At 42.7% G+C, this 108,880-nt stretch overlaps 1 protein-coding gene and 1 long non-coding RNA gene across 6 annotated transcripts; one reads left to right on the top strand and one right to left on the bottom strand.

Annotated features, from left to right (window-relative positions):
- Positions 1–5,821: 5,821 nt before the first annotated feature.
- LOC145340861 (uncharacterized) lies at positions 5,822–38,255 on the bottom strand. Of its 3 annotated transcripts, none has more exons than XR_013886313.1 (3): positions 38,145–38,255; positions 27,871–27,951; positions 5,822–5,902 (listed from the first exon to the last, which is right to left on the bottom strand). It is a non-coding gene; the product is annotated as an uncharacterized LOC145340861 (long non-coding RNA). The 3 variants fall into 3 exon arrangements; XR_013886312.1 differs by lacking the exon at positions 5,822–5,902 and adding an exon at positions 6,561–6,630; XR_013886311.1 differs by lacking the exon at positions 5,822–5,902 and adding an exon at positions 20,954–21,766.
- Positions 38,256–38,455: 200 nt separating this feature from the next.
- LOC145340856 (AMMECR1-like protein) lies at positions 38,456–107,547 on the top strand. 3 transcript variants are annotated; one of them, XM_080185318.1, is made up of 8 exons: positions 38,642–38,731; positions 48,466–48,590; positions 64,606–65,107; positions 90,723–90,833; positions 91,743–91,857; positions 97,458–97,548; positions 98,319–98,415; positions 103,184–107,547. In XM_080185318.1, exons 3-8 carry the CDS (start codon positions 64,638–64,640, stop codon positions 103,293–103,295), a joined length of 996 nt encoding a protein of 331 aa, XP_080041444.1. In that variant the 5' UTR covers positions 38,642–38,731; positions 48,466–48,590; positions 64,606–64,637; the 3' UTR covers positions 103,296–107,547. The 3 variants fall into 3 exon arrangements, with proteins under 3 accessions (XP_080041443.1, XP_080041445.1, XP_080041444.1); XM_080185317.1 differs by lacking the exon at positions 48,466–48,590 and having other exon boundaries at positions 38,456–38,731; XM_080185319.1 differs by lacking the exons at positions 48,466–48,590; positions 97,458–97,548; positions 98,319–98,415; positions 103,184–107,547 and adding an exon at positions 95,781–95,875 and having other exon boundaries at positions 38,456–38,731.
- The last annotated feature ends 1,333 nt before the right edge of the window (positions 107,548–108,880 follow it).

Here is a 108,880-nt window from a genome sequence, read left to right as displayed (position 1 = left end):
ACTGAGGGGTGCCATCAAGAACTGCTCTGCAGCCAAGCATCAGGGAACACATCTTTATTTGCAGTCAATTCGCTCCATGCTCCAAATGACAACTACCTCCTTGTGCTAGTTCCTGGCCAGCTCACCCAAAGCCCTCACTTGGGTCACATGATCTGTTCCCTTAAAGAGGCTACACCCCAACATACATAACTCCTCCCCTCTAAACAACAATTCCCCCACAATAGCATACTTAAACTATTTACGTATAGTTATACATTCTTGTTTTTAGATCATTTCAAATACTTGGCGAAGAACTTAGTCTGTTTACAATATGATACAGTCCATTGATTAGGTTCCCCACGCCTACGTCCATCCTACGCTGACATGGTCAATCTGTCAAGGGGACAACAATCCCATGGGGGTTATTTCGTGGGACCTGGAACCGGTCTTAGGTTCCTCTCTGGTCTCGACAAAGCCACCAACAGTGACCTTTCTTGTACGTTGTCAGTCACCAACGGCACCCTCCTCCCCAGTTCCTTCTGTGGACAGAGGAGCTATTGATTCTATGCCTCCTTCTCCTGGCACCATTTGGAAAACACGCCCAAAATTGTAGATGGGGTCACCCTCACTTAATGTAGGGTTGCTTGCAGCTGGTCCACATGCTGGCACCAAACTAACTCATCCTGAGTTTCCACCATATAGAACAATGACCCAGTCTTGGTTACAATCACAGCCGGAACCCATTTCTCCTCAAAGCATTGTTTCTGGCAAGTACCAGCTCAGCTTTGTGAAACACCCTCAGTTTGGCAGGTTCGGCTCCATGGCCCATCTGCGCCTCCTGGTTCCCCTCCACTGCTCATCTCGTCAGGCCTCAATAGATCAAACATTGTACACAGCTGTCTCCCAAACATCAATGCTGCTGGGGATCATTTAGATGTTGCATGGAAGGTGTTCCTGCGCACCCTCAAGAATTGGTTTAGTCTTTACATCAGTGACCTCTTCCTCCCTGAAGCCAACAGTGTTTAACAGATTGTACAAAATGCTCTGCTGACCCATTTTTCTCTGTGGTTGGGCACAAACTTTACATGACAAATTCTATGCAGTTCCATGTACTCCTCAAAGTCCCATGACGCAAACTGCACTTCCAACCTGATTTGGATATTCAAACTTAGCAAACATGTCATTGAGCTTGTCAAGGGTCGCTTCTGTGGTTGTTGATTTCATACATATCGCTTCTGGCCACTTTGAATGTGTGTCGACGGCCACCAACGACATCTGGCCTTCTACTGACAGCGCAAAATCTATGTGGACACGCTTCCAAGGCTCTTCCGGTCATTCCCATAGGTGCAGTGGCAACGCAGGTGGTGCCTTCCAGATCTTGGCATACAATGCACACAAACCTGCTTTCTTTTCTATGCAGGCATCGACTTCTGGCCACCACACATAACTGCTCACCACCGGTTGTACTTCCGGTAGACCAGGAATGTATAAATCAGGGAAATGCACTCTCTATTGTGCAACCTATTTGCCCCCATGATCTGTGTTTTTGAAGTTTGTTTTGAATATATTCGTGAGGTTTTGGCCATGCTTACTTCTCCCGTCCCCTATAAGTCGATAGACACAAAAATATTTTTGTGTTTCTCAGAAATGTTTATGATCCACCAAATGGATGTTGTGATACTGAATGTTGTTACACACTAGTCCGTAATTTCTGGTGGAGTGGCAATTAAGTCAGATAGTCACTCAACTTGAAGTTATTTATTTTGAAATCCAACCGCTCCCAGTCAGACTGGGTAACATCTGTGTAGCATAGTGGGTTCCAATGGTCTTCTTCCCAGGGCTGTAACATCCGAAGGAAGAAGGACACACCTCCTTTATAGCAGCATTAGCTGCCCAAAACCAGGTAAGTTAAAGCTCCAGCCACTTTGACATGCCAAGGAGAAGGTATGTACATTAAGTGGGTAGGATTTGGGGTAGTCAGGTCGGGCTTGGGAGGGCGGGGGAAATTGGATTGGGCCTCCGGCGGGGAGGTGTGGGTAGTCATGGGGAGGCAGTGGAGTAGTCTCAAGGCAGTTTTATGGGGAGGGGCCAAGGGGCAGTACAATTGCAGTTAGAAGTGGTTTTAATTCTTCTAACCTTTACTAGTAACTATAGCTGTATGACAGTCAAAGTTTGCGATTTAATCCACATTTATGAATGGTTCCCACTGAGGGGAACTGCCCAAAGGAAGTTTGAACATCCCAGGCAATTGCCATACAATCCTTATCTGGAAACCTCCGGGGGGGTGGGGTTTATCCATCTTTGGGGTAATCTCACCCCCAGATAAACTTCTTGGGAGATCAGAAGTTACGGATACACTGCTCGGGAGATCAGAAGTTATGGCCTGTTATTTTGGAGAAACAGGAATCTTCTGCTTTCAGAGGATTTCTTATTTCACTGCTGTTTCGTATCAACCAGTAGCTACCTCAAAGAAGAAAAGTAATGAGGTGCTGTGCTAGAGGGTTTTAGTAAAACATGATGCAGGTTTATTAAGAAAGTGTTGCTAATTCCAAGTCTAATATGGAACAGCCACAAAAGCCTGTGAATCTTTTTGTTTATGACACTGCAGGTCACATGTTTTATATCAGGAAATATGCAACCACTTTAAAATACATAACTTTCCTTCCCCTTTACTTCTTTCATCCCCAAACAGCAGCTTTTCCTAATGTTTCAACAACAGATCCAATTGGATAGAGGATACATTATTTTGCACCATTATTTCTCATGCAACTAATAAGACAGTTTCTCAGGTGGAAATCTATTTCTCTTGGTTGTACTCAACGCTCTGGAATTCGGCTACTCAAGACCTTTGAAGTTTCCTCTTTTTCTTCTGTTGGTAATTCTTCCAAGTGAAACTATTTTGGTGTCAGTTTCCATCGTTGTTGAAGGTTCTTCAGAAACAGCATCTGAATTTGTCTCTGTGGTTAGTCTCTCTTCAGATGTATCACTACTTAACATTTCTGATGTAATACATCTGGTGAAGCTTCAGTGATTTCACTTCTTGAGGCTAATATTTGATCAGTATGAAATCGCAAACTTCTCTCATCATTCACCTGTACAGTGTAAGATATTGAACCTGTTTTTGCTAACAGCAGGTACCCATTTTTCGTTAATAGTATAGCTTCTAGTGTAGAGTGGTACAGTGGCACAGTGGTTGGCACAGTGGTTAGCACTGCTACCTCACAGCGCCAGGGACCTAGGTTTAATTCCAGCCTTGGGTGACTGTGTGGAATTTGCACGTTCTTCCTGTGTCTGTGTGGATTTCCTCCGAGCGCTCTGGTTTCTTCCTACAGTCCAAAGAAGCTAAACTGCCCATTAGTGTCAGGGGGATTAGTGGGGTAAATATGTGGGATTATGGGAATAGGGCCTGGAATCAAAGAGAAAGTGGGGCAATGTCAGTCCTGTGCAAAACTAAGAAATGCTACAACCCTTACATCCATGGGAATGGCTGAACAGCCACAGCAGAGATTACACTGGTTCAATAGAGGGACACATGTTCCTAGTATTGGTAGATGCACGTTCTAAATGACCAGATGTAGTGATCATGAAATCCACGACAGCACAGAAGACGAATGAGAAGCTGAATGAAATATTTGTTGGATTTGATAGACCTGAGCAAATAGTAAGTAACAACAGGACACAGGAGTTGGAAGACTACTTCAAAGAAAATGCTATCCCATACATCAATTTGGTTCTGCACCATCCAGCAACAAATGGATTGGCCAAACAGTGCATACAATCACTAAAAAGCATCAAAAGACCAAGGGACATTGTCAAGACAAGTAAATAAATTCTTGTTATCCTACAGAAACACTGCACACACAATGACACCAAATTCACCAGCAATGTTGCTTTTAGAAAGAAAGCTTAGAACACTTTGATCTTTTGATACCATCTGGTACTTCAGAAATTGTTGAATGATAACAAAAGCACAGAGAATAAAACTCCAGAAGGAAAGTACTTACTCAAGAATGAGTATTAGCAAGAATCATAGAATCCATACAGTGCAAAAAGAGCCCATCAAACCTGCACCAATAACAACTAGCAGGAATTCATAAATCTCATTCTCATTGAGTAAATACTTTCCTTCTAGAGTTTTATTCTCTCATTGCAATCTGTGCTTTTGTTGTTATTCAGCAATTTCTGAAGTATCAGATGGTATCAAAAGGTCAAAGTGTTCTAAGCTTCCTTCTTGAAAGCAACATTGCTGGTGAACTCAGTATTGTTAAGTGTGCAGTGTTTCTGTAGGATAACAAGACCTTATTTACTCGTCTTGACAATGATGCTTTTTAGTAAGATTTTTAGTTACTGTATGAATTGTTTGGCCAATCCATTTGTTGCTAGATGGTGCAGAACCAACTTGATGTATGGGACAGCATTTCCTTTGAAGTAGTCTTCCAACTCCTTTGAAGTAAACTCCGTCCTGTTGTTACTATTTGCTCAGGTCTATCAAATCTAACAAATATTTCATCCAGCTTCTCATTCGTCTGCTCTACTGTCATGTATTTCATGATCACTACGTCCGGTCATTTAGAATGTGCATCTACCAATACTAACAATGTGTGTCCCTCTATTGGACCAGCGTAATCTGTGTGTACTCCCTGCCATGGCTGTTCAGCCATTCCCATGGATGTAAGGGTTGTAGCTGTGGAGTGTTTCTTAGTTTTGCACAGGACTGACATTGCCCCACTTTCTCTTTGATTTGTGCATCTAATCCTGGTCACCAAAAGTAACTATATGCCAATGCCTTCATTTTTATCACAGGTGGATGGCCCTTGCGTAATTGTTCGAGGATTTTTCCACCCAAGTATAGAGAAATAATCACTCAGATTCCCCATAGTAAAACTCCACGCTAGACTGTCAACCCAAGTCTTGGGGGTTTTTTAATGTCCTTCCATCACTGTTCCTTTTAGGACCATATTCATAAACTTTTCCATCATGGGATCAGTTCTTGTGTGTCTCAGAACTTGAGATGAAGTCACTATCCATTTATGAGAAATATAGGATGTTAACAAAATTTTCTTTAGATTGTTTGATTTGTAACAGCAATCTTGACAAACAGCAATTTCTAACAGCATCAGTATATTGCTCCAGTGGATGATATATGTTGTAGGTATATGTCGATAATATAAAAGAACCCCTCTGTAACCTACTGGCTGCAAAAGAAAAAATACATTTTTATGTCCCAAAGTCCGTCGTCAAGTGGCTATGATCTGTCAAAAGTGTAAAATGATCCTCGATTAGTGATTAAATATTTTTATTCTGACTGTTATACTCAGTTTCTAACTGAGCATAATTTGTTTCTATGCTGATGAGAGTTTGTGAAGTGAAGGCTATTGGTCACACTTCTCCTGAGGGCATGATAATGCAAGATGACTGCACCTACCCCAGTGAGCAATGCATCGCAAGCAAGTTGTAACTTCAACTAGGGATTGAAATGGACCATGCAGCTCTGACTTTCTTAAAGTTTCTTTTACGCCTTCGTAAACTCTTTCACATTCTTCTGTTCAATGTCATTCCTGTTTGACACATAGCAAAGTGTGCCTCAATAGCACTGCTAAATTTAGAACAAATTTATCATAATAGTTGATCAATCCTAAAAACTATCTCAATTGATTCATATTTTGAGGATGTGGTGCTTTTAAAATTTCTATCATCTTTTTGGTTCCTTATGCAAGCCATCTTTGTCAATGATGTAGCCCAAGTAATTTGTGGATGTCTTGAAATAGTTGCACTTTTTTTCTTCACTTGAGGATTATGTTTTTGCTGATGTTCCAATGTAGTTTCCAATTTCTTCAAGTTATTCACATGAACCTATGATGAGGATATCATCTAGCTAACACAGAACATCACTGAACCCTCTCTGAATTTGATCCATGGAGCTCTGGAATAGAGCAGATGTAAGTGTTATCCTGAATGGCAGTCTAATGTATCGAAGAAAACTATTTTGTGTCACGATAGTAAGGGTTGTGAACTTGTAGCCACAAGTATGCTTACAAATGTGTATGCTGTAACTTTTGGGTATCCACATGGTAGAGTTCTCGGACCACAACTATTTACTATCTATATCTATACAACCAGGGATAGAGTGTAACATAGCGAAATTTGCTAACAACATGAAAATAGGTGCTAATGCAGGCTGTGATGAGGTGATAAAAAGTTTACAAATGGATATTGACAGGCGAGGGGAATGGGCCAGAATCTAGCAGATGGAATTTAATGCAGATAAATGCAAGGTTATCCATTTTGGCCAGAAAAATAAATGGGCAAATTACTATTTAAATGGGAAACATTCAAAAGGCGTCTGTGCAGAGGAATCTGGGTGTCCTTGTACATGAGTCTCAGAAACTGGGTATGCAGGTGCAGAATTTTCGAAGGAAGGCAAATGGAATCTTGGCATTTATTGCAAAGGCTCGCGAGTATAAATGTAGAGAATTGTTGTTACAATTGTATAAAGTATTGGTGAGACTACACTTGGGAGTACTGTCCAGTTTTGGTCATCTGCTTTGAGGAAGGATGTGGTGATACTGGAGGTGGTTCAGATCAGATTGATTCCAGGTTTGAAGGGGCTGTTGTATGAGGAGAGATTGAGTAGCTTGGGCTTGTACTCAGCTGGAATATAGGAGAATGAGGGGGGATTTGATTGAGATATATAAAGTACTCAACAGGATTGATAAAATAAATGTTAACCAAATGTTGCCCCTTCTAGAACAGTCTACGACAAGAGGTGATAGTTGTAGAGTAAGACGGAGGAGCTTCAAGACAGAGATAAGGAGAAACTACTTCTCACAGAAGGTTGTGAATCTATGTAACTCACTGGGTTACATAGAACTTTCTTGACTTTAGGATTTAGCATCTGTATACCTCCGCTGATCTCTCAGTCATTTAGATAGGCTGTTTCTACAGATAGGGCAATTTATACCTGATCTTGTCTAGAGGTCTGCTAATTTTGTTGCTGGCCAGAACACATATCATGTCTTTAGAATATTGACTACTGCTGTCACTGGACAGATTTCTACCTGTTGTTGGGAGAAATCATATCCTAGTGTGCCTTTTTAAATACATGTTACTGCCATTGCTAGGCAGATTCCTGACAATCCATTGTCTGTTTTCTCAGGTCTCACTTTTTAGTGACATATCTGAGAAAATTCCCAGTGTTTTTCATGTTTTGCTGCTTATTTTATATTTCTCCTTTTTATCCTCTTTTTCTTTATTTCTATTCCAGATGTTTTATCTCAAGATTGGTGTATTTAGTTCTAAATATAGAAATTCAGGAATGAAATTCCTCGGAGTTTAGAAGGATGAGGGGGGATCTTATAGAGACGTATAAGATAATGAAAGGGATGGATAGGGTAGAGGTAGAGAGATTCTTCCCGCTCAGAAAGGACAGCAGGACTAGAGGGCACAGCCTCAAGATAAGGGGGGCGCAGTTTAGAACGGAGTTGAGGAGGAACTTCTTCACTCAAAGGGTGGTGAATCTCTGGAATTCTCTGCCCGTTGAAGTGGTGGAGGCTACCTTGCTAAATATATTTAAATCACGGGTAGATAGGTTTTTGACAGACAAGGGAATTAAGGGTTATGGGGAGAAAGCGGGAAAGTGGAACTGATCCACTTCAGATCAGCCATGATCTTATTGAATGGCGGGGCAGGCTCGAAGGGCTAGATGGCCTACTCCTGCTCCTATTTCTTATGTTCTTATGTTTAAATATTGGGCTTGGAGGGGTGCAGTTCAGGTTCACTAGAATGATACTGGGACTAAAAGGGTTAAATTATGAGGATTGGCTGCATAGACTTGCCTTGCGCTCCCTTGTAGAAGATTAAAGGGTGATCTGGTTGAGGTGTTTAAGATAATTAAAAGAACATGGGGGCAGACGAATTAGCTAGACAACTAGTAGTGGGGTTCAGAATAACATCCACAGCACAGAGTTCGATCCTTGTTCCAGATGAAATAGGTCTGGGGCCTGCCTTCTCACCCTGCCCTGTATTAAAATCATGACACAAACATGGTTTAGCAATCTTCAACTAATCAAAGGTGTTGCAATATGCCTTTAAAGGATGGCAATATGACATCACTAGAAGGAAAGTATGCTATGCTATCCAGTCTTAGTTTCACTTTGGCCCTGCTGCTGACCTCTTCAAGCTTTCTACCTCTCATGCCTATAGTAAATAAATGAACCCACAACATCTTTACACAATCCTTTATGAGCAATTGTTATTGGTATCAATATAACATGACAGAGGATGCTACCTAGAGAGGTATTTCCACTGGTGGGAGAGTCCAGAACAAGGGGGCAGAACCTTAAAATTAGAGATTGGTTTTTCAGAGGTGATATCAGGATGCACTTCTTCAACGAAAGGTAGTAGAAATCTAAAACTCTTCCTCACCCCATCCACCCAAAATAGTAGAGGCTGGGGTGAAATATCAAAGCTGTGATTGACCATTTTTCTTAGGCAATGGTATTAAGGGTTATGGAAACAAGGTGGGTGGGTGTAGTTAAGCTACATATCAGCCACAATATAATTAAATGACAGATTCAAACGGCTGGATGACCTCTTCCTGTTGCTATGGATTTATTTTTGGCTTCTTATTTGATTATACTTTGGTTTATTGGGTCTTTCTTCAATCTTTCATTTTTATACTTTGGTTTTCTCATCAGCTGCCTCTGTTTCATTTTCTAAATAAAATGAATTATCTGCTATAGTAAAGAGCATTCTTCCAAAGAGTTGGAATCCACAATGTAGGGACTGTCATTCACCTCAAATAGCATTCTTTGCTCTACTTGAATGGGAAGGCAGACCGTTTTGAGATATCATTACAAAGTTACGATCACCTTCCGAGGTAATATTGCAAAATCTAATCTAATCTTATATTAGACAGCCGTGGCTCAGTTGGTCACAGTCTGAATCAGAAAGTAATGTGTTCAAGTCCCATTCCAGGCCAAAGAACAAAAATCAAGCCTGACACTCTGGTGCAGTAGTGAGAGAGTGCTGTCAGAGATGCTATCTTTAGGGTGAAATTATATTTGCCTGTTCAGATGAATATAAAAGATCACATGGCACTAGTTTGAAGAAGAGCAGGGACGTTATTCCCAGTGCCCTGACTAATACTGAACCTTCAATAAATCTTCACAAAAACAGATTATCCGGTTATTATCATATTGTTGTTTGTGGGATCTTGCTGTGTGCAAATTGGCTGCTACATTTCAAATGTACTTCATTGGCTGTGAAGTATTTTAGGATGTTGTCAATAATGCTACATACATACTGTCTTTCTATAGTGAAGTGCTTCAACACAAACTTTTGTTGGGGGGGGGGGGGTGTTATCTTCACTTTAAAGTTTTATTTACAGAGGGCTACAGCTACTCTCTTCTGATGTCCACTGATCTGATACTCCTGATTTAGATTTATCCCTCATTGAAGCCACAATCTTTAAAATGAGCTTTCCGGAACCTCAAACCCCACAGAAGTGAAAGAGGATGAACCATGACATTAGAAATATAAGCAGAACTTGGATGAGGAGAGATATTCAGGTTACAGGAGCTGCAAATGGCTCTGCAGGACGATCATGGGAATCAATGGCAGGGACACGTGTGGACCTCGGAGGGTGGTCTCTGTTATTTCCACCAAGTTAGCATATTAAAACATATTTGAGCATCGGATCTTCCTGCCAGGTGGAATGAGCTGTGAAGTCCTCCATGGCTGAGTAGCCTGCTTCGCTGTCAATGCTCATGTTCATGGAATGGTTCTTTTCCTGTCTACCAATATTTTGCAGGGTAATTAATCATGCAGCAAACTTGCAAGTTGTTGAGACATTATCACAGTAACATGGCATTACATAAAAAAAATTCACATTTATTCACTTAGAATTTGGCAAATATGGAAATCCCCATTAAAACCATACCCAACATGACCAGTGAGGGAGTTGCTGGCAAATACCAGGTTGCAAAGATACCCAGTGTGGGAGATGAACAAGAAAAATTTCACACCCATAAGAAGTTATGATGAACCAACAGAATCCCCAAGGGTTGGAGATTCAAGTGTTGTGCCAAAACATAAGAAATTAGTCCGTGGTTCGTTAGAATATCCCAACAATTTTCTGGCCATTTTCTTGAAGCTACACTCCTAATGCAGAGGCTGTGAACTTTTCACTCGTCAAGGATATGTACTGCTAGTACATAAGCATGATTAAAGCATTACACACAAGATAGAACTAAGTGGTTTCAAGGCTGTAATCTAATCTGATGGCTCAGCTGACTCAACCTGCTGGGTTTTTATATCTGTGATTGATGACAATCTCCGAACACCATTAAATTACTGGATTGGAATCACTCCAAGGTATGCATTATGCTATAATAATAAATATTGTTTTGCTTAATTTATTACATAAGATGGCTTGAATTACTTGAGAGATTCTGTTGTGATGTGGCTTGATACTTTTATCTTGCATACTTCAGAAGAAAAGCAGCACTGCCAAACTCAGATATCCCTCAACTAGTGGCTGTTGTGAACTTCGTCCTGTGGCACTTCCACTTGGCTAACACACACCCCCAGATCTGTAGCTCAGCAAATTATGTCCAACTCTGTATTTGGACTTTTGGTCATAATTTCTGAAGCAATATGAGAAAGAGAGACAACACGGGGAGTTAATGTGCGGAACTTGATTCTTTGAAGGCCATTTGAGTTTGAAACTGCAGGTACAAAATAGAAAATTAGCTTGAGTGTTGGCAGCTTCACTGGAACTTGGAAGTATTGTGAACACTGAGAGTGATAGTGAAAGCCTCCAAGAGGTCACAGACAGGCTGGAGGAATGGACGGACATGTGGCAGATGAAATTTAATGCAGAAAAGTGTGAAGTGATACATTTTGATAGGACAAACTTGAATGCAGATTACAGGTCAACAGCAGAGTTCTAAGGAATGTGGAGGAACAGAGAGATCTTGGGGTTCATATCCACAGATCTCTGAAGGTTGCCACTCACATGGATAGAGTGTGAAGAAGGTTTATTGTGTGTTAGTGTTTTTTAACAGGAGGTTTGAATTTTAAGAGCCATGGGGTTAAGCTGCAACTATACCAGACGTTGGTGAGACCACATTTAGAATATTGTGTTCAGTTCTGGTCACCTCATTATAAGAAGGATGTGGAAGCATTGGAGAGAGTGCAGAGGGGATCTACCAGGATGCTGCCTGGTTTGGAGGGTAGGTCTTATGAGGAAAGGTTGAGGGAGCTGGGGCTTTTCTCTTTGGAGCGGAGGAGGATGAGAGGCGACTTAGAGGTTTATATGATGATGAAAGGGATTGATAGAGTGGACATGCAGAGACTGTTTCCTCAGGTGGATGTAGCTATTACTAGGGGCATAACTATAAGGTTCATGGTGGGAGATATAGGAGGGACGTCCGAGGTAGATTCTTTACTCAGAGAGTGGTTGGGGTGTGGAATAGACTGCCTGCTGTGATAGTGGAGTCGGACACTTCAGGAACTTTCAAGCAGTTATCATATAGGCACATGGAGTACTCCAGAATTATAGGGAGGGGATAGCTTGATCTTGGGATTGGACATAGCTCGGCACAACATTGAGGGCTGAAGGGCCTGTACTGTGTGTAATATTCTATGTTTCTATGAATAATGAGCTCATACAAAATAAAAAGACAATTTGAAAGATGGTGCAGGAACAAACAGGCCTGGAGTATATGTGCACAAATTGTTGAAAGTGACAGAACAGGGTGTGAAAGTGGTTAATAGGGCATACAGGATTCTAGACTTTATAATTAGAGACATACAGTAAAAAGCATTGAAGTTATGATGAACTTTCGTAAAATACTGGTTTGGCCTTGACTGGAGTATTACGCCCAATTCTATACACTACACTATTGGAAGGATTTGCAGGCTTTGCAGAAGATGCAGAAAAGATTTAGAAGAATGTTTCTCAGCATGGGAGACTTCAGTTATGAAGATAGATTAGTGAAGTTGGGGCAGTTCTTTCTTTAGAAAAGAGAACCTTAAGAGAATGCTTAATAGAGGTATTCAAAATCATGAGGGGCTGGACAGAATAGATAGAGAGTAACTGTTCCCAATGGCAGAAGAGTTGAGACGATGTGGAGATGCCGGCGTTGGACTGGGGTAAACACAATAAGAAGTCTCACAACACCAGGTTAAAGTCCAACAAGTTTATTTGATAGTAAACCCAGTAGCTTTTGGGGTTTGCCCCTTCATCAGGGGCAAACCCCGAAAGCTACTGGGTTTACTATCAAATAAACTTGTTGGACTTTAACCTGGTGTTGTGAGACTTCTTAGAAGGGTTGAGAACCAGAGGACACTGGTTTAAGGTAATAGGCAAAAGAAGCAGTAGTGATGCTTTTATGCAGCAACTGGTTAGTAACTATAATACAATACCTGAAAGTGTGGTGGAGGCAGATGAAATCAGGCCTTTCAAAGGGGAATGGGATAATTGAAACAAAAATATAAACAGCGCTACAGGCAAAATCAGCAGTGGGACTAGCTGAATAGCTCTTACAAAGAGATGGCACAGACATGGCAGCCTCCTGTGCTGTAATTATTCTATGATTATATAAGTGAGAGTTTTATATATTTCCCCAATGTCATTTAAGATGGAAATAGTCTTCCTCATCCAGTTTACTTCAAATAATAGCTTTAGACTATTGGGATTCAGGATGAAGAATTTGTTCTTTTCTTCAGACTGTTACTCCATCATATCACACATAAGGCTATGGCACTGGTACTGATGGTAAAAAGTGATGCTGGGCTTCCTTGCGGGTTTCCATTTAAATTTAAACTCAACGCTCTTTACCACAAATGTACTAATTGCTGAAAAACTATATTTTTGGTGAAGCTTTTTGTCTTGCACTCATCAGAACATCTGCAAGAATACAATGCAAGAGAAATTAACAAATTTATATTTTATGATAAAAAAATTGATTGGCAGCTTGACTGTGATCGGTCAAGGCTTTCTCTGAGGAATGAACTAGCAAATGGCTGTCACTTATTTTGTTCAGCTGAAACATGTGCAATGTATTCTTTCTGCCTGCAATGAGCAGCATCCTGTGTAATACTATCGTTAGAACCCCACTGATGTTACCTGGGACTGTCTCAAAACCCTGAAGGATGAACTTAAAACACTATTTTTTAGTGACGTATATTTGTTTGGAATAATGTGAGGAACAATGTACAATTAGTGATGAACCAGTCCACTTGTTGTACAAACAATAAAGACGATTTATTAAAGTAAAAAAAATGACAAAACTAATATACACTATAACACTTCAAATGCAGAGATATTCTTTACACCCTTGGTCAAAGATACTTCCAATAGCCCTTTGGCAAGTCTAGCTTTGTGATGAATTTAAACCACCCAACTCTTCTCATGCAATCTTCCAAACATGGAATAGCAAACAAATCTGTCTTAGTGATGGTATTTATTCTCCTAGTCCACACAAGTCTGGTGTTCCATTTGACTTCGATTCTATTACAACTGGTCCAATCTAGAACTCAGTTCAATAATGCCATTCTGGAGCATATATTCAATTTCCTTCTGTACTTTTGATAACTTTTCTGGATTTAACTTATATAGATGTTGCTTTATTGGAGCTATGTCCCCTATGTCTACATCATGTATTGTTGTTAACTCTGTTGTACCTAATTCATCTCTGCAAATACATTTATAGGTCTGGAGTAACTCTTTCAATTCATTTTAGTTCTTGTCTAGAAGATAGAGTTGTTTAAATTTTCTAGGTCTTCATTACCCAAATGAATTATAGGGAGGTCACATCAGAATTTAACAAAGAACCAAGAACAACCCAGCACGGGAAACAGGCCCTTCGGCCCAACGAGCCCGCGCCGCTGCATCATCCTACACCTATTCTACCCTGCGTGTCTACGAATGGAACCCCTAACTTAGCCAGATTCAGGGGAGAATAGTGTCAATTTGGTAAACCAATCAGCCTAAGAGCACATCTTTGGGGTGTGGGAGGAAACCGGAGCGCCCGGAGGAAACCCACGCAACCACAGGGAGAATGCACAAACTCCCACAGACACAGGCCCAAATCCATGTATCTGCACAGCTAACAGTGCTAGTCACTGAGCTGTTGCGGCACCCGTCTACCGGTCCAGGATCAAGCACGCACACCGACACGAAGTACTAGGCCACTCCCGGAACCTCCAAGAGCAGCCCACGCACGACCCACCGTGTGCATGCCCCTTGTTTGACAACAAGGTGGACCTCCACCTGCGGAATAAAAAGACAAAAACGTTAACATACAAGTCTGCACTTCCGGTGCCTCCCAAGGCTCTGACCCTATTTAATACCCCCTACTATAACCCTCCATCCTCGTTTCGCTCATGTGTCTGTCTAAGTGAACCTTAAACGAGTCCAACGTTCCTGCCTCCACCACCCTACTCGGTAGCGCGTTCCATACCCCCATGACCCTCTGCGTGAAGAACCTTCCTCTCACATCCAAATTATACCTCTCCCCCCCTCACCCTTAGATCATGACCTCTCGTAATTGTACCCAGTCTAGGGAGCAGTCTCTCACTATTGACTCTATCTATTCCCTTCAGTATCTTATATACCTCTATCATGTCCCCCCTCAATCTCCGTCTTTCCAAGGAGAAAAGTCCCAGTTTCTCCAACCTTTCCTCATAACCCAGTCCCTCCATGCCAGGCAACATCCTGGTAAACCTCCTCTGCACCCTCTCCAGAGTCTCCACGTCCTTCCGGTAGTAAGGTGACCAGAACTGGACGCAGTACTCCAAATGCGGTCTAACCAACGTTCTGTACAACTGAAGCATTAGACGGCAGCTCCTATACTCTATACCCCTTCCTATAAAGGTTAGCATTCCATAAGCTTTCCTCACAACCTTCTCCACTTGTGTCGCAACCTTCCTAGACTTGTGAACCTGCACTCCCAGGTCCCTCTGTATTTCTATACTCCTAATCAGTCTACCTTTTATCACGTAGCTCCTCTCTGCATTATTCCTTCCAAAATGCATCACCTCGCATTTGTCAGGATTAAATTCCATCTGCCACCTATCTGCCCAATGTACCAACCTATCCATATCCTGTTGTATCACCTGACATTCCACTTCAGTATCCGCCAACCCTGCCATCTTGGTGTCATCCGCAAACTTGCTGATCACACCACTTACGCTCTCTTCCAAGTCGTTTATGTATACTACAAAGAGGAGAGGTCCCAGTACTGAGCCCTGTGGCACACCACTGGTCACTGGCCTCCAGCCCGAAAAGGTCCCCTCAACAACTACCCTCTGTCTCCTATTGCCCAGCCAGTTCTCAATCCACCTAGCTACCTGACCTCGTATCCCATGCGCCTTAACCTTTTCTACCAGCCTACCATGACGGACTTTGTCAAACGCCTTACTGAAATCCATATAGATGACATCAACGGCTCTCCCATCGTCAACCGTTTTTGTCACCTCCTCAAAGAATTCTACCAAATTCGTAAGGCAAGACCTCCCTCTAACAAAGCCATGTTGCGTATCCCTAATCAGATCGTAACGCTCCAAATGCTCATACATCCTACCCCTAAGTATTTTTTCCATTAATTTCCCTACCACCGATGTCAAACTCACCGGTCTATAATTTCCAGGGTTATCCCTGCTACCTTTTTTAAACAGTGGTACCACATTTGCTACCCTCCAGTCTTCTGGGACCTCACCTGTGTCCAAAGAAGAGACAAAGATTTGTGCCAGAGGCCCAGCAATTTCATCTTTCACCTCCCTAAGCAGCCTGGGATAAATACCATCAGGCCCCGGAGCTTTATCCGTCCTTACGCTACCTAAAAGCCCTAGCACTTCCTCCCTCATAATAGATATTTCCTGCAACTCATCCACAGCTCCCTCCAAGACACTGCACGACACCGAACCCCTCTCCTTCGTGAACACCGACACAAAGTATTCATTCAGGAGCTCCCCCATTCCCTCCGACTCAATACATAACTCCCCACTTTTGTCCCTAAGAGGACCAATTTTCCCTCTAACCACTCTCTTGCTCCTAATATAGGAATAAAATGCCTTTGGATTTTCCTTAATCCTACCAGCCAAAGCCATTTCATGCCCTCTCTTCGCCCTTCTAATCCCCCTTTTTAGCTCCCTCCTACTCTCTCTATATTCCTCCAGCGCACTCTCCGTACCCAGTTGTTTCGACCTAACATACGCCTCCCTCTGCTTCCTGACCAAGTCTTCAATACCCCCTGTAATCCACGGCTCTCTAATCCTACCTTTCCCATCCTTCCGCTTAACCAGAACATACCTCCCCTGCAGCCATTTCATTTTGCCCTTAAAAGCCTCCCACTTGCCAACCGTAGACTTGCCAGCTAACAGTCCCTCCCAATCAGTGTCCTGCAGCTCCCTCCTAATCCGGCTATAGCTTGCTTTTCCCCAGTTCAGCACACTCCCGTTCGGCCGGCACTCATCCCTTTCCATTTTTATCCTAAAGTAGACGGACTTGTGGTGACTGTTAGCCACATGTTCGCCTACCTCTACCTCAACCACCTGCCCCGGCTCATTACCCAACACTAAATCCAGTATAGCCCCCTCCCTAGTCGGGCTAGTTACATACTGCTCTAGAGACCCTTCCAAAACACATTTTACAAACTCCTCTCCCTCCGTACCCCCAGCTCTAGGCCCCCTCCAATCCACTCCAGGAAGATTAAAGTCACCCACTACAACCACCCTATTCTTCCCGCACCTATCCAAAATGCCCCTGCAAATGCCTTCTTCCACTGACCTCGGGCTGTTGGGTGGCCTATAGTATACCCCTAGCATTATAATCCCTCCCTTTTTATTCCTCAGCTCCACCCACAGCGACTCAATCCCTATCTCTTCCATATTGTCCTCCCTCTGCACTACTGTGATGTTCTCCTTTACTAACAGTGCCACCGCTCCACCTCTCTTCAATCCTCCTCTGTCACACCTAAAACACTTATACCCGGGAACATTCAGCTGCCAGTCCTGCCCTTCTCGTAACCACGTCCCCGTTACAGCCACCACATCTAACTTCCTCACAAACATCAAGGACCTAAGCTCATCCGTTTTTCCTGTCACACTCCTTGCATTGAAACAGACACAGTTCAACCCACGAGTGTCCCTCGGAACCTCCTTCTCCCTGATAATTTTCCTTTTGCCCAACTCTCTCCCAGCCACACCCCCACCCCCCCTCCCTATTAGTTTAAACCATTCCTAAACACACCAGCTAACCTCCCCGCTAAGACACTAGTTCCCCTCCCATTCAAATTTTCCCCATCCCTCCTGTACAGTTGCCCTTCTCTCATAAATACCTCCCAGTGGTCCACAAAAGTAAAGCCCTCTACCCTACACCAATCCCTCAACCACGCATTCAGCTGCATGATCTCATCATTCTTTGCCCTGCTGGTACTAGGCAGCAACCCAGAGAGTGCCACCCTGGAGGCCCTGCTCTTTAGTTTGGACCCCAACTCCCTAAATTGCCTACGGACCTCTACCCTACTGCTCCTTCCTATGTCCCCCTCCCCTATGTGTACTATGACCTCTGCCTGGGTCCCCTCCCCTTTCAAAATTCCCTCTACCCTTTCTGTTACGTCCTTTACCCCTGCTCCAGGGAGGCAGACCACCATCCTGGAGTCACGCCTCTGCCCACAGAACCTCCTATCAATGCCTTGGACCCCCCCATCCCCTACCACTATCACCTTGCCAGCCCCCTTCTGTCCCTCTAAGTCATTCTGGCCCTCCTGCCTATCATTTTGTGCCCCTGTCGACGAATCTTGGGGGGCCACTGGGGAGGCCGGGTGACCATGACTACTCTTCTTCTTCCTCTTCTTCCGCCTAACAGTCGTCCACCCTTCCTGCTCTTCAGCCCTTGGGACCTCTTCCTGCTCATGGTTCCTAGCCATTATCTCCTCGTTTTCCCTGACCAGAAACGCATCCTCCAGATGCCCCTCGAGTTGCCAGACCCAGGCCCTCAAGCGCTGCAGTTCTAAACACTTAGCACAGATGTGGACCTTGGGCAGACGTGACGCCACCAAGAACTCCCACATGCGGCACCTAACACAGCTTATGTTCCTCCCTATAGCCCCTGCCATGTCCCAACCTCCTGTATGTGGCGAAAGGTAGAAATCTGCCACTCACCTTCTCTAATCCTGCTCTCGCCTAAGCCCAGCGAGCCAAAGCCCTTCTCACTCAGCTCCCACTCACTTCGCTGCCCGCTCCCGACGCTACCTCCTTTTTTATACCCCCCGCTCCCCCTTCCCGACAATCCCCTCGCCTAACTTCTGGTACGGAAGTAAGCTACACTCTGACAAACCCCGTGAACCGGAAGTATAGCCACAACTCTTCTCCTTCCCCCTGTTTTATTATGAAGACCCCATGCTTGATCTCATCTCCTCTACCCCAATACTCCTTAAGCATGTTAATGTGACACATTCTGTAATTTACATCTATCTGGTATACATACTAGATACTTGCATAACTTTCGATTTGATATGGGCCACTAAATCTAGCTTTCAGTGGTTTTTCTGACACTGGTAATAACACAATCACTTTTTCCACTGTTATGAAACTATGTTCTGTGCTTTCCTATCAGCCATTTCTTTCATTCCCTGCTGTGCTGTCTTTAAGTGTTTCCGTACCACCTCATAAGCCCCATTTAGTTTTTTGCTGAAATTCAAGATGTGGTCTAAAAGTGTAGTCCTGACTTCTTGCTTAATAATTTTTCTTGGATTAATTTCAATGGTCCTCTAATTTCATTCAATGCATTCCTAATAGCAAATAATAAAAATGGAATGCCTTTGTCCCAATCATAAAGTTAATCTTGGCTATAGGTTATCATTATAATTTTCAAAGTGTAATGCCACTTCTCTTAATGCTCTCTCTGACTCTGGAAAATATGCTGATGATTTGTACTGTTTTATATCCAGGCTATTCATTACCTATTTAAATAATCTTGACATGAAATTTGACCCTTGGTCTGATTTTTCTCTCTTTCAATAAGCCATGTCTAGTAAAGAACTTGGTTAATTCCTGTATCACTTGCTTGGCTGCAATGGTTCTCAATGGGATGGTTTCAGGAAATCTAGTGGATATATTCATAATAGTTAACAAGTATTGATTTCCACTTTGCGTTCTTGGCAAGTCCTACACAGTAGATTAGAACTCTCGTGAAAAGTTCTTCAAAAACTGGATTAGGGATCAAAAGCTGCTGGCTTTATTTCAGATTGTGGTTTCCCTATTACTTGATAAATTCGATAGAAGTTAACTACATTTTGATTTGATTTGATTTATTATTGTCATGTGAAAAGCATTGCTTCTTGCGCGCTATACTGACAAAACATACCATTCATAGAGAAAGAAACGAGAGAGTGCACAATGTAGTGTTACAGTTATAGCTAGGGTGGAGAGAAATATCAACTTAATGCAAGTTAAGTCCATTCAAAAGTCTGACAACAGCAGGGAAAATGCTGTTCTTGAGTTGGCTGATTGGTGACCTCAGACTTTTGTATCTTTTTCCTGAAGGAAGATGGAAGACAGAATGTCTGGATGCGTGAGGTCCTTAATTATGCTGGCTCCTTTGTCGGGGTAGCAGGAAATGTAGATAGAGTCAATAGATGGGAGGCTGGTTTGCGTGATGGATTGGGCTACATTCACGTCCTTTTGTAGTTACATTGTTACATAGTCTGGGCCAGTAAAAGTGTTTTTGGATTTTTGCTTGGGTTTTCTTTATTCTGAGATGCCCCCCTAATGGAGTTTCATGAGCTATCCTTAGAAAATATTTCCTATACTCAAGAAGTAATACAAATTGGTGTATTTTTTTCCCATTTGTCATCTGCACCAACATGCAGTGGTCGTCACTTTCTCATTAGATTTTGGTCCTTCATATAATAACATTCCGGAATACACTGGATTTCCAATGCTGAGTAAGCCAATGAAAGATAACACCTGATGAAGGAGCAGCGCTCCGAAAGCTCGTGCTACCAAATAAACCTGTTGGACTTCAATCTGGCATTGTGAGACTCCTTACTGTGACTAAGCCATATGTTAGATTTGTTTTAATTTAGAATCATCCTGCTGTAATTTTATTAGTTTATTTGAATTAACTATCTTCTTCCCTTTGTCTGTTTTACCTTCATTCAGCTAAAGATCATTGCAGATAGAGTCATAAAGGTTTACAGCATGGAAACTGGCCCGTCGGTCCAACTTGTCCATGCCACCCTTATAGGTAAAATCCCTCATCCCTGGAACCATTCTGGTAAATCTTCTTCACACCCTCTCAAAGCCTTTCGCATCTTTCCTCAAGTGTGGCAACCAGAACTGGATACTGCACTGAGGCTTAACCAGGTTCAGTATAACTTCTCTACTTTTATACTCAATGCCTCTACTCTTTAGGTCCAGATCACAAATGCTTTGCAAACCAGTCTCTCAATATGTTGTGCTGCCATCAAGCATTGATGCACAGGGAAGCCCCAAGTCCCTCTGTCACTGCATACTCTGAACTGTACCATTAAGTCTATATTGCTTCTCCCTACCCCCTCTATCAAAATGCATCAACCTCACACTGTGTTAAATTTGGAAGTGTAAACTTGTCCACTTTGGTGGGAAGAATTGTTGGGATGCCAGATCAGAAACTCCAGGGTTTCCAGGACTAGACTAAACCTCAACATTTTTTCTACTTTGGCGTAAATGTGAGAAAAGGATGCATTGCTCCAGAAGTAATTCCACTGACAAACTAGGGATCTTCCAACAAAACAAGCTTTATTCATCACACAGTTTAAGCATAACTCTAACAAAATGAAACAATTTAACTCTTAAGTGTTGAACAATCTTTAAACATGAAAGAAATTTTTAACATCACTATTCAGTTCCAATCAAGCAATATTTCTCTTATAGACCTAAACGCTTCCTTAAAATTAAGATAGTAAATATAGGCATACTTGCTTTGGCTTGGGTTAGCAGCTTTGCTGCTTCCAGAGAGATTTTGTAGAGACAGACAGAGAGAAAGAGACAGCTGCTTGTAGCTATCTTTAAATAGCCCTCTCCAGCAACCAACTCAGAAAGCTGTTTTTCTTAGCTACAAATCTAGCTCCTCCCATTTCTACCATCACATGACTATGACATATATCTAATTCATCTTCTCATTATTTTAAAATCAAGAAAACACTCCAAGAGTCCTCTTCTTTGGTAAACAAAAGCTCATTCAGTTTTCTGCAAAATAGGTGCCAGAGTGTGGCAACTGGGGGTTTTCACAATAACTTCATTGCAGTGTTAATATAAGCCTACCTTAAGACGCTAATAAATAATAAAATACATGGGTAAAATCAATAATTATTCTGTTTTCTAGCATTTGCTCTATTCCTGCCAGACAAACCAGTTGTTTGTAGCAAAACACTGAATCTGAAAGTAGCTACCAAGCACAAAATACAATAATAGCAGTATCACCACAGAATATAAAAGCAGACTTTTATTTAAATGACAAGAGACTGTTGTCGTATAGAGGGATCCGGGTGCCTATGCGCATGCAGCAAATAATTAGAAAAGCATTTGGAATGTTGAACGCCATTGCAAATTGAACGGAATAACCTGATCTCATTTGTCCTCTGTTTGCAACTCCTCCCTCTTTGTCCTACCTTATGAACTTGTGATCTTGTGATACAAACCAGGAAAAGGCCAGAATGGTCTGCTTGCAATTTCTCTGTAGCTGGATTTTCTATTAGCTGTTCGACAACAGTGGACATCACTACTATCTGTGATCCTGCAACCAAATATTTAATCTGATTAGCTATTTTCTCAAAGGTGTTAAAAAAATGCCTTCGCATCTTGTTCATCAAGTGCCTGTACAAATTGAAACATCCCTCCATTAGGTTCATGTCCAGAACTATTTTCTTCCTCATCCAGCTCTGCTATCCCTGCTACAATTTGCTGCATTTTAATTTGATGTTCTCTCTTTTATCCTTTTCTATTTCTGCCATTTCTAACTTCTGCATTTCCAGAACTCCCCTTTTCTTCTAGTTTCCTTTGGAAAAGTCTCTGTTTCTCTTTTTCTTGCATTTTTAATTTTTTCACTTGTATTCCTCTTATTAATTGAATTTTAGCTAATTTAGTTTCCCCACTTGTCGAAATATTGGGTTTGTTTGACATTGTAAATTGAAATGTGTTGCTATGCTTTTAATTACCTCTTAGCCCCTGTAGATAATCATAACTCCAATGCATCAGCCAATTACATCAATTTAGCTTTAGATGCACTTTTCAAATTTACATCTCTATCTTTGCAGTCTCTTTTTTTAAATAACACACTGTCACTTGGTTCCACGTATTGCTCACTTCCGTAACATTTAAAAAGTCCCCAATACCCAAAGGAATTATGCTTTTTAAAATCCCAGATGCGACCCCAATTTTGTTAAGCCTGCTGACGTTACCTGCAAGAGTTTCTCAAAATCCCGAAGGATAACTTGAAACGCTTGTTCTTATGATGGATGTTTGTTTGGAATAATGCGAGGAACAATGTAGAACTAGTGAGGAACCAGTCCAGCCATTGTATAAACTATTAATAAAGAGTATTTAATAAAGTAAAAGAAAAATACATGTCAAGAAAGGCTAATATACTCTATGACACCTAAATATATTAATAACTAAACATACCACTTTACCTGAAATTACATCTTCTTCCCACAAATATTTCCACATTCCCTCTAAGACACCCAAACAACATTCAATTTAGTAACTCTATAAGACAAATCCAGCTAATAATTACAGCACAATGGTCAAGTGTGGGGAAACAACATTTCCTGGTTCAGCAAAGGCACAAAGCAGTGTCTTTTGAGAAGAATATCTGCAATCTGCTGTGGCTCTAACTATTAGATGGAACAGGCCTCTGTAACTCTGATCATAGATGGAACTGGCCTCCCTGAAGGTTAGGTGGAGATGGCCTGTCTGACTGATGGAAAATTAGCTTGCTTTACCAATGAGGGTGCTAGCAGTTATCCTGTTCAGTTTCTTTGATGTGGATTTGTTTACATATCTCAAATTCCTTGCCTTTAGAAACTATCATTTCTAAAGCACCATTGATCTCTGGTAAACAATTTTTCTGAGATGGCAATTTGCATCTCAATTTCTCTGGACGTCTGCTAATCTTGCAACTGGGCAAATCACATCTCATTATTCCTCTAGTTGTCTGGTAATCTTGTTACTTGTCTGCTTTTGTTACATCACAAGTTTAACTGTTAACCCCATTAACTTCCCAAATTCCTAACAATATATGGAGCTTCTGGTACATGCAAAAGTGTTACATTGCGAGTCCAACTGACAATCTTAAATTGGTTATCAGTGTAATTCTTGACACACTGAGGATTATTTAGCAAATGTTATTCAATCATGGAGTCACATCTAATGTTAGACACTGTTTTTTGGTTGGATACAGTCTGTATCTTGCCCATTTTTAAAAATTATTTTTTATGGAATGTGGGTGTCATTGGCTAGGCCAGCATTTACTGCCCTTTCCCTAATTGCCCTTGAACTGAGTAGCTTGCTAAGCCATTTCAGAGGGCAGTTAAGAGACTACCACATTGCTATGGGTCTACAGACACATGTAGGATGGCAGGTGGGCTTTTATTTTTGACAATCAACAACAATTAGGCTTTTAATTCCAGATTTTTTTTTGATCAGCTCATTTCAAACCGTGCGTCATGCAAACTGATGAACAGACCTAAAGCCATCTCTTTCAGCCCTGAAAAGTGCCCAGTCTAGCTCAGATTACACTGAAAGTGCAAAGGTAACTCAAAAATCTGAACACAGGTGAAGCTAGCTGTTTCAAGCTGCTATTATGCAGTAGTAACACGAGTAGTATTCACTACTAACAGGATGCTGCTGTCAAGCCAAAAAGATGTTTTGCGTATCACGCTAATGAGTAATGTGCTACATGAATTTCAGTGCCAGTGTGATGCTAGATATGTAGACCATACGTACTAAAGGCTAATGGATGACTCAAACAGCATGTCCCTTTCGCTGTTCACAATGGGCTAGGTACTATTCAAACGTGATTATTGTAGTTAATTATTAGAAAAAGAAGTTGTGCATTGGTCAGATCCCAGCTGGAATATCACACCCAAGGAAAGATAATATTCTCCTTGGAAGGGATATAGCATAGATTCACTGAAATGATACAAGGAGTTAAATTATGAAAACCAAGTGCATAAACCTGCCTTGTATTTCCCTGAATTTGCAAGGCTTGGGAGGTGACCTGAACAATAGAAATTTACAACGTGGAAGGAGGCCATTTGGTCCATCATAAGTGACCGTGGTCTCCAAAACGTTAAAAGAGTTTGATAAGATATAATTGAAGAAACTATTTCCTCTGGCGGAGGAAACTATGACAATGGAATATAATCTCAAAATTAGAGCTGGGTCATTCAGGAATTAAAACTGGAAGCAGTTTTTCACACAAAGGAAACCTGCAACTCTCACTGTCAAAAAGCTGTGGATGCTGGGAGGCAGTTGAAGCTTTCAAGGTTGAGATTAACAGATTGTTGTTAGGTCAGATTGTCAAGGGGCAAAGTATGGATCAGTCGTGCCCTGACTAAATGACTAAGCAGGTGATAGAGCCTAAATGTCTTACTCCTGTTCCTATGGTATCTTAACTTTCATGTTATAAAGATGGTTAGGTGAGTTTCCTTTGCTCTGTGGCCAGGAACATTTGCCCTTTTGGGTTGCCTTCATACCATTGAAATTTCTCCTAATGTCTGGCGTTAGAAATTGTCTTCCTGCCCCTTTTCTCAGCTGCAATTCTATGCCAGAATCTTGTGCAAGTAGGCCCAAATTAATATCTGATCCTGCAAATATGGACATGCTCTACAAGGCCTGCACCTGAGTGAGATCACAAAATTGGTGTTAAGTGTTTGTCCACTGTCCTTTCCTTTCCTTTTTCTAAGAGCTGTGATTTAACCCCTATCTGAGCTGGGGAGTTGCACAGCTAACCAGTGCTGGAATAGGTAAAACAAAATTACTTGTGAAGAACAGCAACACTGACCACGGTTCTTCAGTCAGAAAATCCTATTTAAATAAGACAAATGCCTATTCGTGATGACCCAGTGTTTTTCTGCTTTGACACATTTCCTTTCAGTAGCTCACCTGGACAACTTTGACATTATGGCTGAGGACTTCTCTATTGTTTTAGAACTGCTGATGCAAAGAAAAAGGCAAGTGATAAAGAATTTGGATTTTTAGCAAGTTGTGAAGAGAGAATACAGGAGATCCATTGTAAAAGCAGAGGGTGAAGAATGCAGAAGGAGAATGATAATATGTGTGATGGACAGAGGAAAAATAGTGAAGTGTAAAGTTGAAGAGAACGAGAGGAAGCTGGACTCTGAAGGAAAGCTAAAGTTAAAGGTAGTTAAAATGTTGAGGACAGTGATAAGTGGAATCATATTGAACTCAAAAATTAACTCTGTTTCTCTCTCTGCAGACATTGCCAGATCTGCTGAGTATTTCCAGTACTTTCTGTTTTTAATATCACAATGAGAAACCTGTGTCACACACACAGAAAATAAGAGAAAAGGTGAAACACAAAGAAAGAAAGTGACACAAAATATTTTGATTAGAATAGAAGCAGACTGGTGAAGTGATTTAATGTGATCTGTGAGTAATGTCCTGATAATACAGTATTATGTAAAGGTAAAGTCACCATAGTTTCAGATGACCATAGTATTATAATGCATTGCCTTTTGTAGCCACTACTATAACAATCCTGGGATTATATGCAGCAACTTCACTAGAAAAATCCCATTAGTGGTACGTATTCAGATAATCAAATTCCTTACAACCAGATGCAGTTCCTAGTCAGATACCTTTATTTCCAGTGTCACAGTCTGGACACTAGTCAGAACTTGATGTTACAGGCACCACATTGTCCCCTGTTAATATTCCCAATATACTAACCTGTACTGGTTGTCAGTGCTCCTACAACTGGCTGTCCTATAGCAATTATAATTCTCTTTCCCAGTTACATATGAAGGGATGGGCAGCTTCTGTTGCCAACTTTATTTAATAAATGCTGTTTTTTAAAAATTCCTGATCTTGTGCCCCATTGCCAACTTTATTGAGCTTCTTTCAATTAATCAATCCACACATTTCACTTCATTTCTTCTAATTCTGTATAAGCCCATTTTTCTGGGAGCATTACCAAGTTTATTTTAATTTTCCAACGATACTTTCCATTCTTGAATTCTAAATATTTATTCCATTATTTCCCCAACTTGCTGCCAAACCAATAACTTGATTCAATTAATTAATTTCCTCTCCATCTTTACTTAATTCATATTTTCAGTTGCCAATGTTAATTCTTTTTCTGCTGTTTTTTCGCACTGTCCCTAGGGCTGTTTTTCATTCGTGAAACACAAGCAGTTATTGACTTAATTTCCTCAATTCCATTGCAAATGGACAACTTCATTCAATAAATATATTTTCTGCTGTTTCTTTCCTCTAAACTGTTTCCACTTCCACATAATTACCTTTAATGTGAGCAGACAGTTCTTTATTTAAAATAATATCCTGTTACATTATTCCTGACTTTTCTGTAATATTGTTACCCTCCCCCACCTCAGGTAACCTCCATTCCTGCACTCTGAAACTTCTGCTGCCCATTGTCTATCTTTTAACTGTCCCCTGCTCCTTCACAAAATGTGAGACTAGCTAGTAAATATTTTTATTTACTACTACACCCTAATCAAATATCACATTTTCTCATTTGAAAATGTGTCCCGTACACTCTTGATAACATTCGTAATATAAAACAGAATCTCCATCAGCTACACTTGGAAGACCACCAGGTTCATGAGGAACACTATTTAGTGAAGACATTTTCTTCATTTCCCTATTGGATTTACGAGTAACTATCCTGTATTTTTGGATACTTTCAGAAGTGGAAATATTCTCTTCATAATTTCCTTGTCCAACCCATTCATAGTGTTTAAAAATCTCTATTGTGTCACTGCTAAAGCTTCTCTTTACCAAAGAGTCGGGCTGCAATCTGTTCAATATTTCCCCTATTGCTGTGATCTCTTAGTTTTGGCACCATCCTTGTAAATTTTGTTTACATTTTCCCCAGTACTTCTATATCCTTTTTAATGGAACTGTGCACAATGCTCTAAATTTGGCCTGACCAGGATCCAATATGATTTATAGTTTTTAAACAAGCAGAGGCAGGGAAAGACAGGAAATATCAAATACCTTGCTAGTGATGCAAGGTGAAAAAACTTAAAAACAAATTGCTATCTGAAAAGCACGAACGTGCAAGGTTATGGGGTTCAGGCAGGTAAGTGGGATCAAGTAGAATGTTCTTTCAGCGAGTCAGTGCAGACCCAAATGACCGAAAGGCCCCCTTCTGTGCTGTAAAAATTCTGTGATTCTGTGAAACGATGGATCCAGCAGAACTGTAAATTGTTACAGAATGTTTGCCAGGAAATGGAAGCGACAGTTAAGATCCAAATTTGTTAAACTCAATGTTGAGTCTGGAAGGATGTAAAGTACCTAGTAGAAAGATTGTACCCAAAGCCAGGAGGCTGAGGACAGAGAGGTCAAAGTGAGAGTGGGGAAAAGAATTAAAACGACAGGTGATCAGGAGCTCGGGGTCATGCTTCTGGGCTGAACACAGGTGTTCTGCAAAGTAATTACTTAATTTAAATTTGGTCTCCCCAGTGTAAAAGAGACCACATTCAAAGCAACAAATACAATAAACTGAACAAAATGACACTGATTCACCCTGACGCAGAATTAGGACCCTGAACAATGTGGAAAAAAAGGGATGAAAGTTCCAAGTACTTACTGATTGGTAGTTTTCTGACCAGTTTCCTCTTTTTCACTTACCTGTTTGGTTCTGTTTTGCTCCAGTTTTACTTTAAACTAATCAGGTGGTGACGGTCAAGTTAGGCTGGTGAAAGGATGACTCTGCAAAAAGAATAATCATAGGAAGCAAAGCGGCAGGAATATAAGAATTGTAATAGTCTAAAGTTACACATAATTCCTGTAACTGTTTCCAACATATCTTTTTCATCTTACTATTTATTGTACCAGTTTGTCACACTGTTGGATTCATAAATTAAATGTACTTTGTCAGTTTACTTTGCCTCTGAGTTTTCTAAATTGGTTGCTAGGATATAAGGCACTGTTGCTCACTTAGCTTTAGGAGCTCCCAATTCTATTTTCAAGATGAATGATTTGGATGCGCCATGTGATCAGAATTCTGCAAAATTGATGCTCTCCCCACTGGCCATGTCCTGTCTCGAGATCCCAATCTAGTGTAACCTAAATGGTGATTCACAAGTCAATCAGCCCCTCCCCCATCATCACAGCCTAATTCCAATCTGATGCTATTGTCCATTCCCCTTCTAGGCCATGACCTCTCTGGCAGTCAGACCCGAGTCTGACCTTGGCTCTAAGGCCCACCTGAAACTGCAAGAGCTGCTCCTGATCCAGGCCATTCTTAGGAACTGCCTTTTTAGTTTACTAAGTGCACTTTCAGAGTTGATAAACAAAGACCTCCTAAACTGTATTATTATTACACATAATATGCCCCAAAATGATAATGTATGTTTTTATGGTAAATGAAACAATGGCCTTGATTCCATTTAAAATATTTGCTTAACTCTGCAATGAATGTTATTTATTTGTGTAAGAGAGACATATTAAGGCAAATATCATAGGCAAAGACTGAAAGATCTTGCATTTAATATAGCACCTTTAATATCTAAAATATTCCAGGACAAAAAGAGCAGGGAGTCATTAATTTCTTGGACATTATTAATTCCTCAACCAACATCACTTAATCAGATTATTTGGGCGCTATCACATTACTGTTGTGGGATCTTGCTGTGCACAAATTGGCTGCCTTGTTTCCTACACTGTAACAATAAGTAGACTTCAAAAGTACTTCACTGACTGCAAAGCATTTTGGGACATTGGGATGTGTTGAATAAATAAAAGAACAAAGCATTTTGAGTCACCGTAAACAATGACACAGGAGATCAGCTAAAATATATTCTTGCATTTAGGATATTTCTGTTGCATTCCAGATAGTACACGCCAAACTGTCACATTTTCAGTTGAAAAAAATCTTAAAAATAGGACAATCATTACTGAACTTTCTTTGACCTGGAACAGTTACAATTGAACAGTCACTTGCATATCGTTGAAAAGACAGACATATTGTAGAAGCCTAATGATTTGCATTTATCAGGACAAATGCAAGAATGTCAACTTTCACTCACAACAATTTACATTATAGGAGAAAACAGTGCTGATTCTCTGGATTTTGACACTCTCATTTTTGTCCTGATGAGTGTAAGAGAAAAAACTTTGGCAACGTGTCTTTTCAGCTATATTCAAGTTAGAATTAACATATGATTGAGCCCTGGAAATTAATAAGTGCTTGCATGGCAGCCTTTGAGAGATAAGCCAAGGTAGTAGCTAAACATTAGAACTGCATCTAAGTCTCACACCGCCGATGGTACGAAAGGAGCTCTATAATACTCAAGCTGTCTTATAAAAGCAAATTACTGTGGATGCTGGAATCTGAAACCCAAAGAGAAAATGCTGGAAAATTTCAGGGGTCTGGCAGCATCTGTAAGGAGAGAAAAGAGCTGACATTTCAAGTCTAGATGACAAAGCTAAAAGGTATCTACCACTTTCTAACGTGGTTCCACTTTTCAAGGAGAGCGATAGAGATAAAGCAAGGAATTAGAGACCAGTGAATTTCACATCAGTGGTAGGGTAACTATTGGGGAAAATGCTAAAGAGAAAAAATAATCTCCATTTGGAGAGGCAAGATTTGATCAGAGAAAGCCAGCATGGCTTTGTCAAGGGAAGGTCATGCTGAATGAATTTGATTTGAATTTTGAGGGTTTGTAGATGAGATAGTACAGTTGATGTAGTTGTTTAATAATGAAGAAGGTCTTAGGTTGCAGAAAGATATAAACGGGTCAGTCAGATTGACAGATCAGTGGCAGATAGAATTTAACAATAAAAAGTGAATGTGATGCAATTTGAAAGGAGTAACAAGACAAGGGAACACTCAGTGATTGGCAGTACACTAGGAAGCTCAGAGGAACAGATTCCTGAAGGCAGCAGGGCAGGTTAATAGAGTAGTTAAGAAAGCATACAGGACACTTTATCAGTGATGGCATAGATGATGAGAGCAAGGAAGTTATGAGAACATGCATAAAACTTCGGTTAGGCCACAGATGGAGTACTGGTTGCCTCACTATAGGAAGGACGTGATTACATTGGAAAGAGTGCAGAGTAGATTCACCAGCATGTTGCCTAGAAAGAGCATTTGAGCTATGAAGGGGTGCTGGATACGCTCTGGTTATCTTCTTTAAAGCAGATTAAGGAGGTGTGTAAGATTATGAGGAGTATGGACAAGGCGGATAGGAAGCAATTGTAACAGCTATAACATAGAACAAAGAAAAGTACAGCAAAGGAACAGACCCTTTGGCCCTCCAGCTGATCATGATGCCCTAATTAAATAAAACATACCTAGAAAAAATAGCGTTGTTGTAGTGGGAGACTTTAATTTCCCTCATATAGACTGGAAATCCCTTAGGCGGTCTGGACAGGGAGAAATTTATAAAATGTGTCCAGGAATGTTCTTTGGAACAATATGTTGATAGTCCAGCTAGAGAGGGAGCTATACTGGACAATGAGCCCGGTCAGGTCATCAAAGTTTTAGCGGGGGAACATGTGGGCGAACAGCAACCACAATTCTGTAAACTTTTGAATGTTCATGGAAAAGGATGAGTGTTGTCCTATGAGTAAGGTGCTGAATTGGGGGAAGGCTAACGACAGCCGGATTACGCAGGATTTGGTGGCTGTTGATTGGGAGAGGCTGTCTGAGGGTAAATCCACATTTGGCAGGTGGCAGTCTTTTAAGGAGCAGTTGATAGGAATGCAGGACAGGTATGTACCTGTAAAAAAGGAAGGACAGGGAGGGTAGGATTCAAGAGCTGTGGATAACCTGGGAAATTGTGGGTCTAATCAAAAAGAACAAACAGGCATACATAAGGTTCAGGCAGCTAAAAACAGATGAAGCAAAGAGGAATACAGAGAGTAGAAAAGAACTCAAACAGGGAGTTAGAAGGGCAGAAAGGGGTCATGAAGGGGTCTTCGCAGACAGGATTAAAGAGAATCCAAAGGCATTTTAGACATACGTTAGGAACAAGAGAGTTGTCAGAGAACGAGTCAGACCTCTCAAGAACAAAGGAGGGGAATTATGCTTAGAACCCAAGGAAGTAAGTGAGATCCTAAATGAAAACTTTGTATCAGTATTCACAAAGGAGGGACACGTTGATTGGTAATGTCTCAAAGGGATGTTAAATCACACTTACAAGGGAGGAAGTGTTAAGTGTTTTAGGAAGCATTAAGGTAGACAAATCCCCAGGGCCAGATGGCATCTGTCCTAGATTACTGAGAGAGACAAGAGATGAAATTGCTGGGCTCTTAATAGAAATCTTTGTTTCTTCATTGAACACAGGTGAGGTCCCAGAGGATAGCAAATGTAGTCCTGTTATTTAAGAAGGGTAGCAAGATAACCCAGGTAATTACAGGCAGGTGAGCTTGACATCCGTGGTAGGGAAATTGTTGGAGAAGATTCTTAGAGTTAGGATCTATACACATTTAGAACTGAACAGTCTCATTAGCGATAAACAACATGGTTTTGTGCGAGGGAGGTCATGCCTCAGAAATTTGGTTGCGTTTTTTGAGGAGGTGACAAAAATGATTGACAGGGAGGGGCTGTTGATGTTGTCTACATGGATTTTAGTAAGGCATTTGACAAGGTCTCTCATGGCAGACTGGTGCAAAAGGTTAAATCTCATGGGCTCAAAGGTGAACTAGCTAGATGGCTACAGAACTGGCTTGGCCACAGAAGACAGAGAGTAGCAGAGGAGGGGCCTTTTTCTGATTGGAGGTCTGTGACTAGTGGTGTTCCGCAGGGCTCTGTACTGGGACCTCTGCTGTTTGTGATATATATAAATGATTTGGAAGAAGACGTAGCTGATCTGATTAGTAAGTTTGCGGATGACACAAAAATTGCTGGAGTTGCGGATAGTGATGAATATTGTCAGAGAATACAGCAGGATATAGATAGGCTGGAAAATTGGGCGGAGAAATGGCAGATGGAATTAAATCCAGATAAATGCAAAGTGATGCATTTTGGTAGATCTAATGCGGGGGGAGCTATACAATAAATGGCAGAGCCATCAGGAGTATAGACATACAGGGGGATCTGGGTGTGCAAGTTCATAGATCTTTAAAGGTGGCAGCATAGGTGGAAAAGGTGGTGAAGAAGGCATATGGCATGCTTGCCTTTATTGGACGGGACATAGAGATAAAAGTTGGCATGTGATGTTGCAGTTATACAGAACATTGGTTCAGCTACATCTGGAATACTGTGTCCAGTTCTGGTCGGCACACTACTGGAAGGATGTGGAGGCTTTGGAGAGAGTGCAGAAAAGGTTTATCGGGATGTTGCCTGGTATGGCAGGTATTAGCTATGAGGTGAAATTGAGTAAATTAGGGTTGTTCTCCCTGGAAAGACAGAGGTTCAGGGCGACCTAAGAACATAAGAAGTAGGAGCAGGAGTGGGCCATCTAGCCCTTCGAACCTGCCCCGCCATTCAATAAGATCATGGTTGATCAGAAGTGGCTCAGTTCCACTTTCCCGCTTTCTCCCCATAACCCTTAATTCCCTTGCCTACCAAAAACCTATCTACCCGTGACTTAAATATATTTAGCGAGGTAGCCTCCACCACGTCAACGGGCAGAGAATTCCAGAGATTCACCACCCTTTGAGTGAAGAAGTTCCTCCTCAACTTCGTTCTAAGCTGCCCCCCCCCCCCACACACACACACTTAGTCCTGCTGTCCTTTCTGAGCGGGAAGAATCTCTCTACCTCTACCCTATCCATCCTCTTCATTATCTTATACGTCTTTATAAGATCCCCCCTCATCCTTCTAAACCCCAACGAGTACAGACCCAGTCTATTTAGTCTCTCTTCATAGTCCAACCCCCTCATCTCGGTGAACCTCCTCTGCACTCCCTCCAAGGCCGAAATATCCTTGCGCAAGTGCGGCGACCAAAACTGCACACAGTACTCCTGCTGCGGCCTCACCAGTGCCCTGTACAGTTGCAGCAAGACCTCCCTGCTTTTATATTCTATCCCCCTTGCTATAAAGGCCAGCATCCCATTCGCCTTCTTGATCACCTGCTGCACCTGCAGACTGGGTTTTTGCGACTCATGCACAAAGAACCCCAGGTCCCTCTGCACCGTAGCATGCTGCAGCTTTTCGCCCTTTAAATAGTAATCCCTCCTACTATTATTCCTGCCAAAGTGGATAACCTCACACTTGCTAACATTACACTCCACCTGCCAGGTCCTCGCCCACTCGCTCAGCCTATCTAGATCCCTCTGCAGACTTTCCACGCCCTCCGCACAATTTGCTTTTCCACTCACCTTTGTGTCATCAGCAAATTTCGACACCCTACACTCAGCCCCCTCCTCCAGATCAGCTATATAAATGGTAAATAGCTCAGTCCCCAGCACCGATCCCTGTGGCACTCCACTAGTCACCAACCGCCAATCAGAATAGCACCCATTGATACCAACTCTCTGCCTCCTATTAGACAGCCAATCCTCTATCCACGCTAACATCTTACCCCCAACTCCATGCCCCCTAACCTTCTGAAGCAACCTTTTGTGCGGCACCTTATCAAACACCTTCTGAAAATCGAGAAACACCACATCCACCGGTTCCCCTCTGTCTACCGCACTAGTCACATCCTCATAGAATTCCAATAAATTTGTCAAACACAACTTCCCCTTAACGAATCCATGCTGCGTCTGCTCTATCAAACAATTCTTCTCTAGGTGCCTCGCTATTTCTTCTTTGACCTCATAGAAGTTTATAAAATTATGAAGGGCATAGATAGGGGGAACAGTTGGAAGCTTTTTCCCAGGTCAGAAGTGACAAACACAAGGGGTCACAAGTTCAAGGTAAGGGCGGCAAGGTTCAATATGGATATGCAGGGAACGTATTTTACACAGAAGGTGGTGGGGGCCTGGAATGCACTACGAAGTAAGGTGACTTAAGACATTTAAGACTTATTTACATGAAAAGACTGAGAATAGAGGGATAGAAAAGGATAGTCTAGATAGGAACACATGATTAGTGCAGGCTTGGAGGGCCAAAAGGCCTGTTCCTGTGCTGTATTGTTCTTTGTTCTTTAACAAAAATCTGCTTTTACTCAGTCTGTATCCCTCTATTCATGTACTCATCTTTTAAATGTTGCTAATATGTCTGCTTCCACCACCTCCTCTGGCAGTGCGTTCCAGGCACCCACCACTCTCTACATGAAAAATTTCCCCCACACATCTCTCCCTTAAATTTTCCCCCTCTCACCTTGAACCCTGATCCCTTGTAATTGATACTTTGACCTTGGGAAAAGGCCTCTGACTATCCAGCATGTCTATGCCTCTCATAATTTTGTAGACTCTTATCAGGTCTCTCCTCAGCCTCTGTCTTTCCAGTGAAAACAATCCTATTTATTCAAACTCTCCTCACAGCCAATGTCCTCGAGACCAGGCAACATTCTGATGAACCTTCTTTGCACTCTCTCCAAAGCTTCCACATCCTTCTAGTGTGGCAACCAGTACTGCAAATGGTCAATAATGAGGGGGCATAATTTTACGGTGAGGGACAGGAGATTTAGAGGGGATCAGAGAAAAGATTCTTTCACCCAGAGGGTGGTGGAAGTTTGGAACCACCTGGAGGGTAGTAGAGGCGGAAAACCTCACGACTTTAAAAAGTATATGGGTGAACACTTTAAATGTCATAAAATTCAAGGCAATGGGCAAAGTGCTGGAAAGTACAATTAGTTTGGATTTAGTGTAGTTTTGTCAGTGCAGACTTGATGGGTCTAAGAGTCTCTTCTGTATTATATGACTCTATGAGCCTGTCTGAATGTTAATGTTTCATTCTTGTGAAATGTCTTTGGACATTGCACTACATTAAAGACACTGAATAAGTGCAAGTTATTATAGTTAATGTTCTAATTATTCTTGTTAAGAGATGCTTGCTATAATTCTCACTTATCTGAGGCTGTGAAATGCTAACTAATAATTTTCACTATCATTAAGCTGAAATGATATAAACAAATATGGGAAAACACAGCAGAGGAAAGTTGGAGAGAGGACAGTACAGGGCTTTTGGACTTATCTGAGGGAGAATCAGAAGATCTAATTGGAGTAGATGGTGAGCTCTCAATTTGCTTTAGCTACTTCCTATAGTATTGGCACATTTTTGATTGAGAAAAAGACCAGGATCAAATAAGGTAAATACTATGTGACAGGAGATGCAAAAGAAAATGAATCAGGTATCCAGTTCAATCTATGTTATAAATACGATATAAACTTTTTGATATTTTTCTGGTGTTTTGCTCCTTATATTCTGTCCTGCCCTCAATATGCTAACTTAGGCTGCAGTGTCACTCCCTACTGGCATGAGCACTATTTGGTTCTGAAGATGAGCAATGAGCACTTCTGTCATGGGTGTGTTGCAGCCCTGCCTGATCATCACTAATGTCTACTTTTCAGAATAACTAGAAGTACCATGGTTGATTTTGGACCCTAAGAGCGCAGGACTGCTGAGGTTTACATTATAGAGTCATAGAGGTTTACAGCATGGAAACAGGCCCTATGACCCAACTTGTCTATGCCACCCTTTTTGTTTTAAAAACCCGTAAACCAATCCCAATTGCCTGCATTTGGCCATGTCCCTCTATACTCATCGTACCCATGTAACTATCTAAATGCTTTTTAAAAGACAAAACTGTACCTGCCTCTACTACTACCTCTGGCAGCTTGTTTCAGACACTCACCACCCTTTGTGTGAAAAAATTGCTCCTCTGGACACTTCTGTATCTCTCCCCTCTCACCTTAAACCTATGCCCTCTAGTTTTAGACTCCCCTACTTTTGGGAAAGGATATTGACTATCCAGCTGATCTGTGCCCCTCATTATTTTATAGACCTCTATAAGATAACCCTCAGCCTCCTATGCTCCAGAGAAAAAAGTCCCAGTCTACCCAATCTCTCCTTATAACTCAATCCATCAAGTCCCAGTAGCATCCTAGTAAATCTTTTTTGCACTCTTTCTAGTTTAATAATATCCTTTCTACAATAGGGTGACCAGAATTGCACATAGTTTTCCAAGCGTGGCCTTATCAATGTCTTGTACAACTTCAACAAGGCATTCTAACTCCTGTATTCAATGTTCTGACCAATGAAACAAAGCATGCTGAATGTCTTCTTCACCACCCTGTCTACTTGTGACTCCACTTTCAAGGAGCTATGAACATGTACCTCTAGATCTCTTTGTTCTGTAACTCTTCCCAACGCCCTACCATTAACTGAACTAAGGCAGGACTTACTCCATCTACCAAAATGCATCACCTTGCATTTGTCTAAATTAAACTCCATTTGCTATTTGTCAGCCCACTGGCCCAATTGATCAAGATCCCATTGAAATTGGAGCTAACTTTCTTCATTGTCCATTATGCCACCAATCTTAGTATCATCTGTAAGTCATTAATATAAATGACAAATAACAGGCTCACTGGTCTATAATTCCCTGTTTTCTCTCTACCTCTTTTTTTTGAATATGGAAGTGACATTACCCTTCAATCTGCAGGGACTGTTCCAAAGTTCTTAGAATCCTGGAAGATAGCAGCCACCAATACATCCACTATTTCTACAGCCACTTCCCTAAGTATTCTGGGATGTAGATTATCAGGCCCTGGGGATTTATCCCCCTTCAATCCCATCAATTTTCCCAGCCCACTTCTCTACTAATATTGATCTCCCTCGGTTCTTCCCTCTCACTAAAGCTTGCATTCTTTAGCATTTCTGGTGTCTGATTTGTGTCCTCTTTTGTGAAGACAAAACCAAAGTATGTATTCAGTTGCTCAGCCATGCAATTACAAGTCTATTCGAAACACTCGATGTTGACCAATGGGGACAGAACATTTACATACAGCATTACTAGAAATGTGTCAGGTGGAATGACTGTTGTTCCACAGGTGGAAATTGCAAGAGTACAACAAATGTAGTTGTTGACTGATAGAATTGTAGCACAGGAGGCCATTCAGCCCTTGACTGGCATGTCTGTACCTGCTGTCTAAAATGGTAATTTAGCTAGCCCCATTCTTCCAACACATTTATATCTTTCCTTAAGGAGATGAATAATGTATACAGTACTCCACATGTGGTTGCACTAGTGCCCTGCACAACTGAAGCATAACCTCCCTACTCTTGCAATCAATTCCCCTCACAATAACAACATTCTATTAGCTTTCCTAATCACTTGCTGTGTTGCATACTAGCCTTTTGTGATTCATGCACTATGACAACCAGATTTCTCTGAATCTCAGAGCCTGCAATCTCTTACCATTTAGCTATATTTTTTAAATTCTTTCTTCCAAAATGGGCCATTTTACATTTACCCACGTTAATACTCCATTTGTCAAGAGTTTTGCCCACTCACTTAACCACTTACTCCTTTTGTAGGCTCCTTTTCTACACAATTTACTACCCATCAGCAAATCATTCATCCATGTGATTTATATAAAAAGAGGAGGCCCTAGCACTGATACCTGTGGCACAACACTCATCACATCCTGCCAACCAGAAAAAGGCATGTTTATGACAACTTTCTGCTAATTAGTCAATCTTCTATCCATGCCAATACACCATGCCTCTACACCATGAACTTTTATTTTCTGCAATAACATTTAATGTGGCACTCTTATCAAATTCCTTCTGAAAATCTAAGTACTGTACATCCACCAATTGCCCTTTATCCACTGCACTTTTTAAAAGACATACTGAATCTGTCTCCACACTCTCAGGCAGCTTATTTGAGATACTAACCATTCACTGCATAAAAATGTTTTTTTCCCTCAAGTCACCACTGCTTTTTTTGTCAATCAGAGTCCTGTGGTTTTTGATCCATCCACCAAAGGGAATGTTTTCTCCCTATCTGCTCTGTTCAGACCCCTCATGATTTTGAGCAATTCTATCAAATCTAAATTACCTGAAATCGATTCCTGAACCTGGAACAACTGGCTAGAAGCCATGGTTAGACTTTGAAGACTTTCCAGTCAGGCTGCGCTATCATTAAGCACGTTACCAGGGTGCTATGATGCCAACCTCTCAAAGAACCCTGGGATATTGGATGTGTCTCCCTGGGTCCTCCGATGTCTGATTTCAACTGAATGTCCCGGTGACCGCTGGGATATCGGAGTACCTTCCTCGGTCTTCCGAGTTCTGATTTGACGCCAACGTGTCTCGGTGCAGCATGCGCGCAGGCACCTTACGTTCATCGTGTCCTGGTGATCGCTGGGATATTGGAGGTTCTGTTGGTCATCCAGCTCTTCAGTCTTTCCTCTGGCTAACTAGCTGTCGCTCTCTCTGTCTGCCGTCCCCCCACCCCCACCACACACACTCCCTCATTCTCGTTCCCGGTTTCTGCGGCTTGTTAGTTTGGCGGGTTTCTGGTGAAATCTCTGCTGTGATATGGCTCCATGATCGAGGGAATGTATACCAGGAAAGAGGCCGGCCTCCTCCTGCTGCCCTTGTTTGAGACTGAGGGACCGTCCCAAGCACTCGCCAGTGTACAAGGTTTGACATTCACTATTTGCTCGGTTTGTGCTGTGTTCCAGCCTGAATCCCCCATCAACTGTTCCATTCCACTGCCCCTCCCCCGTCCCCGACTAAGCTTCTGTCGATTTTTGCCCCTGTTGGGATCCTCACTGACGGGCAGTATTCCCGAATATTTTACCTGCATCGCCCTGGCAACAGTCCCGGGGCCCCAACCCATTGTCCCCATCCGGATTGCAACAAAAGAGCCTTGTCCAGGGCAAGCTCCCACCCTAACATCCCAGAAACCTGGAATGACTCCAGGAGCTTCAATATCCCTCTTAGGATCAACATCCCTTGTCCCCATCCTCTCAAACACCTCCCAGGATCATTGCTCCCAACCCCATCCTTCCCAATACCTCCCAGGATCATTGCTCCCAACCCCATCCTCCCCAATGCCTCCCAGCATCAACATCCCTCCCAACCCCATCCTCCCCAATACCTCCCAGCATCAACATCCTTCGCCCCCATCTTTCCAAACACCTCCCAGGATTAACACTACTCGCCCCCATGCTCCCAAGCACTTCCCAGGAACAACACCCCTTGCCCCCATCCTCTGAAGCACCTCCCACAATCAAGAACCCCAAGCCATCCTTCCAATCCTCTCAGGACCAACACGCCTCACATGCATCCACCCCAATATTTCCCAGGATTAACAATTCCATTCTCCCAGGACTAGCCCAAAACCCTCCTGCAATCAACACTCACCCTTGACATCCACACTCCTCCAAGTACCAATATTTACTGGTGTAGGCTTCTCCCAGCAACCCTTACCCACCCAGAACCAACAACTCCATTCTCCCCAGACTGACAATCTCCCTCCCAACACCAAAACTCTTACCCTGTCATTCCACCAAACCCTCCTCGCAGCACCAATATTCCCCTCCTCACACAGCCTTTCCCAACACCCACCAAGCCCCTCCCACAACAATCATGCAACCCACATCTCTCTCAATATTTAACTTCCTCCTCTCCCTGAGACCACTGCATTGAACATGCCATTCATCACCTAAATGTGATGTTGCCTGCAGTTTCAGTTCATGTGAGATTCCTGATGCAATCTGTTTGTTCTTAATGGTGGAAGGAAGGGGGTGCGTAGTGGCTAGAATTTCCAGTCAAATGCCGCTGACAGTGTTGGGAAAAGTCTGTACAATGAAACCATTTTGTGTTGCAGTTTTATTTTGTGCTTTTAGGGTTGACATTTGTTCCTTTCACTACCCCATCTCCCTGGAATTTCACCCTGATCTTGGCAGCAGGCTGCTGATGTAGGGCTCAAAATGTTTACCTTGCTGTTTTTTATCCCCCCCAAATCTGCAAAAGGGATGGGATTTAAAGTAGCAAAAGCAGGCAGGGGCTTCCTTTTACTGCCACCTACAGCCCTCGTAGATCAGGGAGGCACTTGGCTTCTCTGATTCAGGCAGCAGCACCGGGAGATCCAGCCATGTATGCTGCCTCAGTGATTTACTGAGGGTGACGTTGCATTCCTTGTTTCACTCATTACAGTATTGTTAAACATCTCCAATTATTGTGGGAGGGATCAACTGGAATGAAGAGAATGGTGAGGGAGGTCACAGATCAGTATATAAGAGAGGATACTGGAAATGTTTACCCAAATTATGGGTGAGAAGAATGAGAATGTAGATTAGGAATATAAAGAAGAGAGAGGCAGACATGCAGAAGATGCAGATGAGAAGTAACCAAAATAGATAACACCCGTGATATTCAGGTGAGGGAGACGGACTACACAAGAGAATGTGTGCTGAATATATAGATGGACTAGAAAACTGATGATGTACACATTTATGAATAAACAGCATTATATAATGTGGGTGTAAACACAAGACAGACAAAAATGATGAAGGACATAACATGACTATTAGCTAAGTGGAAATATTTAGTTAAAATTCTCATTCGTAAACCAACTGTGAGTTGCAAGCCAGCAATATTGTTTTGTGCTGGAGGTTACTCTCCCTGTGGCCTCTCTCTCTTCCGTGTGAAAATGTTTGGTAGTGCTTGCTACTGAATTTGGGGCACTGACATGCCCAAAGAATGTACTCTCCCTCTTATTACACAGTATTTATAGCACAGATGCAGGCCATTTGGCCCGACAGGTTCATATCATTGTTTAGGCTCCACAAGAATCACCAGCTCTACCCCTCTTTCATCTAACCCTATCACCATATCCTTCCGTTTCCTTCTGTATCCTTTCCATTATCAAGCTTCTCCTTAAATGTCACAATTGTGTTATTCGCTTTAACTATTCCTCATCTCGCCACTCAGTGTAAAGAAGTTTCTCCTGAATGTCCTATTGGAGTTATTGATATGGCCCCTGGTTTTCCCCTGAAAATGGAAATGTTTTCCCTGTCTACCCAATCAAATACTTTTGCAAGTGTGACCCCTTGATCTTCGATTTTTGAGAGAAAATATCACCAGCCAGTGCATTCTGGCCTGTTACTTACAACCTCTGTTTTGATATTTGATAAGCAAACCTTTTTCTTTAATTCATTTATGTGATGTGGGCATCATTGGCTAGACCAGCATTTATTGTGCATCTGTAGCTGTCCTTCAGAAGGTGGCGGTGAGCTGCCTTCTTGAACCGCTGCAGTCCCAGATTTGTAGGTACATACACAGTGCCATTAGGGAGGGAGTTCCAGGATTTTGACTTAGCGACACTGAAGGAACAGCAATATTTTTCCAAGTAAGGATGGGAGTGACTTGGAGGAGAACATCCAGGTGGTAGTGTTACCAGGTGTCCTTGCTCTTGTCCTTCTAGATGATGGTGGTTGTGGGTTTGGGAGGTGCTGCCTAAGGAACCGTGGCTGCCACTGTTCATTGGTAGTGGAAGGATTGAATGTTTATGGAAGGTTTTGAGTATTTTTGAATATTGTTGGAGCTGCACTCATCTAGGTGAGTGGCAAATATTCCATTACACTCCTGATTTGTGCTTTGTAGGTGGTGAACAGGCTTTGAGGAGTCAGGAGATGAATTTTGCCTTGGGATTCCTAACCTTTGATCTGCTCTGATAGCCACACAGTATTTACATGACTAGCCCATGGGCGGCACAGTGGTTAGCACTGCTGCCTCACAGTGCCAGGGGCCAAGATTTGACTCCTGATTTGGGTCACTATCTGTACGGAATCTGCACATTCTCCCCGTGAGTGATCGGATTTTCTCTGGGTGCTCAGGTTTTCTCTGGCAGTCTGAAAGATGTGCTGATTAGGTGCATTAGCCACATCAAATTCTGCCTCAGTATACCCTACCAGGCACCAGAGTGTGGCAACTTGGGAATTTTCATGGTAACCTCATTGCAGTGTTAATGTAAGTCTACTTATGAAACTAATAAGTAAACTTAAACTTAGCAGCTCAGTTTCTTGTCAATGATGATCCCCAGGATGTTGATAGTGGGGAATTCGGCAATGGTAAAGCCATTGGATGTGAATGGTCGATGGTTAGATCCCACCTTGTTGGAGACGGCCATTGCTGGGCACTTGGGTGGTGTGAATATTACTTGCCACTTATTAGCCCAAGCCTGGATCTTGTCCAGGTCTTTGGACATGGGCTGCTTTGGTATCTGAGGAGTTGTGAATGATATTGAACATTGTGCAGTAATTAGGGAACATCCCCACTTCTGACCAAATGATGGAAAGAAGGTCTTTAATGAAACAGCTGATTATGATTGGGCTGAGGACACTACCCTGAGGAACTCCTGCAATGATGTCCTGGAGCTGAGATAATTTGCACCTTCTCCAGTGCCTCTGTAAGCTTTTTCTTAAACTGTAATACAAAGACCAGTGCTGTTCACGGTCCAAATGGGATCATTTTAATGGGAACCCCTACACAAAATAATCCCACAAGGTGAATCCTATGCACTATACAGAAGCCTGAGAACATTTGTATACCAATTTTCATATGTTTTATAAACATAAACTCTGAGTCTTAATAAATATTAGAAGTTGTGTTGAAAATGTAAGTTTGTTTGTAATGCTGTTCCATAGCTTTGTGCTTGTGCACAAGTCCTTACTGTCTAGACATTGGATATGTCTCATTTCCTGATTAGTGGTGTTGCAGGTTGACATTTGAGTACATTTGTTTGTCTCGTAGAGAATGCATACTGATTGGCTAGTCAGGCTGAATAGATTGTCAGCTTTTGGACACTTCATAAATGAACTAAGTGGAGCAGCAGAGAAGACAGACAGCTGAGCAGATGTATGGTTTAACTCATGGATTCCCTGCGGCTTACTGGGCAGCGACAGGGTCCACAAATGCCAAATACAATAGAGAAAACCTAAGAGGCCAACAACACTGCCCCCCCAAAAGAAACAGGGGAGGCTCACAATAAATTTGATACAGATGGTTGGGAATCAACTGAAGACAAAATTCAATCAGGAGTGGAGGTCAGGTGATGTCCTTATTTGCATGTAATCCCCTGACCGCTATGTGCATGTGAAATAAAAGAGATCCAGGGGTCCTGATTTAAGCTAAATTCAATTTATTGCAACAATACTCAGTGGCAATGAGTAAAATAAATCAGATAGTGAGATGTGTTAAAAGGTCAATAGAGAGGTAATCCTGCACTTCAATAAATCGTGAATGTGACTGCATGTAGAATACTCTGCACAGCTTTGGTTGCCACCATATAGGAAGGAAATTGCTGTTTATGAAAGGATGTGGAGAAAAGCAACCAGAGTGATTGAGAGATTAGATTATGAGGAGTGAGTATGTAAATTGGTTATGTTTTCTCTGGAAAAGGGAAAGTTGAGAGGTGAGATGATCGCTGCTTTCTGGATTCTAAAGGGAATAGATAATGTTGCCCATGATGAGCTACTTTGCTTTGTCCAGAACAGTAGAACTGGAAGACACAGCTGGTTCTGAGGAAAGATCATCGACCTGAAATTATTTCTTCCTCCACGGATACTGCTGACCTGCTGAATATTTCCAGCATTTTCTGTTTGGATCTCTGATTTCTACCACCTACAGTATTCTGCTTCTCAAGAGAACCTGAGCTTGAAAGGGTGCAAATTTAAAACTACTCTGGGGAAACATTATTTCGTTAAGTGTGTTGTCAATTCAGACACAGTCTCCCTAGCACGACAGTTGAAGCAGGCAGCATTGATTCATTCAAATACAAATTAGATCAATTTCTTGCAAGGCTTATCATTTTGGGACCTGGATGTGAATAGATTGAAACAAGATGTGATAAGTGTAGTCTGTTTGGGAGAAATGACTGGATCAGGGTTCCCAAAGCTCTCCAGTAATTTGGGTGCTATTGCAAATGGTGGGTAGAACAGTTACACAATATTTACATAGCAATTTATGTCTAGGATGAGTAAAGACCAATTAGGCCCATGTAAGCTCACTCCATATTTTGTTCAATCTCAGAACCACGTACTTGCCTTTCCCCTACCCCTCAAAGCAGTCTAATACTTTGGGAACTGCAGTGACTGCTCTATAAGTTAGCATAACATATAGCAAGTTCCAAATTCAGATTATTATAATACCTTTCACTGGCCCTATGAAAATCCTGTCATTGTGTAGCCTTGTTAAAGATTGGAAGTGATTTGATTGCAGCTTAAAATGAAAAGGATTTGACAGAGTAACTATTTTCTCTGGCGTGGGAGGTCAGAGCAAGGGAACATAATAAAATTATATTATAGGATGGCACAGTGGTTAGCACTGCTGCCTCACAGTGTCAGGGAGCAGGTTCAGTTTTGGTTTTAGGTGACTCTGTGCGTGGAAGTTACATGTTCTCCCCGTGTCTGTGTGAGTTTCCTCTGGGTGCTTCGATTTCCTCCCATAGTCCAAAAATGTGCAGGTTAGGTGAGTTGGCCTTGCTAAATTGCCCTTTAGCGTTCAAAGATGTGTTGGTTAGGTGGATTTGCTGTGGCAAATGTGTGGGGTTACGGGCATGGGAGGGGAGGGCCTGAGTGGGACGCTCTTTTGGAGACTCGGTGCAGACTTGATAGGCTGAATGAGTTCTTTTTGCACTGTAGGGATTCAAAGAGTCATAGAGGTTTACAGCATGGAAACAGGCCTTTTGGCCCAACTTGTCCATGCTGTCCCTTTGTGCCACTATGCTAGTCCCAATTGCCTGTGTTTGGCCCATATCCCTCGATACCCAACTTACCAATGTAACTGTTTAAATGCTTTTCAAAAGGCAAAATTGTACCAGTCTCTACTACTATCACTGGCAGCTTGTTCTGGACCTTAACCACCCTCTGTGAAAAAATTGCCCCTCTGTGTCCTTTTGTATCTCTCCCCTCTTACCTTAAACCTATACCCTCTAGTTTTAGACTCCCCTATCTTTGGAAAAAGATGCTGACTACCTAGCTAATCTGTGCTCCTCATTATTTTATAGACCTCTAAAAGATCACCCCTAAGCCTCCTATGTTTCAGGGAAAAAAGTCCCAGTCTATCCAGCCTCTCCTTATAACTTAAACCATCAAGTCCTGGTAGCATCGTAGTAAATCTTTTCTTCACTCTTTTTAGTTTAATTCCTTTTCTGTAATAGGGTGACCAGAACGCTATACAGAATTCCAAGTGTGGTCTTATTAATGTCTTGTACAGCTTCAATAAGACGTCCCAATTCCTGTATTCAATGTTCTGACCAATGAAATCAAGCATGTCAAATGCCTTTCTCACCACTCTGTCCACCTGTGACTCCACTTTCAAGGAGCTATGAACCTGTACCCCAAGATCTTTTTGTTCTATAACTCTCCCCAATGCTGTACCATTAACTGAGAAGTCCTGCCCAAAATCTACCAAAATGCGTCACCTCGCATCTATGTGAAATAAACCTGCACCCCCTGCTTCCCCACAAATCAGAATTGGTCTTTATGAGGTAATGATGTGGAGTTTTGCAAAAATGTAGGTGAATGCAGTTGATGCAGGTCAGGAATGATGGAGTAGCTTCGAGGAGCTGAATGACCACCTCCTAATAATAGTTGTGATGCCCTGTAGCAACCTCAGCTGACATTTTGTAACACAGTTTTTGTGCAGTTTTGGTGTCCTTATCTGAAGAAGGATGCCCTTGCTATAGAGAGAGTACAGCGAAGGTTTACCAAGCTAATTTCAGGGATCGGGACTTTGTCATATGAGAGGAGACTAAATCAGGTAGGATTATATTCACTAGAGTTTAGAAGAGTGAGAGGGGATCTCATAGAAACTTATACAATTCTAGCAGGGTTAGAAGGGTAGATTCAGAAAGAATGTTCCTAATGTGGGCGAGTCCAGAACTAGGGGTCATAGTTTGAGGATAAGGGGTAAACCTTGTAGAACTGAGTTGAGGAGAAATTTCTTCATCCAAAGGATGGTGAATGTGTAGAATTCGTTACCACAGAATTAGTTGAGACCAAAACATTGTGTGATTTCAAGAAGAAATTAGATATAGCTCTTGAAGCTAAAGGGATTAAGGGATATGGGAGGAAGGGGGGATCAGGATATTGAATTTGATCAGCCATGATCAAGATGAATGGTGGAGCAGTCTCAAAGGGCTGAATGGCCTACTCCTGCTTCTAGTTTCTATGTAGCATTACACAGATTGATGATTAAACCTGGGATCATGTTGTCCTGTGTGGATTAGTTTAATTTTGTATTGTGCTTTTGCCCCAGCACCAACCCCTGGGGCACTCCACTAGTCACCATCCGCCAATCCGAATAGCACCCGTTGACCCCCACTCTCTGCCTCCTATTTGACAACCAATCCTCTATCCACGCTAACACCCTACCCCCAACTCCAAGTCCCCTGACCTTCTGCAATAACCTCTTATGAGGTACTTTGTCAAACGCCTTCTGAAAATCCAGAAAGACCACATCCACTTTTTACCATTTATATAGATGATCTGGAGGAGGGAACCGAGTGTAGGGTGTCGAAATTTGCGGTTGACACCAAGATTGGGGGAACGGCAAATTGTGCGGAGGTTGTGGAGAGTCTGCAGAAGGATCTAGATAGGCTGGGCGAATGGGCCAGGAAATGGCAAATGGAATTTAATGTTGGCAAGTGTGAGGTGGTCCACTTTGGTAGGAAGAATGGTAGGAAGGACTATTACTTACGGGGTGAGAAACTGCAGCAGGCGACGGTGCAGAGGGACCTCGGGGTCCTTGTGCATGAGTCGCAAAAACCCAGCTTGCAGGTGCAGCAGGTGGTCAGGAAGGCGAATGGGATGCTGGCCTTCATAGCGAGGGGGATTGAATATAAAAGTAGGGAGGTCTTGCTGCAGCTGTATAGGGCATTGGTGAGGCCGCAGCTGGAGTACTGTGTGCAGTTTTGGGCGCCGCACCTGCGCAAAGATATTTTGGCCTTGGAGGGAGTGCAGAGGAGGTTTACTAGGCTGATACCGGAGTTGAGGGGGTTGAACTATGAGGAGAGGCTGAATAAACTAGGCTTGTACTCGTTGGAGTTTAGAAGAATGAGGGGCGATCTCATTGAGACGTATAAGATGATGAATGGGATGGATAGGATAGAGGTGGAGAGACTCTTCCCACTGAAAAAAGATAGTAGGACTAGGGGGCACAGCCTCAGGATAAAGGGGGGGCGTTTTAAAACAGAGTTGAGGAGGAACTTCTTCACTCAAAGGGTGGTGAATCTCTGGAATTCTCTACCCATTGAAGTGGTGGAGGCTGCCTCGCTAAATATTTTCAAGAAGCGGGTTGATGGGTTTTTGATAAGAGAGGGGATTAAGGGTTATGGGGAGAGGGCTGGAAAGTGGAACTGAGCCACGACAGATCAGCCATGATCTTATTGAATGGCGGGGCAGGCTCGAAGGGCCAGATGGCCTACTCCTGCTCCTATTTCTATTTATTTCTTATGTTATATTCTATTACGAATCCTTGCCATCTTTATATTTTTCTAACCACTTGTATAGTGTTGCCACCTCTGCATATTGTTGGCTACAATGCCTTCTTTGCTGTTGATATTTCTTTTGTTTCCTGCCATTTGTAGGCATTGCCACAATCTTGGTGCCTCTGTGAGTTCTCCTTAGTTGTGCACAGTCCCATTATCATTCTTTCTGTCTCTAGCTGTCCAGAGATTGCAGAATTTAATGTAACAATCTTATTGGAGATAGCAGACAGAGAACTTGCTTGGGAGTCTATGCAGATGATATCTATTGTTACTGCACCAGTGATGGTAAATGCCTCACAGGCTGGATTTAACTAAAATTTGGATCAGACAATATTGTAAATATATATTGAAATTAGTGCTGTGAGCACCTTCAGAAAGGAATGGGATTGTACATTTTGTACTTCTGTGATAATTGATGATCTGTACAGGAGATCAAGATCTTTTTGGCAGGATATTGCAACCTCCCCCAGACTATTTGTGCCACAGGATTTATGTGGAGAACTCTGAAGCTAGTTTGCTTTCATGTTGTGATATATCTAGAATCCCAATTACATCAACAATGGCAGACTTGTACCCACTAGTACTTTACCCTGGTGTTACATAGCTTAAAATGTTCTCTTCAGGCACAGCTTTGGAAGGACAGAAGTTTGAAAATAACTACTGCATGATATATTCCACTGTTAGAGTTAATGTGATATGAAACTTTCAAATGCCCACTGTTACTCTTCACAGAGATCCTAGTGCTGACATTTTAGAATCTTCAGGATTGTTTGCAGTTCAGAACAGATCTGGTGGATGATAAACTTGGCTGAAAATGTTTCTGAAGCAGTGTTGCTCCGTTTTTATTACAGGTTCTGTTTCTATCCCTGTCTTTCAGGCATCACAAGTTGGGAGAGGTTGGTCCCAACCAGGAATGGAAGTAGAGCTGACTGAATTTTCCCTGGAATTTCAATAACCAAATCAACTGTGTGTAAATTATTTGATTCCCAACTTCCAGAGCAGGTACACGTTAGTAATACAGAGGTGGCTGCATGTGTATTGAGTGCTGCGTGGCTTTCCATAGTTCTTGATAACCTTTTGGTATATTTTTCTGTTTTATCTTCTCCTCCTTCTGGTACCTTGCCCAACTAACCATTGTTCATTTAAAAGCAGACTATAAATGGTGGCTGGTAATTTGACCATTGAGATCAGTGCTGAGTCTTGCCTTGTGCTAGACTGACCTCACTGCATGTACAGTTCCTAGCATGAGTTGCTGGCTTGTGATCATTTGGACTTCAGCCTGTTTTCCCCTCTCCAAGCTCCAGGATGTTGTGACCAATTGTAGCATTTCAATTGTTGTTACTCAGCACAGAATATGGTTTGACCTTGGTCCTTCTGTGCTGTATTGTTTAGTGAACATGGGTTGGTGAATGAGGGCCCATGGATCAGGGTACAATGATGACTTTAATGTAACTGTGTTCTATAATGGGTATAATCTATTCAGCACTGGAAGCCTCCTTTTTAATTGATACATAAAAAGAGCAAAAACTGTAAACTGCTCTAAATCTCCACGTTAGGGGATCCTGTTCTCTGGACAGCATTAAATCCTAGTCTCCATGTTCCTGTTCAGGTGAATGCAACGGAACCTCAGACACCCTTTGAAGAGCATTAAGTTTTCAGTGTCTTGGACAGCATGTCTGCTTCAACCAATATAAGACTAATTAAATGGTTATTCATCTAATTTTCTGTCTCTCAAAACTTTCTGTGCTTAAATTGGATGTTTTGTTTTTCTGCAATCAGCAATAAGTACATGAAAAGTAAGTCATTAGTTGTTAAATGCTTGTGAAATGCAAATTACATCACAACAAAACGACTTCAGAACTGGATTGAACATGCTCCCCAATAGCTTTGTTAATCAGGGCAGTCCTGCCAGTTCCAGGGCTGATTTTACTATCTGTGCTGAGTTAGTACAGCTTAGTATAGCACAGGCAGGGGACATCAATGGAGATCAGAAATTCATTATGGATTTCTTCTTCATTGCCAGTCACCTATTTGGATTGTGCAAATTTGTTGGATGAGGAGTATTTTGAGCTTGGTTGCAACATCATCTAGATGCACAACTACAGAGTAGCCTCTTCCATGATGTGCTGGAGGGCTGCCTGTACACCATTACCAAGATGGAACAGGAGATTGATCTCCCTGAGAACTGTACAAGCATCAAACATTTTGCTCCTTCGCACCTATATCTTGCACGAGAACTGTTATTACCAAAGCTGAAACCTTCCTAGCTCCCGTCCTATCCTAGGACCACCACCATTCCAAAATACAACCCAGACTTTCCTGCACTGTTGTCAGAACTTGACTGCAGTGCAGTCTGGGGAAAGTGCTATAGCAGACAGGGGAGACCAGTTAAGCATGAGCAAATTTCTGTTCAACACTGTTCAAAAGTACAGTCTGTTCTCCGATTGCTTAGCTCAAAAGACACTTTAGAAAAAAATCTGTCCTCTGCATTCAACAAGGTTTAATTCTTTCTTAGTGAGTGCACTAAGCAGATTTTTTTTGTAATGCTATTACTGTGTTTTATTATTCTTCTGCTGCTATAATTAGAAAAGTTGTGTTTAAAGTCAGACTACTTGAATTACATGTCTCTGGATTATCTATGGGTACCTCACATTGGAAAGTGGATATCACCTTGCAGTTCACTATGTGTCACCATGATGATCAGTGACTTCCCAATAAACACCTACACTCAATGAAACAGCCGACAACAACACCTGAAAACCATTTCATGTGCAGCACTTGTGGCAGAACCTGTCTCTCATGGATCAGTCTCTTCAGCCATCAGCAAAAGTGCACCATAGTGAAGCCATCCCCATCCCCAACAGATTTCCTTTGCTGCCTGTCCACCATCTTATCTAGATCGAAGGACGCTGAGTGCCCTGAATTGGAAGATAAGTCAACTGGGCCCTGGTACTAGTGGCCCAGAGCAGAAACCAGCACTTTTCCCCCCTTGTACTCTGACTTGTGCTTGACTTTGAATTGGGGCTGATGGGAAGCCACACCCAGACTGACCCACTGCAAATTGGGGAGTTGGGAACTCACTGCAGGACTGACCCATTGTGATTCGGCGGGGTGGGGGGAGGGGGTAGTGTCTTTGGGATGCAGACCTGGACTGACCACTGTGATTCAGGGAGAGAGAGAGAAATCCATACCCTCACTGACCCACTGTGAATTGGGGGACGATGTAAGCTGGAATGGAGAGTTGACACAAACCTAAACTCAGGTGAAATTATGTGACTAAGTATTAAGCCTCTTGATGCTTTCTATTTAATTGTCAACTAAAGTTTTATACCAGTCACTCCTTGAGAATTACATGCAAGCCCCTGATTACAGTCCAATCAAACAGATTATAGACTTCTCTTCTGTATCTGCTTTCAGGACTCCTGTGCTTCTCTTTATCTTCCTAACAATGTAGGGAAATGTCACCACCCTCAAAGATTAGCTGCATTGAGTTCCCTCAAATATGCAGCACAAACAGTTCATTTGGCTCACCCAAAAAATGCCAATGTTTATGCTCTCACCACACTTTGTCTAATCCTGTCATCATAACCTCATCTTCCTTCCTGCCTTATACTTAGCTGGCTACTCTTTATTTGTCTCAATTAGTCCTTGTGGTAGCAGGTTCCATATTGGCTAAAGTGATTCCTCCCGAATGAATATTCGTGGGCTCTAATTTTGGAACCTTGCACAGATGGGAACATTTTCTTGACATCTACTCAATCAAAACCTTTGATACTTTAAAGACCTCCATTAAGTCACTCTTCTACCTTTTTGTTTTTTCAGAGAAAAGAGCCCTAGCCTGTTTGATCTTTCCAAATACTTTTAATTTCTCAGTTCTGGTATCATTTCTGTAATTTTTTTAAATGCCTCTTTTTCTTTTATAATATGGGGACCAGAACTGTGTACAATATTCCTAAATGCGCTCTAACCAGGGTTCTACACAATGTTTGATGTGGATTTCCTGCTTTTTCAATTTCCTTGCTCCAGAAATGAAACCCAGTGCTTGATATGCCCTTATAGTGGCCATTTTAGCCTGCTTTGCTACTTTTAAATGTCGTCTGTACTATGAGATCCCTTTGTTCCTTGACCCTCTTCAAACTCTGAGCCCCATAGTTTTAGTTAGATGAAACCACTTATTAGCAAGAGATTGGCAGTTCTTGTAGAATAAATGTCTAAATTTAATTCAGGACCCTTGGAGAGATAATGCTTGTACACTCGACCAGGCTTAAAATGCAGCTGGCCATGGTGAAAATGTGGTCCTAACAATGCTTAAAAAAAGAACTATCCATGCAGTTGATGACTGGCTTCCGGAAGTGGGAGAGGTGGTGATTTTTAGCCATAAAGAATGTTGTGTAGGCATAATCTTGGAAGGTGTGCTGCAGTTTCAAGCGTGTAACTAAGAACTTTGCCAGGGTTTGTAAGGAGGAAGACAAGGTAATATAACTAATAATGTGCTGCCAAGGCCTTGCGACAGATCTGTGAGTTTTAATTTAATTCAAAACAGCATAAAATTCACCTTGTATTCCTGCTGCAGTAGATATCACATTTGAAGAGCATACATTGGGCAATGCAATCAGCAGCAAGCAACATATGGAAAATAGGCTGTGTCTAATCTTGCGGCCTGGAGGGAGTGGTACTGAAATTTGCAGATGATTGATTCCTTAGAAGACCAAAGGGATGTGATGTGATGAGGTAATAGGCTATAAAGTTACAGATGGAATTCAGCATCAGTTAGTGTGAGGTGATGCGTTTTGATTGGAGAAAAAAATGAAGCAGTTATTGTAGTGAATGGATATGGGCTCGGTACCAAGAGATTTGGGGTTATAGGTTCACCAGACATTAAAGGCAATGCCTCAGGCTGTTTTTTTTCTCTTAAAAAAGAGCTAACAGGATTCAAGGTTTCATCTTGAACTGTGCAATTTAAAGCCAAGAGGTAATGATAAGCTTTATAAATCTTAAGATCTCTGTTCAGAGCAGTGTGTACAGCATTGTATTCCACAACAGAGGAAGGATGTTCAGGCTTTAGAAAGGGTGCAACTAGGGTTGGCAACCTCTCCAACCAAATTGGATTGTCTTGTCTGTCTCCAGGGATGGAAAATTGATCTTTCTGCCACTGCTACCAAAAAATTGGACGAAACAGTGGATTTGCCATCTAAACTGTGGTTTGTGCTTGGGCTCTCTTGATACATCTCTTGCTTCTTGGAAATTCTTGCACAAAATGCTGGGCAAATACACGCAACGACAGGAGACCCAATCTTGAAAAGTAAATGCAACAACATTCACAAATTGTGGGCAAATGTCATGTGATTGCATAATATGCTTTCAAACCTCAAATCACAGCTGTTCACCTGACGTGCTCCTGTACTGCTGTCAGGAAAGGAGGTAAGAATGGTATGTAATTGGAGGCAAGGCTCATCTGATTAGTATTGTAACTTTGCTGAACATTGGATGCAGTTAAAATGATCAGTAAAGAGGCCTGTACAAATCTTACCATGGCAGTTTAAGAATTATAATTATATTTTGAAACTAAAAAGCTGATATCTGTTGTGCCAGCTGGTTCACTATTACCCTTTTGGGGGAAAAATATCTTATCCTCATTTGTATTGGCATTTGTGTGATTCCAGTCTCCCACCAATGTGGTTGACTTTTAACTATCCTTGCAAGCCATTCACTAATACAAACACTGCAACAGTTAAGAAGGGAGCACGCTGTTGTCTTCCTGCACAGTTGGGGATAGGCAATAAATGCCACTGATGCCTACATCCTGAGAAGGCATGAATAAAAATCCTACTCACCATACTGTGTATTGCTATCTATGCCTGGTTTGTTAGCATGAAGCTGACTTGCTCTCTAGCAAAGCCTGCATCCTGAGAAACTTGCTCATCGAGTTACTCGGCATTGCATTCTATATTGACAGGCTATAAATTCTCAAATCTAAACACTGTTGAGAGACTTCACATGAAGAAACTCTACAATCACTGCTAATTAAATAGCAAGCTAGGAAGCTTCATGCCTCAGACTCTGTGCTGAAATACTTTTCATCGACTATTTGCTATAACAGACAGTACTCACAATTTACTGAGCAGTATAGTGTGAAAGAACAGGTTGTTCTTTGAGAAATTTGGAGCACGTTGAAAAATGATTTCCAGTTCTAGACATCATAATGTGTGTTCTTTAGCCTCACACTAGAAACCCCAGGTATCAACATGTATTGGCATACCCTGATTTGGAAACCATGTGGGGGAAAAAAAAAGCATCTCTTCCAAACATCTCTGCTTCACTCCCGATGAATTACTTCGCATTGAAGTAACTATTACTTGGGCAAATGCTGCAGCCACAGCAACCATAACAAGTTGGTGGTGTTGTAGGAATTTCAGTGATGTTGGAAAGAGGAACGAGGTATATTAAACTGGACTAATCTGCTAAATGGTAAAGCTACAGAAAAACAAAAGTATTAAAATAAAATGTGTTCAGTACAATACAGTACCAATATATAGATTTTGGTTGTATAAGGAGTATCAAGAGATATGGAGATGAGGTGGGTACATGGAATTGTCTGATATATATCCCATGATCTAACTGAATGCAGTGCATGATTAAGAAGACTGCTGTTGCCACGTTTTAATGTTGGCTAGAACATTAAGAGGGAATTCTCTATTCATCATATTGTGCAATGAAAGAATTTACATTTATCTGAAGTAAAGGACTAGGCAGTGTTTCAGTTTAACACCCTATTTTAGTGGTGACAATTCTGACAGGGAGCACTTCTCCAGCAATGCACATGACTATCAGCTTATTTTACATAATGAAGCTGTTGAGCCATGGTTTAGAAATTAATGTGTCAAAAAGTTGTTATTCAAAAAAGGTTCCTATCGTGAAAATCTTTTTGGAGAAAAATGGACTTTCCTCATTAGGAAATACTAGTGATCCCAGTGTGTTTGTGGGAAGTCCTAGGGATCACATAGTGTGTGTTATTGAGCCTTTCATGAAAAGTCCAAAATGACTACAGAATTTGATGGGCCTTTCGTTATGTAATAAGAGTTATGTTATGTAATAACCCTGAAGTGAATCCAAGTTTTATTGCCTGGGACCAAGTCATTCCTGGATTTCAGAATTCTCTGAATTATAGAATGATATTGGAATGTCTGTACGTGATACTTGTTCTGCTTTTTTTTCTGTGCTTCCCATGGTAAGAAGGGGTTAAATGTTCATTATTTTTAGTGAGCCTGTTCCACTTCGATTTGTTGCAATGCCTGAGTAGTGAGTCTGTGGGTTGCTCTTACCTGCTTAAAAATTTTTGGACAATTGTTGTGTCTGAACAATAGATTTCTGGACCAGAGAGGTTAAATGTATTGCAGTTTGTGATGTTGGAAGCCCTATCCTGACAAATCTATCTGAGAAATTATTGATGTTGTAATGTATACTGTTGCATCTCACAAGAGAAATTCTAGGTACTGACAACCATCTTGTTGGGCATCTGTAAGTATTAGTGTGAGGTGAAGGCTTCTTCATGGAAGCTCCATAACATCACGAGGTCTTGCTGTGCAAATCCTAAAACTGACAATGTAGTGGGATTTGCTGCAATACTATTTGTAGATGGCAAGTTGTATTTATTTGATGAAATATCCCAAGAAGTTTCATAGTGTTAACTGACAAAATTTGACACTGAACCACAGTAGGGTTTATAGTAAATCATTGTTGGACCTGCCTGTTGGGAATCTCTAGGTATCACGCTCTGCTGTTAGACAACTAACTCAAGCACTCATGTAAGAATGTATGGGCAGACTCCTACTACCTCATTGTGAAATCCTAGGTATTGGAATGTGGTGTTTAATATCTTGAGAATTCCTACAGGTCAGACTTGTGCAATTTCTCATTTGGAACTCTAGGTGTCTCACTCTGTTGTCTGAGATTCAGTGGTGAATCCAACATACGCAAGTTTAGTATCAATGTGGAGGTGTTTCATATTAAACAACATTTTATATCTTGATTCAGTTTTGAAGTTGCTAAAATTGATAGCAATGGAGAACCCTACATTTCATGCAGTACTTTGGGCCATTTCTGAATGTTAAAGGTGCTATATAAATTCAGGTTGATGTAGTTTCACATGGCTTCAGCTTCAGACTGAATACCCTATAACCATAATAAGTGTTAAAAAGTTCCGAAGTGAACAAACTGGAGCTGTGCCCAAGCTTATTAATTACTGCTCAATTAGAGCTTAGTATAGATTTAGACATGTCATTCTGAGGTTGCATTTTCAACTTGATGCCTGTGCTATGACTGCAGCCTGGGCATCATAATGTTTTTCACTGTCACAGAGAACCATTTGAAATCTGATGTGAACTGTGGTATATCATAGTAAATATTGAAAGAATTATGGTTGTGAAATTCCAGATGGCATATTAAAAGGTGTGTTCTGGTATTGTGTTTGTGATTTTGTATGGCAATTTTGGTTAGTATTTGGACCATCTAGAAGAATTTTAATCCTTAAAATGTGAGACATTTTGCATTGGATATCTAGTACTGGAACTGGCCCTTTGTTGTATCCACTCAAAAGAACCTGTTCAGGCTGATTCTGCCTTTAAAAACTTTGGACTTGATTTATGTGCATCATTTTTGTGGATGAGCACTCTGACACTGCACAGGATTTACCTACCCAGCTATCTTGAATCTCATGTTTATGCTGTTCCCCAGGTGGTATTTAGCAGAAATCATCTTGCTGCGAGAGCACCACAAAATGCCTTCAACTGGCAAAGCGTTAAGGTTTAAATTTAACCTACCACTGAATAAAGATTGAGACATTGACAAAATATTCTACTCTAATGAGTTTTGAAGTGGCTGCAGTAATAGCCTGAAAGACTATTGGACGCCATTGTGTAATGACACAGCTTGTACTGGATTGCAATCAATGTCGAGTCTCAACCCTAGGATCATCCATCAGAATCGAGTACAAACCCTGGGACTGTCTCCATCGAGTACAAACCCTGGGACTGTCTCCATCGAGTACAAACCCTGGGACTGTCTCCATCGAGTACAAACCCTGGGACTGTCTCCATCGAGTACAAACCCTGGGACTGTCTCCATCGAGTACAAACCCTGGGACTGTCTCCATCGAGTACAAACCCTGGGACTGTCTCCATCGAGTACAAACCCTGGGACTGTCTCCATCGAGTACAAACCCTGGGACTGTCTCCATCGAGTACAAACCCTGGGACTGTCTCCATCGAGTACAAACGCTGGGACTGTCTCCATCGAGTACAAACGCTGGGACTGTCTCCATCGAGTACAAACGCTGGGACTGTCTCCATCGAGTACAAACGCTGGGACTGTCTCCATCGAGTACAAACGCTGGGACTGTCTCCATCGAGTACAAACCCTGGGACTGTCTCCATCGAGTACAAACCCTGGGACTGTCTCCATCGAGTACAAACCCTGGGACTGTCTCCATCGAGTACAAACCCTGGGACTGTCTCCATCGAGTACAAACCCTGGGACTGTCTCATCATAATCCTATACACAACAGAATCATAGCATGGTTGTAGAACTTGAGGCCATTTCATCAATTTTGTCTGTGCTAGCTGTATGCAAGAACAATTTAGGTAGTTCTGCTCCCCTATCCGCTCCCTGTACCCTTGCATATATTTTCTCTTCAGGTGTTATCGAATCCCTCTTTGAAAGCCGCGTTTGCCTGTGCCTGCAATGCCCTCTGATGTGGCATATTGCAGATCCCAATCGCTTGCTGCATTAAATAAAAAGACAATTTTCCCCATGTCACTGTTGATTCTTTTGCCAGTCACCATCATCATTGGCTTGTTGGTCTTCCACTTATGGGGCCAGTTTCTCTCTCTACTCTGTCATGACTCCTCTTAGTTTTGAACATCTTTATCAAATCTCCACTCCGTGTTCTCTTTATGGAAGGCAATCCCAGTATCTGCAGTTCATCCAAGTAAATGAAGTCACTCATCTCTGAGATCATTCTCTTGAATCTTTTTGTCACCCTTTCCAAATCTTTCACATCCTAAAATGTGATGCACAGAATTGGACACAATACTCAATTAAGGATGAAACCAGATTTTATAAAGATTCATCATAACTTCCTTTCTTTTCTACTCTATGGCTCCATTTATAAAACCAGGACCTTTCATGCCTTTTAACCACTTTCTCAATCTACTCTGCCACCTTCAACTATTTGTGCTCAAATACCCAGGTTCCACTGTTCCTGCATCCCTTTAGAATTGTACCATTTAGTTTATATTGTTTCTCTTTATTTCTACCCCAAATGCAGTCTCTGCATTAAATTGCATCTGCCTAATTTCTACCTATTCCACCAGTCTGTCTGTTGTCTTGAAGTTTTGTGCTCTTCTCTTCAAGGTTCATGATATTTACAAGGTTTTTTGCAACAGATTTTGAAATTGTGCCCTGTTCAGATATGTCTAGGTCTAAATTTATATTATATATATTTTTTAGATATAAAAAATGGTGGTCCTAGTATCAACCTGTGAAGAATCCCACTATATATCTTATTCCAGTCTGGAAAAACATCTGTTCACCATTTTCAGCCAGTTTTGTGCCTATGCTGCCACTAATCCTTTTATTTCATGAGCTTTAACTATGCTGTTACTTGACACATTATCAAAATTCTTTTGGAAATCTATGTGCACAACGTCAACTGCATCACCTTCATCAACTGTTACCTCATCAAAAAAACTCAATCCGGTTAGTTAGACACAATTTGCCTTTAACAAATCCATGTTGGCTTTCCCTAATTAATGCATAATTGTTCAAGTGACTGTTGGCTTTGTCCTGCGATTTCTGGAAATGTTCCCACCATTAAGGTTAAACTGTCTAGTCTGAAGTTGCCAGATTTAGCTTTGCAGCCTTTTTTTTTGAACAAGAGTGTGACATTTGTAATTCTGCAGTCTTCTGGCATTACCCCTATAAATGAGAAGGATTTGAAGATTATGACCAGTGTTTCTGCCTTCCTCAATATCCTCAGAATGCAGCCCATCTCGTCTTGGTGACTTACCAACTTAAAGTACAGTTAACCTTTCCACTGCTATCTCTTCGTCAATTTTGAACCATCCAGTATCTCAACTCCCTCCTCTTTTACTATGATCTTGGCAGCATCTTCTTTAATAATGACAGATTTTAGTTTGTACCTGAGGTATGCCCTTTGTCTCCATGCAAAATCTCCTTTTTGCTTCCTAATCGGCCCCATCCCCCCCTTTACTATCCTTTCACTATTCTGCTGATTAACAAAACATCTGGATTCCATTTTTATGTAAACTACCAATCTCCTTTCATTCTCTCTGTCTCATGTATTCCCCATTTTGTTTTTTCTGAAATTTCTATATTCAGCCTACAATAAAGTCCTGATGATAAAATCCCAGGTGGTCCGTCCACAAATTTGATAGCTGAGGAGGCCCTGTTCCCATACGAGTGTGTCTCTATGTAAACTGATATGTCTACAAATGCAGAATATGTCAAAAACAACAGATTCAAATGCCAAATGAATACAAACTAAAGCAATAAATATGTGAAAAAGGTCTTTATTCAGTTTATAAACACCTTATAATGGCCTGACCTTGTTAAAGATGAGTTAACTCTGGAAAAACAAATCTTTTTCAGCTGAGTATGTAGTTTTTGGACGTGCATTATATATTCCACCATGTTTTCAAAGCAGTCAGACATGTTTTCGGCATCTTTGTGATGCAGTGCGAAATCCCCAAGCATCACTACAGGCTTTGTGGCTTTGACTGGAGAAACAGGCGAATGGACAGGCATTTATTGGGGCTCTTCTCAGGGCTCCATGATTTCATGCTTTTTTGTGGTTTGACTCTAGTGCCATCATATGACAAGTTTGGCTAATCTGGAGCTACCAGTGTGAAATGTTAGCATGTCACAGGCATTGTTTTGGTGGGATATGATGCAGGGTGGCATGGTGTCACAGCATTTAGCACTGCTGCCTGACAGTGCCAAGGACCTGGGTTCAGTTCCCGCTTGGGTCTGTGTGGAGTTTGCACATTCTCTCCCTGTCTGTGTGGGTTTCCTCCAGATGCTCCGGTTTCCTTACACAGTCCAAAGGTGTACAGGTTAGGTGCATTGGCCATGTTAAATTCTCCCTCAGTGTACCTGAACAGGCACCAGAGTGTGGCGACTAGGAGATTTTCACAGTAACTTCATTACAGTGTGAATGTAAGCCTACTTGTGACTAATAAATAAATTTATGGTGGCTCAGTGGTTAACACGGCAGACTCACAGCATCAGGGATACGCGTTTGAGTCCCAGCTTGGGTGACTGTGTGGAGTTAGCACATTCTCCCCACATGGATTTCCTCTGGGTCCTCCGGTTTACTTACACAGTCTCACAGATGTGCAGGTTAGATGGATTAGCTATGGTAATTGCACTGGGTAATAGGGATAGGGCAGAGGGGAGGGCCTGGTTAGGATGCTGTTTCAGAGAATGTGCCAGTGACCTATTTCTGTGCTGTTGGAATTCTATGGTTCTATGGAATGGTTGACTAGTTTGACTTGACCATAGTTTTGTGTCATCTGAGTTTGTCTTTTCATGATTTCATTATAGTTCTTTTGTATTATCAACTTGACACCTGTCATGCGCCTGCTTTGTACTTTATCTTAATCGCCATTTCTTTATCATCCAGGGAGTTCTGTCTTTGTTCTTGATGTGCCCAGATTATCTCTCTAAAGGCAGCTCATTGTTCAGCTCATGTTACCTGCCAATATTTGATTCCAATTTACCTGGGACAGATCTTGTCTCATCCCAGGGAAATTGGTTCTCCCCAGATAAGCATGCTTTTACTCTAAATTGGTCGTCATCATTTTCCATAGCTAAATTAAACTTATGGTACTATGAGCACTGTTTACTAAAAGTTCCCCTACTAAAATTTGTTCTGTTCAGCCCACCTCATTTTCCAGAGTTAGATCCAGCAATGTCTCCTTTCCCATAGAGTGGGAAGCATACTGAACACATTTTGGAAATTCCCCTGTCCTTTACACTATTATGATTCCAATCAATATTAGGATAATGAAAATTCCCCATTATCTACTGTTTTTCTCTATCAGTATCTCTATGGTTTTTGCATTTCTCCTTTGTCTCTAAATTTGCTCCACCATATCTTTCACTTGTGGCTCATTGAATGAACCAAGTTGTGTAATTGTACCTCTGTTGTTTCTTAATTCTACTCTCCAGGATCCAGACTGTAATTTTTTTTAATCAGTACTACCACCCCTCTCTTTCCTGAATAGCTTGCATCCAAGAATATTTTCTTTCCATTCCTGTTCTTTATAGAGCTGGTCACTAACTATGCTTGCAACTCACCAACCTTGTGTCATGTGTTCAGGTAAAACTATATTAGTCCTCATTACTGGCCCCTTTCTGAACCCACCTTTCTTTCTTACTGTAATGTTATTTATCTCTCCCAAACCTTTCTGCATTTCTTTCTTTCCAAATCCAGGTTCCATTTTCCTGTCAGGTTAGTTTAAACCTTCCCCACATCACTAAAACTGTCCCACCGTGACATTGGCCCCACTCTGTTGAAGTGCAACTCTACTTAACCTATAAAGATCCTTGTTTCCCCTAGAAATGTTCCCAACGTTCCAGAAATCTAAAGCCCTTTTTCCTGCACTGTGTCCCCAGCCATGCATTAATCTGCTCTGTCCTCTCATTTCAATACTCACTAACGTGACATTGGAAATAATCCAAGAATTATTGCCTTTTGAGGTATTGATTTTTGAGTCTAATTCCTAGCTTCCTAAAGCCTGACTGCAGGGCCACGTACCTTTCACTACCTAGGTTTTTGTTACTGACATGGACCATGACCTCTGTCTGTTTACCCTCCTCCCTCAGAGCGCTCTGTAGCGCTTAGAACCATCCTTGACCCTGACGACAGAGTGATAACCTGCCATCCTGGATTCATGTCTGCAGTTCCAGAAATGACTGTGTGTACTCAAACTGTAGAATTTCCTATCACTATTCATTTCTCAACTTCCCTTCTTCCTTCTTCTAAGTTGAACCTGTTGTGGGCTTGGCTCTGGCTGCATTTCACTAAAGAACCATCACATTCAGTGTTCAAAACTGAATACTGGTTGGAGAGTGAGATGAACTCAAGGGACTCCTGCACTACTTGCACAATCCTCTCTGACTGCCTGGTAAGCACTCTGTGGCTTATTGGTGTGCAAGTAGAGGGGGGAATGAATGGCCACATCATAAATGTGCTGTCCATGTAACGCTCAGCCTCATGTATGCACTACAGTAATGCCAGCTATTGCTTATGTCCTCAAACTCACAGCTTGAACTCCTTCAGTCAGCGACACTTCCTGCATATGTGGTTGTTCAGGATTCAGAAACATCCTGGAATTCCCAAATTGAATTGAATTGATTTATTATTGTCACATATATTGGGATACAGTGAAAAGTATTGTTTCTTGTGAGCTATACAGACAAAATATACTGTTCATAGAGTACATGGGAAGAAGGAAAGGAGAGGGTGCAGAATATAGTGTTATTGTTACCGATAGGGCAAAGAGAAAGATCAGTTTAATAAATTTTTGGACTGTTCAAAAGTCTAATGGCAGCAGGGAAGATGCTATTCTTGAATCAGTTGGTACATGTGGCATGACCTGACTCAGTTCCTGCCTATCCTCTTTATTAGACCAATTAAATTTAAGGGAAATAAGTTACTCCAGTAAAAGTAAGTATACAGCCTAGTTACACCTTCCATGTAATCCAATCCATCGCCTGTGACTGCAGCCTTGGTGCGGTCCGGTGCGCGGCCTGTGACTGCAGCCTTGGTGCGGTCCGGTGCGCGGCCTGTGACTGCAGCCTTGGTGCGGTCCGGTGCGCAGCCTGTGACTGCAGCCTCGGTGTGGTCCGGTACGCAGCCTGTGACTGCAGCCTCGGTGCAGCCTCGGTGCGCGGCCTGTGACTGCAGCCTCGGTGCGCGGCCTGTGACTGCAGCCTCGGTGCGCGGCCTGTGACTGCAGCCTCGGTGCGCGGCCTGTGACTGCAGCCTCGGTGCGCGGCCTGTGACTGCAGCCTCGGTGCGCGGCCTGTGACTGCAGCCTCGGTGCGCGGCCTGTGACTGCAGCCTCGGTGCGCGGCCTGTGACTGCAGCCTCGGTGCGCGGCCTGTGACTGCAGCCTCGGTGCGCGGCCTGTGACTGCAGCCTCGGTGCGCGGCCTGTGACTGCAGCCTCGGTGCGCGGCCTGTGACTGCAGCCTCGGTGCGCGGCCTGTGACTGCAGCCTCGGTGCGCGGCCTGTGACTGCAGCCTCGGTGCGCGGCCTGTGACTGCAGCCTCGGTGCGCGGCCTGTGACTGCAGCCTCGGTGCGCGGCCTGTGACTGCAGCCTCGGTGCGCGGCCTGTGACTGCAGCCTCGGTGCGCGGCCTGTGACTGCAGCCTCGGTGCGCGGCCTGTGACTGCAGCCTCGGTGCGCGGCCTGTGACTGCAGCCTCGGTGCGGTCCGGTGCGCGGCCTGTGATTGCTGCATGATGGGTCAAGGATGTCTGGTATTATATAATAAACTGTTTAGTTTGCATGACTGAGAGAATCTAGTATAGTTATACGTCATAACATTGGATCCTTAATTTGACTTCGTTCATTTAGTCTAAAATTTGGATCCCATTTCTGGGATAGGGACTGGTGTCTTTAAAAATTCCTTTCAGTTTGTAAAAGTCTCAATGTTGTATATTAATATATAGTCTTGTATTGAGGCTAAGGCTTTAACTTTTTTCTATTCAAGTCACATTTTGCTTGGCTCTGTTTTGATTGTTGATGTTTATCTTTGCCAGAATCCTGCATCACCAGAACAGAGACAAATTCCAAATCAGTTTAGCTTCATCACCTTTATTGCATTTTGTTGTGTCAACTTGGAAGTTGAAGAAGAGAGATGCACAAAACCAGATTGAAGCCCCATGTTCTTCAGTTAATTTCCCATTTCACTGTGCTGCTAACAGGTCTTAATTTTTATCATGGATTTTGATTCAAAGGTTATTGAAGAGACATGCTAACCCCAGAAATGATTATTGTATTGAAACCAGTGGAAGTTTAATACTGTATTGGGTTATCTGTTGATTTACATTGTTCTGTTCCTTTCCTAGTGATTCACAGTTTAGCCTGTACACCGTAAGTACATGCCAAAAGAGATTGTTTAAAAATGAGATGATTATAATGATGAAATTGGTACAGAATAGAAGAGTCTCATTACTGATGTAATGATCAGTATTGTGAGCTTCTAACGTAGATAGTGGAAATAGATAGCAATATGGTGTATCTGGATCAGCACTGGTTTCTGGGCAATGCAGTGTTGTGGTGCTGTGTGTAGATGATGCTGAGTACAGTGGCCTATATGAGTGCTGTGTCAGAGTGGCATTCTTTGTTTTGGTATTATTGGGGTGATGTTGGGTGGCACATCAACCAGCTGTGATTGATGCCGTGACTGGGTGAACTAATGCTTGTAGTTGCAGCACCATTTAATAAATCTGTAGTGATATACAGTTCAGTGTTGGCATTTTTATTTAGGAAGTTGGTGCCTATACATTATGTAGGAAAAACAACCAACCCAGATCACTTCAGTGTGATGACCATAATCTCGTGAAGCTCTCAATTCACAGCATCAACCACCAAGTTTCTCCTGCCACCCGTGATGCAATGTAACTTCTACACATTCTCGTAAAGTTCAAAATACTTCCCAGACCAACCTCAAGTTTGAACGGACAGAATTTCAGAATACATTCCTGAGAAAATTGTTAGTGGCTGTGATATGAAATACACACAGATGGGGATGAGGAGAAATTCTTGTAATTTTGCTGTATGCAAATATATGCTTACTACTTAATAACAGAGCTACAGTGCTGGTGTATTACACATTTATTTTGTATTAATTCCTTGAGAACTTCCAGTTAGTGTGTTACCTTTGTTAGTGCTGTGTCTCTAATTTTTGGGCATTCTCTTGCTCAGGGTGCCGTGCTGACACTGCGTTGCAGAGGAGGATGGGAAAGAGGCGGTGTCTTCAAGTGGAGCCAACGCTCGAGCAGAAGATAGCAGCAGGGTGCTGCGGAGTGAAGAAGCCCAAATTATCGGGCAGCAATGTGCACAACCAGCTGAACCACCCTGGCACAGGGCTAGGTTGTGGCTCAGTGCCTGGCCTGCAGTCTGGAACAGCCCTGGGGAACCACCACAACCACAGCCAAAACCATAGCTACAGCCAGAACCATTGCGAGAGGAACAACCGGGAAAGCAATGGGAACCTGAACTCCTTGAACTCTGCACTCAGCCCTGTGACAGGGTTGACCACAGTGGGAAACCGTCCAAATGGAACTGGGCTCAGTGGGACCAGTGGAGTGAATGTGAGGAACTTGGTGGTGACCGCAGAGATGTGCTGCTACTGCTTTGATGTGTTGTACTGTCATCTGTACGGATTCCCACTGCCCCGATCACCCAGGTTCACCAATGACCCATAGTGAGTACTGCAGGATAAGGATAGTCGATATACTACTCATTGTAGAGAGGAGCAAAAACTTCCCCATTGATGCTTCACATTTAGGGACATTAGTGAAGAGTGAGGGTAAGTCCCCTCGTGAAATATCAAATGAACAAGTTTAAAAGAAAATCAATAAGGGATTAAGTGGCACATTGTCCTTTTAGCTCTTGCACCGGCTCCAGTACAAGCTGAAGGATTCCTCTTTTCTGGATGATTAGTTGAATTTTGAGTTAGGTTGATGCCATGCCCTTTCTGCTGTGTTAGTGGGATGTGTTTCTCTGGTTTCCACTGTAATCTCATGGGGGAGGCAGCAAATGAATCCTGCTGCTTAGCCAGCAGCCCCTTACAGTGGTTCAATAGCAAAACAGTATTGCCAGTTTACTTGAAAGCAGAACTCTTGCCAGTCCTTCCATTCAAGGGATGTTTGGTGATGTTCTTTAAGAGCCAGTATAGCAACCTGTGCCAGAAACATTTGGCTGCAGTGTAACCACCATTGCTGAAGTCATTTGGAAGCAGGTCAGTAGCCAGCATTGCTGTTGCAGCTCAGACTGGCACAGAGGCTATTTTGAAGCTTGTGCAGTGACCTGTGCCAAAGCCATTTAGATGCAATATACCTTTTGTACTATTTAGACACCATACAAGATTTAATTCCTGTGCCATTGGGAGTTCCTACTCTGCATCCTACTGCCAAGTGTTAACAGGTTAGTGAGCTTGAGCTGCTTTCTTGTTTCCTAGCAGGTGACAGAATAACTGTATTGTTGGAAGCACGGAGCACGTTTCCTTCATACCTTTACAGCTGGGAAATAGGAAGAACATTTGGTTTAAAACAAAAGAGATGCTGCTCTCCATTTTCTGAGACTTGACTTCAATTTCAGTCCAGACTGACCAGACACAAATCCTCTTTGTGCTTGGTGCTGACATTGAGGTGGGTTTGTCACTGACCTTTTAATAGTTTAACTTGGCTAACTATGAAATGGCGTTTGGTGGAGGTCATGTGGCACGCACTCAGTATGAATGTACTCAAGATATTAAAGTGAGAGAAAGATTTGAGATATTGTCGGGAAGGTTATTAACACAGTCAGCCTAATGTTTCTATGGTGTAAAACAGACAAAAATGAAATGTTGGATGACATATCAAATAAACTCAGTACAGAGAATTGAGTAGGAAAGTTGAAAAGGAGATGGACAAGTTTCTGGCATCTGAAGAGCTATTGAATTTTACAGAAACTAAGGATAGGCAGATAGAACTTGCATTTATGTAGTGTCTTTTACACCCTCAAAGCATCTTACAATCACTGTTTATACAAACATACAAATAAGGAGCAGGAGTAGGCCACTTGGCCCCCAAGCCTTCTCTGCCATTCAAAATGAGCATGGCTGATCAGATTGTAATCTTAAACCCACGTTTTTGTTTATTCTCAATAACTGTTCACCCCCTTGCTTATCAAGAATCTATCTAGCTCAGCCTTAAAAATATTCAAAGACTCTCTTCCTCGAGTTCCAAAGATTCATGACCTTTATAAAATTCTCCTCATCTCTGCCTTAAATGAGGGAACCTTTATTTTTAAACAGTGACCCCTGGTTTTAGAACGTAGAACATAGAACATTACAGCACAGTACAGGCCCTTTGGCCCTGGATGTTGCGCCAACCAGTGGAACCAGTCTAATGACCCTCTCACCTAAACTATTTCAGTGTTATCCATATGCCTATCCACTGATCATTTGAATGCCCTTAAAGTTGGCGAGTCCACAACTGCTGCAGGCAGGGCATTCCACGCCCTTACTACCCTCTGAGTAAAGAACCTACCTCTGACATCCATCCTATAATTACCACCCCTTAATTTAAAGCTACGTCTCCTCGTGTTAGCCATCACCATCTGAGGAAAAAGGCTCTCACTATCCACCCTATCTAACCCTCTGATCATCTTGTATGCCTCAATTAGGTCACCTCTTAACCTTCTTCTTTCTAACGAAAATAACCTCAAGTCCCTCAGCCTTTCCTCATAAGACCTTCTCTTGCAAGAGGAAACATCCTCTCCACACCCACCCTATCAGATCCCCCTCAGGAGCTTGTATTTTTCAGCCAAGTTGCTTCTTCTTAATTTCAGCAGGTACAAGCCTAGCCTATCCAACACTTGCTCATGAGCCAACCTGCCTATTCTAGATATTAGTTTAGTAAATCTTCTTTGAATTTCTTCCAATGTATTTACATCCTTCCTTAAATAAGAAGATCAATACTGTACACCAGTACTCCAAGTGTGGCCTCAGTGATATCCTTTATAACTGAAGGATAACCTTCCTACTTTTGAATTCAATTCCTCTTGCAGTAAACAATAACATTCTCTTAATATTCTGAATTACTTGCTGTACCTGCATAATGACCTTTTTTGTACTGGGATACGCAGATCCCTCTGCACCTTAGAACTCTGCAATCTCTCACTATTTAAATGATAAGCTTTTGTATTATTCTTGCCAAAACGGGCAGTTTCACATTTTTCCATGTTATACTCCATTTGCTAGATCTTTGTCCACTCACTTAACCTGTCAATGTGCCTTTGTAGTCTCCTGATGTCCTCTTCACGACTTACTTCCCTACCTATCTTTGTCATCAGCAAATTTAGCAACCATCGTTCAATTCCTTCATCCAAGTCATTTAAATAAATGGTTAAAAAGTTGAGACCCCAGCACTGATCCCTGTGGCACGCACTTATTACATCTTGCTAACCAGAAAATGACCCATTTAGGCCTCTGCTTCCTGTTGCCTAGCCAACCTTCTATCCATCCAGTATGTTACCCTTCCGCAGTAACCTTCGATGTGGCACCTTATGAAATATCTTCTGAAAGTCTAAGTACAGTACATTCACCGGTTCCGCTTTATCCACTGCACATGTTACTTCTTCAAGGAACTCCTGTTAATTGGTTAAACATGATTTCACTTTCACATTGTCTGTTTTCCCTGAATTTTTCCAAGTTTCCTGCTATAACATCTTTAATAATGGCTTCTAATGTTTTCCCTATGATGGATGTTTAAACCAACTAGCGTGTCGTTCCCTGCTTTCTGGTTCCTCCTTTTTTTTTGAATAAAAGAGTTATGTTTGTTATTTTCCAATCTAATTGAATTTTCCCCAAATCTAGGAAATTTTGTAAAATTGAAACCAATGCATCAATTATCTCATCATCCACATCTTTTAAGATCTTTGGATGAAGTCCACCAGGATCCAAGGACTTGTCAGTACGCAGTTCCAACAGTTTGCTCAGTACCACTTCCCTGTGATGTAATTTTTTTCAAGCTCTTCCGTCCCTTTCTATTTCCTGACTTGCAGCTATTTCTAAAATGTTATATGTATCCTCTATCATGAAGATTGATGTGAATTACTTATCCAATTACCTGTTAAATAAGCAATATTCGTCAAAAGTAGTGAATTAAATAAATAATCAGCTGATCAACTAATGGTGGGAATTGTTTGGATCCATCTCAGTGAACTGGTTTAGTTTTTCACCTGAGATTACAACAGTGTAAATAACACTTTGTTAGTACTGCAGAGAAACCAGAATTGATTTATGTAATGAAATCTAGTAGGGCTTGAACCCACAATTCATGGGCTATTGTTGAACCACATTGATACTTTGGACTTTTGTTTGAAATACATGACTTTGTAGCTTCTAATTCAGGCTTGACTGAGACAATGAAATGTAAGTTTAGATTCCCAATGTGAAGTGTATTGATTGGACAAACCAAACCAGCAAGAGTAGCGTAGAAGAAGAATTTGAGGAGTGCATCAGGGATTGGTTTGTAGAGCAGTATGTTGTGGAACCTACCTGGAGTGGGCTGTTTTAGGTTTGGTTTAAAATTTAATGTTTATTTGTTAAAGTAAAAGTAAAGTTTTAGTTATTAGTCACAAATAAGGCTTACATTAACACTGCAATGAAGTTACTGTGAATTTTCCCTAGTTGCCCCACTCCTGCGCCTTTTTGGGTCAATGCATGTAACCAGCACGTCTTTCAGACTGTGGGAGGAAATGGAGCACCCAGAGGAAACCCACGCAGACACGGGGAGAACATGCAAACTCCACACAGACAGTGACGCAAGCTGGGAATTGGACCCAGGTGCCTGGCACTATGAGACGTCAGTACTAATCACTGTGCCACTGCGCTGTCCCAAGTGTCACAAGTAGGATTACGTTAATACTGCAGTGAAGTTACTGTGAAAATCCCCACAGCACCTGTTCAGGGAGAATTTAGCATGACCAATGCACCTAACCAGCATGGATTTTCGTACTGTGGGAGGAAACCAGAGCACCTGGAGGAAACCCACAGAGATACAGGGAGAACATGCAGTGACCCAAGCTAGGAATTGAACCTGGATCCCTAGTGCTGTGAGGCAGTAGTGCTAACCACTGTGTAATGAAGAATGACTAATAAGGCATCTTGTGGTAGTGGATCCTCAAGGCGGCAGTGACCACAATATGATAGAATTCCGGATACAGTTTGTGGCCATAGGTCCACAACTGGTGTCTTCAACATAAATGAGAGCAATTATAATGGTATGAGAGAGGAGTTGTCTAAGGTGAACTGGGTAAACAAGCTAAGATAAGGTCAGTAGATGAGTAGCGGCAGATATTCAAACAGCTCGTTCGAAAGTCTCAGCAGGAATTTATCCCAATCAGAAAGAGGGATTCCATGAGGAAGAGGTAAAATCCTTGATTAACACAGTGGTCAAGGATAATGTTAAATTGAAAACCAAATATATAAAGTGGCAAAGGGTAGAGTTAGACTAAAGGACTGACAAGTTTTTAAAGCTCAAGGGAGAAAATGAATTTTGAGAGAGAACTTGCATGCAGCATTATAACAGTAAAAGTTTCTATGGATAAGTAAATAGGAAATGGGCAGCTAAAGTAAATGTGGGACCTCTACAGAACAAGACTGGTGAATTGATAACAGTGAACAAAGAAATGGCGCGTATGCTGAATAAACTTTTGCAACAGTCTTCACCATGGAAGACATTGCAAACATTCCTAAGATATCAGATGGACTGATTCAAATGACGTGGTAGAAATTACAAAAATCCTCATCCTCAGGGATCAAGTATTAGGCAAACTCAAGGGGTTAAAGGCGGACAAGCCGCCAGGACAGCACAGTGGCACTGTGGTTAGCACTGCTGTCTCACAGCGCTAGGAACCTGTGTTCAATTCCTGCTTAGGGTGACTGTGTGGAGTCTGCACGTTCTCCTTGTGTCAGCGTGAGTTTCCTCTGGGTGCTCCCGTTTCGTCTCACATTCCAAAGATGTACGGGGTTAGGTTGATTGACTATGCTGAATTGTGTCAGGGGAAGTAGCAGGGTAAATATGTGGGATTATGGGCCTGGGTGGGCTCAATGGGCCAAACAGTCTCTTTCTGCACTGTAGGGATTCTATGACCCGATGAACTACACACCAGGATTTTAATGGAAATGACTGCGGAGATAGTGGACCCATTGGTTGAAATTTTTTGTAACTCGTAGATTCTAGGAGAGTACCAGAGGATTAGAAAACAGCCAATGTAACTCCCTTGTTCAAAAAGGGAGAACTATAGACCAGTTAGTTTAACATCTAAGAACATAAGAAATAGGAGCAGGAGTAGGCCATCTAGCCCTTCGAGACTGCCCCGCCATTCAATAAGATCATGGCTGATCTGTCGTGGCTCAGTTCCACTTTTCTGCCCTCTCCCCATAACCCTTAATCCCCTCGCTTATCAAAAACCCATCAACCCGTGTCTTAAAAATATTTAGCGAGGCAGCCTCCACCACTTCAACGGGCAGAGAATTCCAGAGATTCACCATCCTTTGAGTGAAGAAGTTCCTCCTCAACTCTGTTCTAAACTGCCCCCCCCCTTCATCTTGAGTCTGTGCCCCCTAGTCCTACCGTCCTTTCTGAGTGGGAAGAGTCTCTCCACCTCTATCCTATCCATCCCATTCATCATCTTATACGTCTCAATGAGATCTCCCCTCATTCTTCTAAACTCTAACGAGTACAAGCCTAGTTTATTCAGCCTCTCCTCATAGCTCAACCCCCTCAACTCCGGTACCAGCCTAGTAAACCTCCTCTGCACTCCCTCCAAGGCCAAAATATCCTTGCATAAGTGCGGCGACCAAAACTGCACACAGTACTCCAGCTGCGGCCTCACCAGTGCCCTATACAGCTGCAGCAAGACCTTCCTACTTTTATATTCAATCCCCCTCGCTATGAAGGCCAGCATCCCATTCGCCTTCCTGACCACCTGCTGCACCTGCAGGCTGGGTTTTTGCGACTCATGCACAAGGACCCCGAGGTCCCTCTGCACCGTCGCCTGCTGCAGTTTTTCGCCACGTAAGTAATAGCCCTTCCTACCATTATTCCTACCAAAGTGGACCACCTTGCATTTGCCAACATTAAATTCCATCTGCCAGTTCCTGGCCCATTCGCCCAGCCTATCTAGATCCTTCTGCAGACTCTCCACACTCTCCGCGCAATTTGCCGTTCCACCAATCTTGGTGTCATCAACAAATTTCGACACCATACACTCGGTTCCCTCCTCCAGATCATCTATATAAATGGTAAATAGCTGAGGCCCCAGCACCGACCCCTGGGGCACTCCACTAGTCACCAACCACCAATCCGAATAGCACCCATTAATCCCCACTCTCTGCCTCCTATTTGACAGCCAATCCTCTATCCACGCTAACACCCTACCCCCAACTCCATGCCCCCTGACCTTCTGCAATTAACCTCTTGTGAGGTACCTTGTCAAACGCCTTCTGAAAATCAAGAAAGACCACATCCATCGGCTCTCCTCTATCCACCGCCCTAGTCACATCCTCATAGAACTCCAATAAATTTGTCAGACACGACTTCCCCTTAACGAAACTGTGCTGCGTCTGCTCTATTAAGCAATTCCCCTCAAGATGCCTCGCTATTTCCTCCTTGATGACGGATTCTAACATTTTACCTACAACAAACATTAAACTAACCGGCCTATAATTCCCTGCCTTTTGCCTGCCACCCTTCTTAAACAACGGCGTAACATTAGCCGTTTTCCAATCTTCCGGCACTTACCCGGAATCCAGCGACGTTTGGAAAATAACCACCAAGGCATCCACTATCACCTCCGCCATTTCTTTCAGAACCCTTGGATGCATTCCATTCAGTCCTGGGGACTTGTCCACAATCAGTCCCTCCAGTCTGTCGAGCACCGCCTCTCTAGTAACAATAATGTCATTGAGACCCTCCTGTCCTACCATCTTTCCATCGCTAACACCCGGCAAATTATTCACGTCCTCCTCCGTGAAGACCGAAACAAAAAAGTTATTCAAGGCCTCAGCGATTTCCCCATCCCCTACCACTAAGTCCCCCCTCTCATCCTCTAAGGGTCCAACGTTCACCCTAGCCAGCCTCTTCCGTTTTATATATTTATAAAAACTCTTGCTATCCTTTTTTATATTAAGCGCTAGCCCAGCTTCATAGTTTATCCTACCCCTCTTTATCAACTTCTTTGTCAATCTTTGTTGACATTTAAACCTCTCCCAATCCTCTTCTTGCCCACTACTCTTAGCTACTCTAAATGCCTCCACTTTTAATTTAACACTTTCCTTCACCTCCTTCGTTATGTCCTCCTACAGTCCTTTTTAACCATCAGAATAAATTTCTGCTGAGCACCAAGAAAGATCTCCTTAAAGATCCTCCACTGCTCCTCAGCAGACCTACCTTCCAACGCACTCCCCCAGTCAACATTCGCCAATTCTTCTGTCATCCTTCCGCACTCCCCTCTGTTCAAACAAAGGACGCGTGTCCGGGAACCCACTTTCTCCTCCTCCATCTGCACCAGAAACTCCACCATACAATGATCACTCTCCCCAAGAGGATCCTTCACCACAAGGTCCCTAATTCTACCTGCCTCGTTACATAACACCAGATCCAAGATAGCTCGCTCCCTCGTCGGCTCCAACACACACTGTTCAAGGAAACTATCCCGACAGCATTCCAAGAACTCCTCCTCGAGCCCACCGCGTCCAACTGTGTCTAGGGCGGTGGATAGAGGAGAGCCGGTGGGTGTGGTCTTTCTGGATTTTCAGAAGGCGTTTGACAAGGTACCTCACAAGAGGTTATTACAGAAGGTCAGGGGGCATGGAGTTGGGGGTAGGGTGTTAGCGTGGATAGAGGACTGGTTGTCAAATAGGAGGCAGAGAGAGGGGGTCAATGGGTGCTATTCGGATTGGCGGATGGTGACTAGTGGAGTGCCCCAGGGGTCGGTGCTGGGGCCTCAGCTTTTTACCATTTATATAGATGATCTGGAGGAGGGAACCGAGTGTATGGTGTCGAAATTTGCCGATGACACCAAAATTGGTGGAAAGGCAAATTGTGCGGAGGGTGGGGAGAGTCTACAGAAGGATCTAGATAGGCTGGGCGAATGGGCCAGGAAATGGCAAATGGAATTTAATGTTGGCAAGTGCGAGGTGGTCCACTTTGGTAGGAATAATGGTAGGAAGGATTATTACTTACGTGGAGAAAAACTGCAGCAGGCGACGGTGCAGAGGGACCTCGGGGTCCTTGTGCATGAGTCGCAAAAACCCAGCTTGCAGGTGCAGCAGGTGGTCAGGAAGGCGAATGGGATGCTGGCCTTCATAGCGAGGGGGATTGAATGTAAAAATAGGGAGGTCTTGCTGCGGCTGTATAGGGCATTGGTGAGGCCGCAGCTGGAGTACTGTGTGCAGTTTTGGGCGCCGTACTTACGCAAGGATATTTTAGCCTTGGAGGGAGTGCAGAGGAGGTTTACTAGGCTGATGCCGGAGTTGAGGGGGTTGAACTATGAGGAGAGGCTGAATAGATTAGGCTTGTACTCGTTAGAGTTTAGAAGAATGAGGGGAGATCTCATTGAGACGTATAAGATGATGAATGGGATGGATAGGATAGAGGTGAAGAGACTCTTCCCACTCAGAAAGGATAGTAGGACTAGGGGGCATAGCCTGAAGATAAAGGGGGGGGGCGGTTTAGAACAGAGTTGAGGAGGAACTTCTTCACTCAAAGGGTGGCGAATCTCTGGAATTCTCTGCCCGTTGAAGTGGTGGAGGCTGCCTCGCTAAATATTTTTAAGATGCGGGTTGATGGGTTTTTGATGAGAGAGGGGATTAAGGGTTATGGGGAGAGGGCAGGAATGTGGAACTGAGCCACGGCAGATCAGCCATGATCTTATTGAATGGCGGGGCAGGCTCAAAGGGCTAGTTGGCCTACTCCTGCTCCTATTTCTTATGTTCTAACATGGGTCGACCAATCAATATGTAGATTGAAATCCCCCATAATTATCGCCGTTCCATTCCTGCATGCCGCACTTATTTGCGCATTAACAGCCCGCCCCACCTCCAGATCATTATTTGGGGGCCTATAGACGACACCCACCAGCGTCTTCCTCCCTTTGCTGTTCCTAATCTCCACCCACAATGATTCCACTTTCTGCTCTTTGGTTCCTATATCATCCCTTGCTACCACCCTGATGCTATCCTTAATCAGCAGAGCTACCCCCCCCCCCTTTTCCTCCCGCCTATCCTTTCTAAACACTTGATACCCCTGGACATTCAGCTCCCAGTCCTTGTCACCTTGCAGCCACGTCTCTGTAATGGCCCCCAGATCGTATCCATTTGTGCTGATCTGCGCCACCAGCTCATCCACTTTATTCCGAATGCATCGTGCATTTAGATAAAGTGCCTTCATCCCAGCCTTCACCTGGACCCTACTTGCCAAACGCCGCCAACCATACTCATGCCCCCTACTCCCTTTATTATTGGGACATCCTCGGCCTCTTCCCTTACCTGTACCGTCTCCTTAACTTTAGATCCCGTAATGTCACCTACCCTCGCACCCTCCCCCCCCCTATTAGTTTAAAGCCCTACCAACAGTCCTATTTACATGATTCGCCAGAACTCTGGTCCCAGCACGGTTCAGACCAACCCCATCTCACCCGAACAGGTCCCACCTACCCCAATACTGATGCCAATGCCCATAAATTCAAACCCATTCCTCCCACACGAATCCCTGAGCCACCCATTCACTTCCTTAATCTTATCAACCTTACGCCCGTCTGCACTCAATTCAGGCAGTAGTCCAGAGATAACCACCTTGTCGGTTCTACTTTTTAATTCCATTCCCAGCTTTTCATACTCCCTCCCCAGATCCTCAGTTTGCATTTTGCCTACGTTGTTGGCATCCACATGTACTACAATGACCGGATTCTCACCCTCCCACTCCAGGTTCCTCTGCAGCCCAGATGTGACATCCTGGACCCGAGCACCAGGCAGACAACACACCCTTCTGTGCACTTTGTCATTGTGACAAAGGACAGTGTCAATACCTTTAACCCCACTGTCCCCAATTACGACTACGTTCCTTACCACCTTCTCTTTGCCTATATCCTGCGTCTGCATCACTGTACTGTGTGCAGTTTGCTCACCAACCTCACCTCCCTCGTTCTCGTCCACACTGGAAGCAAGAACCTCAAACCTGTTATGCAGATTGAGAGGCTGAGGCATCCGGTCCCCACCCTCCTTCCTCCGGTCCCCACCCTCCTTCCTCCGGTCCCCACCCTCCTTCCTCCGGTCCCCACCCTCCTTCCTCCGGTCCCCACCCTCCTTCCTCCGGTCCCCACCCTCCTTCCTCCGGTCCCCACCCTCCTTCCTCCGGTCCCCACCCTCCTTCCTCCTCTCAGCAGCCCCCTCTTGTTCCTGACCCTTAGAGTTAGCCAGTGTAGGGGGGGTGGATGTCTCTTGCTATTATTGGAAAGATGCTGTAGTCAGCAATCAAAGAGGAAATAAATCATTTAGAAAAGCTAAATATAATAAAACCTAATCAACATAGTTTCATGAAAGGTAAATCATGTTTGACAAATTTGCTCAAATTCTTTGAGGATGTAGTACACAGAATAAATAAAAGGGAAACTATAGATGTAGTGTATTTAGATTTCCAAAAGGCATTTGACACAATGCCATATAAGAGGCTGGTGCATAAAGTAAAAGCCAGTGGAATTGGCAGAAATATGTTAGCATGGATTGAAAGCCAACTGTCACATAGAAAACAGAGTTAGAATAAATGGATCCTTTTTAGAGTGGAAAGATGTAACTAGTGAAGTACCACAGGGATCAGTTTTTGACCTGCAATTGTTCATTATTTATATTAATGACCTGAAGAAAGGAACAGAATGTCAGGTTTCCAAATTTATCAAGAGTATAAAGATAGGTGGTATGCGTTGTGGTGAGGATATTGTGATTCTGCAATAGGATATAGATAGATTGGATGACTAGATGAAAACCTGGTAAATGGAGTTTAGTGTGGGGAAGTGTGAGGTCATACACTCGGGTGAAGGAATCAAAAGGCAGGTTATTATCTAAATGGAGAGCGACTGCAGGTGAATGAAATACAGAGGGACTTGGGTGTTCTAGAGCATGAATCACAAAAAACTAGCAGGCAGGTCCAACAAGTCATTAAGAAGACAAATGGCATTTTGGCCTTTATTGCAAAGAGGTTGGAGTTCAAAGATAGGGAGGTTTTGTTGCAATTGTACAGAGTGTTGGTGAGACCTCACCTGGAATATACATACAGTTTTGGCTCCCTTGCCTTAAAAATGATATAGTAATATTGGAATCAGTTCGAAGGAGATTTACCAGGTTATTTCCTGGGATGAGAGGGTTGTCCTATCAAGAAAGACTAAATAGCCTGGGACTATATTCGTTGGATTTAGGAGAGTGAGGGGTGACCTCATTCAAACATGTAAGATCCTGAGAGGGCTTGACAGGGTAGATGGTGAGATGTGGTCAGTAATGAGACAGTCTCGAACAAAGGGACTCAGCTACAAGATAAAGGCACAGTCTTTAAAACTGAGGTGCATAGTAAGGGTGGTGAATCTCTGGAATTCTTTGCCCCAAAGGATGGTGGAAGCTGGATCATTAGAAGTATTTAAAGTGGAGGTGGATAAGGCGGCACGGTGGCACAGTGGTTAATACTGCTGCCTCACAGCACCAGGGACCTGGGTTCGATTGCCAACTTAGGTCACTTTGTGGAGTTTGCATGGTCTCCCTGTATCTGCGTGGATTTCCTCTGGGTGCTTAAGTTTCCTCCCACAATCTGAAAAACTTGCTGGTTAGGAGCATTGACCCAAGCAGGCGCAGGAATGTGATGACTAGGGGAATTTCACAGTAACTTAATTGCAGTGTTAATGTAAACCTTCCTTGTGACTAATAAATTAACTTTAACTTTTATAAGTATTTGATAGATCGAGAACTAGGGAGCAATGGGAGAATGGCGCAGAAAAGGAGCAGAGGCCGGCATTGATCAGCTATGTTCATATTGAATGACTGGCAGGGTTGAAGGGCTTAGTGGCTAACTCCTACTTCTATTTCTTGTGTTCTTGTGTCTGAGGCAGGGAAGTTTGAGTGATCTTAGTGTAATCTTTCTGGAGAAATTTTCATAACACCAAACACTAATGACTTAATCTTATCAGACCCTGGGAAAGTTTCCCACACCAGATCCAAACATCACCGAGCGCATCCATGAGGAAATCAGCCTAGGCTGTAAGTTGCAGCCATTAAAGTGCTTGATTCCATTTTTGAAATTATGTTAGCTTTTGATTAAAAGTTATTAAACTGTGTGACGCGGGAGATAAGGACAATTTAGAAGATTAGTTTTTGCAGGTCACTATGAACAAACTGGATTTAGAAAAGCTCAGATAATTGAAGTTCCCCCTGTTTGGGTTTTATTTGCACTGACTGAATTCTGAGACTGGAGAGTTGACAGATATAAATTCTAGCAGGCACTGCACCGCAGGCGGATGTGTGGCAGTTACATTCTCAACCACCTGCCTGCTCATAGAATTAAAGAAAATGCCTTACAGAAGGTAGTCACTCAGCCCATTGTTCTTGCGCTGGCTCTTTAATTACTGTCTATCCCAGGCACTGTCCAAGCCACTTCTTAGCATATTCCTGTAACTTTGCTGCTGTTGTAGTGTATCAAAAAAATGGAGGGCTAGATAGTACTGTTTTTGTTCCTTTGTATAATGTGCAGTAATTGGCTGTATTGAATTGGTGAGGTGGACAATTCCTTTTAAACATAAGAACATAAGAAATAGGAGCAGGAGTAGGTCATCTAGCCCCTCGAGCCTGCCCTGCCATGAAATAAGATCGTGGCTGATCTGAAGTGGATCAATTCCACTTACCTGCTTGCTCCCCATAACCCTTAATTCCCTCATCGATCAGAAATCTATCTACCCGTGACTTAAACATATTCAATGAGGTAGCCTCCACCGCTTCAATGGGCAGAGAATTCCAGAGATTCACTACCCACTGAGAGAAGAAGTTCCTCCTCAACTCTGTTCTAAACTGACCCCACCCCCCGCTTATTTTGAGGCTGTGCCCTCTAGACCTGGTTTCCTTTCTAAGTGGAAAGAGTCTCTCTACCTCTATCCTATCTAGCCCCTTCATTATCTTACATGTCTCTATAAGATCACCCCTCAGTCTTCTAAACTCCAACGAGTACAGGTCCAATCTACTCAATCTCTCCTCATAAGCTAACTCCCTCATCTCTGGTATCAACCTGGTGAACCTTCTCTATACTCCCTCCAAGGCCAATATATCCTTTCGCAAATAAGGGGACCAAAATTACACACAGTACTCCAGTTGCGGCCTCACCAGTTCCTTGTACAGTTACAGTAAGGCCTCCCTGCTTTTATATTCTATCCCTCTCGTGATAAAGGCCAACATTCCATTTGCCTTCTTGATCACTTGCTGCACCTGCAGACTGAGTTCTTGCGATTCATGCACAAGGACCCCCAGGTCTCTCTGCACAATAGCATGTTGTAATTTTTCACCATTTAAATAATATTCCATTTTACTATTATTTCTTCCAAAGTGGATAACCTCACATTTGCCAACATTATACTCCATCTGCCAGATCCTTGCCCACTCACTCAGCCTATCCAAATCTCTCTGCAGGCTTTCCGCGTCATCCACGCAATTCGCTTTCCCACTCATCTTCGTATCATCAGCAAACTTCGTTACCCCACACTCAGTCCCCTCCTCCAGACCGTCTATGCATATGGTAAACAGTTGAGGCCCCAACACCGATCCCTGCGGCACGACACTAGTCACCAACTGCCAACCGGAAAAGCACCCATTTATTCCAACTCTCTGCTTCCTGTTAGATAGCCAATCCTCAATCCACGCTAACACTTTACCCCCAACTCCGTGTACCCTAACCTTCTGCAGCAACTTTTTGTGAGGCACCTTATCGAACGCCTTCTGGAAATCTAAAAACACCACATCCACTGGTTCCCCTCTGTCAACCACACTAGTCACATCTTCATAAAAATCCAGTAAATTCGTCAAACACGACTTCCCCTTCATGAATCATGCTGCGTCTGTTTGATTGAATCGTTCCTTTCCAGGTGTCCTGCTATTTCTTCTTTAATGATAGATTCCAACATTTTCCCAACTACGGACGTTAAGCCAACCGGCCTGTAGTTACCTGCCTTTTGTCTACCTCCTTTTTTAAACAGCGGCGTAACTGTAACTGTTTTCCAATCAGCCAGCACTTGCCCAGAGTATAGCGAATTTTGATAAATAACTACTAACGCATTTGCTATTTCCTTCAGTACCCTGGGATGCATTCCATCCGGGCCTGGGGACTTGTCTATCTTAAAATGACATTTCTTTAATCTTTTGTGCTTATTTTAATCTTTTGGCAACATCTGTTAAGTTCTTGGTTTTGCATAGGCGCATGAACAGTGATTGACAGGATGATGCCAGTCCTGTTTCTCATCCATCTGATGGCATAAGCATAGAGCTGTGAAAATGGGATCACAAGGAAGAATTTTTAAAAAATATCCCTGTGGTTAATTTCTGGGATTGTAATGGCAGAGTGAGTGTCCGTGAGCAGCCATCTGGGCTGCACTGGCCCAGTGACTGGGTGGCTAGGTTGCATTGGCTGAGTGAATGCGCAGGCAGGCATCTGGGTTGCACTGCTTGGCTCAGTGTGTGTGCCTGGGCTGGCTGAGTGAGTGTCTGTGAGCAGGCATCTAGGCTGCACGTTCTTCCTTTTCCAATAATACTATTCCTCTTGAATGTCTCAGTTGGACCTGCCTCAACTGCATCCTGAAACAGTGCATTCCATATCTTAACTTGTATTTTCTGCTCATGTCTCCATTGCAATGCCAAATACTTTAAATCAATGCCATCTCATTCTTGATTTTCCCACGAGTGGTAACCGTTTTATTTATCTACTCTTATCTTATCCAGGACCGTGTGATTTTGAATGTCTCTGTACCCTGATGAGGATTGTATCATATTCTAAGCAGTCTGGCCCTTGAGATGTTTCAAGGGTCTGTCATGTATAACGAATGCTGCAGGACTGGGTTTCTGTTACTGGAGTCGGATCTCATTTCAGTCCTGGAATTTTTCATTTTGCAAGAACATATTATGAGGGAGCTTGTTTGGTTGAGTCCACAGCTGAAGTTATTGTTTGAAATTTTGAGTTTATTAGACATTATCTTGGGTACAGTGGTGCTGGTCATTCCCATAAGTGGCCTGAGTTTCCTTTGTGCTTGTACTTGCCTTAACACCAATATGATAATGATAGAATAATAAAGGAAAATACTGAGATGCAATGGGCTATACATCAAATGAAGTGCTTTTGAAGTATCGCCATTGTTGTAATATAGGAAATGTGATTGTCAATTTGCACATAGGTTCTTCCAACAGCAAAACAATGGCTAGAAAACCTGCCTTTGGCTGAAGATGAGTGTTTTCCAGGACAGTGGATGCTACCAGGACTATTGACATTGCTGATTGGTTGCACGTGTCAGCAGGAGGTCCAAAAACAAGCGCTGTTTAAAGCATACCTTTTGTTGTGCTGGAGCAACAGCAGTTTGCATTTAAATGGCATTTTTAATGTAGTAAAATATTCCAAGTGCTTTACATGATCATTAGGGCAGATGGCCAAATACTTAGTCAAAGACGTAGGCTTTCAGAAGCATCTTAAAGGAGGAATGAGGGGCAAAGAAATTTAGGAAGGGAATTCTGGATTAAGAGTCTAAGTAGCTGAAAGCACAACCACCAATAAAGGAGCTGTTTGAATTGGGGATGCCAAGAAGGCCAGGATTAAATGAGTGCAGATATTTTGGAGGGTTATGGGGTTGAGGGAGATTACAGAGACAGGGACAGGGATGGGGTGAAGCCATGGAGGGATTTGACATATAGTGAAAATTTTAAAATCAAGGTGCTGTTCAATTGGGAGCCAGTATAGGTCAGCAAGCACAGGCAATAGGAACTGTGTGAGTTTTAACATCAGCAGTGAGCTTTAGATGACCTAAAGTTCAGAGAGGGTAGAATGTGGAAGACTAATTAGGAGTTTATTTGAATAGCCAATCCTGGAGATACCAAAGGCAGGAATGAGGTTTTCAGTAGTAAATGAGCTGAGTCAAGAATGGAATTAGCCAGTATTAAGGCAATGGGAAATAAATCATAGAATCCCTACAGTGCAGAAGGAGGCCATTCAGCCCATCCAGTCTGCACCGACTCTCCAACAGATTATATTACCCAGACCTCATTCCCGCTAATCCCTCTAACCTACAAATCTTTGGACACTAAGGGGCAATTTAGCATGGCCAATCTACCTAACCTGCACATTTTTGGATTGTGCGACAAAACCGGAGCACCCAGAGGAAACGCACACAGGCACAGGGAGAACATGCAAACTCCACACAGCCTGTCACCCAAGGCTGGAATTGAACCCAGGTACCTGGCACTGAGGCAGCAGTGCTAATCACTGTGCCACCATGCTGCCCGATTGTGATGAGGGCGCAGTTATGTGAATGGAAGCTCAGCTTGGGATAAAATGAATGGAGTATCAACTTTCAAACAGTCTGGCTCAGCTTCACACAATTACCAGGGGGAAGGATGGAGTTGGCAGTTACGGACAGTGTTTGTAACAAAGACCGAAGATAATGGCTTTGTCGGCTTGATACTTAATTGGAAAAAAATGCCTGCTTATCCAGTGCTGCTAGCTGCGGTGGGGTGTTCTCCCCAGTGTCCTGGTAAGTATTCATCCCTCAACCAAAATCACTGAAACAAATTATATGATCATTATCATTTTGCTGTTTGAAGGACTTTTAATGTGTACAAATTGAAGTTCCCTACATTGCAACAGTGACTGAATGTCAGTTAAGCAGTTTGATAGTTTAACTATGGAAGAGGAATTGAGAAAAGTGCATCAATGCTGGGTGTTGTTAACATACATATATAAACTGATATTGTGCTTTCAGATGTCACCAAAATAAATGAGAAATAGGAGGTGGCCACGAATAGATCTTTGGGATTCAGAAAGTAACAGTGCAGGAGCAGAAAGTGAAGCTATTGCAAGTGATACTTTGGATATGATTAGATAGATAAGAACATAACTGGGCAAGTGCAGTCTTATCCAGCTGGATGATCCTGAAGAGGCATTGGAGAAGGATGGTGTGGTTGGCTGTGTCAAAGGCAACAGATAGGATGAGAAAGAATAGTTCACCACCCTCACAGTCACATAGGATACCATTGTGATTTTGATAAGTGTGGCAGGGGCAAAAATCAAATTGATGGGTCTCAAATTTGGAGTTTCAAGAAAGATGGACACAGGTTTGAAAGATGATATGTTAAAAGACCTTGAAGAGCAAAGGAATTTGGAGATAGGAGGATGGAAGTTAGAGGTTGAACTTTTGAGGAGTAGGTGCTGGAAGTGATGAATGAGCTGTATCTGATCTGGGAAAGACGAGCCTAGCTGAACATGGAAGAGAAGGGATCCCAAGGTTTTTTGACACTGTGCAGGTTGTCTAGGTGGAGAAGGTGGAAATGAGAGCCATTCTGAATCTCTAAGGGGCCAGGAGACTGCACAGTGAAAAGGCAGTAGGAACAGCTAGTCAGTGTCAGAGGTCTGGCCCCAAAGACTTGGATGCAGTGCCTCAAGAAGTTCAATGACAGGGTCAGTGAATGCATTGTCAAATGCCTTGTCCATTCAACATCCTTGGTTACTGCTCAAATCACCATATTTCCATTATTCACCTACCAGCAATGTCTTTTCGATCAGGGCTCATACCCAACAGTCCCATCTGCTTCACATTACTCAAACTTGAGAGCCCCAAACTCTCATCTCTCAGGTTGCACACACTGCCAGCTATTGAAGACAGCTACATCACCCAAGCATGATATTTACAGACTAACTTCCCCCTCCCTTTGAGAAGGTCGCGTACCACCAAAGGCAGCAGGAGCTAACTGGAGAGGGACAGGGGCACATCTGCAAACTCTTAACTGTCATGAAGCGTCCGTACTGACCATTATTGGCAGTACCATTGTTGAGGCTGTACTCAGCAGTGGGGCTGAAGTAACTGAACATAGATGGTATCCTTTTACCTAACCCTCTTGACATCCCAATACCTTTTCATCCTACAGTCTCTTGAGTTACAAACTACAGATGGTGTAAATATGCCACCTCTTAACTTATTCTCTCTTCCCTCATATTTGCTGTGTGTCTTTCACATAGCCAAGAAATGGCACCCGGCCTTGTATATCAAGAAGAGAAATGTGATGCAGACACACCATTGCGTGGTTTCACATTCATAGCCACTGGTTCAGATGTTAACACTGTGCATATCTTGGATGATAGATTAGAGGTGGGATCTGTACATGATGAGACACTGGGCACAAGTGTGTTGTAACTTGAACAGCGCTGGTTCCAACTCAGTGGTATTCTGCTGCAGAGACTTGAATTAAATCTTTGCTTGAGTAGGCTACGGTAGAAGGTTGACAGGTGTACTCAGTTGAATGTTTGTGCATTGGGAAGCCTGCCAGAAAGCCTGGGTTCAACATCAAGAAGCATGGAGGAGCCAAACCCAATTTGGCACAGGACCTTGGAACCCATTTTGCCTAGCATGGAAGTGAAGGTCAACTTGATCAGCTTGATCAGCATGTTCATGGAAGTAGCGTGTGATGCTGCCTCAAGCTCAGAATGCTGCCATCATGGCTGCAGAAGGAAGTATCAGTCACCCAGCAATCTGTCTTCCAAGAGATTATTAGGATAAGTGAGTCACCACCTGGAGTAATGGCAGTTGCTCCATAGAGTGCAAACCTGCAGTCCTCTCTTGGGATGACGGCATTCACCCTACTCTTGCTACTTAGCCTCTGTCCTTCCTGTTTCTTGTCAGTTAACCAGCACTAACTGATATAGTCTGAAGCCAGATGTTCTAGGTCCAGACCTGATCAAAGTTGTCCTTCAAGACCATTGCAATTTCCTTCATGCTGCAGTTGCTTGAGGAAGGTTGAGCAGGTTGCATCTACGGTTTAGGAGAATGAGAGTGGATCTTATTGAAACGTATAAGATCCTGAGGGTACTTGACAAGGATGGATACTTGCCAGAGAACTAGCAAACACCACTTAAGAATTAGGGGGTCTCCCATTTAAAATTGAGATGAGATTTATTTTTGAGTGAGGGTTGTTAGTCTGTGAAATTCTCTTTTATTCCAGAGTGCAGTGAGGCTGGGTCACTGAATTTATTCAAGGTTGAGTTAGATTTTTGATTAACAAAGGAGCTGAGTGTTATGGAGGACAGGCAGGAAGGTGAAGTTTAGGACATCAGTTCGTTAGACTCCTAGAGGTGGTGGCATAGTGGTATAGTCACTGAACTAGTAATCCAGAAACCCAGGATAATGCTCCAGGACCTGGGTTCAAATCCCATGAGAGCAGATGGTGAAATTTGAATTCAATTAAAATCTAGAATTGAATATCTAATGATGAACATGAAACCGTTGTCGTTTGCTTTTAAAACCCATTGGGTTCACTAATGTCCTTTGGGGAAGGCAGTCTGCTGTCCTTGCCTTTCTCATAACCCACAGCAATGTGGTTGATTCTTAAATGCCCTCTGAACTGGCCAGCAAGCTACTCAGTTCAAGGATAATTAGGGATGGGCAATAAATGGTGGCCCTGCCAGTGACACCCACATCCCCTGAATGGAAAAAAACAATCTGATTGCATGGCAGAGCAGGCTGAAGGGGCTGAATGGCTTCTTCCTAACTCTTGTGTTCCAGTGTTTTGTGGTTGGGAGCACTAGGGCCGACACTAAGGGAATGCAAAAGGATGATTAAGTGATAATGCAGGGCAATTTTAATTGTGACCTTGATAAATATAGGTTAATTAAGGAAAGCCAGCGTGGATTTGTTAAGGGCAAATTGTGTTTCACTTGCTTGAATTTAGCAGAGAGGGTTAATGAGTATAATGCTGCTGCTGTGGTGTTCCTAGACTTCCAAACGGCATTTGATAAAGAACCATACAACAGGAAAGTTTGAACTCATGGAAAACGGATCGTCGCAACATGGGTATGAAATTGGCTGAGTTTTAGGAAACAGAATAATGATGAATGGTTGTTTTTCAGACTGGAGAAAGGTTTATGGTGGAATGCCCCAGAGATATATGTTAGGTCATTTTCTCTTCCTAACAAATATTAATGACCTAGACCTAGGTGTGCTGTTCACAATTTCAAAATTTGCAAATGTTGCCAAGCTTAGAAGCATTGTAAACCACGAGGAGGATTACGTAGAACTTCAAAAGGTCATGAGTGGACAAGTAGCGGATGAAATTTAATGGAGAAAAATGTGAAGTGATTTATTTTGATAGGAAGAGAGATAATATAAAGGGTGCACCTCCACAGGGGGTAAATAAGTCATTGAAGAAAGCAGGATGGATCGAGAATATGATTAATAAAGAAAATCAAGGGAGTTATGATAAAACTCTGGCTCGGTCTCAATTGGAATAATGTGTCCAGTCTGGGCACCACACTTTAGGATGAATGTGAAGGTTAGTGAGGGCGCAGAAAAAATTTATGGGAATGATTCCAGGGATGAGGAACTTAAGTTACATAGAATGATTGGAGATGTTGGACTGTCTTCATTGTAGAAGAGAAGGTGAGGGGAGATTTGTTACAAGCATTTAAAATCATATGAAGTCTGTACGGAGTAGGTAAGGAGAAACTGTTCCCATTGGTGGATTAATTAAGAACCGGAGGGCACAGGTTTAAAGTAAATGGCAAAAGAAGTAGTGGAGACACGAGGAAAAGCTTTTTCATGTAGTGAGTGTGATGGAGGCAGATTCAATTGTGGTCTTCAAAAGGGAATTAGATCATTATCTGCAGAGGAGTTGCACCAAGTGAACTGCTCCTTCAAATAGCCAGCAATGACATGACAGACTGAATAGTTTTCTATATTGTAACCTGTGATTCTGACTTTTTTAATGGTTTTTATTTTTGCACTATGGCCAAGAGGACAATCTGATGGTGACTGACAGAAGGAAAGTTAAGAATTATGGGATTATTGATGAAAGGGTAATTGGGTTTGTGGATACTTGTATCCCACATGAATTAGCTCTTCATGTATATCCTGGGTAGAAAGGGGCTGCCTTGGTTGTCACTTAGACTTCATCCCCTTATTCCTCACCTCCCCATCCTCTCTGCAGATTGTACTGAATAACTAGTTATAGTCCTTATAACAGCAAGTTTAAGCAACACGCAGCAGAACATGATGAATCTTAAATTCCCCATGGCCGGGTACTGCAGGGCTCCTCTGGAGAGGACCAGCGGTGGAATCCTTGTTTCAGCATGCTAATGTTCTGCTTTATCACATCTTGTGTGGCAGCATAATGCTGATAAGTATGTGCATTTGTGGGTGTGTTGTGAACTGGAGTCATGAGCCATGTTATCAGTGGATAGCCCTTGTTTAGTTTGCTGTGGTGACTGAAATACAGCTGGCACAGCGGAATGCCAGATAATGAACTCATCGTGATCACTGCCAGAAATGATCTGCATGGTGCACTGCCTGAGGCCACACACCAGCTGCACATTGAGGGAATGGAATCTTCTTTGGTTCCGGTACACGGCAAAGTTGACGTGAGCCTGTAAACCAATGTGCGTGCAGTCAGTGATACCCTGCGACATGAGGGAACCTACAGACCAAGCAAATGCTACTCTGAGTGCTAAGGGTCCTTGTCCTTCTCCCTTTTAGCAGATTATCCTGCTCCTGCATGACCTCAGCTCATTTCTTCCAGTCATCCTATATTCCAAGAGAAAGGTTTACCAGTGTCCCCATTTCTGGGGGCAATTGCTTTGTGCAGCAACCTTGAAGTCAGCGGAAAAGTCCTTCAACCCATGCCACACTACTCCTTGTAAACATTAAAAATTTGAAACAACAATGAAAGCACTAAAAATGTGTAGAATTGTAGCAACAGATATAAAAAACTAGCAGCATTGATTATATATTTCCCTATTGCTTCAATAGATGAGCATTCAGCAAGGAAACCAGTTGTTCAACTAGATTGGTGTTGGCTTGCATGTTGTTAAACCAAATCTTGATTTGCAGACTGTATTGCAAAGTTTGCATATAAAGACACTGCTGGAGGGGTAGAAAGCTTTGAGGTGTGTTAAATTGCTCTGTAGGCACCTGACTCTGTTCTCCGCAAATGTTAAAGTTGCTCAATGACAAAGACTTCTCCAATTTAATCTGTCCAGGATTGTTATCCCCATGTAGCGGGGCCCAGTTAACTTTCAGAAAGTTTTTGTGTCTAGGTTTGAGAATGGTTATTAACTCCTTTAATAGTTTTACTGGTGGATTCTTCCTGTTGTCTTGTGTTTTCAGCTTTGCAAGCTTGAGAGGGCATCACCTTGACTATAGCTGCCATTAAATCAGTTTTGCCTCGATGGTACCCATCCTGCTTCACAAGTGTCTGAATGCTATATGGTTGCTATTTTCAAGCTCTGAAGGCACTCATTCACAGCAATCGAAAACTGGGCACTGTAAAGTACAGTTTCCCACCCCATATCTTTCATGAGAGTCCTTCAAACATTTTGAAGGCTGCTGTTAGAGTCAAGAATTTGCTGACACCTCGTGGTCTGGTGTAAGCGTATCAGTTTATTAGGAATTCCTTTTCTGTCTCTTAAAAGATGTTCACAAACTGCTCTATTGTTCTCTGTCTTACAAGTATTATACATTATCATAGAGCACACCCATTCACATTCACTGGTTAATTGAATACATTTGCAGAGGTAACTAACACTAATTGGTTCTGATTTCTGATCATGCATTGTTCACGAGATAGTGGTCTCTGCCAAGGCTAGCTGATCATGAGCTGGGAATGTGCACAACACATCTCAGTATGTTATAACCTTGTAACATGCTCCAGCACAAGTGAAACCTCAACATAATTTATTCAGCAGGATTTATCCCATGAGAAAATTTTAGTACTATTACGCTATAGAAAATGTTATAAAAATTATAAAGGAAAAATATAATCAAACAATTGGCTTCCCACACTGCCTAACAATCACTTGTGAAACAAGGTCAGGTGTGGATAATTAAAAGATACGCACAGACATGCACCCCATGCAAATTTGGAAATTAGAAACTTGGGAAAAGTGACAATGAGCTATTAGATTGTTGTAAAATCCCACCTGACTCACTAATGTCCTTTAGGGAAGGAATCTTGCCATTAGTACCCTTTCTAGCTTACATGGGTTCAGGCCCTGCATATTTATATAAATATTTGTATTTATAAGAATATAAATATGGAATATCTCATAATAGACTACCCTTGGAAAATTCTGCATGATAGCACCTCTACCAATCAGGATCCACTTCTCGACCAACCGATACTGTCTTCTCATGCAGTATAACATTGTTGTTTCCCCTGTCATTGGTGTTCTTGCGATTGTCCTGATGAGGGCAAGACAAAGTTTTGACGAAATATATCTTTTTTTTAGTAGAACTCTCGTTCTGTACTGCCAAACGATTATTTATATTGGATGTAACGATTTGGTGAATATTTGAGATAAATAGCTAACTCCAGATTATCTGGCCCTAAGGGTAATTTACAGAATTTCTGAATAATTAACCAATTTCTGAATATCCAAATGCTGGAACTAATTCTAGAATATCTATTCAGTGGATTTTACTTCAGAATAACTGATCAATATTAACTGCTAAGCTGCACTGGTATACGGCTGCACAACAGCTAAGGTACTGAGCAGGCCTTATTCCAGGATGAAATAATGCATTTGCCACTGCAAAAGAAAATTCGAAAAAGATTGCATGCTTGACTGGCAAAAGTGGACCACTGACGACAACTAAATGTTAAAGGAAGCAGTGCTGATCAGTGGGCTTAATTTTAGACAAATAGAGACACAAAACGCCTCCCAGTATATCTGTAACTATATTGCACAGTGTGAGATATAATAATTCTCATTTATATTTGAGGTGTGAGTCTAATTCCAGGATATTTGGAGTACAAATGTCAGACAAGGTGGGCATGAACCAATTCCGGAATGTTGGAATGGCGGTGCTAATTGCACTCCTCGTTACTTGAAGTGCAGCATTATCCAGGCTACCCTATGATAATCTATGGTATCATTCATTGAAATATCTGTGCCACAAGGCTGTGTCTGGAATATTGGAGCAATTAATAGAGTAATTGCTGCTTCTGGAATATCTGGAGCCAATTCAAGAGTATTTGTGATACAAGGCAATCCTGGAATGTCTGGAATATGGGTTTCCTTGTAGAATATTTGGGATAAATGCCATCTCCATAATATTTTAGGTACTAGTCAATTGCCAATTTATCTTGGGTTTGGAACTAATTCTACACTTTCTGAGGTAATAGTGTTCTCCACATGTTAGACATACACGAGTACTTCCAGAATATCAAGAGGCATTGCATATAATCTGGGAGACTGAACCAGAAATCAGAAATATCATCATTGCCGAATTATCTCTGGGTATGCATGTCATTTCAGATTGTCATCATACTGAGCACTGTTGTAGAATACTGTAGCACTAGATTACATGCAGAATATCTGTAGTAGTAGATTATATCCTGAGTATCTGCACAGTCAGAATATGTGTGGTTACAGAATATTGTCCCATTTGTATGTCTATAATCCAAGATTCTGTCCAAAGATCTGTAGCATCAGAATAGCTGCAATACCAGATCACCACCTGAATATTTGTTGTACCAGTGTCTGTCCAGTACTGGATTATACCTGAATGATTCTATGAATATTCATAGTGCCAGAATGCATTTAGTCTCAGGTTACACCTGGAAGATGTAGCGCCTGAATGTGCATATTCCAGATTATATCCAAATACCTGCAGTACCAGAATATTCATAGTACCATATTGTCCACACGATATAGTGACTGCAAGGATTAATTAAGAATATTCTGAGTTATTTTACTATTCCCAGATATCTGATATGAAGGTATAATCCCTATTTTTGAGGAATACAGATTTATCCCCTAAATACCTGAAATTCTCTGAGCTCTTTGCAGGATATTTGAGGCATATGTCTAATGTCAGAATAACTACTTTACTGGGCAAACATCAGAATTCCCAAGGGATCACAGCCACCCTCCAATATTCGAGGCACTGGGCTTCCTGTAGATTAATCTGTACAGCGGAGTTTTGTGTCAGGTGTTTGTGTTCTGTGCAATCCATACGACCTGATTCTATTATGTAGAAATGAATGGCTTTGTGTTTTCTAGCCCATTGTTTGTAACATGGAAGATGGGCCGAGATAAACGCCTGCGAGGCTGCATTGGGACCTTCTCTGCCATGAACCTCCATTCAGGACTCAGGGAATACACACTTACCAGGTAAGAACGTTTAAGTTCTTCAAGTAATGATAAAAATCCAAGATGAGGACAAAAGGTTTGCCTTACCAATGTGAAAATGCACTCCCCAGCCTTTCAACTTTGCATCGATATAACTAGCGGAGCCGAGTTGGGCTGAATATCTGTACTGCAGAAGTTGGATAGTGGTTTATTTTATGCATGTCGTAGTATCGGAGCCACTATTAATGAAAATTCTGGAAGTCTCCACAGCTGCTGATTGTCACATAGTGATAGGCAGACTTTGTAATATGTAACAATTAGTAAGGCTGCAGACTGAGAGCGTGAAATGACCTATGCAGTGATTGGTACTGGGGGCAACCCGAGTACTCTTGTATGGAATAGGAGGTGAAAAGCTGTGTAGCTCCTTACTGTGTGACCTGCAGCTTCTAATGTTTGGGGAGGGCAGTGGAATTGTATAGGTCTGTGTGAAAAGACAGGACTCCAGCCGAAGAAGGGAAAACCAGCATGCTCTTTGGTTTGATGAGATGGCAGTGAGGGTCGACTGGAGAAATAACCTTTTGTAGTTTATGATTTTGATGAGGGTAGCATAATAGATACTTTCTAATGTTCCAAAAGAAACAAATTCCTGACATTCAGTGGACTTTTGATTTAACCAACAACCTCTACCTGTTAATTGTCTGTCTGCTAATTTAATTTAGTTGTATGCAGATGGTTGAAACTATGTTCATTAGATTAATGTGTAACATGTATCTTCAAATAAATGAAAACGTGTAAAGGTTGGCTCCAGTTCTATCCTTCATCAACTATCTTTCTGGATTATAACAGATCTCACAAATCATCATTGCACAGATTCTCAGCTTCTCCTTCATGCATAGTAGTCTATCAATATCCCAAAATATCTAGCCTAATCGTATTTTTCTCTCCTCACAGTGCTCTTAAGGACAGCCGCTTCCCCCCGCTGACTCGTGAGGAACTTCCCAAACTCTTCTGCTCTGTTTCGCTGCTCACTAATTTCGAGGATGCCAGTGATTACCTGGACTGGGAGGTAATGGAATTCCAGTTCACATTTACTGTCACCACAGGAAGATGAGGTGGGGGCTGGGGTAATCCTTTAAAAAAAATTAAATGGGAAATATTTTTAGTACATTTTTCTCCTGCGCTCTCCCTTCATCTCCCAAAGGTGATGAGTTGTTCTAGAATATGTTGTCTTGCAATACAGGCAGCTTTCTGGTGTCTGAAATATTCAAGTCTGGATAATGTGTGTTGCCCAGGGAGGTAAGGGGTTTTATTACAGCAGAACTGGACTGTGTTATTACCTGATATCCTTCCATGCTTACATGCTTATGGTGTTGTTTCTTGATGCATGGAAGCCCATCACTGTTCCTGTAAATCAAACCAGTAGGAAACCTACACTCACCCTTTCAGGTCCCTTATGGTGTGCAACTGTGCCGTTGGGGGCCACATTCTATTTAACTGTTTCTGACTCCAGGGGAATTGCTCATGTTTAACCAGCAGTGTCAGCGAAGGTTCAATTGGCAGCATTCTTACCTCTGAATCAGAATGCTGTGTTTTTTAATATTCGATCATGGGATATGGGCATCACTGGGTAGGGCAGCATTTATTGCCCATTCCTAACTGCCTTGAGAACATAGAACATTACAGCGCAGAACAGGCCCTTTGGCCCACGATGTTGCGCCGACCAGCTTTTAAAAAAAAACAACACTAACCCACTAATCTAAACCAATCCCATTTCGTCCATAAACCTATCCACAGGTCTCTTAAACGCCCCCAAACTAGGCGCATTTACAACTGCAGCTGGCAGGGCATTCCAATCCCTCACCACCCTCTGGGTAAAGAACCTACCCCTGACATTAGTCCTATAACTACCCCCCCTTAATTTAAAGCCGTGCCCCCTCGTGCTAGCTTTCTCCATCCTAGGAAAAAGGCTATCACTATCCACCCTGTCTAAACCTCTAATCATCTTATATGTTTCAATAAGGTCCCCTCTTAGCCGCCTTCTTTCCAGCGAAAACAACCCCAAATCTCTCAGTCTCTCCTCATAGGATCTCCCCTCCATACCAGGCAACATCCTGGTAAACCTCCTCTGCACCCTCTCCAAAGCCTCCACATCCTTCCTGTAATGTGGGGACCAGAACTGCACACAATACTCCAAGTGCGGCCGCACCAGAGTTGTGTACAGTTGCATCATGACGCTGCGACTCCTAAATTCAATCCCCCTACCAATAAACGCCAAGACACCGTATGCCTTCTTAACAACCTTATCTACTTGATTCCCAACTTTCAGGGATCTATGTACACATACACCTAGATCCCTCTGCTCCTCCACACTATTCAAAGTCCTCCCGTTAGCCCTATACTCAACACATCTGTTATTCCTACCGAAATGAATTACCTCACACTTCTCCACATTAAACTCCATCCGCCACCTCGCGGCCCAGCTCTGCAACCTTTCTAAGTCACCCTGCAAACTATGACACCCTTCCTCACAATCTACCACACCTCTGACTTTGGTGTCATCAGCAAACTTACTAATCCACCCAACTATACCCTCATCCAGATCATTAATAAAAATTACAAACAGCAGTGGCCCCAAAACAGATCCCTGAGGCACACCACTCGTAACCGAACTCCATGACGAATATTTACCATCAACCACCACCCTCTGTCTCCTATCTGCTAGCCAATTCCTGATCCAATTACCTAGATCACCCCCAATCCCATACATCTGCATTTTCTGCAGAAGCCTACCATGGTGAACCTTATCAAACGCCTTACTAAAATCCATATACACCACGTCAACTGCCTTACCCCTATCCACCTCTTTGGTCACTTTCTCAAAGAACTCGATAAGGTTAGTAAGGCACGACCTACCCGCTACAAAACCATGCTGACTGTCTCTAATCAATTCATTACTCTCCAAATAACTATAAATCCTGTCTCTATTAATCCTTTCCAAAACCTTACCCACCACAGAAGTAAGACTCACCGGTCTATAATTCCCAGGGAAGTCTCTGCTCCCCTTCTTAAACAATGGGACAACATTTGCTGTCCTCCAATCTTCCGGTACTATACCAGAGACCAACGACGACCTGAAGATCAGAGCCAGAGGCTCCGCAATCACCTCTCTTGCCTCCCAGAGAATCCTAGGGTAAATCCCATCCGGACCAGGGGACTTATCTATTTTCAAACCCTCTAGAATATCCAGCACATCCCCCGTATCAACTGCAATACTATCTATTTTACACCCCTGCACCCCAGTGTCCTCCTCAGCTACATTCATGTCCCCTTGCGTGAACACCGAAGAGAAATATTGGTTCAATGCCTCTCCAATCTCCTCCGGTTCCACACACAACTTCCCTCTACTGTCTGTAACTGGCCCTAATCTTGCCCTAACCAACCTTCTGTTCTTGACATACCTGTAAAACGCCTTAGGGTTCTCCTTAATCCTATCAGCCAAAGTCATCTCATGTCCTCTTTTAGCCCTCCTTAACTCCCTCTTCAACTCCCTCCTAGCCAATCTAAAACTTTCTAATGCACTACCTGAGCCCTCAAGCCTCATCCGAACATAAGCCTCCTTTTTCCTCCTAACCAACGAATCAACTTTTTTAGTGCACCACGGTTCCCTGGGCCTACCAAATCCTCCTTGCCTGACAGGGATATACCTATCACAGACCCGCAGTAGCTGCTCCTTGAAAAATCTCCACATCTCGGACGTTCCCAGTCCCTGTAATCTCCTAGTCCAACCAATGCTTCCTAATTCTCTCCTAATAGAAGTAGTGGGGTGCCTTCTTCTTGGACTACTACAGTCTCCTGGTGTAGGAAGACCCCATGGTGCTGTTAGGAAGGGAATTCCAGGATTTTTGACGAAGTCACAGTGAAGGAATGGCAGTCTAATCCGCAGCCAGGATGATTTATGACTTGGAGGGAAACTTGCAGGTAGTGTTATTTGTTGCCCTTGTCCTTCTAAGTGGTAGAGGTCGTGAGTTTGGAAGGTGCTGTCCAAGGAATCTTGGTAAGTTGCCGCAGTACAAATTATAGATGTACATTGGATAAAAAGTTGACATCAGCGAGAATTGGGCAATCGTGGATCTTACTGTGTTAGTTTCTTACAGTAATTAATCCCAGTGTACTAGCCAGGCTTTTTAGTAAGATTCTCTGATCAACACGATTTATCTATCTCCAACATCAAGACCATCTATGCAGCTTCTTTTACTACTATCTCCCCTTCCTCAATTATCAACCTCCCACCCCAATCACCCCCTACTAGCTCTTGATCACCATATCTGACTTTAGCCACTTCGTCTTGGTCCTGTATTAATCTGGAGTGTTCCTTCATCACCTGCATGCCTTCTCCTTGCTTATCTCAATATTGAGGCTCAACTTTTGCTTATTGATCTCTACCCTGTTTAAGTTCAGAAAGCTTTTTCTTTAGTCTCCTTTGAGAGTGAACACTGTTACTGATTCTTTTCTTTTGTCTCATCTCACTCACTCACCCGTAGTGACTAATACAAGCTTCTGTAGAAAGATTTGGTCTTGCGTGGAATGGTTGTCAGCTGCTCCTCCCCACTAACACAATGATGTACAAGCAGTAAGACTTTTGTCTCAGATCGACAGAAACGAGGATCAGTGCCAAAGCTGTGAAACAAGTTTCTTGTCTATAAAATAACATTCATTATGTTGGTTTCTGTTTTCTTAAAAAAAAAGTAAGGTAACTATTTCTAATTGTACAATTATAATTATAAGGTAGAACAATGCAAAAAAAACGAACAAGTTCACCATAGTTGAGAGTTCAAAATCCACTCAAGACACTTGAACATGAAATCCACTGACTTTCCAAAAATAATTTCATTCTATAAGTCCAGTCTGGCTCCATTGCTCCTTTTTCATTGTTGATCATGATTCTAACAAAATGATTTCTTTTTACTGATCAGCTTATTAATCTTACAGCTATCACCAATGATTTTCTTATTCGGTCAGGTCCTGTGTTCATCTCAAAAGCAGAACATCTTTGAGGTGCACAGGTGAAGTAGCATCCGAGTGAGACAGGTTAGCATTTTGGTGTAAGCTTCTACTGAACTGGCTAAATACACTAGCATTACAAACATTACTCGTAGATTTGGTGATGCTCAAACCCAAATATTGCCAATGGGTCGTGAGCAGGTTACTCAGAAGGAATGGGCAATCTCACAAATGAAATAGCAACACGTTGTCACCTTGCCTAATGGGGAAACTCATTTCTCTGCTGTCCTTCTACTTTCCATGTTATCAATTGTCTGTGTTTCTCCTTCGGAATCCAGAAGGGGACAGAGCTAATGTTCTGTTGTAATATAGCCACTTGGTGGCGCAGCTGCATTCTCTAAGAGGAAACATTGTGTTGCACTCTGTGCACATTCCAAGTCTTTCTGATGTATCCCGTCGTTGCATTGTGCTTTCTAAAGCAGCTTTGCAGTATTATATTCCTTCATATTCAAATAACTTACTGAGGTAATTGATCACCAGCTCTGGCATTGTGAGGACTGACTCCTTCATTCCAATCAACAGCACAAAGTATGCAAAATTGGACAATGAGACGCAAAGGGTGGGGAGGCTAGTTCTGATGGCAGGTAATAGGTCCTCACCACATTGACTTGCCTAATGGTACAGTAAAAAAGTACATTGTGTCAGGAAAATAGTCACTTCAAAATAAGAACTCAAATTATTTTAATGAATCCATTTTAAGTGTAAGCAGCCAATGAAGGATTATTATACCTGATTGTCAGTGAGACTGCCGTGTGAAACATTAATGATCTAGGTCTAAGTCACATATCCAAATTTGCAGATCACACAAAATTAGGCGTAAATTGTGCAGAAGAAATTGCCGAAGGACCTTCTGTGAATGGACAAAAGTGTGATGAATGCAGTTTAATGTGGAAAGGATAACTTTAGATCTGAACAAAACAAATCAGAATATATTCTCAGTGCTGGAACACTAGAAGCTGAAGAGGAACAAAGGGATTTATTGAGGTGTCCAAGTTTGCAAACCACTAAAGGCCTGTGCGTGGAAATCATACAATCATCAGAAAAGACTAATAGAATGTTTTCCTTCATCTTAAGATGGTTGCAATTCCAGAATGAGGAAATAATGCTTCTGTTGTATGGAGTCCTGATTAGGCCAAGTTGTACACGTCTAGTATACTGGGTTCAGTTTTGGTACTGATCCACAGAAAAGATATTGGTTTTGGAATGCATACTGCAAAAATTCACCTGGAGGGCACTGGAATTTAAAGGGTTAAATTTAAACTTGATTTGAGTTGCCTTGCTAGTAAATGCTTGAGAGGTAAGCAGCTGAGGGCGATGATATTGCAGTTGCCAGTACCTTATCTGAGACCAGCAAACTTGGAATACACCAGGGACTTTCAGGTCTGCATGGCTGTGTTCTACATCAACCATGACAGGAGCTGGACTGTTTAAAGTAATGGCTGGTCAATCAGTCTTTTCATCCCTTGCTAAGTTATTCTGTTACTGAGGTAGCAGTTTGGTGTAGACCTGGCACTGGATGAGGGATCACATTTACATACAAGTGATGGCATGTTAAATGAAATATATTTTGTCTTCTCATAGTAATAAAGATGAATCTGTGTTTAGGTGGGAGTACATGGAATTCGAATAGAGTTTGTGAACGAGAAGGGGGCAAAACGCACAGCAACGTACTTGCCAGAAGTGGCCAAGGAGCAGGGTAAGTGTGACCCACAGTCTGGGAAATCTATTCTTTTCATCCTTTGTTTCTATCTGTTTATTGAGGGGCAGAGTCAGGAGGCCAAGTAGTGAAACATAACTGCAGTAGAGTCACACCACCTTTTCACCATGAACTAAACACCATTGTGAGCAGGAAAGGGGAATAAGCGTTGCTCAGGGAGTGAGAATTATCTGATGAGAGGAAGGTGGTAGCATTGTTTTGGGGGGTGAGCAGGAAGCTGTGCAGTATTATGGATGGCAGGGATGTTTAAAATCTCTGCAAGTCAGTGAACTGAAGACAGATGTTTAAGAGGGTGTGGATCAGTTGTATTTACCCTTTGCCACTTGACCTTCTGACTACTCATCGCTAGATTCAAACTGGAGCTGGCAGCCAGAGGTCCAAAGACTCCAGAGTGAAAAGTTAAGCGGGCAGTTTGAATCACAGTTGATGGCGGCACATTCACTCTACTGCTGATCAGAAGATCTGTTCTTTTGAGTAACCTCATTATTTTGATTGTATGTAAATATGTAATTCATTTATTTGATAGTCTGTCCAACTTGTTTTATGTAAATTTAGTTAAAGTAAAGCATTACAAACAATATGCATCTCATTTTCCCCACGTATTTTCCTTTCGCTTTCTTGATCTTCAATTTGTGTATGTGGCCATATACTAGTGACCTTGCTAGTATTGAAGTCTTGCTGCATGCATTAGCCGATATTAAGATATAAATTTGTCCCTGGCATTACCTGTGTATGTGTTTATTTTGCAGACTGGGACCAGATTCAGACCATAGACTCTCTTCTTCGTAAAGGAGGTTACAAAGCTCCAATCACAAATGAGTTCAGGAAAGCAATTAAACTCACCAGGCAAGTAATGTAGAAAATCTATATTCAAAACTGTATAGTTTTACTATAACTATAGTCAAAACTATTTTTACTCTAACTATATTCAAAATTGTATAATCTGTATGAAGCGACTGGAGGCCAATAACACAAATGTGTCTATGTAAATACTGATGACATATTATCTGTGTGTAGAGAAGTTGAAGCATGTGAGACACAAACCTATACAGAGAAACTTGAAGCTGGTAAGGTGTCAGTAGCTCCAGAGAGGTGAAGCCCCTTTTTTGTTTAGTTTTGATCTGCATCAACTAAAGGTGCAAAACTTTGCTTAATTGTTATCTCTGGTTAATTCTGGAGAATCTTAAGTTGCAAAATGACCTTCTCGCTTCCTTTGGTTATGCTGGCAGGGGTGATGTCCATTGTGATTATTGGCTGTTGGGACTGCGTGTATGGAAGGGTTTGAGGTCATAGAGGTTTACAGCCCTTCAGTCCAACTCGTCCATGCCGCTTTTTCTTTTTTAAAACCCCTAAGCTAACCGCAATTGCTTGCACTTGGCCCAATCCCTCTATATCCATCATACTCATGTAACTATCTAAAAGCTTTTTAAAAGACAAAATTGTACCCGCCTCTACTACTACCTCAGGCAGCTTGTTCCAGACACTCACCACCCTTTGTGTAAAAAAATTGCCCCTCTGGACACTTTTGTATCTCTCCCCTCTCACCTTAAACTTATGCCCTCTAGTTTTAGACTCCCCTACCTTTGGGAAAAGATATTGACTATCTAGCTGATCTGTGCCCCTTATTACTTTTATAGACCGCTATAAGGTCACCCCTCAGCCTCCTATACTCCAGAGAAAAAAGTTCCAGTCTATCCAACCTCTCCTTATAACTCAATCCATCATGTTCTGGTAGCATCCTAGTAAATCTTTCCTGCATTCTTTCTAGTTTAATACTATCCTTTCTATAATAGGGTGAATTGCACACTGTATTCTAAGTATGGCCTTGCCAATGTCTTGTACAACTTCAACAAGACGTCCCAACTCCTGTATTCAGTGTTCTGACCAATGAAACCAAGCATGCTGAACACCTTCTTCACCACTTTGTCCACCTGTGACTCCACTTTCAAGGAGCTATGAACATGTACCCCTAGATCCCTTTGTTCTGTAACTCTCCCTAACACCCTACCATTGATTAAATCCTGCTTCCAAAATGCATCACCTCGCATTTGTCTAAATCAAATTCCATCTGCCATTCGTCAGCCCACTGGCCCAATTGATCAAGATCCCGTTGCAATTGGAGATAACTTTCTTCACTGTCCACTATGTCACCAATCTTACTGTAATTTGCAAACTTACCTATCGTGCTTCCTATATTCTCATCTAAATCATTAATATAAATAATAAATAACAGATAACAGTGGACCCAGGACTGATCCCTGGGGCACATTGCTGGTCACAGGCCTCCAGTTTGAAAAACAACTCTCTACAACCACCCTCCAAAGCCAATTTTGTATCCATTTAGATACCTCACCCTGGATCCCGTGAGATTTAATCTTATGCAACAACTTATCATGCGGTACCTTGTCAAAGGCCTTGCTAAAGTCCATGTTGACAACATCAGCTGCACTGCCCTCATCTATCTTCTTGGTTACTCCTTTAAAAAACTCAGTCAAATTTATGAGACATGAGAGGATATGATAGATTGGTATTGGGGGGGGGGAATCTATTGATTTTTTTTTCAGTCGAGGGGCAGTGAGTTGAAACCTATTTTGAATATGCATGCCCCTAACCTTTAACTGGTTTGGAGGAACTGGAGTCTGGGGCTATGAGTCATTGTTACCTCTCAACAGCTATAATCTCATTGTGAGTGACGAATGGCCCTTGCTTTCCCTGAGAATATTCCTTGGGGAGCAGAACTTAAGGCTGAATCCTTTCTGTTACGTTGCGCACTGGAGTTCAAAAGGAGTCCCTCTTTGAGTCCCTCTGAATCCAGATCTGAAAATGTCTCCGTTAAAATACTAGTGTACAGGTTATGATTACTAACCAGTTTATTTGCATTTAAGTTATATACAAAGAAATATTAGGCAAACTGCAAGATGAGTCTGCCAAACATGGACATGTAGATTGGAAAGTGTCCTTTAGCTATTTTACGCACATTTCTTTGATTGTTTCAAATGTGCAGCGGTCTCTCCATTTTCAGGGATTCTTAAATATAGTATATGCCTTTCTTCTTTAGTTGGGTCACTGGCTGTCAGAGAATTTTATGATGTTTTTGCTGTTTGAAGAGTCCTAGAATATGTTGTGCAAGGTACTCTTCCTTAAATGTTTCTTCAAACATTCCCAGGTCCAATTTAAGATTGTCTCAGGAAGGATTCTGTAAGAGAAACTATATCATGGACTAGATACAGGGTCTAGCTTCTATATTAATAAAATAACTCTGCATTTCATAAGGTCAGGACACTCCAACGCATAACACAACTAGCAAGTACTTTTGAATTGTAGTCATTGTTAGAGTGGAGGGAAACTGAACAGTCACATTGCTGTTCGTGGGATCTTGATCAGCAACAATGAGATAAATGACTGGATGGGGTTGTGGAATCTTTTACATCCACTTCAATGATCAGATAAGGCCTCAGCTTGAGATCATCCAAAGTTTACACTTAAAGTAATTTGGCTCCACGAGTTATGAAGAACAAAGAATATTTATTAACAGTAACAACTATATACAGAGCAATGCAGATGCAATGTACTTTAGTGAAGAAGTGCCAGTCTAGACTGCGATCAGTCCTTTGGAGTGGGACATGAATTCACAAACTTTTGACTCTGAGGGAAGAGTTCTACCAGTAAGCCACAGGAGTACTTCAGGTTTTATTGCCAAGTAAAGTACAGAATAGATTACATGCAGGTAAAACTCCCTCTTCATTGTCCTCAGAACAGATACAATATGGTAACTCTACTCTACTTATTGAGCCTTTTCAGTTAAGGAAATTTAATCTCTTGAGATGTTTTCTTCTACGTTGAAGATGCCACATACCAGGTTGTTATGCAGTGAGTAGGTGCAAGGTGCACCTTGGGCGGCATGGTGGCAGAATGGTTAACTCTGTTGTCTCACAGAGCCAGGGACCTGGGTTCGATTCCTGGCTTGGGTCACTGTCTGTGTGGAGTTTGCACGTTGTCCCCATGTCTGGATGGGTTTCCTCTGGGTGCTCCAGCTTCCTCTTACAGTCCAGAGATGTGCAGGTTAGGTCCATTGGCCATGCTAAGTTCTCCCTTAGTGTACCTGGACAGATGTTGGAGTGTGGCAACTAGGGGATTTTCACAGTAACTTCATTGCAGTGTTAATATAAGCCTACTTGTGACTAATATATAAACTTTACTCAACTGATTGCGCTGTTAAAGAATGTGACATAGGGTTATTGACTAAATCCTTAAATGGTGAGTTTTGTGTTTACCAATGCCAGCAGTTGAAATTGCTGAGTGATGGCCATTTTCTTCCTTGCAGAATGAATAGAAAGAAATTTGATTTGGTAGGTCATTTTGGTCTGCTGTTGATGATAATTAGCTCAAAGACAGAAGTACTCTCCTCATTTACTGGGCCAAGTGTTTGGGTGAAGCAACAAAGAAAAAAATAGTGAAAGCAGAAATGGAAAGTGCATGAAATAAAAGCAGGAAATAGACCTGCAATGGGTCTGTCAGTATTTGAAAAGAAGAACAAGTTAACCTTTCAGGTTTATATCATTTGTTCCAAATGTAACTGCACAATGGTAACCTAAGATTCATCACTTTAAATGTTGACATACTGGGAAGCAAATTGAAATAGTAAAGGAAGGAGGTTTCTTGACGGCAGATGAAAATTTTAACTTGATAAATGATTGAATGTGGGACTTGAATCTGGTTACTTCACTTTGAAGCTAATCAACATTTTGAATCTTCAGGTATTCTTCCATTATAGAAGAGTGTGAAGTAGTGGATGTATTTTCAGGCTGCTTAAATATCTTTAATTGACTGAAACAGTCTCACATATGCCATATGGACATCAGTGGTTCAAGAATGCAGCTCACCACCACCTTCTCAAGGGCAATTAGGAATGGGCAATAAATGCTGATCTGCCAGCAACATCCCACGTCTGATGAGAGAATTTTAAAAAAGTACATAATGTGAAAGCTTCTTCAATGGTTGCAACCTTTTTAATAGTAATTAATAGTATGGGTTAGGTGAGAGAATTGAACAACTTCCATAACCAGAATGATGAACGATCATCAATTAAAAGCTGAGCTCCGGTCTGTATTTTCCTGGAAGCGCCTGGAGCAGATTTTGAACCCTGAAACATCTAACTTTGAAAATTGCACCAGTGACACAAAGGAGTGCTTCCTTGGAACTGATAATTGAATAGCTCAGTTGGACAATGATACCTTATTCTCTCTCGTGTTGAGTTATCTTTCATTTAGTCAGAACAGCTATTGGACCACTACAATTCGTACTGACAATCCTGGGTTAGACTGGAGGGTGGGGAGGGCCATCATCAGTAATTGCTGCTGATTACAGTCCACTTGTGGATACTTGTTTCCTCAAGTCAGATGCTGTGCTAATTTTAAAGGGTCCTGCTGACACGCACTTCTTCAGGAAATTAGCCTCTTTGGGAAGGTAGTTGGATTGGCTTTCCATCATTGGTCCACGTTTTCAGAAAGCAGGGTGGGGGTTGGTATAGCATGTATATTCAATTGTGCCACTTGTCTGTTTGAATCCAACCAGAAACAGCCATGTTAATGTGCTTCCATTTATTTTTCTTCAGGTACCGCAGTGAGAAAGTAACAATCAGCTATGCGGAGTACATGGCCTCTCGACAACACTATTTTCAGAATGGCACCCTCCATGCTCCACCTCTCTACAATCATTACTCCTGACAACAGGCTGCACGACCAATCACGGGACTCCACCTATGACCTCATCGGGGGTGATGCCTCCACTTCCTGGTCTAGTTACTTTTACTACTGCACTATTTTATGATGCTAGCTTCCGTTGCCAAGCACGCCTTCGGTCAGCGCTACCTCAGACAGACTTGGCAACGGAATGCTGCAGTGAAACAGTAGGATATTGTTGGGGGACGGGGAGGGATTTCTATCAAATCTTGTTTCTGTTTCTATACTTGTTTACCTATGTTTGCCTTACTTTGGTAACTTGCAGGACTCCAAATATGAACTGCAGGTTTTAGTACTGAAACCATTGATGTGTGTAGGGTGCTCAGGCTCTTGACAATGGACAGCATTTCCACTTAGTTGCTATTTTCAGTTGTGTCCCTCGAAGCCACATGGCAAGGTCACTGGTTTTCACGTGCAAAGTGATTTCCCCAAAACGCTGGTCAAAATAGGGGAAAATTCCAAAATCCTGTGTAATAAAAATGGAGTTTGAATTTATTCAGTCAGCACATACCAATGATCTGCCAATAGGTGCAACTGAAAATAGGGTCAGAACAGAAATGTTTTCCTTTGTCCCTTACAAAGTCCTGTCCCCTGTGACACAAGTATTAACTTGAAGCATATAACAGGATTTCAAGCCGACATGTGCGTAATTGCCATCTGCCATTTGGCATGCGATTGCGTGTTGCGTGCCTGCAGGTCAAGTAAAAACCAGGTGTAGATGCTGGATTTCTCTGCACATTATACAAGAGTACAGCACAGTCCCAGATCCAGCAGTCACTCTGGCAATAATCCGGTTATCTTTTAATGAACAGTATTGGAGGGGCATTAAAATCTAATAAGGTTTTTTTTTGGCCTCATTTACTACTTGTATATCTATAGCCCAAACGTACACGTTTTGTGAATGAAAACCCTTTGATAAAGTGAATTGTATTTAATCTGTGTCTCTTGGTCTGTGTATGACATTACATGCCTGTTTTTCATAGCCCTGCTTTCTCTGGAATAATCCTGCTCTCTTGGTGCAGAAACGTTTTCCGGTAGACAGGGCACTGAATGCTAACGTTTGAGTTTAGCACTGTGGAGCTCAGGATTCTTTCACAGAGTCGTGATTAAATGTTCAAAGTCAGTCCCTCCTATTGCTTATTGGGTAAAGACTGCCAGGAGCAGCACTAAGTGACAAGAGCATGCTAGATTTGAATCACAAGCTGGGCTGAATGACCTGATCACCATTCAGTGCCCTATAATTGACCTCAATACCCCCAGGTCTAGGGAACAGGAAAAATCAGTCAGTCCCCACTGTTGGTTACAGTCTGGTTGAGTCGTGCTGTAAAATGCCCATGTTTTTGTGAACAGTTGAGGACAAGATCAGGTTTGCCAGTGAGGACGTATATGATCAAGTAGCTTCTGGATGTTTTCTCTTTGAGCTTGTGTGGAACAAATGAAGGGAGAATACAGAAATTGGTACCACTTATTCTCATCATTATTGTACTAAATTTAAACAATCTAAAGACTGATAACTATTAAGAGTATTATTTTAATGGCTATGTTCTTTTAATGGTAATATAACCCACAATTAATCATATTGTCACCATAAATTTGCCTAGAAATGAGTCAGTTCCATATCTTAGCTGACACAGATGCAAGTAAAATATTATTTGTTATTTCTTCACTTAACGTCCATAAAGAAAATCATGACCAATTGACCACAAAAGCTCTGCTGCACAATATTTTAGTACAGTCACTGTGGTCAACTTTAGCCCAATCTTTCACTCTGACTGGTCAGTCATTGATTCAACCATCAGTCCTATGAATTCCGGGTGGAAGCTGAATAATTGTTCCAGCTCAAAATCCCAAGTAGGTCAGCTGGGGTTGTGAGTAGAGTCAGGTCAGTAATATTGAGTGTTGACAATATGGTCAGAGACATCAATCGGAGAAAGAGAGAACAAGGGAGACTGACGTAACAAACACTTATTAACATGACAGCTGCATTGATGGAATGGCTGTGTCAGTGGGTAAGTAGTTACTCAATAGAATGCCAGACAGAACATGATGTGTTATCAATCTGTTAATTTAATTGAAAAATGTGTGTTCCTGTCAGCTGGGCAGTTAGGAACACCCTACTGGAAATCGGGGATTTTTGATTCCATTTACCACCCCCAATCTAATGGGGAACAAAAGGAGGCCACTCGGGTGCTCAAGGTTGTTCCATGTTCATTTAGATTGTGGCTGCTGTATAGCTTAACTCTATTTACCTGTCTTGGTTTTCTTATCTCTTGATATCATTACTTAACAAAAATAGCTACCCATCTTAGATTTGAAAGTTTCAACTTACACTACCAGCCTGAACAATTGTTTTTGGCAAGGGGAAGGAAAAGTTCCTGTTTTCCACCATCCTTTGTGATGAAGTGCTTCCTGGCATCATCTCTGAGTTGTCTAGCTCTAATTTTAAAGTTTTCTATCCCCATTATTCAGTACTGCTCCAACAGTGGAGATTGATCTTAATCAAGCCTTTAATCACCTTTAAACACCTTGATTCTATCTCCCCTTAATTTTCCTTATTCAAGAGAACATAGAATCATAGGAACCTTCCAGTGCAGAAGGAGGCCATTTGGCCCACCCAGTCTGCACTGACAACAACCCTACCCCAGACCCTATTCCTGCTAATCCCTCTAATCTACACAGCCTGGGAACACGAGCCTAGTCTATGCAACATGCCCCCACTTAACCCTTCAAGCTTTGGCGTGATTTTGTATTGCAGCTCCTCCCAGGCCAGTGTATCCTTGCTGAACTATGGTGCTCAGATTTGAATACGTGACTTTGCTTGACGTCTAACTGTAGCATTGTCTGTAGGATTTTAATGGTTTTGATCCATGCCCCCTAAATCACTCTTCCACAGTTTCTAGCTTTCCGCTATTTAGAAAATCCTCTGATCTGATTATCTTTGTTCCAAAATGGATGACCTCACACTTTCCCACTCTGAATATCTGCCAAGGTTTTACTCATTTAATCTTTCAATGTAACTTTGCACCGAGGTCTTAAATCTCTATGTGCATCGTTGAACAACTATTAACCATCATGAGTACACACAGTTGTTGCTAAGTGTCTACTTCACAGGAAACCACTTTGGGCTGCTTTATACTGCATTTTAGTGCAGTGACTGCCTTTTTGGCTGAGGATCAAGCACCAACTGTGCAGATGGTCGAAAGCACTTAATGTTCATGAAGTCAGCTAAAGCAGGAAGGGGATGTGATTTAAAAGCCTGGCCAAAAAGGTAAGAACTTGCATCTTGTTAGCGTTTTTTAACTATCACAATCCGACTGATAGTGAGAGACAAGGTAGTATCTGCATGTGAAATATGCAGAGCTGTCTCTGACATTGCAGGCAGTGAAAATGGCTCTACCAAAAGGTTCCATACTGCAAACTCATTACGTAGAGATCAGTTTTGCATTTCTGATACTTGTTTTCTTTTTATTCTCCATTTATGTTGTTTTGCTTCTCTATTGCCTCTCAACTCCCTCAACTTCTCCACAATCTCTTCTTTCCTCCAGATATTTACTCTCTACTTCCTTTCTCCTTTTTCTGCCTCTATTCTCCCCAGCATTTGATCTCACTTTGTGTGTGTTCCTGTGCTTCCCTGCTTTCCCCACTCCTTATCTTTATCTCCCACTGCTTTTTCACATTCCCTCGCTGGTCAGGAGTGTCTCCTGTCCATTCTCTCATTTATCCCCATAGGAACAGGAATAGACCATTAAGCCCATTTAATGACATTATGGCTGATCTGTGGCCTAACTCCAGCCAAGAGGCCGCCCCCAGCCCCCAAGTCTTTGGCCCATATCCCTTAATACCTTTGCTAAACAAAAAGATCCTTCTCAGATTTGAAGATTAGTTAAAGTAAAGTTAGTTTATTAGTCAGAAGTAGGCTTACATTCACACTGCAATGAAGCTACTGTGAAAAACCCCTAGCGACTGATCTAACATCAACTGCTGTTTTCGGAAGAGAATTTCAAACTTCTACCATCTTTTATGTGTGGAAGTGCTTCCAAACATTTCTCCTGAACAGTCTGGCCCTAATTTTTAGATGATGCCTGCTAGTTCTAGAATCCCCAACCAGTAGGAATAGTTTATCCTTATAAATATCCTAAAAAGTTCAATTGGACCACACCATCACCTAAATTCTAGAGAAAATAGGTCTGATTTGTAGAATCTCTCCTCAGAGTTAAACACCTGAAGTGCAAAGATCATCCTAAGGATATCCTATCATTTCCTATCCCTCTCCCCACCCCTCCTGCAGCCTCTGCCCCTTCCCGGTCGCCCTCCCCCTTCCCGGTCGCCTTCCCCCCTCCCCCTTCCCGGTCGCCGTCCCCCGTCTGCCTTCCCGGTCGCCGTCCCCCGTCTGCCTTCCCGGTCGCCGTCCCCCGTCTGCCTTCCCGGTCGCCGTCCCCCGTCTGCCTTCCCGGTCGCCGTCCCCCGTCTGCCTTCCCGGTCGCCGTCCCCCGTCTGCCTTCCCGGTCGCCGTCCCCCGTCTGCCTTCCCGGTCGCCGTCCCCCGACTGCCTTCCCGGTCGCCGTCCCCCGTCTGCCTTCCCGGTCGCCGTCCCCCGTCTGCCTTCCCGGTCGCCGTCCCCCGTCTGCCTTCCCGGTCGCCGTCCCCCGTCTGCCTTCCCGGTCGCCGTCCCCCGTCTGCCTTCCCGGTCGCCGTCCCCCGTCTGCCTTCCCGGTCGCCGTCCCCCGTCTGCCTTCCCGGTCGCCGTCCCCCGTCTGCCTTCCCGGTCGCCGTCCCCCGTCTGCCTTCCCGGTCGCCGTCCCCCGTCTGCCTTCCCGGTCGCCGTCCCCCGTCTGCCTTCCCGGTCGCCGTCCCCCGTCTGCCTTCCCGGTCGCCGTCCCCCGTCTGCCTTCCCGGTCGCCGTCCCCCGTCTGCCTTCCCGGTCGCCGTCCCCCGTCTGCCTTCCCGGTCGCCGTCCCCCGTCTGCCTTCCCGGTCGCCGTCCCCCGTCTGCCTTCCCGGTCGCCGTCCCCCGTCTGCCTTCCCGGTCGCCGTCCCCCGTCTGCCTTCCCGGTCGCCGTCCCCCGTCTGCCTTCCCGGTCGCCGTCCCCCGTCTGCCTTCCCGGTCGCCGTCCCCCGTCTGCCTTCCCGGTCGCCGTCCCCCGTCTGCCTTCCCGGTCGCCGTCCCCCGTCTGCCTTCCCGGTCGCCGTCCCCCGTCTGCCTTCCCGGTCGCCGTCCCCCGTCTGCCTTCCCGGTCGCCGTCCCCCGTCTGCCTTCCCGGTCGCCGTCCCCCGTCTGCCTTCCCGGTCGCCGTCCCCCGTCTGCCTTCCCGGTCGCCGTCCCCCGTCTGCCTTCCCGGTCGCCGTCCCCCGTCTGCCTTCCCGGTCGCCGTCCCCCGTCTGCCTTCCCGGTCGCCGTCCCCCGTCTGCCTTCCCGGTCGCCGTCCCCCGTCTGCCTTCCCGGTCGCCGTCCCCCGTCTGCCTTCCCGGTCGCCGTCCCCCGTCTGCCTTCCCGGTCGCCGTCCCCCGTCTGCCTTCCCGGTCGCCGTCCCCCGTCTGCCTTCCCGGTCGCCGTCCCCCGTCTGCCTTCCC

The sequence above is a fragment of the Carcharhinus amblyrhynchos genome, chromosome 3 (genome assembly GCF_965287045.1).
Source record: "Carcharhinus amblyrhynchos chromosome 3, sCarAmb.v2.hapA, whole genome shotgun sequence".
NCBI lineage: Eukaryota > Metazoa > Chordata > Chondrichthyes > Carcharhiniformes > Carcharhinidae > Carcharhinus > Carcharhinus amblyrhynchos.
This window is presented reverse-complemented; position numbering and strand designations above follow the sequence as displayed.

What these genes read in the sequence shown, in the direction of transcription:
- LOC145340856 (XM_080185317.1), top strand. Translation starts at nt 38,635, where the DNA reads ATGATCGAGGGAATGTATACCAGGAAAGAGGCCGGCCTCCTCCTGCTG. An exon ending in AGCACTCGCCAGTGTACAAG is followed by an intron (nt 38,732 to 64,605) that starts GTTTGACATTCA and finishes TCTCTTGCTCAG; the next exon opens with GGTGCCGTGCTGACACTGCG. An exon ending in AGGTTCACCAATGACCCATA is followed by an intron (nt 65,108 to 90,722) that starts GTGAGTACTGCA and finishes TGTGTTTTCTAG; the next exon opens with CCCATTGTTTGTAACATGGA.